Here is a 102,495-nt window from a genome sequence, read left to right as displayed (position 1 = left end):
TCATCACCTGCCACAGCCTCTCTCCCTCTCTCTCTCTCTCTCTCTCTCTCTCTCTCTACACATCACACCTGCAGCTGAAGCTGTGATGCTTATCTCCCAGGGAGGCAGCAGACCATATCTCTTGTCCTGTCTCTCTCTCTCTCTCTCTCTCTCTCTCTCTCTCTCTCTCTCTCTCTCATATCTATTCTTTTGTCAGTCTCTTTGAAGAGGCTTCTCCGGCCCTCCCTGCAGTAATCGGCTAAAACTAAACAACACGTGTGCACATGGAGGTGAAATCAAACGGGAGGAAGACAGACTGAGAGAGAGAGCTGACAAAAGGACCACACATGCACATGTCTCTGCACAAGGTGTTAAACTAAGGGTTTCTTTTCTTTTTAAAGGCGGATTTATACTCTGATGTACAACGTTGTTGTCGTGTGATGGAGTGTAACTTAACCTCTTTCAACCTGGTGGAGTCCCTGTTTTTGGGAAGTCAATTATAGGCGAAATCATTCCCCCCCCCCCCCCCAACCCTGACGAGCACTAAGAGTTGAGGCATTACATATAACACGGTTCTATTGTAAAAATAGCAGATCTACAATGTATGTCATGTGTAGATAGGCTATTTTCACAATTTCTGCCTCTACTATTTAACAATTTGGCCAATGTTTAATTTGTCATTTTAGAGGTATTAAAAAGTTCTTGAATTGTCACTTTAATAATGTGTAGATACCCTCTATACATATAAACTTTATCTTGGTGCGTTTACTGTTGAGTGAGAAAACAACATTTCACATTAAGTTGATCATCTGGGGACCCCCGAAATCATTTGGGGACTCCCCTGGGGGTCCCGACCTACAGATTGACAACCACTGCAGTAAGACATGAGGCTAAAAAGGATAACACAATGAAGTGTTGAGGACTTGTTTCCATTGTGGTGTAATTCATCAATTCATCAACATGCAAACTTAGTACAATAATGAGTGTGATCAACAGATACAAACACTATGTAGGCCTACTGTTAGAGATAAATGACATTTACCTCCCTTTTTGGTTCTCCTGATAGATAGTTATTTCAGGCCAATTCTGAAAGAACCCAGTGTTACACATCCTTTAGTGAATGATGTCAGGGCATAGAAAAAAATAAAATCAAAATGTTATCAAACAGGAGTCCGCGGCCTAACGCATACCAAACCGGGGGTCCTTGAAACAAAAAACGCGGAGAATCGGCGATACAAAGCATTCTTAAGTGGTTAAGCATCAGAGTGGTGTTATATATATTTATACCGAAACGAAACCCTGCACGAACTCGGGGTGAACAACACGTGAAGATCACATTTGTTGGATGACAGCTTTTGGACGGTGGATCAAAGGGCGGCGAAAGGGAAACCGGGTGGCGGGTCTCTTTTCAAAGAGGAAACTACAAAGGGGGAAAGTATGATGCATGCGGTGGGCTGGCTGGCTGGCTGGATGGAGGGATGGATGGAGGGATGGATGGATGGATGGGCTGGCTGCTTGGCAGGGAGGAGAGTGCATGAGTGAGTGTGTCACCGACTGTTGGAGTTGTAAAAGTGCAACTCTGACTCATTCCCTGGAAGTCACTGAAGAAATGTTTTCTAAAAAAGGAAAGGTACCAATTACATGAGCAGGCTGGCTCCCTTCTGCTGCACGGCACCGCCCCTCTGGAGAGCTCTCTCTCTCTCTCTCTCTCTCTCTCTCTCTCTCTCTTTCTCTCTCTCTCTCTCTCTCTCTCTCTCTCTCTCTCTCTCTCTCTCTGTGAAAATATTGAAAATAGCAGAACTCCAAGCTCACTTGGAGGTCTGCTATTTTCGGTACTTGATACCACACTAAACTAAGCATAAAAATCAAACCTCGGTTCGAAGTGGAGCGGTGAATATGAGCAGCTATACCCTGTGTGTGTGTGTGTGTGTGTGTGTGTGTGTGTGTGTGATAGGGTAGAATTATGATACATAATTCTATGATTTGTGTTTGAGGCTCATATGACCATATAAGGATATATTATGAACTGAACTTACAGTAAGGACCACATTTTGGTCGGATACTGTAAGCTCAGGCTAATAGATTACAGGTCATAGTAACTTTGGTTGCCATGATATAATCATGTTTTGGTTTATACTGTATGTCACTAGTGGAAAATTACCAACACTACGTGTCACTGTCTTCCTTGTTATGATCTGGGAACGAATCAATAAGTCCCACGACTTATACTGTTATAACTGTACTCTTTATATACATGTTAACTTCCATCTTGGAAGAGAGAGAGATTTAGCAAAGCTACCACTATGATATGCTCACTGTATTGTCTCCTTGTCTGGCTCTCTTCAAATACAGCAATTTATGTACTGTCCTTTGGCTCGTCTCTCTTATTCTGGTTATGGATTTATCCATATTCCATACTTATTTAACTTTAATAATTATTTACATTTCTGTGTGTGTGTGTGTGTGTGTGTGTGTGTGTGTGTGTGTGTGTGTGTGTGTGTGTGTGTGTGTGTGTGTGTGTGTGTCTAGTCTGCACAACAATGCTCTTCTCAATCTGTTATTTCAATGGTTTCCTGTGTGTAAATAAGCCAAGTGCTTTTCTAGGATCTCCTTTTAGTTGACCTTGTACCAGTGAACTGTACCGTTATGAAACTGTACCTTTTCCTATGCAAACTTCTAATAAATTCTTCAATCAATCAATCAATCAATCAATCAATCAATCAATCAATCAATCAATCAATGTTCCTGTCTGTCAGTACAAGCTGTACTGACAGACAGTATTCGTGTGGCTAGGCTGCGCAACAGTGCCCTCTTATGGTCAACCATTGTCATTGCAGCTATTTATGCTGGACGGGACAGGGAGACACACAAAGCTATCCATTGGGAGCGCTGTTCCTCACCGCTCCAAAAAGGCAATACTGGAGAAGTGGTGTAAGGGCATGCATTTCTACACAGAGAGGGCAATTCTTTCAACATAAGATACTGCATTCAAGTTCAGGAGAGTTTGGACAAGGCAATTCTCTTGAATGCTGCCTTCAGGTATGGCATGGAAAGAGGGCATTTGCGGTTTCTTTCACCATAGTAAAAACTGAATTCATGGTCTGGAGAGGACACTTTTGACAGACGGGTAAAAGGGCAGGGGCTCAAGCCCCCTGATGTCTATGACAATGTGTGCACGTGCCTGCACGCACATCATGTAAACAGGCTCCATGTGCATGCAGGGTTAAGCAGAGCAGAACAGTGTGCAGAGCGAGCGGAGAGGAGAGGGAGGTCAGTTAGACGTCAGTGAACAACATAACATCCAGACTCAGAGGAAAGACAGACCCCAAATAGCTCTGCACTCTCCCTCCCAACCCAACCCCCGGTTGGCTAATACACCATAATGGAGATTTGAGGGTCGTATACTGTAATTCCTCTAAGCACGCATACAGTATGTGCACGCACGGACACACACACACATGCACGCAGTGGTGTCAGTTCAGCAAAAGCTAAGGTATGGCAACATGACTGGTGTCTTGGCATGCGCGCCTTTGCGCGCGTGCAAGACACCAGTCATGTTGTCATACCTTTGCCATACCCTAGCAACAGGCATGAGGAATTTATTTTAAGAAGTACATTTAATTTTTTCCCCCTGTAGCCAAGGTATGGCAGCTGCCATATCTTACCATACCCAATTGACGCCTCTGCATGCAGACACACATACGCACGCACGCATGCACGCATTTCTATAACTACACTTGTGAGGACATCAAACGTTTAGGAGGACGTCAGTTTTATGAACGACTTTTATGCCATTTATTCGTTTTGTTTTTTTTGGCCATTTTAACCCTAAAGCTTGAGTTATGCTATAGAGGGTATGCACGTGACATCATCATCATACCAGGAAGTTATGCAGAACGCCTACTGAGTGGCAAAAAAACTACTTTCTGGACTTGACAGCCCATACACTAAAGAGAAAAGTCCTATCTGATTGCATTAAACAACATTAAACGATGTTAAACTCACTTTGCCACTCACTTTGCCACTCGATGTGCCACTCAATTTGCCATTCACTTTATGCATGCGCATACCCTCTATACTGATTGTATATTGTATTGTATATTTCTCTCGTGAGGACCAGTAAAATTGTCATCAAAATGTCTATTTCTCAAATATACTGGTGGGGATAGCACTAGCAAGTATAGAAAGTAAACACACATACATACAACACACACACACACACACACACACACACACACACACACACACACACACACACACACACACACACACACACACACACACACAGAGGATCCTGGAGCTTGGGACGGGGCGGTCCGGCGGTGTGAACCCTAGATGATGACCTCTCCACTGGGAGTGGGCTCGGGTTCACTCGCACTCCATTACTCACCCATATGTGACACACGCACACGCACATGCACACGCACACACATGGCTGCTGACTGCAGCTGAAACAAGTGTGACTAAGACCACAAATCCTGCAACATTTACATCCATCCTACACATCTGATGATGGACATAGTAGGATGGATGTAAATGTTGCAGCCATCAACGCCACTACAACAGCACTGTAGCTATACGGTGCTTACACCAAGAAAGAAAGAAAGAAAGAAAGAAAGAAAGAAAGGAAAAAAGGAAGTTCAAAGAAAGAAAGAAAAAAAGAAAGAAAAAAAGAAAGAAAGAAAGAAAGAAAGTATTACAATTAAAAACTTTATAAAAAAAAAAAAAAAATCGTCACTGTCGGGCAGAAACCTTGTATCTCCAAGTTTCAAATTTGTAATTTTTTTCGCGAAGTAAAGCACTGCTTCATCATGCAAGGCCATCGCACAAAAGTAGCTGTTTTCACCAGTTTAAATCATTTTGAAAATGATAAACACAAAACAAACGGTTTTGGACATTCAAGGTTTCCACCCGACAACGACGAAAAGCTATCTAAATGATGTGTATATGGTCATTGAAGGTATAGGCAAGTGCTACGGTAAGTGCTATGGGCTAAGGTGGATTCTGAAGGGTTGAGTCTTCAGACCACCGTGGAAGCTAGGGAGCGAGTCTGCCGTTCTAATAGCAACGGGGAGTTTATTCCACTGTTCGGGGGCCAGGAGGAGGGAGAAGTGTCTACTCTAGGACGAGTGGATGGTGAACGGGTGGGGTTGTAGGGTTCTGTTTGCTTTTATATATACTCAAATGTGGGTAAAAAGCTCTCGATTCCAAAACATAATTAAAGTCCCATTTGCAAACAGAAAGTGTTTTGGCGTACGCTACGTGGGCCTGCATGCTAATTAGTGGTGATGTGGCAACCGTGTGTTGTTTTAAATGCCCTGCGTCCTGTTTCACAACCCTGATGAAGGCCAACCAGGGACGTGCAGAGAATGTTAGAGAGGCAGGGTCAGGCATTTCTAAAAAGGTCCTTTTGGTGGAAATATCGAAAATAGCAGACCTCCAATGTCAAAAACGCGCCGCAGCGTGACGCGTTGTGAGCGTTGGACACGGCAATACTCTTGAATGCCTTCAGGTATGGCATGGAAAGAGGGGCATTTGCATTTCTTTCACCAGAGTAAAAACTGCATTCATGGTCTGGAGAGGGCACTTTTTACAGACTGATAAAAGTGCAAGAGCTCAAGCCCCCTTTGCATGTGTGCACATACCAGCACCATGGACAGACAGACACACACACACGCACACACCCACGCACGCACGCACGCACACACACACACACACACACACACACACACACACACACACACACACACACAAACACGCGTGCATGCGCGCGCAAGCATCAACACAGTAATATCCTCAGGCCACAAAATGTAATGAAACGAAGGTATCCATTTGTTCCTTATTTCCATTTCTTCTTTATTTCTCCATATGTTCCTTATTTACTCTAACTCCATGGCCATGTGTAACCAAAACGGTCCCTTACGGGTCCTTTTGTTTTCATTTGTACCCTCTCAAGAGTTATTTACACTCAAGACTTCACCGAAATCAGTGTCAACACACACGCACATGCATGCAAGCACACATGCACGCATGCACACACACACACACACACACACACACACACACACACACACACACACACACACACACACACACACACACACACACACACACACACACACACACACACACCTTGTCCATATAGCATAATAAGCGTGTAACGTGACTCTCCCATGGGATTATGGTGGGGACAGGGAGGTGTCATTGTTTGAACTTGCTGTTGGTACAGGCTCTGGTTTGGATTAGCTTGTCACGACCCCCCCCCCCCCCCCCCCCTCTACTGCCAGGGGGGAGGGCTCTGGTTCTCCTGATGGCTGCACCGGGGTTATGACAGTCTGAACATAGCTTAAGGCATCGTTAAATAATAAAATAAAAAAAAAGCATTGCCATGCGATTTCTGCTGTCAGAGTGAGTGCTGGACTATCTTTTCCCCAGTGTTTCACCCAGGTGGGCGTTGTTTGGTTTTTAGGGTTAGGCATGGTCATACTGAGGTTAAAGTTTAGGATTATAGTGGAGGAAAAACAAGACCCAAAGTTGACCATACCCCTACCCGGGGTAGAACAAAACGCGACATAGTTTTTTCATATCTTTAGGATGTCCCCTTCATGAAATGGATTGTCCCGAGTTGTGCTTTTACTGCAAAGGTCATGAAAATGATCCATGAAGGCATTCACCACATAGGCAAAAAAAACGCCTATCCTGAAAGATGGAGTTCCAACTCAACCCTTTGTCATTTTCTACCTGCTGGTTGTTTTGACATCATACTTGCACAGATGGTCTACAGGTAGTGTCCCTACATCCCAAAACAATCAGAATGCAAAAATGTGCTTCTGTTTTGAATCAGCAGCCTTTTATATAAGGATTTTATATAGGCGGAAATGACATTTTTAAGGAATATTCCCCTGTAATCATGGTGATAATCTTCTATAAGGGGCAGAACAAAACCTGACAGTATTCTTTCATAACTTTTACTTGTCCTCTTCATGAAATGGATGGTCAGTAGTTTTAATTTTACTGCAAAAGTCATTAAAGTCTTCAATAAAGTGATTTACCAAAAAGTGCAGAAATCTCCCCACAAGTTAATCATGCACCATTTTTTTAAATACTATTGAATAAATATAATATTGCATTTGACACCAACCAGACATTCTTAATGCCAAATAATCAATCACCAGGTTTTTGCATTTTCATTTATTTTTTTTATTTTTTTTCCAATATTTTCAAATCAACAACTATTTCGGAAACTGCCCATTTTGTTTATTGTTGTTTTTTTTCAGCAGGTTGAATTACTCACAAACATTAGGACAGTCCATGTAAATACAGGTGCAATATTCTGTGCAATTTAACCCCACAGACAGACATTGGCACTTGCTACTTTTACCACAATCCTTATCCTTGCAGTAGAGATGAGTGAGGTCTCTTACAGCTTTTGGTGCAGGCTCCTTTTTGAACATGACAGGCTGCAGTGATGCATCTTCCTTTAACATCCAACCCTTCCCAACTGGATTCCACAGAAGGGGTCTGGGGACATGACTGTGGCACCATATACCAGTTTGGTACATAGCCCGTTGAACGTGCTGTTCAAAAGCATCCTCAGTGGGAGGTAGATGTGAGACTGACATGTCTGTCGTTGATGCAAGAATGCAACGTAGCTCATCAAGACTGTTACATGGCTGGCCCTTTGCCTTCTTTTTTAGGCCATAGAGAGTGAGGGCATATTGTCTTGCACATTCTAAAGCTTCTTGTAGACTATCTGTCAAGCCGAAGGTTCTCAGACCCTGAAGCTCTTCTGTGTGCTTCTCCAGCTTGTTGAAAGCTGTTGTTTTTCCTATTCTGAACAGGCTGCTCGTTGTATCGCATCCAGTCAATGCGTGGCATGCTGGAAGACTCTCACACAAAGCCACTCCCAATTTATCTGAAATATGAGACACTGGGATGTATCGTTGTCTATCCCCATGACCAGCATGCATGAAAATGGAAGCTGTTCCAAGGAGCTGTCGACTGACATAGTAGATGAGCAACACAAGTACATCTGTATCATCACTTTTCACAATAATGGTGTTGTATTTTTGACAGAGGTGGATTGCATGCAGTACCATTCTGGTGTCGGCCTCCTCTTGGGTGCTGTACAACTCAGGCAAGCAGCGGACTCCTGTATGGTCAACAATCCTGACTTCCTGGCCATTTTCAAATCCTCCCGCCAACACAATGGAGTCTTCGTCTTTGAGTCTTGTCTGTGCTGCTCCAATGACGTAGTTAGACACAAACAAGCAAAGGGCTTCTTTGTTACCACAGCTCTGAAGGTACTGTCGATAATTTGGAACGTTTCCTGTGCCTGTGATATGATGTGTTTTGTGGCCTGTTATGTTTCCTCTTCTCTCCCTCTCGAGACATTTGATTGACTGCGGATTATCATACCGATCAAAGACTATGGTGACACAGTTTACTTTCTGACTTTGATTCAGTAGGGAGAGAATCTTCCGCAACACACACTCTCCAAGGTCATTGAATGTTTGAAATAGAGAATCATTCAAACTCTGCAACATGACCATGCCATCTATTATGTGAGCAGATGGTGATGCAGCATCTGGCAAGTGATTTCCTTCAACAGTAGACTCCAGTTTCTTTGCCAGGGTTGCTTTTGCAGTTTTTCGCATACTTCCATCATCGTGAAAGAGAGAAGGTGGAACAGGGGCCAGCTCATGGGCTAACACATCCTCCATACATACTTCTCTTTGTTTAGAGACTGCCAACAATCTTCTAAAGAGGATATCTGAATCCATTACAATCTGTCCTTTTGCTTTAGAAGTTAATGGCTTCTTCATATCAGCAAAGGTGGCTGAAGACTTTCTGGACTCTGGAGCCCAGAAACTTTTAGATTTGGTTTCTTTGACCAACCGTTCTTCAATGAATGTCATGCTCTGCATTTTTCCATCTTCAATGAAGTTCGACAAGTCTTTGGAAACTCGATCTGATGCCAGCTGCCCAGTTGCAATGTTCATCAGCATGTCAGGAACGGTGTCTAAGTCAAATGGGTTTTGCTTTTCTTCCATAACCTCCATAATCTTTTCCACATCTTTCTCGTCCCGATCCATCCTCGATGCTCCGTGCTCATGATGAGTTTCAGTAATTGGTGAATTATCTTCACAGAGTAGCTTCATTGCATCCACATACTCTGCAGTCTTGTGCCTAGTCATGAGCCATCTTGTGAGAGTGCCTTTTTTTTGTGTGTATCCCACAACTCCACCTTGGCTCTTTCCTTCACGATTCACACTTTGCTCCAGTGCCTGGTCTGTGGAGACACAGTTGAAGTTTTTGCCCTCTGTTTGGCGGACAACAAAACCCCCTTCTTTCAGGAAGCGATATGCCTCTGGTTTCTCTTCTTCAAGGGCTCTCATTTCTGCTACATACAGGGGAAGGTATTTTGAATAGTTGGACCTTCCAGCTGCTCTGAGCCATGGCAAAGCATCACACATACAGCTCAGATGCAGTTCAAAATCAGCACTACGCTCTGCACGGAGCATTTTCAACAAAAGGTCTGCTCCTTCCATGAATCTCAGCCAGTATGCAAATGTTGCAGATTGTTTCCTTCCTATGTCAGAGAACTCCTTAATGACACACTGAATGGCATCGATATGCTTCGTCTCGAAATCGTCCACCAGATGTTTTGCTGATGCCTTATTCTTAGCATGGAAGGCATGTTGAACATCTCTCAGGTGTTGCTCCATCTCACTTGAGATCAGTGTTCGGTCATGTTTTGTTAGCCATGAGGCCATTGCCTTCCAGAAGAGGCGAAACAAAGCCTCAAGGGTGAGTTTGATACACCGAACTCCGCGTGACAAGTGTTTTCCCTGTATCAGCTGTCGGGCAGTTCCTTCAGCATACACATCAGATTCAATCATCACAGAAAGGAGTCCACCATCTCCATACAGTTTCCCAATACTGGCAATGTATGCCATTGTGATGTGCATGCCACCAAGTCTCATGGTGACCTTGCCCTCCAATGATTGTGGTTTGGCCCATAGTATTTGTTGGGCTTTGCTATAAATAGCCAAATCTGCTGTCACAAAAATATGACTCTGCCCCACTTTTGATGCAACATCCACTAGGTTTAAGAGTGCTGTGTAAATGGTTGAAAGCTCTGTTGGAGGTGCTCTCAAGAATGGCATGTACTTCACAGTTGTTACTTTACATGTTGGTGAACTGACAAATTCATTGAAAGCTGACCATGCAGGGATACTCTGCCGACCTTCCTTCATTATCCTGCTCATTTTCCAAGCGGTGTCTCTTTTTGCATGCTGAAACTGTTGTGAACCCTCCAGTGGAGCATTGTCAATGTGTGGAGGCTCTGGTCTCACTGGAGGCTTTTGGTATCTGAAATTGGTGTATAATAGAACATTAATTAAACATTATAATGCCATTTCATGTAGGACTATGTATATTTGAAATATTAATTTAGTGATTTCTAATTATATGTATTTCACATTACTTACCTCTGAATTACATCTTCATTGACATCATAGGTGTCTAAGGCATTTAGGGATTTCTCAGGCACTCTTAAGATGTGGTCAGCGTTAGCAGAGCTGTAACCACATGTATAGACAACTGTTGCCATGGCATGAGTGGTATGTTTTCCATCCAGTGTCTCCTCAAGCTGATCAAAATTATCTATTGCTGCATGGATAGGTTCATGAGATGCAACTCCTGTCATCCCTTGTGGAACAGAACCTTGTGTATTTCTAGATATCTGGTCTGCAGCAACAGATGTGAGGAACTGTCTCACTTCTGCATATGATACGCAATGGCCCAATCCATGCAACTCATTAATGATGGCTTTGCTTCCAAACTCATGGTGTACAAGAATGGCCAGACCAAGTGTTATGGGGGTAGAGATTTTGCAGCTTTGTGCAATGATATTATGACAAATTGCAATTACTGGCAGTTCTTCTCTTTGTTCCCTTTTCTCTTCATGGGTCTGACCAGCTCTGAATGATTTTTCATCAACACACCAATTTATGAAATCATATAAAGCATTTGGCACGTAGTCACGGCAGTGTGAAAAAGAGAGGTCATCACTGTTTGCATAATATTGGTGGTCATGATGAACATCTTCCATAGCTTTCCTTATAATTCCTGATGCTCTGTGTAGGATTTGATTATCAGTTAGACTCTCATCCATGTACACATCACTTTCAGTGGGGTCCTGCATGTCATTTTCGTTGTCTTTCAGGGTTGAAGCTTCTTTCATAGCATCACCTATTGCCTTCATATGTGAGCATACAAGGTCTGAAAATCCTGAGCGCTTCACAAACACCAGTTTATCGCCATAATGGTTGGTCAGCCTTGCTTTCAGCTTCCAGGATTTATACCTCCCTGGCTCGTCGACTGCATGGTCTTGGAGTTTCTTTCGATATGTTTCCGTGAGAGAACTTAGACATGACACAGTCATTATTTTTGAAAACACAGTGTTGTTGATTTCCTTTGTTAAATCAACAAATGCTTTGTCGTGAGCAGTTGTTTCTGTGTCTGACAAATTCTTCCGTTTGGCTGCTTCAATATTTCTTGCTGAAATATAGTGTGCAAGACATCTCCGATGATATTTTGCATCATTTGCAAAAAGATCTGGGTGAGCAAGCATCCGTATATGCATTTCTTCGTCATGTCTTTCGGAGGCTGCATGTAAGACTTTGTCCCTTGTGCTCTTTCCTGTCCCAGTACAAATGGCAGTAAGGTTTTCAGGTCTTTGAGTGTTTCTCCCACATATAAAACAGTCTCTTTGAATAATGAAGGTACTTGTTTCCTTTCGGGTTAATCTTGCCTGTGAGACACAAGATTGTTTGGCTGTTTTGCTTTCAGCTTCACTTTGCACAGGTTTAGTGTGTCGCGTATACCATTTTCTGCATGATGTATGGAAAGACACTTTGAGCCTGCCTGCAAGTATGTCATCCTTGTGTGGGGAGAGTTTTTGGAATACATCGTCATCCTTTAGTTGAGCTACATTTAAAATTGTTTTGAGAGCATCCAAACCCGGATTCTTTACAAATGGATTGCTTTTTTTTCCTTCAAGTTCCTGGTCACATATTATGCAGTTAGTCAATAGTGCTGGTTCTTCTTGTGCACTTGCCATCATGTTACTGTAAAATAATAATAATAATAAGTAAAAGAAGAATTACGATGAATGGCAAGACAGTCACCTTATCTGCAATTACAGTAATACATTATTTACTTACATTTAAAGATCCTCTGGAACATGCCAACACTGTTTCTTCTCTTGCCAACATGTGAATGCTTGAGAGGAGATATGATAATAATCATAATGAGAATTGATTACCAGTTTGCAAATAGCAGATCTACAAGCTCTGATCAGCAATTAACAGAAAAATAAAACATACTTACTTTCAAGGATCAGATTCATCATGTAAGGATCATCTGCATTTCTCCTCTGACCTCTGCTGCTGTCAGTGTCAACTCAAATGCACATGGTAGCACACAGGTGTTGCAAATAATGCTAATTAAATACTAAAATGCTAGGCTGCAACTGCCTCTCTCAAACATACAATAATATTTAGTATGTCTACTTTTCTGGTATTGTATTTATATATTTATGTATTTAAAGCTCAGACTAAGGAAATATAAAATAAATATTAGATTAAACTGATATTTAACTTATTATCTGATTTTATTTCTCATTAGAATAGTATATTCTGCTGCATGCACTGGTCCCATACCTTTCTGGACTTATTCTTACAAATGTGGGGAATCACTTTATTGAAGAATTTCATGACTTTTGCAGTAAAAGTAAAACTACTGACCATCCATTTCATGAAGAGGACAAGTAAAAGTCATGAAAAAACACTGTCAGGTTTTGTTCTACCCCTTATAGAAGATTGTCACCATGATTACAGGGGAATATTCCTTAAAAATGTCATTTCCGCCTATAGAAAATCCTTATATAAAAGGCTGCTGATTCAAAACAGAACCACATTTTTGCATTCTGATTGTTTTGGGATGTAGGGACACTACCTGTAGACCATCTGTGCAAGTATGATGTCAAAACAACCAGCAGGTAGAAAATGACAAAGGGTTGAGTTGGAACTCCATCTTTCAGGATAGGCGTTTTTTTGCCTATGTGGTGAGTTCCTTCATGGATCATTTTCATGACCTTTGCAGTAAAAGCACAACTCGGGACAATCCATTTCATGAAGGGGACATCCTAAAGATATGAAAAAACGATGTCGCGTTTTGTTCTACCCCGGGTAGGGGTATCTCAAAAACTAAGGCTCTTTTGAAGGATTTTTTCCTCTACTATTAGGCATGGTTTTACTGAGGTTAAGGTTAGGCAACCACTAGCCTCGTAAAACAGACTCCTCTCTGGAAAGCTACATTCCATTTGCTCTCCTAGAAATCGAATCAGAATGTCAGAAGAAGGCTGCTTTACGAGGCTATACAACCACTGCCACAGCTGAACACCAAAGAAAGAGGGAGTCCCGTCAGAGTGCGACTCAGGAGAAGAAGGACCCAAATGCAGAACAGACCGTCAGGGGCAGTGCAGGTCAAATGCACAGGAATTCATTTACCAAAATTCCAAGGAACGTTGGATTAAACAGGAAAATAAACACAAAGGGACACTGAGAACACTAAGAGAACACAAACTAATGCAGAACACCACAACAACGTTTGTAACTAAGAAGTGAACTGGCGCTGGCAGCAGGTAGGGAACACTAGGAACTGAGAGTTTATATACACACATGTAGGGATAACCAGACACAGGTGAACACAACTTCCAATCAACACAGGGATAGGCTGGGTGACTAACAGGACACAGGTGGAGATACAGTAAACAGGCCAAAAAGACATGTCGCCTCTGGTCTACTGAGCCACACTATTACAACATTTTCGCAAAATGAAAAGTTTGAGATGCACCGTGGGTAAGAGGGTGTATGAGAGTTAACTTGTAGTGAATGATAATGAGCTTGAAGTGACAGACTGTACTTGTGTGAGTGTTAATGAATTAACTTGTTAGCGAATGAATTGGGGAGGGGGGTCCGGGGTACATAGCAAATGAACACAGGTTAGGTTTTAGGGTTAGGTTTAGGCATAGTTTTACTGAGGTATGGGGTTAGGATTTGGTTTAGGTTTAGGCATAGTGGTTAACATTCACCAGGGTGTGCAGGTTAGCTTTTCACCAGGTTAGCATTCACCAGCGTCGAACTAATGGGACATCGAGCAAATGCTACGTCGCAATATCGACACGCTCCCTCCTGCCTTCCACATATAAAAAAACTTCCGCAGGCTCAATTACAGTTTAGATACAAGGTCTACTAATGGGATTCAAACCTAATAAAGCACTATGGCTTGTTTACATTGGGGTACTTTTGTACTCAATTTAGGTCTTGTTAAAAAACAAGACCTGTGAAGACCAGACCTGTGAAGGAAGTAAGAAGGAGGCACAATTTCTGTCCAATTTGGCTGTTGTGCAAAGAGCCTATTGCCATCCCCACGAAGCCCAAATGAGAACTAGAACTGAACTGCAACTTGCACCTTGTGCACATGCAAGTGGGCCACGTATGGCCTACTTGTGCGCCAGCAGAGGTGCGCTCACCACTGGCATCACTACTGGCGATGCCAGTGACATCACCACTGGTATCGCCAGGAAATGCTGGTCCCTCATTGGCTGTTAATGATGACGTTACCAGAAATGGTGGTCCCTGATTGGGCTATACATGCTTAAACACAGCCTACCTACCTACCTAACTACCTACCTACCTACCTACCTACCTACCTACCTACCTACATACATACATACATACGCAGCTGAATGCAGTACTTGGCAGTGGCTCAGGGGTAGAGAAACCGTCATTAGAACACAGAGGGTTCCCGAAGGGTTCCCAGTTCGATTCCGGGCTCCTCCAGAGTTAGTGTCAAAGAGTTCTTGAGCAAGACTCTGAACCCCTAGTTGCTCCCGGTGAGCAGGTTGGTGCCTTGCATGGTTTCCTCCGGCCATGGGTGTATCAATGTGTGTGTGAATGGTTGAATGTAATGCACAATCTCTGTAAAGCACCTTGGATAAAGGCGCTATATAAATGCACCATTTGCCATTTACTTGCACGCTCTGCTGGTGCAATTAACGACGGCCCTCTGAACATTAGGTCAGTGTGAGCGGAGCGCGCACCTCCCCTCCCCGCTCCGCTCCCCCACCGGCTCTTGAATTCCCCCCAGAACAACACATTCCTGCAGCTCCTCCAGTGTTTACCACACGCCATCCTTTGAAGCGGCGTGTGAGTGTTTATGTACGTGCACGGCGACTGCGCACACACACACACACACACACACACACACACACACACACACACACGCGCGTGTATACATGTTTGTGTGTTCTTCGCCCCCCGGCCCGAGCGAGCACTGAACCTCTGCTGCACATAAACCTTTCCATATGACAAAGAGAGAAAGAAAGAAAGAGAGAGCACCCTGCGAGTCCTTGAGCACACGTGGCCGACAGCGCTCGGAGAGAGAGAGTTGTGCGGTTTTCGTTGCGTATACGTACGCCAGACGCACCTGAGCAGGTAACGACGCGAGAACGCACATCTGTGCGACAGCTGAGAAAGAGAGACAGAGAGAGAGTGAGAGAGAGAGAGAGACGGAGAGAGAGAGAGAGAGAGAGAGAGAGAGAGAGAGAGAGAGAGAGAGAGAGAGAGAGGGGATGGAATCTAGGCCATTCCAATAAGGAAGGAGAAAAAGGGAGAGAGATGGGTGGAGGACAGAGTGGTGAGTCATTATCGCCGAACTCAAGATGCGTCCGCTCATTTGAGACATGTGGATACGGAGACAGACAGATAGGCAGGCAGACAGACAGACAACGAGCAGATAGACGATATCCAAGCTCAAAACAACACGGTGACATTGTGGGCTTGTGATCTTATAAGTCTTGTGTAGCCAGACAACTATTCCACAATCTCTGAATGCTATATAAAGTCTGGAACTACAGATCCAGAACATCGAGTATCGGAAGTAGTCACTGGTTCACAGAACTGCAGTCCCATTGGAAACATAACAGAAGCACACTAACACAGACAAGAGTCATTCGAGCGGCATATTCTTGTTATGCGTGTATAGTTTAAGAAAGCATTTGAAAACATCATGGAAGTAACACCAACAACACCAGACGAAATAACGCCCCAAAAAATATTGAAAGAAGACATAGGGCTTCCAATAGGACTTGTTGCTACTGCACCAAGGGAGCGGGTGCATCACATCCGCTTTATCTCATACTCATCATAAGACTTCCGTTGCCCCAGACTGTATGACGGGAGCATTTGCAAATCGCGGGAGTCAACAGTCTGGCCACGCGAGACTATGAGCTTCTACGTATGTCTTCTGCTTCCGGCAACACGACACACGAGGGGAGGGAGCGTAAAATTAGGCATCAAGGGACAAACCAGCAGGTCACTTGTTATTAAAGGATGCCTTATAAGTGGGGTGTGCGTGAGTGTGTGTGTGTGTGTGCGCGTGTGTGTTGGAGGGGTGAGTCATCTACCCTGACACCCGTTTTCTGTGATCAGGGCAGTCTGGGCCCTCCTTGACCTACTGCTGCTACTCCCTCTTATTAAACACTTACTTACTCACTCACACACACACACACACACACACGCACACTCACATGCGCACACGGTACCAACTTGTACACTTACATCAGAGTCAGTCTCTTTTTTTTTGTCTTTTTTTAAGATTTGTTTTCTGGCTTTGTTGATAGGACAGTAGACTGACAGGAAATGGGGGTAGAGATGGGGAGTGACGCCCGGCAAATGTCGCCCGGATCGGCAATCGAACCGGCGACGCCGCCAGGCATCCATGCCTATGTGGTATGTGCCTGGACCAGTAGGCCAGCGGGTGCTCTCCCAGCCAGAGTCAGAGTCAGAGTCAGCCTCACACGCACACACACGCACACTCACATGCACATGCACATGCACACACGGTACCAGCTTGTACACTTACACCAAGCATCTGTACACATATTAAGTAATATTCCCTGCGTGTGTTCATTCATCCATCTGTTCCTTATTTCCCTTAGTCATGTCCAACTATAAGAGTGTACGAATGTAACCGAATGGACGTGCCCATTTGGTTACATGTGAAATTACGAAATTCGAAATGACACCGCGTACACGCGCGCACGCACGCACGCACGCACGCACGCACGCACGCACGCACGCACGCACGCACGCACGCACGCACGCACGCACGCACGCACGCACGCACGCACACACACACACACACACACACACACACACACACACAGAGGCCAATAGAACCCAGACTCGGCAGAACGGAGCAGCGCTACTTAATTCAAGCCAGTTCTTCCTTGGGGGACCGGTACCACGCGGTCCAGGCCCGCGGGGCTGGTTGAATCATAAAGGCCTTAGCGCTGCCTTAGCGCAGGACCGGCTGACAGCTGGCAGAACTATCCATAAACAACACTCCCCCTCCCACCCAACCCAACCCAATGGCAGGGACGTGCTGGGCCCCTGATTCAGCCCGGGAAAATAGTTGGAGAGGCCCTCATTGCACGCTATAGAGCGAGATCTCTCTCTATAGCGCTGCTGCAACTCAAAGATTTGCCATTTCAGATCATGACAAGTGACAAGCCAGTGGGCCAATTACTGTACATGAGTTATATTTCGTCGTTGTCGGGTGGAAACCTTGTATGTTCAAAACGGTTTGTTTTGTATTTATCATTTTAAAAATGATTTAAACTAGTGAAAACAGACGATCTACAAGCACACAACGCCGGCGTTGTCTGCTTGTAGATCTGCTGTTTTCACTACTTTTGTGCAACGGCCTTGTATGACGAAGCAGGGCTTTGCTTTGCGAAAAAATGTATAAATTTGAAACTTGGAGATACAAGGTTTCTGCCCGACAGTGACAATTTTCTTTGTTGGCCGCACAGCCCCCAAAATGGAACGAAGGCCGACATTTTATTTTTAATCTTTTCCTAATGGCCGGCCTGGACCAGCCGGGAATGAACCGGCCGTTCGGGAGTTGTCCCGCTTTTCCCAATGGCCAGCACGTCCCTGCCCAATGGCATCTGAGCCATCTCTGAAAAACAAATCAGCGGTTATCAGCTCTTTTGAGGGGGAGATGATAAAGCGGTCGGTCATAAAGGCTACGGCATACCACAACGCTCCAGTGAGAGTTTTTCCTTGTTAAGGATGATACATCTGCGCTGGATGTTTTTAATACGACTGTACCTGATGAATACATGTGTGTGTGAGTGGGTGAGCTAAGAGCCGCGCGCTTCTCAAACCTTTTCAGGTCTGATAGGAAATATTTAGTTATGGATTATATCATCTTTTTATCAATTCATATGACTATGGAAGTCTGTGCGAAACACCACAAGGCCAGGTCATTGTCACTGGAGAGCTCTCTACCTTATCAACTGTGGCCCCTTGTGTGTCTTATTTATTTTTTTGTCTCATATGGGAATAAGAAACGAGGTGTTGTTTACAAGAAATTATTTAACAAGGTCAAGGACCCACAAATTAATATGTGATTTGCCGCGGACCGCCGGACCCCCATTGGAAAATATTTTGTGGCAGGGAGTGCCAGGGACCCCCACCCCCACACAAGATTTGTTTTGTTATAAATGGTTCAAAAAGGGTTTTCAAGATTGTTAAAGGGGAACTGTGTGTGTGTGTGTGTGTGTGTGTGTGTGTGTGTGTGTGTGTGTGTGTGTGTGTGTGTGTGTGTGTGTGTGTGTGTGTGTGTTTGTGTGTGTGTGTGTGTCAGACAATTGGACTTGAGTCATGATGACTCGACTTGACTTGGACTCCAGTCGCAAATTTGACGACTTGCGACTTGACTCGGACATAAGGGCAAAAACTTGAGACTCGACTTGACTTGGAAGACAATGACTCCCGACTCGACTCGACTTGAGACACGCTGACTCGGACGACTTGCCGCTATGCCACTCACCAAAGCAGTCGTGAACGCCACGCTAGGTTCACACTTTTATTGATTGATTAATTTGATTGATTGGAGACAGGCATGTAAGAGAGCACAAGCACGGAAGCAGCCAAACACTATGATCAGATCTGCATGGTATTTTTTTAGATTTACTTTAGGAAGAAAGGTTTCGCTCTTCAAGATATAAACCTGAGATATAACCTGTGACTCGACTTGAAAAGCTTGTGACTTGACTCGACTTGACAACCTTGTGACTTCACTTGACTCGACACAACTTGACTCGACGTGACTTGACATGACAACCTTGTGACTCGACTTGACATGACAACCTTGTGACTCGACTCGACTTGACTTGACAACCTTGTGACTTTAATTGCCAAACTACAAGTAGAACCTGATCTGTAAAATAGGGTTGAAGTTGAACAGACTTCAGCTAATTACGCCGGGCACCCCCTCAAGGACGCCTGGGGGGTCCCAAGACCCCACCTTGAGAACCACTAACAGCGACTGCGGCTGCTCATTGCACAGTACACAGTACACAGGGACAAAGAGGAGATCTGCTCCTAAACTGTGACTAAACCTCCTTGCAGGGCCGTGCCGTGCGACGCTCGACAGAAAACCACCGCTTTAAAAACTGCAGTTATTATTACTTTTTTCAGTTGCAGGAGGTCGGTTGGGTAGGGTTTTTCGCAATATAGGGCGGCGTTGGCCACGAGACGATAAACAATAAATTAGCCTTTTTAGACTGGAGGAGTCGAGTCGGTTTGAAATGTTGCTTCTATTCCGTGTGACGGTTTCTCTCCTCGGAGCAGCTCTCCCTCCCTTGCTGGCCACCCAAGTGCACAGGATGTGAACTAATACTTTACTGTAAGGAATTGTACTCCCTTGAGAAACAGGGTGGGAGGAGGGGGGAGGAGGGGGGAGGAGGGGGGGAGGAGGAGGGGGGAGGCAGGGATGAGTTTGGAACAAACCCAACGCTCTGTCAGCGCTTAATGTGAAGTGACAGGAAGCCAGGGTCCAACGCTATAAGAGAAACAGGAAGAGGAAATTCTCTCCCCTACACAACATCCTGTGGATGGATGGCCTGTCTATGGGCCAGTGGATATTTTCAGACACACAGCTCTGTGCTCGGTATTGACACAAGGAAGTTATGAATATCTTGGTTTCTTTTTTTTTTTACACTGTAATGTGTGAGTAAATCACACTACTAGTAGTATGTGCGATTCACCAGTTATAGACCTTTTTGGTTTAACCGTTTTCAAAGTGGCAACCGTATTTTGGGCATGTGGGGGCAGCGTTTTTTATTTGGCTTGATTCCGTGTTTAGATATTTGATATATTCATTTGATCAGACACACACACACCCCTCCTAGAAGGTAGGGCATTCACAAATAGTGATTTTTAGTATTCTAATTATTCGACGTCAAAGTATTCGAATAGTAGAATATTCGAGAGGCGAACATTGTGAAAATAGCCGATCTACATGCTCACAACGCCTCGCAATGCGAGGCGTTGTGAGCATGTAGATCTGCTATTTTCACAATATTTATCTGCGGAACAGAGTCACATTAAATGTAATACCTACAATTCCAAGTGCTTGTCAGGGTGGGGGTCCCCAGTTCAAATATGTTTATTTTGGGGGTCACGGCCTAAAAAGGTTTGAGAACCCCTGGTATAGCGCATTAACAAATTCATCCACCAGGGGCATTGACAACTCATTCTTATGACTTCCTATCTAGCCAAGCTTTATAAACTAGGCTATATATTTTTTAAAGACTTCGGTGAACAACGTCGAGTGACTTTGATATTCGAATATTCGAATATTCGAATATTTGGTGAATGCCCTAATGCCATTCAACTTTAAACTCCCATGTTCAGAGAAGGTAGTTTTCTAAAGTCTCACCTCACCCTCACTTCACCCTAGTATGACTTTGGAAAACTACACGGCGGTGAACTGCTCTTCACCTTAGACTCACTGAAAACACACACACGTCCCCACTTCCTGATGACTGATATTGTCCTTCTAATGAACGTTAGACTCATTTAAAACACACACACACACACACACACACACACACACACACACACACACACACACACACACACACACACACACACACACACACACACACACACACACACACACACACACACCTCCCTGCTTCTGGTGAGTGATGTGCGTCATTCAGATGAATGGGGTGACCTTCATTTTTCCATGAGTTATAGTCCAAGCATGAACATCATGGCGGTGCGGTGAGGGCACATGTATTTGAACTTGTAGATTGGCATTTATTTGGGATATTTCAGGAGGGTTTTTCCATGATTTTTACCCTCCTAAAACATGATGATCAGGTATTATGATTACACTAGGAGGAAGATTTAGTTTTTCCAAAAAAGTGTACAGAAACTGTTAAACTAATGTTTTTTATGTGTCCACAGCCACCAGTTCTGGTTGTCAGGTGGGTGGTGGTGACAGCTAAGCTGAAAACACCCCACACACATCCACAGTGTTGGGTGTATGGTAAAAGGGGAGGGGATGATTTTATGATGTCATTAAATCTGTGTTTTTCCGATCGTCTTGTGTTTTGACTCAGTGGCTTTCAGCTTTCAGGAAGAAACCAAAAAGTCACAGGGAAGGCAAATTTGCCTTCCCTGTGAGTAATGTTAACTCCATAGACACATGGACAGTAACCCTACAAAACAGAAAAAAGTACTAGTAAGACGCCTCAGGGCGACATGCAACCTTGAGGTTGTGCCAATTCTTGGCCATCTGGCCATCTGGCCATGTGATGTATATCGGACCAGTTATCCATATGGAGACCCCTGGTACCCATATATGGAGATCCATGCACTGTATATGGAGATATGCTGTGAGCCCAAACATGCTTACTCAGTTATTCGTTATGTTAAAGTCCTTAAAGACATCTGACATCATACCCTTTTATGCCCATCAGGCATTGACACTAAGGCTTGCCCACCTGCCCCCGGCAGGTAAATAAAACGTCAGGGCAGGTGAAGTTGGCTTTCAGGTTGCCCGACAGGGCAAGTGCTCATTTGAGAGGAGACACAAATGTCTATAAACACAACACAAGATATCTGTCTAAACACCTGAACGTGGCCAGTGTGCTGTGTCTTCTGGTCTGTGGAATGTAAAATAAGAGCTCTATTTACCTATAATGTGCTGTTTTTACTGTTGCTACATTTAAAAATATAAAATAACAAGTGTGAAACCATAGTCATATTCAAACATAGCTTAAGTATTTGGTATTTGGATTTGGAGGTATTGAGGTATGACATTTTATCACACAGCCCCAGAAAGTAAAGAAATAAGTGTTAAATTGAGCGGTAATTAAAATCGTACCTATCATTTTATAATAGACGATTTATTTTTCGGGCAAGTGGGCATTACCTTCGGGCAAGTAGAACATGACCTGTACTTGCCCGATGGGCAAGTGCTTCTGAGACCTTAGTGTCAACCCCTGCCCATACATGAAGATCCCTGTCTGTAGAAACAGCCGTTAGTGTGGTATGTGGCCGATGTGTCCTCCATACATGGGCATTCCCATATGAAGTCCTGTTAGATATGGGCTTAATTTTGATGACATCAGGGAACTCCATATATGGGCATAAAAGGGATTCTGTTAGTGTGACATCACAGTGAAGCCAGAGTGTGATGTCAGAGCGGCAAACCCATTCTGTTCAGAGTGGTTCCCCTGACATCACAGTGACGTCAGAGGATGATGTCAGAGCGACAAACCCATAGAACCACATGTGTCAGGCTTGACCTAAAGAGATACGCGGATACGCGGACAAGATGTGCCGGTTTTCATAGTTAACTGCGACCTATGGTCGCAACAAAACTATGGCACCACCTCTTTAAATATCTGATGTAGACAGAAAAAAATCACACCCAATGTGAAGTGAGCGGTGGTCGTGCTTGCATAACGTCTTCAGACTAGGATTTGAGTCTAGGATGTACAGGGTATGCTACACACACAAGTTTTGCTATGGCAAAACGCTGAGGAAAAAGGCTACAGACATACGACATATGACATCACTAGACAAACATGATGCTACGTACACACATTTTACTATGGCAAAACGCTGAGGAATAAGGCTACAGACACACGCACAGCCACTTATAGGAGCGGTTTGCACCGCTCAAAAAATAGCACAGTTGTAGGGTTTAAGTGGTTTAAGTGAAAGCTATAATAAACCAGTACTAGCTGTTGGGATATTTGTGTTTCTGTCTTAAACACTTGATTGATGAGCCACTTGTGTGTGTGTGGGTCATTAACAGTAGTGTTTGTTATTCCTACTTCTCCACATCAGAGTCCATGGAGTCACTCCCGCGGGGATGTCGCAGCGCCTCGGACAACCACGGCCTGTTTCTTCAAACACACTCCTAAAACCCTCATCAGCCGTGTTTGTTTGTCATACAGCGGCCCGTTGAAAACCTCCCTTCCCTTTTATGTTCCGTAGTCATCGAACGGTCAGGGAACAGGCTTGTGTACCCAGACGGATCCTGAGTCACTCATGATGTGGGTTTGGTCTCTGTGGGAAAAAGGCCCGGGCCATGTGTGTGCACGTCGTCGTCTCACCATCGTTCATTGCTCATAAACAGAAGGCCCAGAAGCCTGTCGATGTAAAATAAACGAGCCGCCGCCGCGACACGACGCCCGCTACCGTTAAACAAGCGCGAAAACAACAACCGCACACTGCCAGATGAAAGGGGGCCGCTAGCGGGGTCACAATTACTCCGCTACGCTCCATCCGCAGCCACTTCTTTGAGAGACGAAGACGGGGGATTTTTTTTACGAGGTGTTTGCCTACAACCGCCAGCGGGTTGCCATCTCACACATTGGCACTACTGTTAGGATGTGGGTGTGATGCTAGGCCTCGCTGGCACAAACCTAGCGTATTGCCCGGAGGTACCAAGAGCACGCAAACACACACACTAACACACAAGGTTGTGTCTCTGCCTGGTGCACAGGTGTCCTCCTTGAGCCAAATTCGTACTGGTAAAAGGTACATGTATTGTATAGGCACTTTATTCATAGTAGTAGTAATCACGGACGTGCAGAGAATGTTAGAGAGGCAGGGGCTGACATTTCTAAAAGGGCCTTTTGGTGAAAATATCGAAAATAGCAGCATTTTCAGTACTTGATACCACATAAACTATATGAAAACGGCAATGTGGCGTACAGCATGGATTTCTACACAGAGAGGGCAATTCTTTCAACATAAGATGCTGCATTCAAGTTCAGGAGAGTTTGGACATGGAAATTCTCTTGAATGCTGCCGTCAGGTAAGGCATGGAAAGGTGTCATTAGCATTTCTTTCACCACAGTAAAAACTGCATTCATGGTCTGGAGAGAAGGTACTTTTTACTGACGGATAAAAGGGCATTAGTGTGGTTGCCCTAACAGGGCATCATCTGGGAATCAGATGTAGATCTTTGACGAGGTGATGTCACAACAATTGTGATGTCACAATGTCAGCAGCTATTGTATGGGCATTCCCAGATATGGCTTAATATTGATGGGCATAAAAGGGATTCTATTAGTGTGGTTTCCCTAACAGGGCATCATCTGGGAATCAGATGTAGAGGTCAGCTCCATATATGGAGCCCTGACGAGCACTAAGAGTTGAGGCATTACATTTTGTATAACATGGTTCTATTGTGAAAATAGCAGATCTACATGCTCACAACGCCGTATTTCGGCTATTTTCACAATTTCTGCCTCTAATATTTGACAATTTGGCCAATGTTTAATTTGTCATTTTAGAGGTATTAAAAGTCCTTAAACTTTAGAAATGTGCAGATACCCTCTATACACGTAAACTTTATGTTGGTTTGTTTAGGCTAGCCTACTGTTGAGTGAGAAAACAATGTTGCACATTAAGTTAATCATTTGGGAACCACCCCAAAATAATTTGGGGACCCCCCCTGGGGGTCCCGGCCCACAGGTTGAGAACCACTGCCTCTAAAGGCTGAACAACAGTAGAATGTGCTGGCTGCATGGTGTGGTGGTGGTGGTAGTGGTAAGTGCCTATAAATATCACACTCCTGCATGCATGCTGTTCCTCTTTCTAAAGCCAGCCTCTCCTCACTTACATGCCATCACCCATCCATCCGCACCCTTCATCCACTTTACTACCGTTGTTTGCTACTGTTTTACATGTGTATGTGTGTCTGTCTTGCACGCCTGCTTCTCTGTCTGTCTGTCTGTCTGTCTGTCTGTCTGTCTGTCTGTCTGTCTGTCCGTCTATCTCTCAATCTCTCGGCCTTCCTCCGTTCTCTCTGAGGCACACAGAGAGTCTTGAACTCTTGAATTTCTCATTTCCTGTTTGGCCTGCGTGTCCAGAGTTCTATCCCTTGTTCTTCTGCCCAACACACATCAAACAAACTGCAAAATGAGAAAGGATGACATGCGGACGGAGAGGACAGGACGGCTGTGTGAAATGGAGTACAAGAGTTTTGCAGGCTGGGTGACCAGGCACGTGCACACAGAGACATCAAAGGGGGCTTGAGCCCCTGCCCTTTTATCCGTCTGAAAAAAGTGCCCTCTCCAGACCACGAATGCAGTTTTCACTATGGCGAAAGAAATGCAAATGCCCTCTTTCCATGACATACCTGAAGGCAGCAATGCAGCATTCAAGAGAATAGACCCTATTCACGGCCCGCCCACGCACGCGCACTCAGCAAATTTCTCAGCAACTTCCTGGTGCTGATGTCAGCTTTGAAGGGTAAAATAACGCAGAAATTGCTGGACTTAAAGCCAACAAATCATTATTTCGAACGGTAAAGTAAATTATAACGCTTTGTGCCTTTTACTATTTTGTGTTCTTGATCATGCTAGCTATATTTTATACTTCACTATTCGGAAATTGCATAAAATTTGCGATTTCTGTGTTAACTCTATGGGCTTTTAGTAGGGTTTTCCCCTTCAACCGTGACGTCAGCACCAGGAAGTTGCGTAACGTTAATTCGGTCAATTGCCTTGTCCAAACTCTCCTGAACTTGCCCCAGGAAATGTGACAATCTCAATAGTCACCAACGATATGTTGAAAGAATTGCCAGTGTGTTAGTTCAGTGTGGTATCAAGCACCGAAAATAGCCGACCTCCATGCTCACGACACGTCGCATGTCTGCTATTTTCATATTTTCACCAAAAGGCCCTTTTAGAAATGTCAGCCCCTGCCTCTCTAACATTCTCTGCACGTCCCTGCTGGAGACCAATGACTGGCGGAGGGGAAGGAGGGACAAGTTCAGCACAAGGATAGAAATCCAAAGTAGGCAGCGGTCTAAAAACAAACAGTGAGAAATGGCACTAAAAGTGGTCATTTGACTCGTAGATCACAGGGGAACCTCTTTTGGTGATATATAGCACGTGCGGTATCTTAAAATATATTGTCAAACAGTGCTTCAGTATACCCTGGAGGTCTCAGGTCCTGTACCATTAGAGGTGCCTAAACTAACTGAAGAACCAACAGAGATCCTCCAAAGAACTATACTGGGCCTAAAGTGGTTCTTTGTACAACAATGATGCTATATATATATATATCTATATATAGCCTATAACACTGGTCTGTAACCACCCAAAAAGAACCACTGAAGAACCGACGAGGGACCATCATATCTCTGCTGTCGGGCCGAAACCTCCTAACTCCAAAATGTAAATTTTCTGGAAAATGAGCTCAAGTGGAGTTAGGAGGTTTTGACCGAAGGGATGTTTAGTACTTTTCATTGGTTCAATATTAACCAACCCTCAGCTGTAAAGGCTGTTCAATAGCCCTGATTTATGCCAAAAAAAAATCAAAGACCTCAAAAAAAGGAGTTAAGAGGTTTTGGCCAGACAGTGACGTGTGCCAAATAAATATAATTTTGGGGGTCCTTCACATGAAAAGGTTTGAGAACCACTGACATAGTAGTCTCTCAATAACAGACTAACTGAGCTCCAGTTAGGTGAAAAGGACCCTTTCTTTGACGATGGCTGGCCAGATTGCTGACATAGAAACATAGGTTTTTCAAAAAGTCTTAGAAGGATTCAAAAGACACTTATAGAATCGGGTCAAAATTCAAATTTTCACGATTTTTCAAAAATAGCAGATGTACAAGCTCGCTGTGAGCTTGTATATCTGCTGTTTTTCAATAGTTAAAGCATAAAATAATGATACACAATAATGTGTACCCGTTCTGAATGGGTTAACCATGTTAATCCTGTCATTTTCAAAATGTTGTGAGCCTGCCTGAAGCTAATTGATGGGTTCTCAGATTGCAACGAAGCAGGCTATGTGGGGCTTTAGGTGGTTAAGATTTATTCAAATATTCCTGGTGGACTGCCATGCAGTCTGCTGTGTGAATGTGTCCATTTTCAAAACTGGCTAATTTTGGGTGAGTTTTAGGTGTTGTCGTACCCACTGCAATTTGTTTTTATTTAGGTTAATTAGCTATATATTTAGTCAGACTTCTTCTTAATTGACTTTAACAAGGCCATGGAGCCAGTCTAGCAGGGGTTGTTGTGAGGTACAACTTAATGAAAAGGAAAGAAAAGGAAAGAAAAGGAAAAAAAAAGAAATAAAAAAAGAAGCATTCTATAGTCAAATGGTCGACAATTGATGCTGTTAAGCCCCCAGGAAGGTGTGTGTGTGTGTGTGTGTGTGTGTGTGTGTGTGTGTGTGTGTGTGTGTGTGTGTGTGTGTGTGTGTGTGTGTGTGTGTGTGTGTGTGTGTGTGTGTGTGTGTGTGTGTGTGTGTGCGCGCACGCGTGTGTGTGCGAGCGTGCGTGCCAGGTACCACACATGCTGTTTATTGTTTTGTTGCTTCACTTCCAACTACCTCTATTGTTATGTCCAGATTTTTACGGCAGCTTTATCGGTCTAATCATTTACTTACTATCGACATTTTCGGCCAAATACGTTAAAGCTTAACAGCTAGAGATTTGCTAGAAGTACCAAAACATTTTCCTGTGAAGGGAAACTACTCGGAAAACAGTGGGACGTTTTTGTGTAAAGGGGCAATACAAGGAGAATAAACAGGAGGAGAAATGAAGGGTCCCTGGAATGGATGCAGAAGAGAATGTAATTAGCCTATGGAGTAAATAGACACAGATGAAAACAAAGGCACTTGTTTGTTGCTTGAAGTAGTGGTTCTCAACATTTTCAGGCCACTACCCCCAAAATAATAATTAGAGTTATTAAAAGGGTCTTAAAAGTCCTTAAAGTGTCACTTTAGAAATGTGCAGATACCCTCTATAGTATAGAGGGTATCTGCACATTTCTAAAGGGGTATAGAGTCTATACACTTATACTGTATGTTGGCTTGTTTACTGTTGAGAGTGAAAAACTTCACACTAAGCTAATCATCTGGGGACTCACCGAAATATGTGTGTGTGTGTGTGTGTGTGTGTGTGTGTGTGTGTGTGTGTGTTTGTGTGTGTGTGTGTGTGTGCGTGCGTGCGTGCGTGCGTGCGTGCGTGCGTGCGTGCGTGCGTGTGCTTGCGAGTCTGTGTGCGCGTGCGTGCACGCTGTTAGACGCCTTTATTTTCACATGCGCCCATAATAGGTTTTATTAAACTATGAATGGAAAACCCGTTGCCTCAAGAGGCTGGGGCTTAAAAACATTGCTTTTGTTTATTACATCTTAATGTAAGCACAGAATGGTTTGGTTGTTACAAACTGGCGTCCCTGTTTTCATACTTTTCCCAGGATTTTCCCAGATTTCCCAAAATAGCGGGCATACATGCTCACAATGCTTTGCGGCGAGACGCGTTATGAGCTTGTACATCATACGACAAACAATAAAATAACGCTTAAAGTGGTCAAGATAAAGAACATGCCCAGTTACAAGATACTCATCATCACACACTAAAATAATCATAAATAATAATGAAGTACTATCATAAAAGTCCTGTAATTAAAGGAGTAGGGCGAAGACAGAGGCTATGTGGTGTAAAAACAGAATTTGATAGGCTACTGTGTGGTTGAACTCATGGGCGGGCACCTTGTAGATCTGCTATTTTCAGGTAAGATATCTAGCGTACAGTGATAACAGAAAGGTCACTAGTTTAGAGCAGTGGTTCCCAACCAGTGGTCCGGGGACAACAGTTCCAGGTGGTCCCCAGCTAAATGATGTAGAGTTTGTAACCAAATGGACCCTTATAGATCTTTAACTCTTGAGAGTGTAAAATGAAACCAAATGGACCCAAAAGGGTCCATTTGGTTTCATTTTACGCTCTCAGTCAAATTATTAAATTAGTTAAATTAGTTCAAGTTAAATCAGTTAAACTATTGTGCATTACTTAATTTACAATAAGTAGTATTGAAGGTCAGTATTGAAGGTTATTTTGGTCAACGTTTGCCTGTTATCTGTCCTATGGTACCACATCAATACAGCGTGGAATTGTGGACAAAGTCTTATCCAACAGTAATGGTTGGATACGATTGGTTGTGTGAGGTTAAATCTCAACAAATGGTGATCCGTGGCTCAAATGGTTCCGAATAAACAATGGACCTTGATCTGAGGGACTCCGGTCAACCAAGTGGAGAGGTTAAGTAAGGGATAACATCTCGCTCAGTGACATCTCGCTCGAGTGACAGGAGCCCTTCAGGTTGATATGCCACCTCCGCTTCGCATCGGTGGCATATCAACCTGTTGGGCTCCTATCACTCGATAATGACTGCTGAGCGAGATGTTATCCCGCTTATTACCCGGCTACTAAATAAAATTCATAATTTGACTCAAAAAAACTAAACAAAACAAAGTATTTCCTTGTTTACAGACGGCTGAAAGTGCGTCCCCCCTAGCGTAACACGGTCGCCTTGGAAAAAAAGGAAGTGCTGGTCAAATAGAATCTATTTTCTGTTACACGTCGTCTATTTCTCGCCTCAAATATTTTTAAAGACATTCTTCAGAGCAACGTTTAGTTGTAAATGTCGCTGTGTGTTTGTTTACATGGTAGACATGTTAGATACGGCACTAAATCCACGCAGTGCATCCTGACTGCAGCAGCTGCTCTGAGCCTTTGATTAGGCAGCGGTGAATTATAGAATGGAGTGGTCATTATACGCCTATAATTCACCGCTGATTTCAGCGCTCGACCAATCAGAATCAAGCATCCAAACAAGCCGGGTAACAAAAACCCTTAACATTGGTTGAGCGGAGGCCCATGCAGTTCAAATGTGATTATTTTGGGGGGTTGAGCACTAACCATTGCTTTATAGTTCATACATGGGCAACTGGCGGTCCGGGGGCCACATGCGGCCCCCACCTTTGCTTAATGCGGCCCGCAGGTTAATACCGGAATACTGATATATTATTGATTTCAGCTGTTACAATTCCAAACATAACCTGCTTTAATTCCTTCAGTCTACCGGTATGTAGTATAGTGTAGTAGTATTAAAATGTATCTTTTCATGTCCAATGTTTGTATTTAAGTTCCTAAAGTTAACATGAGTATACAACTAAATGTGTTTGAAATTAAATCAAAATGTTACATTTCAGGATTCCAATTAAAAAGATTATTCAGAATTACAATTCAAAAGAAGCAAAAATAGCCGATCTGCATCTTACAAGCTCAAAACGCATCCCGCTACGATAAGTTTTGAGCTTGTAGATCTGCTATTTTTGATCCTTTTAAGTTTTGAATGAGATACTAGAATGACAAAGTAGAACGTAGCAATATGCAATGTGGCCCTCTGGAGTGAAGGTGGATAGTGGCCCTCGCCATCATCAATGTTGCCCACCCCTGCTCTAGTTACACTCTGCTCAGAGATTCTGTACTGCCTTACCACGCTTACTGTAAGCCGTTTTTTCGAGGCACGGTATTCAGGAATTTTACCAGGCCTATACATAATTTTGTCAAGGTGAGAGGCAGGAGATAGGCAGGACAGACAGGCAGAGACAGAGCAGTTCAAATACAAACTGTTCTAATCACCAACAATGGCACGAGGAACACCTGGGAAGAAGCATGATGAGGAGAACTCTGGAACCGTAGGAATAAAAAATGAACTTTATTGGCATGAGAAAACGTTTACATTCCCAAAGCAAGTGTCCAAATATAATAAAACAATTGAAATGAGGAAGGTATACAGTTGGATATGGGGTACAGCATTGTGTAAACAGAGCTATGTCACATTGTGTTGTTATATACTGTAGGCCTACATGATATATGTACAGGGTATAAAGCTTTTTGAAATCGTTTGCAGTCGCTTTGGAGTAAATAGCAGCATTTATTTTTTCTCAAAAGGATTTAAATAGCATAAAATAAAACCTCAGATTTAAAATGTGTTTAAAGGTACTAGCTCTGTTTATTATGTGCAGTAGTAGGTCTAAAGGTCACTCAATACATACTCAAGGAAGGAATACACAAAGATATCCAAAGTCTAGACAGAACGCTGTAAAAAGGGGAAACAAGGAACTGAGGGTTTATATACACACATCAGGAATAACCAGACAGGGATAACCAGACACAGGTGAACACAGCTGCCAAATAACACAGGGATAGGCTGGGGGAATATGGTGACTGGTGGCAAACAAATAACGAGACAAGACGGGTAACAGTAACTATGGGGAAGACAGCAAACACTAGCACTCTCTCTAGGTCGTCCTCAGACAAGCTTTCCATCGTCGCTTCTAGTCATCCCGTGCTTTGCGCTCCTGCGTCTTTCTTGAGTTCATCCATATATGTTAGTGTGGGACGTCCTCATGACCGGTGCCCATGTGTTGGTTCCCACAGCACCAGCTTACTGTCTGGCAGCTCTTGGTGTCTTTGGCAGTGTCCTGCAAGTCTCATTCTCCTATAGCTGCTATTTTATCGCTCACCCTTAATATTCCAGCATACAGATTCTTATTGGTGACATGTGTACTCTTGCTGATGTTGAGCACTACACATAACATTCTGGTGTAGCACCCGTCTAGAGACTTCTTCAGAGTTGGCTTCAGGATCCAGCATTCACTGCTATATAGGAGAACAGACTTTACCGTTGCATAGAAGAAGCTGAGTTTGATTTGTCTGGGGAGGTTGGAGTTCCATATACACTGGCCATTCCATTCAGAGCCCTCCATGCAAGTGCCTTCCTCACTTTTGCTCTGTTGAGTTGACCCATGAGCCCAGGTACTTGAAGTCCTTGACCTCCTTCAGAGCAGTGCCTCCTGTTGTTGTGAGAGGTGGATGTTCCGTTTGGATGTTATAGGTGATGACCTCAGTTTTCTTGGCATTCAGCCGAAGGCCAACCTTGGCACACTCTGACTGCACTCTGCTCAAGAGCTCCTGTGCTTGCTCCATGTGGTTGGAGAGAATTGTTGTAGCTTGGAGGCTATTTTTGATATTTTCACCATAAGGCCCTTTTAAAAATGTCAGCCCCTGCCTCTTTAACATTCTCTGCATGACTCTCTAGTACTAGGACTAAACATCAAAATGTACACACACACATGTGTAAAGTAAAACCCTGTCAGCTCAAGCTAAGAAACAAGGAAGACACATTACTACAACAATAAGGAAACACAACTGAAAAGTATAAACAAGGAACACAAGCAAACACAACGGGGGACACGGATTGTGAAAAATGTAAGTAAAAGTAACAAAAGATACCAAAAATACTTGTATTATTAACTGCAATAGCAATATAATTACATACAGCAATAAATTATTGCACAACGCTGATTGTAAGCCACATTTCTGACCTATTTTCTGCAGACGTGCACGTGGAAAAACTGCTACAGAAGGCTGCAGCCAGGTTGTCAAAAGGTACATACCTTTACTCCATATTTAAAACAACCGTACCGAAAAATGTAAACGGACACTCGGCAAAATATAAACACAATGTGCGCGTGTGCCCTTCTTTAGACCTGGCCGCGCCGCACCATGTCATTTCATAAACCACCATCCCAGACAGACAACAACCTGGCTTTTTAATGGCCAGGGTCAAGGCAGTGTTGCCATGTCTGCTTATTACAAGCGACCTTGGGCATGTTTTCCCATAGAGTTGCTTTCAATTATTGGTAGTTGCGTGTTGTGTTTTTTGGGGCTTGGTTCTAAAGTGTAGTTGCTTATTTGGAGTTGCTTAATGTTGTTTATAGATGGGGTGGCATGTCCCCCCCCCCCCCAAAAAAAAGAAAAAACATTATCAGGTATTATGATTATACTAGGAGGAAGATTTATTTCCAAACGTGTACAGAAAGACTTAAAATTATGTTTTTATGTGGCCACACCCACCAGTTCATTAAGTATGCATGGTTGTCAGGTAGGTGGTGACCCAGCTGAAGTTAGCCAGGCCCACAGTGTTGGGTGTATGGTAAAAGGGGAGGGGATGATTTTATGATGTCATTAAATCAGTGTTTTTCGACCTTTTGACAAAGAGGCTTTCAGCTTTCAGGAAGAAACAAAAATACACTGCAAATTTGCACATTATAACCACACATGGGGGTCTGTTAGAGTAATGTCAACTCCATAGACACATACAAAACAGAAAAAGTACAAAACTATGGCACCACCTCTTTAAACCAGTGGTTCTCAAACCTTTTCATGTCAAGGACAACCCAAATGAATATGAATCGTTTGGCTGTGGAACCCCCTCGGAAAACACTTTGTGCCAGAGAGCCCCAAACAAGATTGGTGTTGTTAATATGTTTCAAACAAGATTTATCGAAAATAGCCGATCGACAAGCTCACAACGCAATGCAAAATAGTCTATGTCTATATAGGGGTTCAAGTGGTAAAACTGATTTGGTCTGCTGCACACAGGGAAAAAAAACGGAAGAAGGAAAGAAAAGGGGGGAAAAGTAATTAAAAACCATTCTATAACAACTGGTCAAACATTGGTCAAATTGTTAAATATTAAAGAGGAATATATATTGCTTGTTTTCTCTCACAAAATCTGGCAGCCCTGGTCCAAAGGTCAAGGCGGTTGAGTAGCGGCCCACTCTTCGAGGCAGGTATGCAGTATTGCATCGTGTTGCTTTATTTCCGTTACGTCACCCCCCCCCCCCCCCCCACACACACACACTCACACACACCCCCCCCCACACACACACACACACACACACACACATGCAGTGCAAGATAACCTCTGCGGTGAACTTGTCATGTGTCATTACGGGATGCTGATTTACGCGTTCGCTATGGCGTCCGTGGAGACGGTGTAGAGATTCCAGTGGGGAGCAGAGATTTGAGGAGTGCAGCCTTGGACTGTGAACAATATGCAGCCATGATGAGTCAAAAGGAGATGTGGTCCAAAAGAAAGTCACGTAGTCACCCCTAGGGGGTCCTCAGAGTTACTACAGGGGGTCCTCCAAATCTTTGTGTGATAGGAACTTGTTTTTCCCCCTTTTTATGTTAACCACTTGAACCCTAGCGTCCATATTCTGAGAACTTTATAGCCAAAAATAGCAGATCTACAAGCTCACAACGCCTCCCGCTGCGAGGCGTTGTGAGCTTGTAGATCGGCGATTTTTTTGCGAAGAGGTGTGGTGTAGAGGGGAAAAAGAGCAGACTAAGTACAGACTGAAAGGTCAAGTTTATTGAATATTGACGGTTCAAGTTAGCCTCGTACCCGCCCCTCTTCCAGAAACCATTTCATGGAATCCTCCTGGAGAACGGAAGTTGGTCGTTTACTAGGCTAGGTTCAAGTGGTTAAATATCTGAAAACACAAATTGACATGAATCCAAAATACACGATGATTGTGCTGTCAAACGATGAAACTGTACATTATGTAATCTATGGGTTGTGGGTGTCCCTGCTTCATCTCTCTCTCGACTAAGGGGTCATTGGCCTGAAAACATTGAAGACCCCTGCAGTAGGCTATACTGTACCTAAATCCCCTTTGGTTCTGGTACTTTGTTCCTATAATCCCATGTGCGTTACAACCTTTCTATATTGTAATGTATGAATCCTACTATAGCTGTGTATCTCTTTTTGTCGGTATATCATAGAGGCAGTACTACCAGGACAACTGAAGTGCCCCCAAGGGGTCAATAAAGGCCTGTCCGTCTGTCATCCATAAGTCTGTATGTACGTCCATGTCTGTCTATTCATCCATCCGTCCGCCCATGTCTGTTTGTTCGTCCCTCCGTCTGTGGCTAACTGTGTCTCTTTAGACACAATAAGCCCATTCCCAAGATGCACTGCAATCTTTCATGGGCAGATGTGACTTATGGGAGCTAGTAGTGTTACTGTAAATAAAGAAATCGCTGGCTTATTGTGTCTAAAAAGACACAGTTAGTCACTTGTACGCATGCCCCCACCCACTGAAATCAAAATAGCTAAAATCGCTAAAACAACAGAAAGTAGTAAATGTTAATAGGCTACTCATCTATTTTTTTCTCTAATTACAATCTAAAATATGAACCCTTGTTGTAAAAAAGTTGTCCTTTAAGAATCAACAAAACAATGACAAGGTTCCAGGCCACAGTGACACAAAAAGCCTGGTATTTATTTTATTGCCACCATATCAAAGTCAAACCACAGATGAAGTACAGTATACTCTATATACTCTATACTCAGTAAACTCTGATCTCTGCTGAGCACAAAGACACAGGAGATAAGAGGAGGAAGAAAGAAAAAAACTAGCGGAAGGTGGAGCTCGACAGACAGTTTTATCTTTAATTCTGTGAGTTCGTTCGTTGCCCTGCCCTGCTAGAAAAACATGTGGTTTGAATGAGCAGCCCCTGCCAGACCTCCCGCAGAGACCCCCGAAGCCAAGTTCTCATTAGTGTGAAAGGAGAGAGAGAAGGGAGAGAGAGAGAGAGAGAGAGAGAGAGAGAGAGAGAGAGAGAGAGAGAGATACCAGGGGTGTGGAAATAAAAGTCTCTCCATGGCTGTTTCGGCTACTACAAACCACTCGCAGGCACACACACACACACACACACACACACACACACACACACACACACACACACACACACACACACACACACACACACACACACACACACACACAGGCACGTGCACACCTAGACATCAAAGGGGGCTTGAGTCCCTGCCCTTTTACCAGTCTGTAAAAAGTGCCCTCTCCAGACCACGAATGCGGTTTTTATTATGGTGAAGGAAATGCAAATGCCCCCCCTCTTTCCAGGCCATACCTTTTCCAAACTCTCCCGAACTTGAGGGCAGCATCTTATGTTTAAAGAATTGCCCTCTCTCTGTGTAGAAATACGTGCCGTTACGCCACATCTTCAGTATTGTATGACTTTATATAACACCTCCAAGTTGTTATAGTATTGACGTGATAATGTTTAGTTTAGTGTGGTATCAAGCACCGAAAATAGCCGACCTCCGAGCTCGCAGTTGTAAGCTTTTCGATATTTTCACCAAAAGGCCCTTTTAGAAATGTCAGCCCCTGTAACAGAACCAAATGGACTCGGTTTCCATTTGTACACTTCTCAGAGCTGTGGGGGTCCCTGGAATTACATGAGAACCACTGAAGGTATGCAAGCAGATGGAAACAGATGGTCCGCCGTGGCGACCCCCCGAATTAGCCGAAAGAAGCAGAGGAAGAAAACCACTCGCGTACTGGTATTACACTTTTAGGCCCTGTCCTGCCGCTCATCCTCCGGCTGCCATGAGCACATCACTCACGCCCACCGACCAACTTCATCCGTGTCTCTCTCTCTCTCTCTCTCTCTCTCTCTCTCTCTCTCTCTCTCTCTCTTTCCCGGTCGCTCGTATATCTGGCAGAGCCCCCTGCATTTCTGTTTGCTTTGAGCTTTCTCAGGCCCCCCTGTAAAAACCCCCTCTCTCTCCCTCTCTCACTCCACACTCATGCATCCAACACCCAGGAGGACAGCAATTTCCCTCTGCTCGCCAACCAAACCTCCCACTCACCACATTTCACCTCGTCTCCTCCCACTCATGTCTCTCCCACTCACTGTCTGCATTTATTCTTATTCGGGGGGTGGTGGGACACACACACACACACACACAAAGAGTTTGGCTGTTAAAAAGGCCCGGTACACTCTCTACTCAGCCTTTAATTGATTTCTTGTTCCTCTCTTTTTCTTCCCTTCCCTTACTAGTAAAAGCATCAGTGAGTTAAACGTGTTGTTATGTGGCTCAGCGCGACCAGGCGAGTCACCCATAATCTCTCTGCTGAGAGAAAGTGAACACACTCTCTCGTATACGCTTAGTCAGGGGCGTCACAAGGGGGTGGAAAGTGGGACTGAGTTACCAGGGCCCAAGGTGGAGGGGCCCTAGTAATTTTAGCTATTGAAAAATAGCAGATATACAAGCTCACAGCGCGGCACCGAGTGCCGCGCTGCGAGCTTGTAGATCTGCTATTTTTGAAAAGTCGTGAAAATGTGTGAAAAATCTTTGAATATATGTATTTCTTAAGCGAACATTTGTAACTCAAATTTTGCTTCTGGGGGTCCCTGGAACTAAACGTTTTGAGATGGGGGTCCGTGGCCAAATACATATCATTTTGGGGGTCCTTCACATGAAAAAGTTTGAGCACCACTGACATGGAAACATAGGTTTCTTGCACACATTTTCACATTTTTTTTTCAAAAATAGCAGATCTACAAGCTCGCAGCGCAGCACTCGGTGCCGCGCTGTGAGCTTGTATATCTGCTATTTTTCAATAGTTAACATTCATGGGGGGCCCACAGTGAATCCTTGTACCCGGGGCCCAGAATTTGGTGCGACGCCCCTGCGCTTAGTTGTACGAGCTGCTCAGGGCCGCGGTGAGTCACCGGTCTGGTCTGTCTAGCACCACTGTGGGATGTCCCGCGTGAGTCAGGCCCCGGCCTGGGCTGGGCTGCTGGACTCTCCTGTCACATGTATCATGTCTGTCTTCAGACTCATTTAAATGCCCCCACAAATTACATTAGTTATTGTTATTGCGGTGATCAATGTTTTGTCTGGTCGTGGGTTGGATTTCACAATCAAAGATGTTATTTTACATGCCATGAATGGCAGGGCTGTTCTGTCAGCCTTGAGGGCATATCGATCGGCTGTTTTCGGATGACTTTCTTGTGCTATTCAATAGCTGAAGAAGTAGTAGCTGAAGAAGTCTTCCAAAAACAGTCGATCTTATCTGTAAGCTAACAATGGGAGTTGGCTTATCGATAGTATAAATTAAGCATGCATGCCCACCATGTCAACAGCAATATAACTGTATTTGTAGTTGAAATAAAAGCTACAGCCAGAGTTTGTGTTGCGACTGAGTGAAGCCAGATGTCAAATAAATAAAATAAATGTGTTCATGTGAGTGTTTGTTATGATTGATTGTTCCCAGTTTGAAAATATTTTTTTAAGGAAATGAAACGCTCTGTCGTAAAAAAACAATTTATTCAATAACATATCAGAGTTTACTGTGTCAAAGGCCTTGGAAAGGTCAAAGAAAATGGAACAAGTAAACGCATTATTATTATTATCCATCACAATTGAATCAGATCAAATGCCTGGTTACGCTGCAATTTGTAGTACCTGCATTTACATCTGAGGGAGGCAAAAAAAAGCCTCTCCTTTTTTGGCCCCTGGTCATGGAATGACCTTCAGTCCAGACTCAAATTGGCTGTGTTAATTCCTTTGAGAAGTTTTAAGAGAATCACTCTAGACAGATCTACAAACACTTGCACTTGTTCAGACCTGTAATTAATTTGCTCTGTTGATCTCTTCCTTTGGGTACATTGGGCACACTGTGCGTGTACTGCTACCTGTGAATTGCAATTTAGTTTATTATTTGTACATTTTGTATTTTTGGAGTTCTTAGGTATCTGTTTGTGTATCATGGATGTGCTATTTTTGTTGTGATGTCTTGTATGTAAGCAAGGATTGTGTCATTTTTTTATTTCTGCCTCTTGGCCAGGTCACACTCGAAAAAGAGATCATGTCTCAATGTGTTTTTATCTGGTTAAATAAAGGTTAAATAAAAATAAATAAAACCTGCATCAGACTAGCGTTGCTCAATACAGGCATTCATTTATACTTCATAGGTATGAGCGGTGGGGGTCAAAAAAGGAAATGACAGAATTAAATCTGGCAGATTACCATTCGAGGCAGGAATCCCACTGGCTAGATTCTAGAGATATTTCCCAACACATCATAGACTTTATGAGCTATATCAAACAGAGTATGGAATGAACTCTCAGGTCATGTATTTTGGCAGGTCAGCAAATTCACCTTAACACCATGCTTCAGGCATGTGCACACATGCAGTAGACATCAAAGGGGGCTTGAGCCCCAGCCCTTTTATCCGTCTGTAAAAAGTGCCCTCTCCAGACTATGAATGCAGTTTTTTACTATGGTGAAAGACATGCAAATGCCCCCTTTCCATGGCATACCTGAAGGCAGCATTCAATATAATTGCCTTGTCCAAACTCTCCTGAACTTGAATGCAGCGTCTTATGTTGAAAGAATTGCCCTCTCTGTGTCGACATCCATGCCGTATGCCACAACTCCAGTATTTACCTGATTATGTTTAGTTCAGTGTGGTATCAAGCACCGAAAATAGCCGACCTCCAAGCAGCGCAACGCGTTGTGAGCTTGGAGGTACAAAAGGCCCTTTGAGAAATGTCAGCCCCTGCCTCTCTAACATTCTCTGCACGTCCCTGCCATGCACCATGCTGGAGGAGGCAGGAGTATGAGTATTAGGATGTGGCTTTAAGGCCCTGTTCAGACTGGCAGCCCAAATCCAGCCTAAATCCCATTTTTAGCCCATCCAGATTGGAATTCCATTTGTTTTCTGAAGTCTGAACAAAAGAAAAAGGACACACAAGTTCAAGTTTTGTACGAATCTGTCTTGAACCTCATTCAGAATGGCTGCGGGCTATATTGTCCAAATCTGACATTAGATGCCACCCTCAACCTTTCGGTCCCATCCTAATTTACAGTACACTTTAAAGTTATACCATGTAACTTTTTTTATAAAACAAATCTTAAAATTGTCCTAACTGTTAAATCGCTAAAGTTTTAGAACCCCCACTCTGTTATTTTCAGCTTCTGAAGCCTTCTCTTTATATGTTTTCTATGAGTTGTGAGGGGGGGAGAATTTCCCGGCAAAATGATGTCATCTCCCACATGATACACTACCGGCCAATCACAGCGCCGATCATACACCACTGGCCAATCACAGCGAGTCTTGCTGTCTCTAAAGGAAGTAGCTTCCCTCAGCAACTGTGTTTACATTGGTGAAGGAATCTTGCTTGCTACTCCCTCAATCCTGGTCTAAAAATGATGGGAGACGGCTCTACGGAATCGTATCGGCGAGGCGGAGGTGCTCGCGACGGCCGCGGGGGTCCGCGGCGACTCCGGCCGAAAAAGGCAATACCGCTACTGACCACTAGTTGAGCAGCTTCCACAGTACAGCTTTAAGGCAGAATAAGACATAATAAAGCCATAATAAGAAATAATGTGTTGGTAATTAGAACTAATATGTTTTATTAGACAGAAACAAAGACAGAATAGCAGAAAGAGCGGATACATTCTCTGACACCGGCACCTGCCGCGGAACTGCCACGGCAGGTACCGCCGCACCGGACCGGCAGTTTGAATGGCAGTCGCACTGCATCGCCGGCGATAGGAGTGGCAGTTCGACCGGCAGTCCCGGCAGTAGGACCGGTGGCCGCCGCACGGACTGGCAGGTCCCGTCGCGGTAAACTGCCGGTCCATGCGCTGGTGGCTGCCGCGACAGTTACCAGCGATGCCGGTCCTACCTACAGTTCAGTGCGGCGGCTGTCCTATTGCCGGCGATGCAGCACGACTGATGGGTCCCAGCCTAATTTACAGTACACTTTAAGACAGAATAAGACTGCATTTTCTGCTCTTCCTCTTCTGTCTCAGTTTTATGTAGGCCTACCTACATCTGGCTTTGTCTTTATGTACATATGTCCCGGGTCTGTATGTATGTATGTCCCGGGTCTGTATGTATGTATGTCCCGGTTCATCCCACATTGGCCGCCGCAGGACGCGTAATGAAATATCACCGCTTATTTCATAAATGAACGCCCTGCTTGATCATTCTAGGGAGCCACATCACAAAAGCATCAAAAGTAGCCGATCCGCAAGCTCAAATCGTGGCGTGAAGCGTCCCGTTTTGAGCTTGTCGATCTGCTACTTTTGCTGTTTTTGAATGTTTTTGAATCCTGAGATTAACAGAAAGTAACAGTTTTGTACAAGGTATGAGGTTTGAGGTTTCCCACCCGACGGGGATGATATCTAAAAAATGGCCAGGGGTGGGGGAGAGCGGTCAGCACAGACTCCAAAAAAACAACAACACATTGAATGTGTTTTTCTGTTTACGGTCGCGTGACGTTTGAAGTGGTCGAGACTCTCCAATGTGTCACAGCGTGACTGATGTGTTAGAGCGAGGAACGCTGTGGGTGCGGACGCATTGCACCTGTGCAACTATCTGCCTTGTGGCTTCCGATAACGTCCCACAATGCAATGTGTTCCCATGCATGGCAGGAAACCTCAGCTTTACACAACGCCCTCAAAATGCCGAGGTATTTGATGGGGAGACCACAAACGTCAACTTTAGCGAAGAGGTGGTCTTTCCATTTAAAAGGAGGGCTTCTGTAAACGGCCCTATAGTGTCTTTGTGCATTTCATTCGCCTTATTCAGACTCGCAGACAGAGCAATGCAGGGAGGGGTGGTCCGACAAAATTGCGAAACGTCCAAAACCAAGATAAGTGCCGAGAAATACGTCTCCTTACGAGCATGACTCATTGTCCTAATTCTTAATTAATGGGGCGGTTTATATCAGGGCCTCATCATCAGTGCATTCTTCTGGCTGAAGGGCTCTGAGGTTAGCCTTAACCTCACATGAAAATATTCTTCTGTGTGTGAGAACTGAACAGGCCTTTCACTGCACTGTGTGTGAGAACTGAGCAGGCCTTTCACTGCTGCTGCCAAGGGCTGAGCGGCTCAGCTCAGCTCTGCTCTTATTGTACTGAAGAGCATTGCTGACCCCTGCTGGTAAACTAATGGTATTAATTCAATTTGCATTAGAGGGGCCCCTATGTCAACATTCTCTCCACTTTTTATGTTTTGACATAATGAAATCAGATATTAAATAAAGCTTGAGATGATTTCAGAATTATTTCCATATTTCTCATTCTATCATTCTATCATTCGAGTGTACTGTAGACTATATATAATGGACAGTTACTTTGTTGACATGAACAAAGTAACTGCCTTACATATAGGCTAGAAGGTCAATCACAATACTGTACAGTGCCTTGGATAAAGGCGCTATATAAATGCACCATTTACCATTGTATTTACCATTTATCAAATGATAGTCATGTAGCAGGGTGGCAAGGAATTTACTTTTAAATAATAAATGACAACGCCACCTTGATGAGAGCTGCACCAAGGAACAGAATTAACGAGTAGGTAGGCCCACTTAGGTCGTTTCAATAAATCGGGTTCCCCAAACAGATAAGCACAATGAGGCATGAGACATGAACTTTCCCCCGAACACATTGACATTTATTCATAAGATCACAGGAAATAAAGGCAAGTATGGAACAAAGTAACAATATTTATTAAATACCTCATTAAAATAATAAGTTATCATACAGTTACCATTATATATTATAGCATAATGAGCAGACATTAAATGTGCTACAAATACAAAATAGCCTTCTGGCCAGTGGGCGACAACCATCTACAGGGGCACTAACTGAGGCCAGCCTAGGAGCACACGATGATCATAGTTAACGCACACACACAGCATGCAAGAAAGAATCAGAGCGACACCGTGAAAAGGTGCACGCAATCACGCCAAACAAACCTCTAAGGCTACAAAGAGTGAGACCTAGTGAAGCCCTCTGTAGTATAGGTCATCTGCACCACTCCGCTCTCAGGCTCTAGGTAAACTGCACACAGGACTCAGGATATGTGGGGGGAAAGAAACAAACATTAATATAAAATAGCTCAACAAACCAACAGTGCCAACACTAAATTCAATATAAACAAAGCAGCAGCGGTGAAATCTTAGCTGTCCATGTATTTCATGCCCTCTTGCAACAAATGCAACTCGGCACCTTAATGTGTGGCATGGAGCAACCCTGACATAAACAGAATTAAAACTGGAGACCCAGGTCACAACTCACAAGACCCACAGCCTAGTGGCTAACAGCCAGCCTATGTCTGGTATAGACTGCAGGGTATTTATACCATCACATTGATTGTCAATGAGGAAGTGGCTGAGCTGTCCTATGGAGGCCCCTGAGGCTCAGCTCTGACTGGCTACAGTTACAAGGATCAAACTAGGATTAGGTGGTTAAAATTGTTGATGAGGTTATACTTGATGTGAGAGACAGACAGACAGACAGACAGACAGACAGACAGACAGACAGACAGACAGACAGACAGACAGACAGACAGATAGACAGACAGACAGACAGACAGACAAATTAATAAATCATCATCATCATCATGTGTTGAAAGGGTTGATTTGTAGAATTGTGTAGGTTACATTGTTCTGACTAACATACATTATTCTCAATGTAAACAAGCCATAGTTAGCCTAGTTCCAGACCCTGAATCGCTAGCCACACCCCTTTAATTTGAAACGAAATGTCAATTCAGGCTGAGTGTCAGGCTAAGCCATAGTGCTTTCTTGGGTTTAAAACCCTAGACCCATCTGAACTGTCCTGTGTTTTTCTTATGCATAGGCTAGCTACTGCTAATAAAGTAGGCTATTCAATCAATCAATCAAATCAATCAATCAATCAATCAATCAATCAATCAATCAATCAATCAATCAAACAAACAAACAAACAAACAAACAAACAAACATTAATATTATAAACATATTATAACGCATCTTTGGTCTTTCTATAGCTTATTCTTGGACTGGGAATCCATGCAGTCGTCTTGTTGTAGTGTAGTGTAGATAGGCCTATGGTAAATGACCTGTGGTAGCCATGGCAACTCACGACGCACAGCCTAGGACGAGAGAGAGCGAGAGAGCGAGAGAGAGAGAGAGAGAGAGAGAGAGAGAGAGAGAGAGAGAGAGAGAGAGAGAGAGAGACGTTTGTTTGTCAGATGAAAAGATGAATTCCAACGAGGAAGGAGGGTCGAGGTGGTCGCGCACTGACGGACACGGACTTATTTTAGTTTCGTTTTGTTACTAATTTTGTAGAGTGACGTCATCTTGGACCCCCAGATGCGGAGCCCCCTCTTCAACCGCAGACAGTCGTGAGTTCGACCACCTGTCATCATGCGTTAATTTCCATGCTGAACTTGTCTGACGGACACGCATCTTGTCTGCAATGGGTTGTGAGCTTGTAGATCCGCTATTTCCCTATTGAAAGGTCGTCCATTCTGTTATGGCTTTGACAGGCAGTGTTGGACATGTTACTACTAGCCTAATATATTAGCTATTAATATAATATTGGCTATTACTCTGCCAAAACAATAATATTATACCATATTACAATGTAAAAAAAAATAATAATAATTAGGCTAGGCCTACTCTAGTTGTGTTACCTGGCTCTTGCCCCAATTATAACAAATGTCAAGAGAGATTTACTGCCATATAGGCCTATAGCTATTTTGGCTGATTGGCCGGTGACTCTTATAGCTATAATGATTATTATTCCAAAAACTTGGATTCTAAAAGGAACTGACTAAAAAGATTGTGTTGTTTTTACATAATTATACATCTCTTCTTTTTTTTTCTTTTTTTTTTGCTATTCACTACTTGATCCCAAGTAATAAGTGATATAATATTATTACTTTTTTCCGTTAAAGTACCTATGACATGGAGTAGGCTATAACATTGGTACTATAGTGGGTCAGAGTCTTATTGCTGCACATGTATATACTGCATGTATATACTGCATACAGTACAGAGTATATGTATTTGTGTAAGTTTATTTTATCATATATTATTGTGTTTATTTATTATTTATACATATCTACAAATCTAAGTGGTATAATACCACTTAGATAGGTAGATATGTATAAATAAGAAATAAACACAAAAGTTTGGTGTAGTCTCGTGGCAATATTTCCATATCGCCATATGATACAGCACCAAACTTGTTTTGTTCTTTTTTTTCTTTTCTTGGATTATCAAATTGAATTATACATAGTTTTCCCGTTTTGTCAATTCAAATATGCGAAATATTTGATATTTTTATTTAAATGGGACAGGCAATATAAGCTTCGGCTGGACCTTTTTGGACTAGTTTTGAATGTGCTTAAACTGTATGTATTGTACTCATGTCTGAAATGGGACCAAAATAAACTAAACTAAACTAAAACTAAAGCCTAATATGTAATAAGTAACATCTTACTCTAGTAAAAGTCAGTGGTATAAAGTAACTAAGTAACTAATTTACTCAAGTAGGCTACTGTACTTTTGACTGCACCTTTGAGTTATTCATACTTTACTTGAGTAATTCCAATTTCCAATACTTTTACTTCTACTCCACTACATCTTGGATCCAAATATTGTACTTTTACTCAACTATAATTATTTGAGAACTTTAGTCACTAGTTATTTTGTAGATTTTTATTATTATTACAAAACATACATTAACCACTTCAACCATACATTTTGCCCATTTGAAAATAGCCGATCTACAAGCTCACAATGCATCGCGATGCGATGCTACGCATTCTGAGTTTGTAGATCTGCTATTTTCAAAAGAGTTTTAGACATTTGATAACTTGAAATGGGACATTCTGCACAATGAGTACTTTTAGTTTTGGTAATTAAGTAGTGTAAGTACTTTTTACACCACTGGTAAAATTGCCCAACACTGTTGGCAGGTGGTGATCGTCTCGTCTTCTTGTCTCCGTGTCTTCTTCTTTGACCCGGAGCTTCTCTTCCCTCCTCGACCTGGAGATGGAGAAATACGAGAAGCTGTCCAAGATAGGAGAGGGCTCGTACGGCGTGGTGTTCAAGTGTCGGCACAGGGACACGGGCCAGGTGGTTGCCATCAAGAAGTTTGTGGAGTCCGAGGACGACCCTGTCATCAAGAAGATAGCACTGAGGGAGATCAGGATGCTCAAGGTGAGTGATGAGGGGGTTTATCATAGCACCGTGCACACATAGACATCAACGGGGTCGGGGGCTTGAGCCCCTGCCCTTTTATCTGTCTGTAAAAAGTGCCCTCGCCAGACCATGAATGCAGTTTATTACTATGGAGAAAGAAATACAAATTCCCTCTTTCCATGCCATACCTGAAGGCAGCATTGTTTTTTAGTTTTTTTACACAATGGCATAGCAATGACTTTTAGCATAATTTTACCAATTTATACACAGAACCAGGATGACATGAACGACTAATCATGAAATATGAACTAATAATAACAAGCAATAGTATATTAGGAAGGATAAAGATATCATAATAACGACAAGGTTTCTGTTTCAAAATCCGCTTATGGAAAATAGACGATCTGCAAGATCACAACGCGTTGCAGATGCGACGTGTTGTGAGCTCGTAGATCAGTCACTTTCGGCATGCAACACGTCGTACTACGTAGTATAAGTCAGGCTTTACTGGAGATGGGTGTGTGTTGGACGGACGAGGCGATTGCATACAGCGCTGCAAAATAAACATCCAATGAATGGACAGTAGTGGAGAACACTGCGCCGAGCTATGAGCTCCCTTCGGCCGCACGCCACGTCCAATCAAACCATAACACTGGCAACACATTTACCGGCTCAGTGTATGCTGTTTGGGTCGGGACATGCTCTGTGCTTACTGCTGAAGTCAGTGCCAGACCGGACAGTGCCACAGGAATTGGGTGCTGCGTTCATCATCACATGTTGAAGCCCGACCATCAATTTTGCCTTTCTGAATGTCACTGGGGGGCTGCAGCAACAGCACACACACAAAGCAGCCTATATAATGCTGCGCACATATATTATATATCATTTGTCAAATACCCAGCATAGCATTTGGGAAGGCATAGCCTTCCCTAGCCTTCATTACCCGCCGCCTATGGAAACAGCGGTACTATGCGGGACAGCGGGAGGGAGCGGCTGGTCAGAAATGAAATCATTGAGGGGATGGCCGGGCGATAATAAGTCAGAAATCTAACAGGAGCAAACGGACGGGAGGGAGATTTTGCCCGCGCACGACTCTACCACTAATGTTTGTTTGACTGCATTTGACGCGGATGCATTCACACCAACAGTGAACTATATGCTGTTGCGAATCGAAACCAGTTTATTTTTATTTTTTTGTGGATTTGAATTTGTTTGTTTGATCAGAAACAGAATACGCATGAGTCTTCACACATGCCCAACTGATGTGCACTTTCCGACAATACTCTTGCAGGATTCATTTTAATCGCGTTAAACCATGCATGAGTGAATGCACCCTTGTAGGCCTACTCTCTACGCTTACCTGTATCTCTGTCCAGAATTTCACGTCTACTACAGTGCTGCTATGACTTTTCAGGGTTCAAATGCCAAAATAGGTTGTAGATCAGCTATTTTTGGGGCTTTGTAGTATGACAAAGTAGGGAATTAATTTACGGAAAAACATAAAAAGTAGAAATTTGGAGATAGGCCTGTCAAAATAATTACATATTTTGTCTGATCGCAATTGTTTGTGATAGTCCTAATTTAAAAAGAGCAGAAATAGCAGATCTACAGTACAAGCTTACAATGTGTCACTTTGTGAAAGTATACACACGTTAAATATGCCACTAATTTCTTTGTTGCAATATCTCTAAAAATGTTTACGTCCAATTCAATCATTAATCTAGTTTATTAATCTTCAACTTCAATTTTGTAATCATGACAGCCCTAATATATTAAAAGGATAGTTCATCCCAATGGAGACTTGAATTTATGGATATTTTTTAGTTTTTGTAACATTCCTAACTAAGCCAATAATTTGAGGAGACTCTTCGGCCATATACCATACTAATGGCTGGTTCTACAGACAGGGGTCTCCATGTATGGGCATAAAAAGGTATGGTGTCAGATGTCACAGACATCATAGGACTTTCACATAACGAATAACTGATCCATAATGGGCAAAAAGGGACACAGACAGACAGATACAGAGATCTCTATACACAGTCATAAAAGGGATATGGGCATAAATGGACACAGGCAAACAGATGGTCAAAACGGGTCCTATGACAACAGGTATAATGTCGTTTGCATTAAAGGGTGGGGCATTCATTCCCTATTTACATCGTTCCCGAGTAGGCCGGTTCCCGACTAGACGCTTCGGGTGGCCGAGCTTCTAGTTATTATAATCTCATAATTGTGAGTTTGTGACGTCATACAATCTCCTCTTGAGTGTTGGCTGGTGAGATGCTCATAGCGAGACATACCGGTACATACTTCACCCTGCAATGGTATTCCGTGCCGAGAACAGCTGACATACAAGCTCACAACCACGTCGCAGATGCGACTGTTGTGAGCTTGGAGGTCTGCTATTTCGGCGACTGTAGGAGTGGTTTTGAGGACAACTGCTTTGAATTGCTATTATTGTTTACACACAACAGAAAACAAGGATTATATATTTCAAGTCACAGTAAAAATCCAAAGCATTCTTCCTCCACACTGGGAGAAAAACAGCATCCGAAGGTTTAATGGGATGCATTTTTTATGAGGCTTGTAACCACTTTTACATTGCATCTTATATGAGCGATCGGTTTCTTTTGCCTCCGACCTGCGTGCACACACTGGTTCTTATCAGTGTGACATTGTCTGTAAATGCGTCTATAGAAAAAGAAATTGGCTGAACTACCCCTTTAACCTGGTTGTGTGTGGTGTTTTGTAGCTGCTGAAACATGTGAACCTGGTGAACCTGCTGGAGGTGTTCAGGAGGAAAAGGAGGCTGCACCTGGTCTTCGAGTTCTGTGAGCAGACGGTCCTCAATGAGCTGGACAAGCATCCTAGAGGGTAGGTTCTGAACCAGCTGCAAGGACCCTATAGAGCAGGGGTTCCCAAACGTTTTTGTCTCAGGGCACCCCATGAATATTTGTTTTCACTAGTTTTGTGCGACAGTCTTGTAAGATGAAGCAGGGCTTTACTTTACCAAAAGACGTACACATTTTAAACTTGGAGGTACAAGGTTTCTGCCCGACAGTGACGATAATTTAGTGATTATGTTTTGAGGAAAACGTTGAGATAATAGCCATTTTGGTTAGAACTGACTGAAAATAACTTTGTACTTCAAGTTTAAAATGATACTAAATATTTTTTAGTATCACCCTGTCACCCACTTTGAAAACCCATGCCCTTGAGCAGTGTTTCTCAAATGGGGGTACGTGTACCCCTAGGGCTACGTGGTGATACTGCAGGGGGTACTCGAAAATGCCTCCAAAAAATACAAATAGAAGTATAAATCATGCCAATATTGTTCATAGTTAAGGAATTAACTCAAATTGAATTAGGAGGGGAAAAAACTGTGCTGTTATGTTCAATGATGACACATGGAGAAACCTGAGTTGCCCAAACAGAGGACACGTCAGAAACACCAGAACGCACTTGCGCGCTCTGCTGGCGCCAGCAATTATTTGGGGGCCTCCTTGCAATTAATATATCCTCACGACCCACACAAGTTGGTAATTAAAACCGACTCATGCTGAGCCAGGCGTGTCTCTTCACAGTTTAGTCTCTGTGTCACTGTGGCATTGACAGCTATGATGTTGTGCGGACTGCGACTCTTTTATTCTCCCTTGGCAGTACGTCATCTGCGTTGCACACACGCTTTCCCGTGTCATCCGGCCATAACGTGCGTGCGTGCGTCAGTCAAGCAGGCAGTCTGTGACGACACGCGGACGGCAGAGAGCCAACAGGGTTGCTTACACAGAGGAAGAGGCCACAGCGTTGCCAAGAGACGTTTAAAAAGTAAAGAAAAACACAGAGCGTTGGCAATGTTATGGGGCCCAGGGAGTAGAATGGTTACGCCTCAAAGAAAAGGGGTGACGACGTTATCGCTTGTCCTCGGGGTCACGTGACACGCACACGCACACGCACACACACACACACACACACACACACACACACACACACACACACACACACACACACACACACACACACACACACACACAACCCACACAATCTATTAACAAAAGCAGAGTTGGGATTGTGTGTTGTGTGACACTGGACCAGGCCCCACAATGCCTAGTTGTTGCCTGACTAGATTTCCTTTTCTTTACCCACAATGCTGTGCGGCTAGAAATCCTAGCTGGCTCCTGAAAACAAAGGGCAGTGGTTACCGTGGGAGACCGTGGGCATACAGTTACACGGTTAATGAGAGGGCTTGTGTGAAGTAGCGCTCCTTTAAGGAAAAGCCTGAATAGTGAGAGAGCAGAAATTATCACCATTTAAAGCAATTATGACATGATGTTTTTACCGGGAGGCTCTCTCCATTCCGACATGTCAACACTCCGAAATTGACTTCTTATTGTCGGAGTGGCGACACTCCCATAGGGGTTAGGTTTAGGGTTAGGGTTAGAGATAGGGTTAGTGTCGGAATGGAGACATGTCGGAAAGGAGACATGTCGGAGTGGAGAGATGCACTCGTTTTACCAATCATAAAAGTCTTTGTCCTGTTTCCTGTTGCACTCGTGCTAGATCCCGCAAGTGTGTGTGTGTGTGTGTGTGTGTGTGTGTTGCTGGAACAGAGAAAAGTTGATAATTTATTTTTTGTCTTGTCCTGAGTTGACACCACTTGGCAGGCATTTCACTTGTGGTTTTTTTCCAGTGAGTCAATACTCCAAAATTGAACTCGACACCAGAAAGCTCCACAAACCGCAAGGCATTGTGGGAAATTGACACCTACTGTAACTGTATAAAGCATCAACTTGCACTGGTTGCAATGCTTCTGACGCAGCCCTAATGGAGCGTAGCGTGTTTTACCCTGCTGTATTTTAGTTTGAACTCATTAACCTGGACACTTTAGATTCTAACCACTTTAACCATTATTTTATGCTTTAGCTATTAGAAAATAGCAGATATACAAGCTAACAGTGCGGCACCAAGTGCCGCGCTGCGAGCTTGTAGATATGCTATTTTTGAAAAATCTTGAAAACGTGTACACATCTTTGAATATATATTTTTCAAAGCAAACTTTTGCAACTCAAATCTCTGCTTCTGGGGGGCCCCTGTAAAAACATATTATTTTTTTTTGGGGGGGGGGGGGGAGTTCGAGAACCACTGATTTAGAAGAAGGATTCTAAGACATTAATAGAATTGTGCCAAAATATTTCAAGATTTTCAAGATTTTCTTTTTTTTTTGCAGATCTACACGATCGCAGCGCGGCACTCTGTGCAGCGCTGTGAGCTTGTATATCCGCTATTTTTTAATAGTTAAAGAATACAACAATGCTTAAAGTGGTTCAAGTCTAACATGACACCGATTTGCGGTCCTGGTCCAAATGGCTTAATCTAAAACGGACCCTTCAAAATGGCTCTTATTTTGTGTCTCCTTTGACCAAATCCAATTGCTTTGTGTGTGTTTTGCTGCAGGGTTCCAGAGGCTCAGCTGAAGAGCATTGTGTGGCAGACCCTACAAGCTGTCAACTTCTGCCACAAACACAACGTCAGTATTTACATTCACTCAGTTACTTATATGCATAAGCTCATGGCCGCGGTTTTCCAAAAGAAATCATATCGTCGTTGTCAGGTGGAAACCTTGTATGTCCAAAACCGCTTGTTTTGTATCATTTTTAAAATCTTATGTTGAAAGAATTGCCCTCTCTGTGTAGAAATCCATGCCATATTTACGCCTGGTATTGACTTGATTATGCTTAGTTCAGTGTGGTATTAAGCACCGAAAATAGCCTATTTTAGATATTTTCACCAAAAGGCCCTTCTAGAAATGTCAGCCCCTGCCTCTCTAACATTCTCTGCACGTCCCTGTGTGTGTGCATGCGTGCGTTCTAGTGCATCCACCGTGACGTGAAGCCCGAGAACATCCTGCTGACCAAGACGGGAGTCATCAAGCTGTGCGACTTCGGCTTCGCCCGCATTCTGAGTAGGTACAACGACGGTCACCCAAGATGCCAGCGCATTTATGTGCATTTAGCGTCAACGGGAGCCCCTCATGACTTATTCAACAATGACCCTATATTATCAGCCCTTGTTTCAGCCCTCTTCACTTTCATTGTTTGTGTGAATGCAGCGCATATGCCAGTCTAGTCAGTGTTCTCCGTTTACCCAGCCTGCACTGGGCTTTGGGTGTGTTGGGTTACCATACCGTACATGTAGTTAACTCGGTCAGCACGGCTTTGTTAATCCCCTCCTCTATACCCCGCTCCTCCCCTCTTGTTATTCAATGTTCAATATTCAATGTGGGCCTTTGTCTATGTTGGCTGGCTATTAGATCCCAAACCTCGGGACCCATTTGTGGCTTGTGGATCCATTTTCGTGGGTTGCGAGTGTTTATTTTTTATTTTTTTTAAATCACTTATTTCCATGAGTTGAAAACAAATTAAAAATATTTTCAAAATGAATGTCATGAATGAAATAAAATAACTAATCAAAGACATTCCCTAAACTAGAAAACAAATATACAGATGTGCTGTTTCAAAACTGCACACGTCCTGCCATTGGCAAGACAGCAGATTTTCAGGGGATTTGAGCATTGAGCTTGTAGATCAGCTATTTTTGCTATTTTGTATGACCTTATCTGACTTTATGAAGTTTAAATCTAGCTATGAAGGTGGATTCTGCTTTTCATGGGGAATGGAGTGGTTTCTTGCCATTTGCGAGTTTCTGCAAAAACACGCTTGAAAGGCAAAACAGGGAAAGAAACCTGTGGAAAAATGCATTTGCAGGACATTTTCAGGAAAAGAGCACCGAGTGCTGCGCTGTGAGCTTGTAGATCTGCTATTTTTGTGAAAATTTGTGCAAGTCTTTGAATATTTTGACCCGATTCTATAAGTGTCTTCTGAATCCTTCTAAGGTTTTTTGAAAAAGATATGTTTCTATGTCGGCGGTGCTCAAACTTTTTCATGTGAAGGACCCCCAAAATGATATGTATTTGGACACGGACTCCCCATCTCAAAATATTGTATCAGGGACCCCCCAGAAGCAAATATTTGAGTCACAAATGTTCGCTTTTAAAAAGATATATTCAAAGACACGATTTTTATCTGCTATTTTTCAATAGTTAAAGCATTCAATAATTAACTAGAAGCAGTGCTCTTCCGAGCACAGGTCTCCACCAGGCCACACAAATTGCCCTGTTATAGCGCCACCATGAGGGCCATTTGAAAAATTTGGGGCAGAGGTTCTGAATCGGCATCCAGGGATTGTGTGTGCTCATTTTGGGATCGACCGGGCCAACGGCGCCGGAGATTAGCTGTACACAAACTCGGAGGACGAATGGGCCTGTTATAGCGCCACCATGAGGGCCATTTGAGAAATTTGGGGCAGAGGTTCTAGATTGCCATCCAGGGAGTGTGTGTGCTCACTTTGGCAGCGTCCGGGCCAACGGCGACTGAGATTAGCTGCTCACAAACTGCGAGGACGCACGCACGGACGCACGCACGGACGGACGGACACACGGACGGACGGAGGGGAAAACATACTCTCCCCCATGCCTTCGGCTGGTGGAGACAATTAATACCCGGCGCTAACTAATGGATTAATAGCCCGGCAGTTGATGTGTTAAAAAAAGACAACTTTAAACAAACACCGACAGGGCAGGCAGCCAACAAACGGTAGGTTCCGTACGGAACCATTGTTTACTTAGATATGGAAGGATGACCTCCCACTTGGGTAATGACGCCCCCTGGCGATCATTCAGAGAAACTACTTCAGCTCCCGTACTAACGTAGGTAGGAAGGGCCTGTCACTCAAACCGGAGTGACCCGCCTCCAGGCTATATAAGCCCCCGGAGGCGGAAGTAACATCCTCTTAATACCACTCTCTGCCACATTCAGTGAAACAGAGGGGCATTACGTGGGAGGTCATCCTTCCATATCTAAGTAAACAATGGTTCCGTACGGAACCTACCGTTTACTGTCAATATTCCAGGATGACCTCCCACTTGGGATTCTTAAACTCCCCTCTAAGCCACAACCTACTCTCATACCCCCACACACCCCTCATACGGGTGAGCACAGCCCAAACGGGCGTGACCCATCACCCAGAAGGTCCCAGGCCCACCGGACCTGGGTGTGAAGGCATGAGAAAATAAAGAGAGACCCTGACAGACCGAAGTCCGCCTCATTCAACTAAATGAAAAGGACAAGTCCGCCTTATAAGTAAGACACACTATATAAGGAAAACACAGGGTCCCCCCAAAATACCCCAGGTGGCTACATGCCCACCTGTGGGAGGGGAAGATCCGACTCCTCTATGACGTAGAGGAGGCAACTGCACCCAGAACCGAATGCGCTAGCGAAGAGGATTCGATATCCAGGTGATAGTAGGCTGCAAAGGTAGAAGGCGAAGACCAATTCGCCGAAACACAAATCTCCTGAACGGAGACTCCCTTTGCCAGTGCCCACGAAGTAGCCACACCCCTAGTGCTATGGGCTTTAAGTGCCGCCGGCACTTCCACACCCGCACTAGAGTAAGCCAGCCTAATAGCATCCACAATCCACCTCGAAAGAGTGGGTCTAGACACCGGCTTTCTGACAAGAACATTGCCCATTTCTACAAAGAGCTGAGAAGAAGCTCTAGAACCAGCAGTCCTGTCATAGTAGGCCTTCAATGCCCTGACAGGACAAAGGCAATTCAGCCGTTCATCCTCCACCGAGACAAACGGAGGAGGATGAAAAGCCAGAAGAACAACAGGCTCCTTAGGAACCACCATGTTCTTAGGAACAAACTTAAGATGAGGCTTGAGCAACACCTTGAGATCATTGTTCATAAACTGCATGCACTCCGCAGACACCGAGAGAGCTTGCAGGTCACCAACTCTTTTAGCCGTGGCCAAAGCCAGCAAAAGAGCCGTCTTGAAACTCAAAAGTTTCAAAGGCATCCCTACAAGCGGCTCAAAGGGAGCCCGACACAGGCCCCCTAGAACCACCTGCAGATCCCAAACTGGGAACAAAGACCTAGTCACCGGCCTCAAACGTTCAACTCCTTGCATGAACTTGATGACCTCCGGGACTTTAGAAGGTGCCTTGCCCGCCACCCCCAGGTGACAGGCATTAATAGCCGCCAAATACCCCCTAAGGGTAGAAAATGCTAGACCACTTCTCAAGCGGTTCTGCATAAATTCCAGAATTTCCTGGGCTGACGCCACATGAGCCACCACAGGTGGAACACGCGACTCACACCAGTCCTCAAAGGCATTCCACCTTCCATCATAAGACGCCCTCGTAGAGGGCGCCTTAGCACTCTGAATGGTATCAACCACTTCAGAAGAAAAACCGGCTGCCAGCAGGTTTAACCTTTCACGTGCCAAACCCACAGGTCTAGGACCTGCAGGTCTTGGTGGAAGATCTCCCCCCTGGCCTGACTCAACAGGTCCCTGCACTGAGGCAGCTGCCAACCCGGTTCGCAAAGGAGAGGGGCGATCGCCGATCTCCACGTGCCCTTGTAGGGAGCCACCAGGAGCATCTCCAGACCGAACCTCCTGACTCTCTCCAGAGTGGGTCGGATTAAGTCGAAGGGGGGAAACGCGTACAGTAGACCTCTCGGCCACGTGTGCGCTAAGGCGTCCAACCCCAAGGGGGGACTGCCCTTCACCGCGAAGAACAACGGACACTTCGTATTCTCCGCTGACGCAAACAGGTCCGCCACTGGCTGACCAAACTTGCGAAAAATCTGGCTCACCACCCTGGGGTGGAGAGACCAATCCTCGTAGCGAGGACCTCCCCTGGACAGGAGATCTGCTCCGCTGTTGAGGAGACCTGGGACGTGTGAGGCCCTGATCGACTTGAGGCGCGACAAGCACCAAACCGTCAATTCTCGAGCCAGACGGTCCAGTGGCAACGACGACAGGCCCCCCTGTTTGTTGACATAAAACATGGCCGTCGTATTGTCTGTCCTGACCAGGACGTGACAATGCAAAATCCAAGGCTCGAAATGCTTGAGCGCCAGGAGTATAGCCATCAACTCCAAATAGTTGATGTGACGACCCCTCATCTCCAGAGGCCAAAGCCCCTGCGCTGTGCGCCCCTCGAAAGTGGCTCCCCATCCACTGAGACTGGCGTCTGTCGTGATTGACTTGTGGGAAACCACCTCGCCAATCGAGACTCCGCTGGTGAGGAACCCCTCCACCAGCCACGGAGACAGGGCGATCGCGCAGGAAGGGGAAACCGTAACCTTCTTGTACTTCAAGGAGGGCGGGATCCCGAGGGATAACATCCATCTTTGAAAAGGTCTCATATGAAACCTGCCCAAACGCAACAGATGTACTGCGGAAGCCATCATTCCCGTCAGTACCATGCAACTCCTGTAAGTGACCTCCTGGCCCACTTGAAAGGAGTCGAGACATTCCCGAAACCTGTCCACCCTCTCCTCTGAGAGACGGGCCGACATGTCGGATGAGTCCAGAAGGACCCCAATGAATGTAAGACGACTTGCTGGAGTCAGCATGCTCTTGCCGTGGTTGACTATGAAACCTAAGGCCTTCAGGTGAGCCAAAACCACTTGTGTGTGACGCGCCACTTCGTGGGCGGAGCTCGCTGAAATCATCCAATCGTCGATGTACGTCGCCAACCTGACGCCCTGCTGTCTCAGCGGGGCGATGGCTGCTTCGGTCACTTTCACGAAAACCCTCGGGCTCAGTGACAGACCGAAAGGGAGTACTGTATACTCGTACAGGCGACCCTCGAAGGCGAACCGAAGGAATTTCCTGTGTGGGGGATAAATCTGGACGTGCTGATAAGCATCCTTCAGATCCACTGAACAGTGGAAATCCCCTTGCCTGACCGACCGTAACATGGTGGGTACTGTTAGCATCCTGAAAACGTATTTCTTCAGGTACACGTTTAGTGCCTTTAGGTCCAGGATGGGACGTAGCCCCCCCCCCTTTTGGGCACCAGGAAATAACGGCTCCAAAATCCCATGCGGGATTGGGTCCTGTCCAGCTCCACTATAGCACCCTTGCTTAGCAATGAGCTGATCTCTTCTCTCAAAAGACTTGCTTTTAAACCACGTGCTCTGGTATGAATAACCCTGCTCGAAAGCGGGGGTATATCTGCGAACTGTAACCTGTAACCCCTGGTTATCGTTCGAAATACCCAATGGCTCGGGTTGCATAACTTCCACTGGCGCGCACAGCGTGCTAGCGTGTTTTGAGCGAGAGAAACCCCACCACTGTGCTTCCGTGACGGCGGAGCTTTTTGGCGGCCGGACCGGAAGTGGGGAACCTGCGTATCCGTATCCGGAACGACCGGATGCGGAGCGCAAGGGTTCAATAGGCCGCATGGCGGAAACACCTTCTGGTTGTACCGCTTGACTAGCGGAGCTATTTTGCGGCGGGACCGGAAGTGGGGAACCTGCGTATCCGTATCCGGGACACCCGGATGCGGAGCGCAGGGGTTCAATAGGCCGCAAGGTGGGAACACCTTCCGATTGTACCGCTTGACTAGCGGAGCTCTTTTGCGGCCGGACCGGAAGCGGGGAGCTAGCGAATCCGTATCCGGTGAAACCGGAAGCGTTCGGTTTTGGCTCGATAGAGCGACAGGAAGAGCAAAGCGATTCGACTGATAAACAGACTCGCCCACAACTAAAGCATTCTCCCCTGACAGGAGAGGAACTTTTACGTTTAATACCTGCTCTAAGGCCTTTATGCTTGTCCCTTGACCCGGGCTCATAGTAGGCCGACAGAATTTCTGACTCAAGGTTAAATTCATAGCATCGCTCACGCGAGGGAAAATCCACTCGCGCGCATGAGGAACCATATAATTGTTTGACGTTAACATTACTGGTTGCTGATAAAACCTCTGACTGATTAAAGAGTCCTGACGGGACTCCATCATTCTTACAGGAGGCATGCATAAAGGATTCATATTGTCGACGCGAGGGATATCCCACTCGCGCGCTTGAGGAACCACATAATTGTTTGACATTAACATTACTGGTTTCTGATAAAACCTGTGATTGATTATCGAGTCCTGACAGGACTTCATCATTACTACAGGAGGCATGCACGATGGGGTCGTCTGTGCTAGTGCGAGAGAGTTGGACAGAGACAGACTTTGTTCTTTCAACATGTTTATTGTCGACACAGGAGGCATCAAAATTAACATTTTCATTTCCCCGACACGGGGTACCGAAAAACGCCCTCGTTTGGGGGGAGGGGGACCGAGAGACACCTCGGACCCCCGCCCCAGCACAATTCCCCTCTTCAGAGTGTCATTTGCGCTGTCCCCTACCGCGGCCACCGCGGTATGAAGACTGCTGCCTGCCATCCTTGGACGGGCGGCGCGGCTGAGCGCGCTCGGGAACCACAGCCTTGCTGCGGGGCCTGTCAGGCGCCCTGGCTGCAGAGGCTCCCCTGGAGGAAGACGAGTGCTTCTTAAAAGAAGCAGAGCGGCCCCTTTCCTTGGCGCGGGAGGAGCGGGACGTCCTCCTAGCTTGCTGCGGTTCATCCTGTGGCACTGTGGTGGACTCGACGATGTCCTTAGCCGCCTTGAAGAAGGTAACTCTACCCTGCAGCAGCTCCAAGCCCCCACCCATGAGGGTGGTGGGACTGTTCTCCATGTTTATGAGAGACTTGTACATCTCCCCGCGAGGACCTAGAGGCTTCTCGCCCACGTCCCTCTTAGGCTCGAGGTCGACATAGTCGAGCCAGCGGGCTCTCTCAGACTGGAGGTTGTAGTCCATGGACCTGCCCATCCACTTAACCGCATGCCAATTGACCTTCAGCATGATGTCAAATAGAGTGTTCAGTTCAGCTGTGTGCTCCCCCGTGGGCAGACCTTTGACCAGGTCCTTGGTGGAAGCGAGCAAGAGCTGGATCAGATTTAGGTCCTTAGCGGCCAGAGCAGCGGACCGGTAGGCGTTACGAGCCCTGTCCGACTGTAGCTTGTCCTCCAGGACAGTGAACCCCGGCGGGTTGGTGCCGACGGGGCCAACAAACGGTCCGTTTTTAGCCGTGCCTACATCTTTGTACTGGGGTCTGACAGAACTCAGGAAAGATTGTGCCAACAGGTGGTCCAGGTTAGGGCAGGTGGACATGCCTGCCTCCGCACCGCCCACCAAATCCAACACAGAAAAAGGCAGCTTCCTGGGGTCTTTATGTGTCTTCCATGAGGAATGGAGGGCCTTGGTGAAACCTTTCACCAGCGGCAGCCTGGAGAGGACATACGGGGCGGGAACCGAAGGCTCCTGCCCGGGCATTTCATCATCATCCTCGGCCTCTTCAGAGGGGAGAGGAGGTGGCAACTCCTCTCCAACTCTGGCCAGAGCTCTCATGTAGACTGTGAGATGATCCAGCATTTCTGCTGCAGAATCGACGTCCTCTGCTCCCGCTTCACTCGCTTGACTGGCGGGTGGAGGGGCAGTGGTGCCTGAGGAGGCCTGGGAGCTCCCTGCGGCGTCCAGTTGACGTGCTGGAGCCGCAGGGGCATTACCTTTCACAGTGACCGTGAGTCGAGAACCCTCGTCATCGACGGAGTCCTCCTCCTCCTCGGCCGTGTATCCAGAGTATTCAGAACCAGAACCCTCGCTCTGACAGGAGCTCAGGTCCGACTCTCGCCTGAAGGTCTGGACTGTTTTGGTGATGCTCACGTCGAGGGGGACGTCCCCGACGGTCACATCCAAGCGTTTCTTTTTGGGCACCGCGCCCGAAGGGGAAAAGGCTACCGGAGATTTCGTCTGGATGTTAGCCTTCTTGGTCGCCTTCTTAGCGGCGACTTCACCAGACCCGCCAGCTCCAGTGACAGTGGAGCTAGCTGCGGTCGGTTGCGCGGCAGGCGGTGTCTCATGTAGCACGGCGCCATCTTGACTTGGAATGGCGCGCTGGTTGCCAAGCGGATCTCCGGAAGGCAGCGCCGCACCTTGACCAACGGTGCGGTCCGCCTGGGGAAGGAAAGACTGGGCTGTGGGGTTGAGAGCAGTGGACCCACCTGGTGGAGCGCAGGCCCCGAGGCCTGCCCTGGCTAGGTAGAACCGGTGTATCAGTACATCGCGGTCGTAGGCCACGCAGCAGTCACAGAAAGGTCCTGCTCTCCCCTGAGGACTCAGTGCAGAGAAGGCGTGTGCAACGCCCATGCAGCCGACACAGAGATGGTGAAGATCCTGTCCGTCGATGAGTCCTGGACAGCCTGGACATTGCCTCGGCAGGAAGGCCAGAGGATCCATGGCGAAGCACTGTAGATAGAGTTAACCAGAAGCAGACGAGCTAACAAGCTAACGGCTAAGGCTAGGCCACGCTTGATTCGGGCAGGGCCTGAACAAGCGGTAAGCAGTGTAGCTAACGTTAACAATAGCAGACGAGCTAACAAGCTAACGGCTAATGCTATGCCACGCTTGCTTCGGCGGAGGCCTGAACAAGCAGTAATAATCCTTTGTTATAAAAGGAAATAACCGTCGATTTAGGACGGAACAAGAATAAGTATTCTTAAGTACGGGTTAATTCAACACTCGCCAGTGGGCGACTCCAATGCCACCGCTTTAGGCTAATGCGCGAAGAATAATAATACAAGGCTGAGTTTCAACTTATCTGAATGTGATATCGCAGAGAGTGAAAAGAGGATGTTACTTCCGCCTCCGGGGGCTTATATAGCCTGGAGGCGGGTCACTCCGGTTTGAGTGACAGGCCCTTCCTACCTACGTTAGTACGGGAGCTGAAGTAGTTTCTCTGAATGATCGCCAGGGGGCGTCATTACCCAAGTGGGAGGTCATCCTGGAATATTGACAGTAAACACCACGTTAGCCTGAGTGCACAGCTGTGATTAATCATTATTGAAGCCAACGGCACAATGCAACCTCTCCTCCATCATGCTCCGAGCCTCAAGCACAGTGGTGGAATAGCTTAGTATTGTGTTTCTACCAATAGCTTAGAAACACAATACTCTTTAGCCTCCACCTGTCAGTGCCTTCAACAATAGCGACACAAGTTCCCCAGCTGTAAATCTCACAAAAGACACTTTGTGCATAATTAGCTCTTTATTCCGCTAAATTAACCACCGATTAACTCCCATTCTGCTGAGGAGGACAGCACCTCCACACAGGGACATGCTGGGCCCCTGATTCAGCCCGGGAAAAAGAGTTGTAGAGGCCCTCATTGCGCGCTATAGAGAGAGATCTCTCTATAGCGCTGCTGCTACTCAAAGATTTGCCATTTCAGATCATGACAAGTGACAAGCCAGCAGGCCAATTACTGTACATGAGTTATAATTCGTCGTTGTCGGGTGGAAACCTTGTTTGTCCAAAACCGTTTGTTTTGTATTTATCATTTTAAAAATGATTTAAACTAGTGAAAACAGCCGATCTACAATCACACAACGCCTCGCGGTGCGAGGCTTTGTGTGCTTGTAGATCTGCTGTTTTCACTACTTTTGTGCAACGGCCTTGTATGATGAAGCAGGGCTTTGCTTTGCGAAAAAATTTATGAATTTGAAACTTGGAGATACGAGGTTTCTGTCCGACAGTGACGATTTACTTTGTTGGCCGCCCAGCCCCCAAAATGGAACGAAGGCCGACAATTTATTTTTAATTTTTTCCTAATGCATGGCCGGCCTGGACCGGCCGGGAATGAACCGGCCGTTCGGGAATTGTCCCGCTTTTCCCAATGGCCAGCACGTCCCTGCCTCCACAGGACTGTGAATTAATTAAACAGTGACATCATGCACTGAAGGGATGTCATAAGTTAGGGGTCTAACGGTATAGTAACTGAATCGAAAAATCTATTTTAATTTGCAATTATCTACTATATCGATATGCAAAAGCATATATTGTACCGTTTTGGCTTTGAATCGCATCGGTATCGTTTTACAGTGCAAATAATTGATTGTATGGACAGAAAGAGGGGTTTAATTACTTCTCCATTCCATATAGCTACTCTTGGTCTATCGATAAATGTGTGTAATGTCTGTTCAAGGTGCAGGTTTGTTGAAATATAGTGTCTATGTATTTGCTAGAGAATCACAGTGTTTACTTATTTATATCCATAATAAAATATTTTCTTTATAGTAACATCTACAACGTGCGAATGTTTAGGCCTTTTCCTTCAGTTTTAAGTGGGACTTTTAGGGGCTTTATTATTGACATGAATGACTAAGCCCCTTTGACAAGAAAGTTAATAACAGCGACAACTGACACAAAGGCTCTGGTTGGGGGCCTCCTGAGCTCTTGGGCCCCTGCATGGGCCCGGTAGACCTGTGCAGTAATATCACAGCAACAATACAAACTGTCGGAGAACAGCAAACACAACAATCATCCACAAACTGTCAAAGAAGAGCAAACACAGGGGGGGTTTAAATAGACACTGGGACTAAAAGGACAAAGGTGAACTCCATGGACAAATGGACAATTATCACACGATTGGCTAAGGGACTAACAGGAAGTTCTGGACCTGGGGTCCAGAACTTCATGAATCAAAGGGTAGCTCGACAAGAAAGGTAACAATTAAGCAATATTATACAAGAGGGTGTTAGTTATTGTGATTATTGGACCGCCTGCATTGCCGCAGGCACGAGCCTGAAGGACGTTTTCTGTCCTGGAAAACAACCAAATGGGGCTAGCACAAAAACTAATTTTACCTGCTGATTTACATCTTTAAATCTGTTATGTGACAATAAAACGGATTCTGAACTCATTGACACAAAATAGTAACAAATCTATTTTATAACATGACTTAAAAAATATATGCAATCTTGCCAATAGATAATGTGAGCAAATTATGACTTGACCCACTCTAGTTGCGTTTCCATAAAGCTTATTCGAAAATAAGAAGCGAATCATCATTACGTCGAAAAAAGCAAATGCGCATTTTGCCTGTTTCCATTCACTGATAAAATGCGATTCTTGGAAGATAGTTCATGAAATAAGCAGTCGGACAGGCGCTATTTTTCCAGTAAAGTGAGACACATTATTGAACATGCACTCTAACCCAGGGCTCTTCAGCCTATAGATTTCATATATAAGATAAGAGAAAGAGAGAGAGAAGAAGAGAAGACGCTCCACTCCACTTCAACCCCGCAACAGCATTGCACACGATAACAGCTGATATACAGTAGACTACAAGCTCCTCATCACAGCTCGTTGCGGATGCGATGTGAGCTTGGACTTGGTCGATATGCTGTACTCGGCTGTGCGCGCGACGCCATCACGGAACGGAGAATAATGACAAGGCGGCCGACCCCAGCAGCCCTTCCCACGAGTTCAATGTATTTTAATTCAAAACATAATTCGCTTAGTGTTTCCATTCACTGATGCGCATTTAGTTTTTTCGATAAAGCCTCAAAATCCACCACCTCCATGCGCATAAATGTTTTTGCGAATAATGAAAGTTTATTTGAATTTTGAAGTGTTTCCATTAAAAGATTTATTCGCAATAGCCTTAATGCACAAAAACAGCTTTACGGAAATACAACTACTGTCTGCCTGACTGTCCACCCAGCACATGGGGCCAGACCGGTCTGCAGAAGACACATGGTAAATGTGAATTCGATTCACGCGACCGGGATGGTTTACCAGGCTTTAAGGGTGATGCACATTATGACAAAAGCAAGGCTTCAAAACTGAGCATTCACATTGGATAGTTAGTTATTGTGTGTCTCTCTCTCTCTCCCTCTTCTGGCCTTGCAGCGGGACCAGGTGATGACTACACAGACTACGTAGCGACCCGGTGGTACCGGGCCCCGGAGCTGCTGGTGGGAGACACCCAGTACGGCCCCCCGGTGGACATGTGGGCCCTGGGCTGCGTGTTCGTTGAGCTGCTCTGTGGGAATCCGCTGTGGCCCGGCCGCTCCGACGTGGACCAGCTCTATCTCATCATGAAGACTCTAGGTCAGGGGTGGGCAACTTTGGTGATGGAGACTGAGGGACACTATATTTCCACACTCACTCCCGTGGGCCACATTGTATATCGCTCCTGTCGGGCCGAAACCTCCTAACTCCAAAATTTTCATTTTCGGGAAAATGAGCTCAAGTGGAGTTAGGAGGTTTTGACCAGAGGGTTTTTTACTTACTTTTTTTAAAGTTGAAATCCTGAATTCTTTTAAGCAATTTTTGAATTGGAATAACGTTATGAACAAACCGGGAAAGCATCTGTGCCATATAGATTTGAGCTATATTTAGCAACCTATGTTTTTTTTTAAAAACAGTGGTTCTCAAAGCGGGGACCCCTCATCTCAAAATATTTTTTCAGACGGACATCCGCAGCCGAATACATGTCATTTTGGGGGTCCTTGACATGAAATGGGTTGAGAGCGACTGGTCGTGTATGTGCTACTGTAAAGAGGTTTATGATGATGTTTTTGTGCCCCCCCCCACACACACAGGTGACCTGATCCCTCGGCATCAGCAAGTGTTCCATTCCAACGTGTTCTTCAGTGGAGTCAGTATCCCTGAACCCGACACGACGGTACGGCAGCGGTTCCTCTGTTACACTTCATTCATTCAGGAGGGATCCAGTTGGTTTGGGTTCTGCTCATTACTGTTGTTTTGTGTGTAGGAGCCTCTGGAGAAGCGCTTCCACGCTGTGGCCCCGCACGCACTCCAGGTCATGAAGGTATAGAACATCAGCTGAGCTTATTGCTTTTAGCCTATAAGGCAATTTGTACCATTTGTACACTGTCAGAGTTACATTTAAGGGAAACTAGTTAACTTTAAGCCTATTTTTATACATATTTTAGCAGTCATTTCCCTTTATCAGCCACTACATATGTGTGTGCGTGTGTACAGTCCTGTCTGGTGATGGACCCAGCTCTCAGGCTGTCCTGTGAGGAGGTCCTGGCTCTGCCGTACTTCCAGGAGGACGCTGGGGCGGCGTGGGGCCGTGAGGGAGAGCGGCCCGGCAGACGGCACGACAAGGCCTCCAGACGCAGACAAGCAGCGGTACGTTGAGACGGCTATTTCCACTATCAATGATATTTTTTAAGTATAAAGTTGTCAAATATGTCAGTCCTTTCTTTGTATACTTAAGTTATGTCATATCTGCCATGTGCAACTTCAAAGCCTACAAGCCAGACAGAAATGCATTTGTCAACGACAAAAAAACACCCCCAAAACGCATTAGTGTGAGAATCAATGGGGGTAAATTTGACCCTTGACCCTACATTTACCCTCATTGATTCTGACCCAAATTCATCCAGGGCCTTATTTGTGTCCCCATCCAGAATCTTTTTTTTTTGTCTAAGGAATGCGACGAGTACAAAATAATTATTATTTTACTCAAGTCTCCATTGTGTGACTAATCAAGTTAATTGCAATTACACACACAATTCTAGGGAACAATTCTCTGATCTCCCTCTCTCTCCCTCCCCAGCCTCAGTATCTTCCTCAGCTACCCAGCAGTAACATATCACCTGCTCCGGACGTGAAGAAACAGGTCAGGCACCGATACGACCACCACCTGCCCAACATCTAAACTGACCCACCGGACACACCATGGACTATGTTTTGGAATGAACTGCTCAAAGTGGACCTTTGTCCTTTGTGACAATGTCAAATCCTGGTGTTCAAAGTAACTCTGAGGGCCCTGGTATTTAGAGCAGACCTGGGCACTGTATGGCCCGGGGGCCGTAGGCAGCCCTTTGGTTCTGACCGGCCCTTGTAGGGTTAATGGCAAATTACAAAATAAACACATTTTCTAATTTTACCTCATGCATGGACTAAAGCTGGATTGCTGTTATTTAGATTTTTTGTATTCACGCACAGCTGGACGCAATGCATACATCAGCACGTGTGCGTGATCATTGGATGTTGTCTCGATAACAAGCAGGTGGTGAGACTGGTCACAAGTCAAGACGACCTGCCTTACCTTACCCATCAAAAATGGCTAAAGTGGCTAAAACAAGAAAAGTCAATGCCGAATGCCGGGTTTTCAATTTACTGAAGTCAGAGGTAAAGCTGTGTGTTTAGTTTGCGGGGAGCACATCTTGTGGGGAGCACTGCCTTTTGGCCCGGCCCTCCGCAATATTTTCTGATGTTCATGAGGCCCCACGGAAAGAATAATTGCCCACCCCTGTTTTAGAGGATGAATGGGGCAAGGTGGTGTTTGGTCTAAAACGCAGGGTGGAAAAGTGCTGGTGACGTGTGCAGCTCCAATTTTGCCACCTTGTTATCTGGGTGGAAAGTAAAGCATATATATGGCACAAAGGCGTTCTAGTCATGGGTATGTTCTGGTCATAACATTTATTCAATGCTTTGGGCTGCAAAGGGGGCCATGATCGTTTTCAGTTTGTTTTCAGATTGTAAGCTTTCAAATGATGTCATTTATTGAAAACACAAAAGGAGGAGCGGCGCGCACACCTAAGTTGGCGAGGTGCTGACCACGCAAATAATGATGGTTGAAAAGAAAAAGGCTGCACAGCTCTTCAGCCACGGGGCATCATTTATTTATTTAAATAAATGAAGCTTAAGCTTTAGTTTAAGCAGGACACGTGAGTCAGATCACGTGACAACGGGGATGCGCCATGTCTGGCTATGAAGCTCACCATGGGTGCCAGAACTCGCACCGGAAGTGCGATAAAATACATGTCAGTGAAGCGACCGCAGTTTTCCCAATGACCCTGAGCACAACGGTGGGGGCCGATGGGCACTAGGCTTCCCACACTCCCACGCCCCCACCGTTGCTCAGGGTCGTTGGGAAAACAGTGGTTGCGTCAGTGAATGGACCCGGCCTGATCAGCTCGACTGAGACCTTTGTCATATAATCTGTTCAGGAATATAAAAGAAGACATATCAAAGGTATTTTTACAATCACTTGCTTTTCGATGTGCACAGTACATCATTAAATAATAATAATAATAACAGTAAATAATAATAAGTATCGCATGGTTTGGTTCCCAGACAGGAAACAGTGGATAGTCTCGCGATACTTGGCACGTTTAGAAACTGCTATAAAATGACAGTGCACTGCACACATCGAATATCCACACAGCAGAAAAAAATGTGTGACATGCCTTCTTTTATTTTCCTGAGCTGAGTATGTTATAAAGGTCTCACTTTTTCATAAATAGTGTTTGTTCATGAACTTCATGAGCTGCTGGGAGGCTGCATCACAGTCTTCCACCGAACTTCCGGCTGCAGTTTGGCACCCATGGTGCGACGAATCTGCCTGTTGGAATTGCGAGATAGCGAAAGGGGCGTGGATGTCTTTACCTCCTATTTACCTTGATTCACAGATCTGCTGATCATGACATCACAGTCATAATCCAATCAGAGCTCACGCACAGTAAGGGAGGCTTGTCTCAAATCTGAAGCCTCAGAACTGCTGCCGCTGCATCTCTGCTGCATCTCCGAACACGGAGCCCTTTAACGCCAACTCAAGTATTCCATTTGTTGCAATAAATGGTTAAATCTACTTTGACACCAGTGTTCCTGACTAAACAAACGCCACTCATTCATCCCCTTGGTCACGGAAGTCAGGCAAGTGCACACATAGACATCAAAGGGGGCTTGAGCCCCTGCCCTTTTATCCGTGTGTAAAAAGTGCCCTCTCCAGACCATTCATACTAACCTGCTGCACTAACCTGTTTCACAAGATTATCAATGAGAACATTTTTTTTAATTATTATTTGGCTCATTGCAGGACATAATGTCACTATAAAAAAATCTTACAGTGACTGAGTACAATAGTAGGCTACTGCATAGAACTTGTGTAAACATGATTTGCTATGATTTTGTAATAATAATGTGTAGTAGGAATAGGCTTACATTGCACATAAGCAAATACAGCAAACTTGACTTAATCTAAGGCTTGATTTACGACTTAATGGCTAACTAACAAACGGTGACAAAAAGTCTTATTAAGATTTAATAAAAGCTGCAATGAAAGGTGATCCTCCCTCCCGTGTGTAATTTGATGGCTCCTCTAGCATTGCAGGCGTGAGTCTTTGACAGCGATCTCTCCCCTGACTCAAACACATGGGTGTCGTACCAAATTCTGGGCCCTGGGTACAAGGATTCACTCACATTTTGTGCTTTAAAGTCTTTGAATATTTAAAATCCTTCAAAGGTTTTTTGAAACACTTATGTTTCTATGTCAGTGGTGCTCAATCCTTTTCCCCAAAATGATACGTATTTGGCCATGGACCCCCATCTCAAAATATTTAGTTCCAGGAAGTCAGGGACTCCCCAGAAGCTAAATTTGAGTTACAAATGTTCGCTTAAAAAGCACATATTCAAAGATTTGCACACATTTTCACGACTTTTCAAAAACAGCAGATCCACAAACTCGCAGCGTGGCACTCGGTGCCGCGCTGTGAGCTTGTATATCTGCTATTTTTCAATATCTAAAGTATAAAATAGTTAAGGCCCCCTCCACCTTGGACCCTAGTAACTCAGTCCCACTTCCCCCCGCCATGTGACGCCCCTGCTCAAACATGACCGTAGGAGGCCACATGCTGGCATTGATGGAGTGACAGTTGACACATAGCTTGATTGATCACCGCTCCTCAAACTCGTCAACTTGCATCGTGTTACACTACAGCTGTACAGTGGATGTTTAACGAGCCTCGTCTGACCTCCGACCCAGCCTGTGCCACAGCCTCTAGGCTATAGCAAGGGGTCTTCAACAGGGGGTCTGGGACCCCTAGGGGGTCCTCAGAGTTACTACAGGGGGTCCTCCAAATCTTTGTGTGATAGAAACTTAAAACGTATTAACCACCTGAACCCTAGTGTCCATATTCTGAGAACTGTAGCCAAAAATAGCAGATCTACAAGCTCACAACGCCTCGCAGCGCGAGGCGTTGTGAGCTTGTAGATCGGCTATTTTCGGGAAAGAGGTTTGGTGTAGAGGGGAAAAAGAGCAGAACAAATACAGAGTGAAATTTCAAGTTTATTAAGTATTGACGGTTCAAGTGGTTAATTATCTGAAAACACAAATTGACATGAATCCAAAATAGACTGATGATCGTGCTGTCAAGAAACTATATGGAATCCATGAAAAGTTGTGGGGGTCCCTGCTTCATCTCTCTCTCAAGTTAACTAAGGGGTCCTTGGCCTGAAAACGTTGAGGATAGTCTGGTCCTTCCCAAACCAATGGGTCAGGAAAGACCCAATCTGGCTAGCCATCGTCAGGGAAAAGTTCTGTCGCTCTTTTGCAGCAATGCAGAAGTTTGTAATCGAGAGACTAGGAAAGACCTGACTCGAGACGAGTCATTGACTCGAGTACTACAACACTAAGTAACTAAAGTTCTCAAATAAATGCTGTGGAGTAAAAGTACAATATTTGGATCCAAGATGTACTGTAGTGGAGTAGAAGTAAAAGTATGGGAAATTGGAAATACTCGAGTAAAGTAAAAAGACCTCAAAATTGTACTTAAGTATAGTACTTAAGTAAATGTACTTGGTTACTTTACACCACTGCTCAAAACTCAGAAGTAGCTACAACAAATGGAGGGAGATGGGATTGAATTAGAGGAATCTAGCCACAAGCTTTCTGGACATGTGCGTAACCAGCGTAAGTGGGTGCAGTGCCGCCAGTCCAAGGGTGCCGCAGAATACTTTAATATTTTGATTACATCAATATCACTTCAGTTAAACCACTTAAACCAATAGTTTAAATCATTTTTAAAATGATAAATACAAAACAAACGGTTTTGGACATACAAGGTTTCCATCCGGCAACGACGAAATACTGTATAACTCATGTAATTGGCCCACTGGCTTGTCACTGTCATGATCTGAAATGGCAAATCTTTGAGTAGCAGCAGCGCCATAGAGAGAGATCTCTCTCTATAGCACGCAATGAGGGCCTCTCCAACTCTTTTTCCCGGGCTGAATCAGGGGCCCAGCACGTCCCTGATGTCCTCTAAGTGCCGCCGAGGACAGGGGCCCCGTTTCTGGGGTCTACAGGGTTTTTATAGCACTAACATCAGTAGTGTCTATCTACATGCGCATACTCGAGATAAGGCAATTACATATCTGTACACTCCCATAGATGTGTGTGTGCCTTGGTGGTTGTGCATATGTCCTACACGATTGATCTTGACCATAGACCAATGGTCAAGATCAATGTACGTGGCACTGGTCACCACGGTATCTCTATGTGTAAAGGTGAAACAGGTGTCTTGAATAGCCAGTCATGGTTATGTCTGAGTGTCTGGTCGTGGTTATAAGTGGGAATTGCCGTAAATGCACTGGTGTGTGAGGAGGGGGATCTTGTATTGAATCCTGAAGGAGATGGGTGAGCCAGTGGAGTGAACGGAGGATGGGTGTAATCATGTCATTAACCAGGAAGAGAAAAATACTATTCAGAAATCCACTTTTTATAACATTTATTTCAACATTTTAATTCCCAGGCCACCACACATAATCTGCACATGTACAAAAATAAATATCTATTGCAGCATCAACGTAAGAGTCTACATGGGTCTCATCGATAACTCTGAACTAGATAGACCCCTCTAATTATCTAAAACAACCTCAACCAAATATTCATGGTCTGACACGTCACATAATCTTGCACTACTGCCACCTGCTGGGGTTAGCGAGCAGCAGTCCCAATGCATTCATAAGTATGTAAAAAACCTGAATTTAATTTACTCTTATTCATTGTCCGAAACGATTTAAACTAGTGAAAACAGCCGATCTACAAGCACACAACGCCTCGCACCGCGAGGCATTGTGTGCTTGTAGATCTGCTGTTTTCACTACTTTTGTGCAACGGCCTTGTATGGTGAAGCAGGGCTTTACTTGTAAAAAAGAAATTAAAACTTGGAGATACAAGGTTTCTGCCCGACAGTGACAATTTAACAATTACTTTAAAAAGTACAGATCCTACTTTCAGTTATTTTCCACCTCCACTTGCGGGGCTCAGCGCGGGGTGGCGATGACGGGGTACTTGCGGGGGATGTTGGCGAAGCTGCTGAACTCCGGACTGAGGTCGATGGAGTCTGGACCGCCGCTGCTGGAGAAGCTGAAGCGCTGCAGCAGCGACACCAGGAACAGGAAGAGCTCCATACGGGCCAGAGACTCTCCGGGACACGCCCTCTTCCCTGGGGACACACGAAGACAAAACACAACCATAAACACAGATATAAAAAGCTAGATACCTCATCCGCCGCTGCAGTTCATTGGTGAGACAGGTCAAACAGGACTGGCGGAAGTGCGTAACTGTGGAAGTGCAGAAGGCACTCTGCTGCCCCCTCCAATGGGAAAGAGGGAGTCCCGCCAGTCCTGCATCTGATTGGCCTACCGAGCATCCCATTCTGTGACTCACAAGGAAGCGTCCTTAAGAATTCCCAAGAGCCCCACCTCAGAATTCCGGAGGCTTGCATAGAGTTATAGGGAGGCTTGCCAGTCCTCTTTTACCAACGCCCCACACCGGTCTACCTTTATATGTCTATGACCATAAAGGCCTGCAGATTTTGGTGGGTCCACAGATGATTAACTTAAAGGAGTAGTTCACCCCCAAAATGATTTTTTTCCTCCAATTCATGCCATGGAGTCTTGAGTTCAATAATATTTTTTTGTTTTAAGACAAAAAAAATGATTATAGTAAAACATACCCTGACGGTTTCCCCATTCAGTGCCATGCATTTGGGTCCCCATCCAGGGTCATGCATTTGGGTCCCCATCCGGAATTTACTATAATCACATTTTCATCTTAGGAATGCGACGAATACAAAAAAATATTATTGAAGTCTCTATGGCATGAGTAATCAATAGAAAAAAAAGTCATTTTGGGGGTGAACTACTCCTTTAAAAGCAATCTTTTAGTCTTGTCCTTATTAGTGAAAGCTTATACATTTTCTTATTAATTAGGGCACATACTGTTTATACTGTACGTTTCTTAGCAAAAGATGACTAGTACATTTCAAGTAGTCTGTGAAAAGTTATTGATCTCACTCTCCCCTACTTTTAACTATTATTTCATCCTTGCCAATGAAAATGTTTGAGAACCACATGCATACAGAAAATGACAAAATTACAAGAATACAGAATAGTACTGCTCTCTGACAAGACAATGATTTTTCACTTTTACTTTTGGTACTGGTATATTTTGATGCTAATACTTTCGTACTTTTACTTTTACTAGTATTTCTATATTGCAGTATTGATACTGTTACTCGAGTAAAACAATCAAGTACCTTTTCCACCACTGCGGATCAGACAACTCTGCATGGTACAGGGCCATGGAAGAGGGCGGGGCCAAAACAAAAAGGTTTAGTGATGCGTGCCCGGAGGTTGGCACTGAGCCAAACGACGTGAAATGACACCAGAGGTATCCTTTGACAATTAGTCAGCTCTGGATGTAGCCCAAACAATCCCACTCTGAATGGGCCTCGAGCCAAAGGGGCACGATACCATCCAGGTGCAGATTTCTTAGGTGTAACGTTTCTGCCCGCCACCATGGAGACTAGGGGTTTCAATTCCTGCACCACAGTGCCTCTCTGGCTTAGCCTGGTGCTTCAAGCAAACATGTTATATGGGGAGCAGGGACATGCAGAGAATGTTAGAGAGGCCGGGGCTGAAATCTCTAAAAGGGCCTTTTGGTGAAAATAATAGCAGACCGCGGTGTGAGCTTGGTAATTTTTGGTGCTTGATAACCACGGTAAAATCGCGCTCTTTCGAACGACCATCATTTTCGACCGGAGGGTTGGCGACTCACTCCACTCCAGATTAGGGTTAGGGTTAGAGTCGAGTGTCAAAAAGATGACATGTAGTAACAGCGACACACTCCCGATACCACACTGAACTAAGCATAATCAAGTCAATAGAGGGCAATTCTTTAAACATACGAGTTTGGACAAGGCAATTCTCTTGAACGCTGCCTTCAGGTATGGCATGGCATGAAAAGAGGGTATTTTGCATTTCTTTCACCATAGTAAAAACTGCATTCATGGTCTGGAGAGGGCACTTTTTACAGACAGATAAAAGGGCAGGGGCACGTGCCTGATGGGGAGGGAAGCTGGCAGGGGAAGACCTCTGTTCCTCTGTTCTACACTGTGCTGTAGGTTGCTTTGTGGTGCTTGTTCAGCAGGGAGCAAACATGGGAGGAATGGCACAATATCCCATGGCCAAGCAGTAAGCCTTGCCGAGCCATGAGGCTGAGTCCAGCACGGGTCCAATTTTGACAACCCGTGTCTGCCCCGCCCGTCATTAATCAGATCCGCGGACCGACCCGCTACCTGCGATTATATAAAAGTCTTATGTAAAAGACCTTTTACCCGTCTGTAAAAAAGTGCCCTCTCCAGACACGAATGTAGTTTTTGAAGCGGTGAAAGCCGCTTCCAATGAGTGGCTTTGTGTGTCCCACGCAAGGTTATAATAGTTTTGGATTTTTCCATTAGTTTTTATTTTTATTAGTTTTGAGGTTTTGTTTTCAATTACAGTTTAGTTTTAATTCGTTTTTAAAGTGAGGTTGCTAGTTTCGTTTCGTTTTTATTTTTTGAAAATGCTTAGTTTTAGTTTAGTTTTTATTAGTTTTAGTGTTAGTTTTAGTCTTTTACGGTATTTGTCAGGGGTGAGATTAAAAAAGCTCCGGAAAAAGTATTGTCTAATAAAGAAAATCAACAAAACATCTTGTTGAGAGTGGCAGGAATGTTGAGACATACAACTTCTCTCTTTGACAACACCATCTGGTGTTTTTTATTTTTTATTTCCACAAAAGACAAAAGACGAAAACTAAGGAGATTTTCTCTATAATTTTAGTTTATTTTAGTTAGTTTTGTAAACACACAATATCGTTTCAGTTAGTTTTTTTTTTTTTAAAAAGCTTAGTTTTTATTTTTATTTCAGTTAACTAAAATGTTTTTTCATTCTAGTTTTCGTTTTTTAGTTAGTTTTCGTTTACTATAATAACCTTGGTCCCACGCCCATATATGGTCATTTCAGTCCAGAATGAACAGGTTTTATCAAAACAAAATGTCTGTCACCTCATGTCCATGGTCATTCCAGTCCAGAATGAACAGGTTTTATCTGTCCCGTACGTCCAGAATATCAGTCCAGAATGAATAGGGTTTTTCAAAAACAAAATGTGTGTCCCATGTCCATATATGGTCATATCAGTCCAGAATGAACAGGTTTTATCTGTCCTGTCCTGTCCCGTCCGTCCGTCCGTCCGTCCGTCCGTCCGTCCGTCCATACGTATGTGTGTAGTGTCCGTCCCGGTCTGATGATTGGATACTTTGAGGATTGGTCAAGCTTCACATGACAATTCGTATAGAATGTATAGATCACAGAGTTCATAACTCTAGAACACATAGAATAGAAAGTTCACCGCTTCACTTCGAACCGAGGTTTGATTTTTTACTATGGAGAAAGAAATGCAAATACCCTCTTTCCATGCCATACCTGAAGGCAGCATTCAAGAGAAGTGCCTTGTCCAAACTCTCCTGAACTTGAATGCAGCATCTTATTTTGAAAGAATTCCCATCTCTGTGTAAAATCCATGCCGTTACGCCACATCTCCAGTATTGACTTGATTATGCTTAGTTCAGTGTGGTATAAAGTACCGAAAATAGCCGACCTCGTCGCAGCGCGACACATTGTGAGCTTGGAGGTCTGCTATTTTCAATATATTCACCAATGGCCCTTTTGGATTTGTCAGCCCCTGCCTCTCTAACATTCTCTGCACGTCTCTGCCAGCCATGTATTGCAGCTTTAAATAATGTTGTGCAGCGCAGTGCTGTACAGTAGGCCCATACCTGCAGAGAAGGGCAGGAAGGCGGGGCTCTTCTTGAAGTTGCTGTTGTGGTCCAGGAAGTGCTGTGGGTTGAAGGACCAGGGCGTGGCCCACTGGTCTTTCTCTCTCAAGATGGAGTGCAGCATGGGGAAGATCAGGGTTCCCTGAAACAACACGGCATGGGGAAGATCAGTGTTCCCTGAGGAATCGGCGCTGCAATGAAAGGAGTGAAGACGCACAATTCGTACTGGGTTCGATCAAGAAAAAAACGCACAGCTGCATCCACTCGTCGCACGGCTAATTCGGATCCGGTGTGCATGAGGTCGTAGAGAATCATTGTTTTCTTTTAAAAAAATTAAATTGTCCGTTTTATCCGTGCGGATAAACGCGCCTGTGTGCAAAGGGCTTTAGGGGTCCTTGGCCTGAAAACGTTAAAGACCCCTGGTGTAGCCATGAAGGAGATGTCCATGACAGATACCTTAGGGATGGTGTAGCCCCTGAAGGAGATGTCTTGTAGTGCGTAGTGAGGAACGTTCATCGGTACGATATCCACGAACCGCTGGACCTCATGGATCACTGCATCAGTGAAGGGGAGGGACTTCCTGTCCTCCATATTTGGGCACCTCTCTTGTCCAATCACGGCATCAATCTCCTTCTGCATTTGCTCTGAACGAAAAGAGGGACGAAAAAAGGAAAATTTGACACTCATTGACAACATTTTGTTGAAGTCAAAAATGAAATGGTAATGTTGCATATCAGCTCATATTTAATTAACCATTTGTGTATTGGCTCACCGCCAATTGACCGTTTAAATTATTTTGGTATGGTGCACTAGACTTGCAAAATGAGTTAGAATAAACCAGTAAGACGCCTAAGGGCGAAAAGCGACCTCACCCTAAAGGGGCTTAAGATTGATGACATCAGGGATCTCCATATATGGGTAAAAATCTGAGCTATCCGTGTACCGATTTGCATGATTCTTGGACAAAATCTGTAGGAGTACTGTCCAAAAATTTGTTTTGCACAAATTCGTCTCCTGTTGGCGCTGGCCAACAGGAGAAAGATTTTGGGCAGAGCCGCAGAGGTTCTGCTCTGGCACCCAGGTAGTGTGTGTTCAGTTTCGATGCCATCGTGGCAAGTATGTTGGGTTACTAGTCACTTACCCTGTATGTTGGGGTACTAGTCACTTACCCTGTATGTTGTGGTACTAGTCACTTACCCTGTACTGTATTTTGGGGTACTAATCACTTACCCTGTATGTTGGAGTACTATACTTACCCTGTATGTTGGGATACTTCATGAGCACACTGAGGGTGAATCGGAGTGTTGTACTGGTAGTCTCTGTTCCTGCCAGGTACAGATTTAACACCGTGGACACCAGGTTCTCATAGTGGAACTCTGATGTTTGGAGCTCCTTTTCCTAAACACACACAAGAGTGAACAAACTGTATACTAAGGCTGGGCAATATATCGAAACTATCGACATGCAAGGTATACATATCGACGAAGATGGCTTAAAATGAGGTATTGGTGTAGGATTGTGTTAATGATGATGACGTTACCAGAAATGCTGGTCCCTGATTGGCTACGGGTTTAAATAATTTGTTGAATTCGGGGGCCACAAGACAACAAGAGAACAACATGAGTTCTGAGTGCGGTTCATTACAAGCCTTCTCCCTATATCTATATTCGAGTGGACTCCAATCACCCAATAGCATAATGATACACACACTCTCTCTTCTCTCTCTCGACAGAAATGGTCCAATCTTATAATGAACATAGTGAGGTAGTCGGAGGCCTTAGGGCTTTTTCGTGCTAATTAGTCTAAAAGCGCCTGAGTCGGCGACCTTCGGGGTCGCCACAGCAGCCTTTTTTTTTTTCTGGGCATTTATGTAGGATGTGAGGGGTCTAACTAGGGGTTTGTCATGATGCTGAATCCCCAGAAAACACCCACACAACTGTGAAAAGTGATGACTCACTAAACCATCGTTTTCTGGGGCCATTTCTAGCCCAAGGAATGTTTTTTTGTGCAAAACAAATGCTTGCAATGGATTCAGCATACAGGGCATCTATAAACCCTAACAGGGCCTAACAGGGCATCATCTGGGAATGCCCATACTTTATTAATATATATCCATATACATATGGACTTAATATTAATGTTTTCGGGGGAAATGCCCAATTGCCCATATATGGACATATATGGCCTCATGTGGTCTATGGTGTCATACATCTATGTCAGTCATCTCCATTTTTGGGAAAAGTTTAATTTTTAATTAAAGTCAGTGGGGGAAATTAATTTACTAATAAATTAATATCAATTCAACTATCCAAACTTTATCTACAGAAAATGCAAGCACACGATTCCTGATGAAGCCGGTCAATTTGACATGGCGTGAGTTTGTGGCGCGAAAACTGTGGGAGGAGAAGGGGTCAAACTTTTGGTTACTCTAAATACTCTATAAATAAAGTTTCCCCAGGACTATAGTGTGGTTGCCCTGCTGGGCAACCACACTAATTAGATAGCATTTGGGACATACTACAGTTGGAAGAAGACGACTAATTACAATTTAGGCATTTAGCAGACGCTCTTAATCCAGAGTGACTTACAATAAGCAAGGTAATACATCAATTCATCAACCTGTGGACAGTTCAGTGAGAGAGAGAGAGAGAGAGAGAGCGAGAGAGAGAGAGAGAGAGAGAGAGAGAGAGAGAGAACTAGCTGGTTTCATGAACCATTAGTTGAGTGTCACTCAGAAATAGGTTGCTACAAAATTGAGGGAGATGGCTTGTAATGGACGAACTGCACTCAAAACTCATATACGGTTTCTGGTTAAACCATTAACTTTTGAAATTTTGAAATTACTTAAAGGACCTACACCATGAATTTTCACTTTTTCTATTTTAAAACCTTTTTTTGGGGTCCCACTGGCACCTTCTATCCTCACAAAGTCCTATTTCTGACCGTTGTGTCTTTCTCTGGTTTTGGGCAGACAGAGATGAAAAGCTTTCCACGGGTTCTCAGAACAGTGCTGTTCTGAGAGTTGACGAGAGTGACGACACTCTCGTCCGTCCGTCCGTCCGTCCCCCCCCCCCCCCCCCCCCCGCCCTTCAGGTAAAAACCAGAGCTACTCTTCTAAACCCAGCCCCTCATTTGTTTCTAATTTGCTTAGCCTCCACTTCCATCTGCAGCTGGCTTACTGTTCTGGGGCTGCTCACTCAGTGCTCTCACTCACTTTTATTCTATGAACATTTTTGCTATCAACATGTCCAAGGAGAAGTCTTAACGTTCCTGGATTGCACTATAAATGTGACGTTATAGACTGCGAGGACCCAAGCTTCGTCCCTTCTAACAAGGAAACAAAAGACCTATTTTTAATGATCCGAGGCCTTCTGAAGCCTGGGCCTAAATTTTCCGCGGTGGCCGGGTGGGAGCTCGCGGTGGCCGGGTGGGAGCGAGCCGCGGAGCTCGCCGCGGTGGCCGGGTGGGAGCGAGCCGCGGTGGCCGAATCCACCGCGATTTCTTAACCAAGTAGCTGCTTGTCGCGGCCGGGACCGCCGCAGCTCCGACCCGGTGGACAGAGCGGCGGCCCCGGTCGCGACAAGCAGCTCCGACCCGGTGGACAGCGGCGGTCCCGGCCGCGACAAGCAGCTCAAGCAGACTGTCCCGGTCCTCCCTTCACTCTCCCCGGCTATAGAGAGCTTAATCACTGTCCCCGGCTAGAAAGAGCTCCACACCCCGCCTCTCCTCTCTCTATCCACGGCTACACGCCGCCTCTTCTATCGCTGTCCCCGGCTATAGAGAGCTGGCCACCCCGCCTCACTCTTCACTATCTCCGGCTAGAAAGAGCTCCACACCCCGCCTCTCCTCTCTCTATCCACGGCTACACGCCGCCTCTTCTATCGCTGTCCCCGGCTATAGAGAGCTGGCCACCCCGCCTCACTCTTCACTATCTCCGGCTAGAAAGAGCTCCACACCCCGCCTCTCCTCTCTCTATCCACGGCTACACGCCGCCTCTTCTATCGCTGTCCCCGGCTATAGAGAGCTGGCCACCCCGCCTCACTCTTCACTATCTCCGGCTAGAAAGAGCTCCACACCCCGCCTCTCCTCTCTCTATCCACGGCTACACGGGGCCGCTGCTGCCCGCTGCGCTGCAGATGAAAACGCTCCAAGCCTCCAACCAGGAGGAAGAGGATTTGACAGTAGGCTTATATCATACAACATAGGCCTACAGTAGGCTATAATCAGAGCTGGAACATTATCCTATTTTTGTATTGGCCCAATATTACATTATTTGTTGTCGACAACGTTGGAGAGGGGGGAGGGGGAGGGTGGAAAAACCCCACTAGATGCGCCACTGAGCAAACAAAGGCCGTTTTGGTATTGCAGCTGCAGGGCCTAATAATAGCACAGCTATAAGAAACAAGAGGAATGGTCAGGGTGTGTGTTGGGGGTTAAGACCTGTCTAAGACTCAATTTTGAGCATATATTTATACAAAAAATATAGTTTTAAAAGCATGGTGTAGGCCCTTTAAAGTCGGGCCCCGACTTTAAGTAATTTCATTTTACAATTGTGGCCCCCTGCCTAACCTTGTTAAATATCCCTGGCGTACGCTGATAACAGCTATTGCATAACATGGTGGGCCATGCATTATATATTATATATGCAATGTTCCCAACTTGTATCATTCCAGAGCATGTATATTATAGGCCCAACGGTTTGTTAAACAAAGTCAGGATTTGACTGCAGTCAAATTACAAATTTGCTCCAGTTATGAGTGAAATTATTTAGTGCAAGCTTCCTCTAAATTACAGTTATTTGCGACCGTAGGTCGCAGTTTACTGTCAGAACCGGCACAGCTTGTCCGTATGTATATGTGTGTATATATATATATATATATATATATATATATATATATATATATATATATATATATATAAATCTTTACGTGTAACGCCTGATACTGTGGTGATGTGTCACTGTGACATCACAGGTGACATCGCAGTGATGTCAGATTTGACTGCAGTCAAATTACAAATTTGCTCCAGTTATGAGTGAAATTATTTAGTGCAAGCTTCCTCTAAATTACAGTTATTGCGACCATAGGTTGCAGTTTACTGTCAGTACCGGCACAGCTTGTCCGTATGTATGTATAAGAGTTCATTTGCAAAAACAGATAAAAGCCATTTTGGAAAAAAATGAGATGACTATTGTAAATAACAGTTAAGTTAGAGTTTTATTAGAATATAAAATCAATTTTGTTGTTAAGGCAGATATATCCCATTCTAAACGCCCTCAAAGATCATGTTTTGTAGCAAAAACAGACAAGTGACATAGCTCTTTGTTTGCAGAAACAGATAAATCCATTGGGCAGCGTGTTTAGACCATGTGATCCAAGATGGTGCCCCATTATGCACCAAACTTGTCTCAAACATTGTTCAGGGGTCTGCCATGAGGATAGTCAAACCAGGGGCCATGTGTGGCCCCCAGGTGCCTCTGGGTGCCACAGGCGCACTGTTGCCCCGTTTTGCACCAAACTTCTCTCAAAGACTGTTCCAGGGGTCTGTCATGAAGATAGTCACACCAGGGGCCATGTGTGGCTCCGAGGGGCCATGTGTGGCCCCCAGGGGCCTCTGGGTGCCATAGGCGCACTGTTGCCCCATTATGCACACTGTTGCCCCATTATGCACCAAATGTGTCTCAAACACTGTTCAGGGGTCTGCCATGAGGAAAGTCACACCAGGGGCCATGTGTGGCTCCCAGGGGCCATGTGTGGCCCCCAGGGGCCTCTGGGTGCCATAGGCGCACTGTTGCCCCATTATGCACACTGTTGCCCCATTATGCACACTGTTGCCCCATTATGCACCAAAAGTGTCTCAAACACTGTTCAGGGGTCTGCCATGAGGAAAGTCACACCAGGGGCCATGTGTGGCTCTCAGGGGCCATGTGTGGCCCCCATGGGCCTCTGGGTGCCATAGACGCACTGTTGCCCCATTATGCACCAACATTTTCTCAAACAATGTTCAGGGGTCTACCATGTGGCCCCATGTGGCGTGTGGCTCCCAGTGGCCCCTGATATACAGGGGCCCCTGATGAGGCCTGTGAGGTGGCCCCTGGTGTGACTATTGTCATGGTAGACCCATGGACAGTGTTTGTGCCATATTTGGTGCAGATCAGAGCAGCAGTGAGCCTTTGGCACCTGGGGACCCCAGGGGCCACTGATATGGCACACTGGGGCCCCTGGTTTAGCCCTTTGTGTGACTATTGTCATGGCAGACCCTTAAACAGTGTTCATGCTAAGTTTGATGCAGATTGGAGCAATGGTGTGCCTTTGGCACCCCGGGGCCCCCGGGGGCCCCTGATATGGTACACTGGGGCCCCTGGTTTAGCCCTTTGTGTGACTATTGTCATGGCAGACCCTTAAACAGTGTTCATGCTAAGTTTGATGCAGATTGGAGCAATGGTGTGCCTTTGGCACCCTGGGGCCCCCGGGGGCCCTTGATATGGTACACTGGGGCCCCTGGTGTGGCCTGTGAGGTGGCCCCTGGTGTGACTATTGTCATGGTAGACCCCTGAACAGTGGTTGTGCCAAGTTTGGTGCAGATTGGAACAACGGTGCACCCTTAGCACCCCCGGGGCCCCTGAGTTGTCCCCTATTGTGCCCCCTGGTGGCTACATGTGGCCCCTATAAAAGTACAGACTACTTAAGTATGTTGTCAAAACTTTGTTTTTGCTCTCCTGTAAAATTCTGGAAATCCTTTTTGCGTCCTCGATATGGCAAAATTCAATGGTGAAACATCAATTGTGGAGTTATCTGTTTTTGATAAAAAAACGACTGTTGGAGTTATCTGTTTTTGCCAAAAAAATAAGTTTAAATTAAAAGAAAAACTATTTTCCAATAAAGTTACATTTTTTATGATACATCTATTTTGTTAAGTCATTTTTACTTAGTCAAATCCACCCAACTTCAGTTTGATTGATATTACTTTGAGTGCACAATAAAAAAACTGGATTTGTGAACATTTATAAAAACGGAGTTATCTGTTTTTGCAAATGAACTCTTCATATATATATATATATATATATATATATATATATATATATATATACATGTATACGTGTAACGCCTGATACTGTGGTGGTGTGACACTGTGACATCACAGGTGACATCGCAGTGATGTCAGATACTCAGAGCAGGGATTTCCATATATAGGCATAAACAGGTGACATCACAGTGATGTCAGATAGCCTACTCAGAGCAGGGATCTCCATATATGGGCATGAAAGGGATTCTGTCAGGGATCTCCATATATGGGCATTAAAGGGATTAGTGATGTCAGATACTCAGAGCAGGGATCTCCATATATGGGCATAAAAGGGATTCTGTTAGGATCTCCATATATGGTCATAAAAGGGATTGTATCCCAGATGATGCCCTGTAGGAGAACCACACTAACAGAATCCATTATGGCCAAGACAGATGGCCAAGATAGATGGCGCGACCTCGCTTCATCAGTCAACTATGACATATCTATGACTCAGAATTTGAGCAAGGTTTCAATCCTGCATTTTAAAAAGACTATAACATGGTTTACATCCATGTCATGGACTCCATATACGGTTTTCTCCTGCATCCCCTAGATCTCCATATATGGAGCTGACGACACATCCATGTCTGACATCACATGCTCCTTAATATAGTCATAGCTGACTCGTTTCTGACATCACCAGGATGACTTGAGCTGCTCAAAGGAACGGTATAAAAAGGGACAGAACTCTCATAGTGGAGCAGACGCAACTGTTAAGATTCTGGAATTATGCCCTCGAAGTTAGGCGCTGATCGGTGCAGCTAATTTAGCTATGGAGTTGGACCGATACAGACAACACTCTTATAAAAGGTTTAGTCTCCTACAGCGCCACTCCGCAAAAACACAAGTCAATGTAAAATGGCATGAAACAGCAAGAATACCTTACAGTACAATAATATAAGATTTATCCGAGGAACACGTCAATCTCAAAAAATGTCTGACATGGACCCTATGGCCGGGCACGAGAGCAGTAGCAAAGAGGGGGGAAATGCACCACTTAACTGTATCTGCCGAAAAGGGGATATGAACGGCTTCACGATTGGGTGTAGTATTTGCAATGAATTGTTCCACGGGCACTGCATGAGTGTCACTGAGACAATGGCTAAGGCGATCAGGGAGTGGTACTGCGTGCGATGTAGAGCTGAGAACCCTTCACTGGAGGTAAAGTATCACTCAGAGAAAACCTGTGAGAAGGACACCGATTTGGACCGATTTGAAAAACACGGCAATCCAAGTACTGCTGTACGTAAGTGTGGGCAATGCGAGCCCTGCGGTAGGACGGAGGAGTCGGAGGACTGTGCCCAGCGTGACTTCTGTGCGGACACAAAGACAGTTCAGTTCAGACAGCGTGAGGTTAGAGGCAGGAAAAGGTTACGCGTGAAAGACGAGGAGTTGGCTTTGCAAGAAGAGGCGGACGAGGTGAAGAAGAGGAGGGAGGAGGAGATGGAGAACAAGCCACGTCAGTGCCTGGGGCCCAGCTGTGTGGAGGCAGCACGTGTCGACTCTAAATACTGCTCTGAGGACTGTGGCATGAGGTTGGCTGCCGATCGGATCCGCCGGATCCTGCCGCAGCGTATCCAGCAGTGGCGGAAGAGCCCCTGCGTCGCCGAGGAGCTCGGCACGAAGCAGCTGGAGCGAATCCGCCGGGATCAACAGAGCGCCCGCCTGCGCCTCGTCGAGATGGAGCGACGCTTTCACGAGCTGGAGGCCGTCATCGCCAAGGCCAAGCAGCAGGCGGTGCGACAGGACGAGGAGGAGTTGCACCGCACTATCAGGAGTAAAAAGGAAAGTGAGGATCTGCGGATTGCCTGCGTTTCCTGCGGTCATACCGTCAACTCAAAGGTGGCTCTGGGACACATGGAGCGGTGTTACGCCAAGTACGAGCGCCAGACCTCTTTTGGCTCCAGATATCCGACGAGGATCGAGGGAGCGACCAGACTCTTCTGCGACACGTACGACCCCCGAAGCGAGACGTACTGCAAAAGGCTTGAGGTTCTGTGTCCGGAGCATTCTCCCAGAGGCCCCATCCAGTCCCCGGGGGATGAGGTGTGCGGCTGTCCTCTGGTCCGGAACGTATTCGAGCCGACCGGAGACCATTGCAGCCTCTCCAAACGAACGTGCAGTAGGCATAACGACTGGGAGAAGCTGTGGAGAGCCGAGGTGGACCTGGAGCGGGTCAGGGCGTTGTACAAGCTGGAGGAGCTCTCTGCGCGGGAGCATCACGTCCAGACTGACATGAGCAACAGGGCCGGTCTGCTCCCTCTCCTGTTGCATCAGACCATTCAGCATGACCCCTCGATGAGTGATCTTCGGAGCAACAAGGACAGACAGCCTGCATCTGTTCCCCATCAGTGTTAATTTCATTGGCTAAAATCCAATCGTCGACTACCCTTTTTCACTGACGAAAACTGAATAAAAACCAAGCTATGATGACTAAAACGAAATATACTGTGAAAGTCCTTAACAATTATTGTAAAGCATCCTTACCATGCACTGTAGATGGAACATCAGGGACACAAAATATAGCTGAGGTTATAGTAACTTATTTAATTGTATTAACAGTGAACTGTATAAGTCAGGCTCTCTGTTTTACTGGTCCCAGTCATTAAGAACAAGGCTGGTAAAGCCTAGACAACTACAGACCCATACTGTAGCTTTACTGTCTAAAGTGATGGAAATGGTTTTATTGGATAAAATACCCTTAGGGTAGGGTATATAAGTACATTGACTCTGTCCTCAGACAACCAGTTTGGATTTAAACCCAAACATGGCACTGACCTCTGAATTTATGGACTGAAGAAAATTTTAAACAAATATAGAGGTCAAAAATCATCAGTACTTATGTCTTTTATTGATGCGTCTCGAGCCCTTCATCGCTCCTTTAAAAAAAGTCACTTTTACAGGCGGCTGCAACTTGAAACTGGTAAAAAAGGTCTATCCTTACCAACTCCTGACCCTTTTACTGTAAATACCATTCATTTTCTGTTTTGTTTTAAGACTTTCTTTTTCTTATGATTTTTTTCTTTGCATAGTACTGTGTTTTTTTTTTTGGTTTGTTTTTTTTCATTCAATGTTGTATGAATTGAGTACAAAGGGACCCCAATGCAAACAGCTTTGTTGTGGTCTATATCCTTTTAGTTGACCTTGTATCGGTGAACTGTACTGTCCTGTACTTTTCCTATGCAAACTTGTAATAAAGTATTTAATCGCACGCACACGCACACACACACACATGGCATACAGCTCATGAATATCAAAATATTACAATATTACATGAGACCACTCAAAACAAGGATTTATAATAGAAAACCTTCTGATTGTTCTGAAGTCAGAGTTGCTTGAAGTCCAGTGGGACGTTTCCGAAGTCAGTTATGATTTGGGGTGCTAGGGCATCTGCAATGCTTTTTTACACAATATATTGTTTTAGATGGATCTGTATTGTTTTTGTTGTACCAAAACCTAACATGGAGGATAAGGATAAGATACCTGATTGAGCCTGTTGAGGAAGGAGTCGATGTAATCGCGGGGTGAGTCTGGGTCCATGGTCTCCTTGTGGTTTTTGATCTTCTCCATGATGAACTCTCTAATTTCTTCGATGTTGGCAAAAGCTTTGTTGTGCCCGCCTGGCAGATGATCCATGAGCCAAGGACAGAAGTTGTACAGCTGCAAGGGATGACCAGAGGATAACATCTAGGCTTTGTTTCCACCATAGGCAAATCCCATTTGTTTCTCAACTCTGATCTTTAACCCATTTAGGCCTAGAATTATTTAATGCTTTAACTATTGACTACTACTTTTTACTACCAAATACATGTAATTTTGGGGGTCCTTGACATGAAAGGGTTTGAGGACCACTGATTTAGAAGAAGGATTTAGAAGACATTTATAGAACCGGGTCAAAAATAGTCAAAGACAAATGTTCAAGATGTTCAAGCTGATCTACAAGCTTGCAGCGCGCTGGGAGCTTGTATATCTGCAATTTTTTAATAGTTCAAGCATAAAATAATGGTTAAAGTGTTCCAAATCTAAAGTGACACAGATTTGCGGTCAGGTATAGACTGACCGACCATCCATTATTATCTGTGATCAGATAAAAAAAAAAGAAATCCTTGATTAACCCTGTTTTGTACTTCATTGAATGAGCGACAATGAGCGGCTTAAATCATGTTATCCTGACCTTCTTGTTCACTAATGAGCTGGAGCTGGATATACAGGGAGACCCCTAGTGCAGGGGCTTTCAAACTTGTTTGACTCAGGGCACCCCTGTAAATAACCTTTTCATCCACGGCACCCCTGAATTACACTGTACATTTTTAGAATCTTAACCAGACTTGACCCCCAGCATCCCTATTCTGGGGGGAAGGTTCACCAAAAATAGCCAATCTACAAGCTTGTAGATCTGCTATTTTTGGTGAAGAGAGTTGGCCCTAGATGGAAAAAGAACAACGCAAATCAGGTTTGTTTTACTAAGCATAGTGAGGTGATACTGATGTAGTGATATTGATGAATTCCAAATGTTATCAGATATTGTATTCTGCGGCACCCCTGCACTGGCATTACCACGGCACCTACTTTGGGAAACCCTGCCCTAGTGAACAAACACTCCATAGCAACTATCTATTACTATATTGTCCATCACTATCTAACCTGTCCCGAGGGGCTGCTGAAGAACTTGAGGGTGTTTTGGAGGTTGGTCAGCAGATGGAGGAAGTGAGCGTCGTCGTAGGGGAAGCGCTCGCCGAACACCAGGCAGCAGATCACGTTGGACACCGTGCAGCTCAGGAAGAACGTAGGGTCAAAGGGCTTTCCTGTGTTCAGGGAGAACGATGCAACCAAAGTTAGTTAATTAATTCAGTAGCCTCTGCCATAACCTCACGTAGCCAGGCTTACTCATCTGCCAAGAGAAAAGCCTGGGCACGATATGAGGCTCTCGGAGGTGGGACTTAGCAGTGCGGTGTTCCTGCAAATGTGTTCTCTGCTGGGAAAGAACGAAAGAACGTTATGAGCTACAATACACTTTAGTTTTTTTCCCGCTGGGGGATGTAAACAGACCGGAAACGCATGACGTGAATTCCCTTAAAGGGGCCCCACCATGCTTTTCAAAATATATATTTTATATAAATATTGGTCCATAATATGGTTTTATCCTAAACAACGACTCGGATATTGAAATGTCATGTTCTGTCTTTCTCTAATTCCAAGCCGTTTCAGATGCAATACCAAAATGCCCTTTGTTGGCAACGGGCCACCGTCTTTGGGCTAAAATTGGAATGATACCGAGAATATTAGAGAACCACGATGAGAACCATGTAGAGTCAATCGTAATTCTCTGTATCGTTCCAATTTTAGTACAACTTTACTTCATGGTTCCACCTCATATAGTCTCAATAGAATATAGCCTCCCAAAAAGTTCCGCCCCCTTCTCGAGGGGGCCCAATAGGAAATGAGCCTCCTCCCCCTGTGACATAGCATGGGGCTGATTTCAAAAGAATACGATTCAGGGGGGCTGGAAGAGACACAAAAAACAAGAAAATAATTCAATTTGAAATTAATGGTGGGGCCCCTTCTGCCACAACTTCCGGAACAACACACAGCGCATATCGTGCCCAGGGTGCCTCTGCCATGAATTTTCAGTGTTTTACCATGTTTTCCCCGGCAGCTGGAAATGCACCTTGTGACCAGTTGTAAACAAATAACCTGTCTTAAAAGATGTGTATGGCTCTCTTGCAGACTCTTGCAGTAAAACAAAGAGTTGCGGTATTTATGTTGTGGCCTACACTACAGGTAGTGTGCAAAATACATTTGCCACTGCTCTGTCCACCATGATCAGCGACTCATGTACAGCTCTACTGAGCAACACAGTTAGTAAGAACATGAACAGAAAAGAGTTCCCTTCTGAAACCCTGTTGAATGCAACAGGTTTCCTAAAAATATTGATCGTGGAAACCATTTTACATTCGTACTAAATTCTGTTTTAGCTTTGCAACGCTATTTAGTGCAGCTGGTGAGCTGAGCAGACACCAAGTAAACTTGATTGGCTTTTGACCTGACTTTCAGGTCAAAGTACAAATGGTTTCAGAGAGGAGCTTATCATGATCACTAGTTCCCAAATGTTTAAGCCTGTGACTCAAAAGATACATTTGATGTCTCCCCCGGGACCCAACTTTCTTTAACATGGACATATATGAAGCATCCAATTTGAAGAAGACACTCAAGAAACTATAACAGATATGCCTGTTGTCACTTTTGAAGCATTGTAATTCTCATTTTCATACTCGCCAGATAATGTTTGCTTTAAGATGAAGAGGAAACGAAGGTCGCAGTTTGCATGAGAAACGTCACAGCTTGTCCACGTGTAGGCATGTACACGTGTCTATGGGTTTGCCGCTCTGACATCATGCTCTGATGTCACTGTGATGTCAGGGGAACCACTCTACCAGAATGGGTTTGCCGCTCTGATATCACGCTCTGGCTTCACTGTGATGTCACACTAACATAATCCCTTTTATGCCCATATATGGAGTTCCCTGGTGTCATCAATATTAATGATGCCCTGCTATAGAGATCCCTGTGATGCCAGGGGGAACAAATCCCTTTTATGCCCATATATGGAGATATGCATATCCCTGAGAAGCCAGGGGAACAAATCCCTTTTATGCCCATATATGGAGATCCCTGATGTCCACAACCCTGATGTCCACATCCCTACATCTGTGATGCCAGGGGAACAAATCCCTTTCATGCCCATATATGGAGATCCCTGATGACCACATCACTGTGGCGCGAGGTTGCTTGTCGCCCTGAGGCGTTTTACTAGTGATATTTTCACCAAAGTGCCCTTTTAGAAATTTCAGCCCCTGGCTATGCACGTTCATGCCACAGCATATCAGTACTTTTTTCCCACCACTGACCTTCAGTAGCCTGTATGCGTGCCACCAGGTGCCTGCTCTCCTCCTGGATCCACTGCTCCATGCCTTTCCGTCCCATCCCAAAGTCTCTGAGCGTGGTGAGGGTGAAGCGGCGGAGCTGGCGGTGGCGGTCTCCGTTGGCGATGGCTAAACCTGACACACAAAAAATATTTATTTTATAATGACTAGGCCTGTCACAATTATTACTTATTAATCATCTAAATCGCAAGTATTTGCGATAATCACAATTATTTTTGGGATAATCGTCATAATGGTCAAACGAAATTAAAAGGGCACCCCCTGTAAATAACTTTTTCATCCACGGCACCCCTGAATTAGGTTACACTGTTAAATTTTAGAATCTTAAATAAGCAACATAAATATGCACATCTTTCCACATGAGATACGGTAGGTAGGCTAGGTCACGGAGCAATATCCGTTTCCATCAGAACTGACTGAAAATAACTTTTTACTTGATGTTTAACCACTTGAAACCCAGTATCCCTATTCTGGGGGGAAGGTTCACCAAAAATAGCAGATCTACAAGCTCACAACTCGTCACGTTGTGAGCTTGTAGATCGGCTATTTTTGGTGAAGATTTGGCCATAGATAAATAGTGCAAATCAGGTCTCCACATAGTGAAGTGATATTGATGCAGTGATATTGATGAATTCCAAATATCATCAAATCATTCTGAGGCACCCCTGGACTGCCGCCACGGCACCCCAGGGTGACCTGTCACCCATGTTGAAAACCCCTGCTATACATATATACTATACATATCCCCCAGGTGCTTCTATACCTACCATATCCCCTGGTAGCTCTGACCATGAAGGGAAAAGAACCCCGGCCTCTGAAGTCATCAGCCTGCTCCACGAGTGCCTCCTTCACAGCCTCGTATCCCACCAGGAACACCGCCCGCTTGGGGCCCATGTACACCGTCATCACCGGCCCGTAGGTCTCACTGAGCTACACACGTACACACACAGGAATATGGCGTAAAGTAACTTCAATTAACCACAGGAACTTAGCGTGACATTACAGCGTCCCTGTTCTGGGGCGCAAACATTCAGTGAAAATAGCAGATCTACAAGCTCCCAACATGTCACAATGTGAGGCATGGCGTGAGAAGGTCAAATCAAAAGGTGGGTAGAGTAGCTATATAAACTGTGCTCAAGTAAAAGTTGGAGGTAGAGCAGCAGCTTGAGAATTGGAAGGGGTCCATGAAGAAGACACTGAAGTGCTCCTGATGAGCACGTTGCTGCCTTGCATGGTTCACCATATACAGTAGGGGCCTTTTCCACCAAAAGAACCTTGGTTCAAGAACCAGTGCCGTTCAACTTTCTTGAGTTCGTTCTTGCGAACCGGCCGCGAAAGGGCTTGCGTTTCCACCAGATTGAACCAGAGGAACCAAGGATTGTTTTCGCTTGTTTAAAAACGTTATAAGCGTTAATGTTTTCCAAATGTGAGAGGACCGGTGTGTGTGTCTGTGTCGGGGACGAGTGAATGTCTGTGTTGTGCATGCATGCATCGCAGATTCGCATGCATGCATGCATACGGTGCTAGTCAGGTCCGCGGACTACTGGTTGAGAAACACTGCTGGTCTGTTCGTGTGCATGCGGCATAGCAGTGCGCGCTGACTGGATGTGTTTTGTTTACATGCATGTGTGCATGCATGCTTGACACGAAAGCTTGCTTGTTAATAGCAGGATCGCCTCATGTGCAGTGATTTACTCGTCGTTAATGCAACACACTCGTGGACGCGGTCGGGGAGGGAAAGCGAGGCAGACCAAAGCTCCACATTTGATACACACTATAGCCTGGGGTGCCAGCCTGAGCGCTCCCACTACTTTCCATGGACTTTGTCACTCCGCTTCTAGTGCACCTGTAGAACAGACTCCATGTTAACGCAAGAAAGAGCAATTATTTATTATAATTATTATTAGGGCTTTGATGCAAGTTCTGATGGGTGCAGCTGCATAAGTTGTGTTGCTTAAAGTAATGCACCGTTGTGCTCTCCTCTCAGCTGCTGCTTAGCGGAAAGAAAAGTGAAAAAAGTCGATCGGCACCTCGATTTTCGGCCTCGACGCGTCAATTCGCAAATAATGCGTCGATTAACATCCCTAGTTCATCCCATAGGCGGGAGAAAGAACCCGAACCGGCTCTTTGCCAGTCGAAAAGCGCCCATGGAGGCAGCAGTGGCCTGAAGGTAATGGGGACGCGTTTGTGATCGAAAGGTTCCCGGAAGGGCAGGAACGATTTGGGTGGGGAAGTGAATGTGTAAGCATGTGGTTGTAATGGGCAGCTCCCAGCAGACTACAACAGTATACTGTCAGGATGTGTGCACTGGGTAGCTCCCAGCAGGGACGTGCAGAGGCAGGGGCTGACATTTCTAAAAGGGCCTTTTGCTGAAAATATTGAAAATAGCCACCACAGCGCAACACCGAAGGTCGGCTATTTTTGGTGCTTGATACCATACTGAACTAAGCATAATCAAGTCAATACTGCAGATGTGGCGTATGGCATGGATTTCTACACAGAGAGGGCAATTCTGTCAACATAAGATGCTGCTTTCAAGTTTAGGAGAGTTTGGACAAGGCAATTCTCTTGAATGATGCCTTCTACAGGTACAGTATATGGCATGGAAAGGGCTATTTGCATTTCTTTCACCATAGTAAAACTGCATTCATGGTTTTACAGACCGATAAAAGGGCAGGGGCTCAAGCCCCCTTTGATGTCTATGTGTGCACATGCCTGGCTCCCAGTACAACATACAGTATACTGTCGGAATGTGGTTGCACTGGGAAGCTCCCAGGTTTGTGTGAATGTGAAGCAGGGTGTTGCAGAAAGAGCACTCGTGCTTTAGCACACCTACCCTGGGTAAAAGGTAAACCAAAACAAATGGGGCAGTGGTGGTCAAAAGCAGTGGTTCTCAACCTGTGGGTCGGGACCACCAGGGGGGTCCCCAAATTATTTTTGGGGGGGTCCCCAGATGATTAACTTAATGTGAACATTGTTTTCGCACTCAACAGTAAACAAACCAACATAAGGTTTAAGTGTGTAGAGGGTATAGCCTATGTAGCCCTAGAATGTCTCCAATGTTCGGTCGATTGACACTCAAATCTGGAGCCATAGAACGCTCCCATTGCGCGGCGGTTAGCAGCGAATCTGCGCGGCACTAAAGTGCAGCGCGTTACTTGTGTACTCACCCAATAATGTATTCCTCAGCCTGGGAGAAAGACATTGTCCTGTAGTGTCATATCCATTTGAAAGTTCTGGCAGTGAAAACATGTACTTTGTAAAATATCACCACTTATCACGAGCCAACACGGACGACTGACACGACCGGGCGAGGGGCCCGAAATGACTGCTGGACTGAATATATCAAAACTTCCTTTTGGAAGCACAAAAGTACGGGGCACACAATCACGCAGGTGGTGTGATTAGTCACCCCACGTCAATCACAAGCACCTGTCAATTGTGTGCCCCGTACGTTTTGTGCTTCCCAAAGGAAGTTTTGATATATTCAGTCCAGCAGTCATTTCGGGCCCCTCGCCCGGTCGTGTCAGTCGTCCGTGTTGGCTCGTGATAAGTGGTGATATTTTACAAAGTACATGTTTTCAGCCAGAACTTTCAAATGGATATGACACTATAGGACAATGTCTTTCTCCCAGGCTGAGGAATTAATTATTGGGTGAGTACACAAGTAGCGCGCAGCACTTTAGGGCCGTGCAGATTAGCTGCTAACCGCCGCGCAAATGGGAGCGTTCTATGGCTCCAGATTTGAGTGTCAATCGACCGAACATTGGAGACATTCTAGGGCTATAGCCTATGCACATTTCTAGTGATAATTTAAGGACTTTTTAATACCTGCCTTTTCCAGTGTAATGTATGGCTATGATATATTCCCCCTGTACGGATTTACTGGTGTCTATATATATTAAAGGACAACTTTGTTTTTTTTACAACAAGGGTTCATATTTTTAGATAGTCATTAGAGAAAAGAAAATATGAGTGTTAAAATGTTTTCATTTACTTCTTTCTATCGTTTTAGTGATTTTAACGATTTTGATTTGCATGCATGCAGCATGCATGCAAGTGGAGAAATATGAGACACAATAAGCCCATTTCCAAGATGCACCAAAATATTTCATGGGCAGATGAGTATGGGGGCTGGTGTAAATAGTAACAAAGAAATTGCCAGGTTATTGTCTAAAAATACATATTTAGCCACTTGTACGCATGCCCCACCCACTGAAATCAAAATCCTAAAATCGCTAAAACAATAGAAAGCAGTAAAATAAATGAAAAGATTTTTTAACACTCACCTTTTCTTTTCTTTAACACGTTGCAAGCCGCGGCAGAACCCTCTGAACAGAGGTAGCGCCGAAGAAATAAGCCATTTATTTACAAACATGTTTTAAAAAAACAAAGCCCACATGATAACAACACGTACTGGAGTGCTCGACACAGCGTACATATTCATCCTGCAGAGGTCGGCGATCTTACTTTGGCGAGGCGGAGGGGAGATCAATTCCATTCGTTTACGTGCGGCGAAGCAGGGAAAGGAGCGATAGAGAAGCGGCGCCCGAACGTGATTGAAACCGCGATCCACGAACAGAGACAAAGACCAGCCATCTTGTTTGAGCTTCTTGCTGAGTTTCAACACTGGGGAGAGGATGAGGCTCCTCCTGGCCAGCCATCCATCCAGAATGTGAGTCAACGGCGTGGCCTGCTGGATATTAGGAGTATCACACCCAGCACCAGAAAATGACTGTCAGAGCATATTAACCCTTTCAGATCGCTCCAAAAAGACACAGAGAAGAATTTCCGATGTTTTTTTTTTTTTTTATTATAATTTATATCAAAAGTCCGGGAATAGACGTGTGGCTGATGGGACCCAGTAGGAAGTCCGAGGGAGTACGGCCAGGCTTAGAAGGTGTTAATTACAATCTAAAATATGAACCCTTGTTGTAAAAAAAACAAAGTTGTCCTTTAAGGGGAGACATTCAAAAGTTTAAGGCCGGACTCACACATATGCGTGAAACATCTTCTCCGTATCGTCTGAGAATGAGGGGGAGGTCCAATGCATTGTCAATGGAAGGTTGTTTGTTTTTTTGTCGTTGCCGTGTCTCTAGCTCAACCACAGGCTGTCTTTTGGCCAAGAGACACGGCAACGACAAAAAAACAAACAACCTTCCATTGACAATGCATTGGATCCGCCCCTTCCCCCCCTCAATCTCAGACTACACGGACACGATAGCTGTCGCAACTGTGTGTAGGGTGCCTGAGAAACATTGCTATGTAGTGTGTCTTCTCACCTTCACCACGGATCTAAAAGGCTGGCGTTTGTCCAGCTGGTGCATGTTTCCAATGAGAGGCAGTGCTGGGGGTCCAGGAGGCAGGCGGTACGCTTTGCGCTTCCCCACGAACACCCAGAGCAGGGTCAACACCAGGCCTGTGAGCAGCAATGTACCTGAGATAGGATCCATAACTAGTCTCTGCACTGGAGAATGTCACACTTGACTTTAAGTTGTTGTACAATCCTTAAATAGCAGTCTCACAGTGGCTGTGTGTGTGTGCGCAGCCTAGCACAGTTAAACTCTATCTGCCATTAAGTTAACACGAGGGAGATGTAGTGTGATATTGTTTGGCTAAGCCAGGCTAGTGTGTGTGTGTGTGTGTGTGTGTGTGTGTGTGTGTGTGTCACAGTGGCTGTTTAAAGCAGACTGAACCTAAGCACTTGTTGCCAGATTCTGCAAGAGAAATAAGCAACTGGGTCTAAGAAAACTAGCCTAGGGTATCTTCACTTTTCGGGGTCGGGAGCGGAAACCACTTTACGCCATGTTGTAGTCCTACACTACAACATGTCCTACACTACAACACTACACTTTGGCCGGAACTATCAAACCGGAAACAGTTTTAACCCAAAATATTACCCTGCACTCAAGGACATACTTTTAGGGCCTACCTAATAATCCCCTTGATGCGGCGTAGTTTTGCTTTTGGAAAATCCGTTTGGTATTATATGCATCTTTTAGTCCAACTCGTAACGACTGGCAAGACTACACTAGGCTACTCGAGCATTTTAATAGGGATAGGGGAAACAAACGGGAGGAAACAAAACAAAGCGACGTCGCTTCTTCTGCTTGTGGTTTCCGCCTCGAACGGATCAGGGCCCATTGTAAATGAAAGCCTGGTGATATGAGGTTAAGAAAACAAGCTCAAAAGAAGCGACATGCATGAGCACTTTAAAACTATATTCAGAGTCCCTACTCCCTGCATGGCACAAAATGTTTTCAGATGGGGATACGCGGACAACTACGTATTCATTTGGGGGTCCTTGACCTGAAAATGTTTGAGAACCACCGCTTTGAATGACATCGGGAAGCAAATAAGAAACTACACTTTAGAAACAAGCCCCCCCAAAAAACGCGACCCGCAATCACCAATAAGCGACTTTACAGGAAAAACAAGGCCAAAGTCGCTTATAATAAGCAGACATGGCAACACACCTGAGCAGCATGTTTATGCAGATCGCCAGGTCTGATAAACAAGCATGTTGGAATGCAGTCAGGGGTCACGTTTACATAATGTGCTGATGTCAAAGCCACACCTCCTTGGTTAAAGCAGTGAGCTTCACAAGCTATTTAAAATGGTAAATGGTGCATAGAACTTTACAATGTGCATAACATTCACCCATTCACACATAGGGCAGGTCCACATATCAGGCTCGTAAGGCTGCCAAACGTCCCTGAATATAGCAGCATTACTCCCTTACCTTATTTGAACTTTCACACTTGAGCAGCTAATGTGAGTGTCAACAAAGTGCGTTTAGGTCTGTCCCATTGGTTAGTGCATATCACTGCTGGGTGAGAGTACAGCAGTGCTGAAGCGTGAACTTGTATTGAACCCTTGAGCTTGTGACCCCGCAGAAGCATACTGTAACATGTCTTCGGTCAGAGACCTGTCATAAAGAAATGTTCCCATTCAACCAGTGTTGCATTGCTGATTCAGTTTACAGTTTACAGCTTAGGCATTTAGCAGACGCTTTTAATCCAAAGTGATTTACAATAAGCAGATAAAAACATCACAATAATAAACAAGATTATATGTCAGTACATCAACAGCAATATAATGAATGCAAATGAATATCTATCTAGAAAAAAAAACAAGAAAAGACAGGCTTCTAAATAACCTAAAAACAAATGCTAACTAGCTTCATGTATGGTCATTGATTTTTCCAGTAGTGCTAAGGGTTTAGGTGGAGTCTGAAAGGGTGAGTCTTCTGTCCACGGCGAAAGCTAGCGAGTGAGTCCGTCGTTCTAAGTGCGACAGGGAGTTTATTCCACAACTTTTTTGGAACTTTTTTGCCCTGAGGTTTTTAGCGAGGGTTCTGTCAGCATCCCTGTGTTGATGATCTAAGTGAACGGGTGGGGGTGTAGGGGTTGATCAGGTTTTGGAGGTATGGAGGAGCCACCATACCTTTGGTTGCTTTGAAGGTCAGCATCAGTGTTTTGTATTCTGTGAGGGCCGCAACCGGGAGCCAGTGGAGGCTGCGGAGAAGGGGAGAGACATGTGAGAACTTAGGCTGGTTGAGAGGTTTAAGTGCACATGCCGGGAGACCTGTGAGGAGAGAGTTACAATAGTCAAGTTTTGATATGACAGATGTCTGGATGAGGAGCTGGGCTGCCTCCTGGGTGAGGAAAGGTCTGATTTTACGGATGTTATAGAGTGTGAACCTACAGGACCGGGTGACTGATGCAATGTGTGCCTTGAATGATAGCTGGCTGTCCAGGACCACACCAAGGTTTCTAGCAGTAGGAACTGAAGTCACCAATGCATTGTCTATGGAAATAGTGAGATCTTGCATGGGGCAAGACTTAGCTGGGAAGAACAGTATAGCTCCGTTCAATGTTTGAGGTATGTCAGTACATCAACAGCAATACAACAAATGCATAGGAATATCTAGAAAAACAATAACATAGGTAGACAACGCAGTAAAAACTTTTCTAAAACCTAAAAATACTATCTAGCTTTATATGTGTGGTCATCGAGGGAAGGGGAGTGTTACAGTAGTGCTATGGGTTTAGGTGGAGTCTGAAGAGGTGAGTTTTTTCAGTCCACGGCGGAAGCTAGGGAGTGAGTCTGTTGTTCTAAGTGCGACAGGGAGTTTATTCCACAGTTTGGGTGCCAGGAGGGCAAATTGTTTAGGCCGGGGACAGGTGGATTTTTGTCCTGGGGTTTTTAGCGAGGGTTCTGTCAGCATCCCTGTGTTGGCTGATCTGAGTGAACGGGTGGGGTTTGTAGGGGTTGATCAGGTTTTGGAGGAGCCATACCTTTGGCTGCTTTGAAGGCCAGCATCAGTGTTTTGTATTCAGTGCGGGCTGCAACCGGGAGCCAGTGGAGGGAGCGGAGAAGGGGGGAGACATGTGAGAATTTTGTCTGTTTGAAGACCAGTCGTGCCGCAGCATTTTGGATCAGTTGGAGAGGCTTAAGTACAGGTGAGGAGAGAGTTACAATAGTCAGGTTTTGATGTGACAGTTGTCTGGATGAGGAGCTGGGCTGACTCCTGGGTGAGGAAGGGTCTGATTCTACGGATGTTATAGAATGTGAACCTACAGGACCGCGCTACTCCTCCCACAGTTTTGGTGGCACGCACTTGGGCCACTTGTCAAATTGAACGGCTTCATTGGGACTCGTCTGATTGCATTTTGCTAAGAGATACTTAGCAATTAATTTATATTAATTCATTTGTGACTTTGTTTTCTCCATTGACTTGAATGGGAAAATGCAAATTCAAACTTTTCCCCAGATATGGAGATGAATGACATCATAGATATCTGACTTCATAGACCACATGAGACAAGTCCATATATGGGCATTCCAAGATATGGACTTAATATTAATGACATCAGGGATCTCCATATATGGGCATAAAAGTGACAAGGAATGACACAGAGATCTCCATATATGGCCATTCATTTATTAGAGAATACATTTTCACCATTAACTTGAATGGGGGAAATTCTAATGGTAAGACAGAATTCAAGTGTGACCTGATGAAGACCCGCATGGGTTGAAACGTATTTCCTGAATAAAGTTGTTGCTGGAGCTCTGGAACAGTGTGCGGACATCCTCTTCTTCTCATGTCACGGCAAGTACACTTGCAATTGACCAGAATTGCATCTTTATAGATTTCCTTTTTTTATATATTTGAAAATATATCGAAAATGTTTGGACATTATTGAATCATTTTCATTGTTTTATATCTTTACATAAATCTTTGCTTCTGGAATTTTCAGAAGGGGGTCCGTGGCCAATCTATATCAATTTGGCGGTCCTTGACATGAAAACTTTTGAGAACCACTGTGAGACAGACCCACGCCACCTGCCCTAACTTGAACTTTATAAATAGATTTGCGTTGAAGAAATTGATTGTATAATTCATTTTATTCTCATATACTGTACAACAGTATTAGCTGTTATGCTTGACTGAATGGAGTGTTCCTGAGACAAAACATGTTTTGACATGTGCATGATAATTTGACATTGCAAAGCTAAAAAGAAAAATGTTTATTCTTTGACTACACATGTGTATATAGCTTGAATTGATTTATATTTTACCATTATATGTTAACATGAGCAGCCTATGTTTACATTTTAAAATACATATTGTGTGTGTGTGTGTGTGTGTGTGTGTGTGTGTGTGTGTGTGTGTGTGTGTGTGTGTGTGTGTGTGTGTGTGTGTGTGCGTGCGTGCGCGTGTGTGCGCGTGTGTGCGTGTGTGTGTGTGTGTGTGTGTGTGTGTGTGTGTGTGTGTGTGTCCAAACCAAACGCAAAAAAATAATTGGCAGGCCATATAGGTTATATTGTGCCGAAAAAAGAACCAATGTTTGGAATCCTATTTTTTGTGTTTTTCTTGCCCTATATTAGATCTCACATCATCCACAAAGGAGCAGGAAGAACTACATGGTAAATGGAAAATTTATATTGCGCCTTTATCCAAGGCACTTTACAGAGATTGTGAATTACATTCACCCATTCACACACACATTCATACACCGATGGCAGAGGAAACCATGCAAGGCACCAACGTGCTCACCGGGAGCAACTAGGGGTTCAGAGTCTTGCTCAAGGACTCTTCGACACTAACTCTGGGTGAGCCAAGGATTGAACTGGGAACCCGCCGTGTTCTAATGACTGTTTCTCTACCCCTGAGCCACTGAACAGGAACTACCTTCCCGTTCCTCCACATGGATCTACTTGGAGAGTAGATCCATGGATGTTGGAGTCCTCCGCTCTTGTTCCGGCACCTCTGTGTCCTGTTTCAACCCTGCCTCCCCCCCTTTTACATTGACGAAAACCTTGATGGCACCAGTGAAGTCCGCGGAGACTAGAACCTCTGTGTGGTCTATTGTCTTTGGGGCCACTGGTGTGCCGGTCTCAGAGTCTTCAGAGGATGTGCTCTTCGACTCCGCTTCCTGTGGGACAATGAGGCCGGGGTGTGGCGCGAAGATGGCCGAGGTGACCACTATGTTGTGAGCTTTAATCGCTTCCCAGAAGTCGTTGCGGTCCCGTCGCACAGAGGTGAGCTTCCTGGAGTTGTGGTAAGTGCTCCAGATGTACACGTGTTTGTCCTCCGAGCCGCTGACAATCAACGAGCAGTCGTGGTTAAAGCTGGCCTTGATCTGGCGGCTGCTGCTGTTGGCGTATCCCTTGTACTTCATCGACAGGGACATGTCCCGCAGGTCGTACAGGCGAATGCGCGAGTCGTTGGACGTCACCAAGATCTTGTTCTCTCCGGGAAGAGGCTCTATTCCAGTGATCTTATGGCCGAGCGGGTTTCTGCCCCTGCTGGACCTCACGAGGATCTGCGTGTGATACTTGAGGTTCTCGGAGTCGTAGAGGATGCAGCGGCCGTCGTAGGTGCCCACGATGGCGTATTTCCCGGTCTCGCAGAAGTTGGCGGCGGTGAGGAACTGTGACTTCTGGCTGCCGTCCACCTCGTTCCAGCGCTCCACCTTCTTGTCTATGATGTTCCAGAGACGCAGCTTCCCGTCCAGTGAGACGCTCAGGAAGAAGCGCTGCTCCCTGGGATGGAAGGCGATGGCCGTGACCACGTCCTTGTGGGGGAAGCACCACTGACACTCTCTCCTGGACACGTGCCACAGTCGAACTGTTTTGTCCATGGAGGAGGAGAGCAGGAGATACTCCTTGGACCAGGAGAGGTCCAGGATATCGGACGTGTGACCTTTGTACTCGCAGAAGGGGGCTTGGCAGAAGGGGGCGTTCCCGTCCTCCACATCGGACTCGGTTTCCGAGTCCGATTTAGACAAGCATGAACTTTTCTGAGAGGGCGAAGGTGACACGCAACCTTCGGTGTTGTTCTTTGTCCTCATGCTGTTGAAATGGTCAAATGCACTCTTCAGGACCCAGACGCGCACCACTTTGTCGTGGCCGGCTGTCGCCAACAACCGCCCACAGAGGGAGAACTTCATAGCCCACACGGCCCCCATGTGCTCTCCACTCAGGTCCTGGACGACCTTGATCCCATCAAATTTGAAGGGACCCTCGAAGCTGTGCGACGCCTTGAACTTGGGTGGCCCGACGTACGGCTTTCCCTCATCCTCCTGGTCAGGATGGAACGCTTCCTGAACGCTCTTCACCTTACTGGCAGCCTTCTCTCCATACTTCTCGGCCAGCTTCTTGGCCCCCTTCATAGACCTCCCCAGGAACTCCTTCAGCTGGGCCGTATTGGCGGCAGACTTCTCTCCATACTTCTCAGCCAGGTGCTTGGCGCCGGTCACTGACTTCTCCATAAACATCTTCAGCTGGGTCGTTTTCTGCTTGGGTTTTTCTTCCCCCGTGTCTGTCACTGAAGCTACCCCCTTATCATCATCATCATGCGATTGTCTTTGTTCTTGTTCTTCATCATCACCTGACTGGGCTGCATCATTGTGAACACGCTTCACCTTATTGACAAACTTCTGTTCATGCTCCTCAGACAAATGCTTGTCCCCCTTGATAGATATCCCTGGAGACTTTTCGTGTAGTAGTTTTCCTCCGTCTGAATCTGTCGCTGACACTTCTGCCTGGTCATCATCACCTGATTGTTGTTGTTGTTCCTCTTCATGTTCTTCCTGTTCTACTTCTAGTTCTTGTTTTTGGGGTAATTGGGCTGCGTCATCGCGGAAACTCTTCAACTTATTGATGGCCTTCTCGCCATACTTCTCGGTCAGATGCTTGGCCTTCTTCACAGAATTTCCTATGAACTTCTTCACTGAGGTTGTTTTCTGTTTGTGTTTCCCTCCGTCTGTGTCTGTCACCAGAGATTCCAACTTGTGATCATCGTGATCGTCATCATCTGATTGTTGTTGTTTGTCTTGTTCGTCTTGTTCCGGATATTGTTCTGGTCCTTCTGGGGTTGATCGGGCTGTGTCATCACGAAAACTCTTCACCTTGTTGATGGCCTTTTCCCCATACTTCTCAGTCAGATGCTTGGCCTTCATCACAGACTTCCCTATGAACTTCTTCATCTGGGTTGTTTTCTGTTTCAGTTTTCCTCCTTCTATGTCTGCCAACGGAGATTCCACCTTGCCATCATTATCATCATCTTCTGACTGCTTGAGTGTCCCTCCGTCTGTGTCTGTCAGCGGAACAACCACCATGTGATCATCATCATCTGTATGTTGCTGTTCTTGTTCTTCATGTTCGTCTTGATCTTCTTGATCGTCTTGATGTTTTTTGTGTTCTTGGGGTGACTGGGCTGCATCATCGCGGAAACCCTTCACCTTGTTGATGGCCTTCTCTCCGTACTTCTCAGTCAGATGCTTGGCTCTCTTCACAGACTTTCCTATGAACTTTTTCATCTGTTTCAGTTGTCCTCCGTCCATGTCTGCCACCGGAGACTCCGCCTTTCCATCATTATCATCATCTTCTGACTGTTGTTGTTGGGGTCGCTGTGATTGGACAGAATCGCTGCGAACACCCTTCACCATAGTGACGACCTTATCGCCACACTTCTCAGCCAGATGCTTGGCGCCCTTCACAGACTTCGCCACCGTCTTCTTCAACTGTTGTGTCAGTTTACCTCTGTCCGTTTCCGTCTGTGTCGCCTTGTCGTCGTCTGACAGGTGTACGTCATTGGTGCTGTATTCCTTGGTCCTCTTCATGATGTGCAGGGTCAGCGGGTGGATGCCCGAAGGGAGATTCTCCACCGCCTGGATCAGGGGGATCTCCTCTCCGGTGTCCAGATTCTTGATCATCTCATTGGACAGAATCTCTTCGTCCGTCGGCTCTCTGTCAGAGCTGGAAGAGCATGGATGATGAGGAGGGCCCAGCGTGTCTGCACCGCCGGTAAAGGACACCTGCTCCTCATTCTCCCCCTGTCTCGCTGTCACCACCTTCTTGTCTCTGCTGGTGGCACTGGTGAGATCCAGGGAGTGCAGGAGATTCCCCACACCGATGGGGGGCAGCAGGCCAGATGGTTCCAGCGACTCGACGCCAGCGTCTGTGGGCACGGTCTCTTCTTTCCCCCTCATCAGCGGTCCCACTGATGGGACGTCCTGCACTTCTGTGTTCTGGAGATAATGTTGATTTTATTTTGCTGGAATCACTGCTTGTCATGACATTATTAGACCAGTCAGTTCATTCAAGTTATCTTTGCGGAGACTGAGGCAGGGGGCAGTGGCTGCAATTATGCTGGGTTTTGTGCCCGATATGACGCGTTGCCCCCCCAACCCCATATAAGGGCTATTAGTTTAGATATATCGCAATATAAAAACAGTCCTGATATTGGAACGTTCCCAAACATTAATGTTGGCCTGTGATTTCATCTACAATAGGTATTCAGGATTAAAGGTTTCGTTTTCAAGCCACAAATCAGCCTTGAAACATAGCCTCTACCCTGGTCAGAATGTGACATCATCAGTGACGTCATCAGTCAGAATGTGACATCA

The 102,495-nt window shown here is 45.1% G+C and overlaps 4 protein-coding genes across 5 annotated transcripts; 2 read left to right on the top strand and 2 right to left on the bottom strand.

Annotated features, from left to right (window-relative positions):
* The first annotated feature begins 43,963 nt into the window (after positions 1 to 43,963).
* LOC308289701 (cyclin-dependent kinase-like 1) lies at positions 43,964 to 65,353 on the top strand. 2 transcript variants are annotated; one of them, XM_080731445.1, is made up of 10 exons: positions 43,964 to 44,090; positions 45,748 to 45,915; positions 48,653 to 48,774; positions 51,352 to 51,424; positions 51,769 to 51,859; positions 63,547 to 63,747; positions 64,242 to 64,324; positions 64,415 to 64,471; positions 64,645 to 64,797; positions 65,228 to 65,353. In XM_080731445.1, exons 2-10 carry the CDS (start codon positions 45,748 to 45,750, stop codon positions 65,327 to 65,329), a joined length of 1,050 nt encoding a protein of 349 aa, XP_080587571.1. In that variant the 5' UTR covers positions 43,964 to 44,090; the 3' UTR covers positions 65,330 to 65,353. The 2 variants fall into 2 exon arrangements, with proteins under 2 accessions (XP_080587571.1, XP_080587570.1); XM_080731444.1 differs by having other exon boundaries at positions 45,672 to 45,915.
* A 4,814-nt stretch (positions 65,354 to 70,167) lies between these two features.
* cyp2y3 (cytochrome P450, family 2, subfamily Y, polypeptide 3) lies at positions 70,168 to 94,204 on the bottom strand. The gene is made up of 9 exons (XM_080732238.1): positions 93,856 to 94,204; positions 89,341 to 89,503; positions 88,538 to 88,687; positions 86,274 to 86,434; positions 85,113 to 85,289; positions 75,815 to 75,956; positions 75,015 to 75,202; positions 74,559 to 74,700; positions 70,168 to 70,904 (listed from the first exon to the last, which is right to left on the bottom strand). Exons 1-9 carry the CDS (start codon positions 94,024 to 94,026, stop codon positions 70,723 to 70,725), a joined length of 1,476 nt encoding a protein of 491 aa, XP_080588364.1. The 5' UTR covers positions 94,027 to 94,204; the 3' UTR covers positions 70,168 to 70,722.
* On the top strand, positions 81,774 to 84,031 carry LOC308290417 (CXXC-type zinc finger protein 1-like). The gene has a single exon (XM_080732239.1). It carries the CDS (start codon positions 82,560 to 82,562, stop codon positions 83,982 to 83,984), a length of 1,425 nt encoding a protein of 474 aa, XP_080588365.1. The 5' UTR covers positions 81,774 to 82,559; the 3' UTR covers positions 83,985 to 84,031.
* Positions 94,205 to 98,796: 4,592 nt separating the features above from the next.
* Positions 98,797 to 102,078, bottom strand: LOC308290229 (WD repeat-containing protein 44-like; the record flags this gene model as incomplete). The annotated part of the gene is made up of 3 exons (XM_080732004.1): positions 98,797 to 100,167; positions 100,687 to 100,856; positions 101,628 to 102,078. The coding sequence occupies 3 exons, from the start codon at positions 102,076 to 102,078 to the stop codon at positions 98,797 to 98,799; spliced, it is 1,992 nt and encodes a 663-aa protein (XP_080588130.1).
* Positions 102,079 to 102,495: the final 417 nt, after the last annotated feature.

This window comes from Nannobrachium achirus (assembly GCF_963921795.1).
Source record: "Nannobrachium achirus genome assembly, chromosome: 8".
Lineage (NCBI taxonomy): Eukaryota > Metazoa > Chordata > Actinopteri > Myctophiformes > Myctophidae > Nannobrachium > Nannobrachium achirus.
This window is presented reverse-complemented; position numbering and strand designations above follow the sequence as displayed.

Excerpts from the sequence above, each read along its gene's own strand:
- LOC308289701 (XM_080731445.1), top strand. The coding sequence starts at position 45,748 with ATGGAGAAATACGAGAAGCTGTCCAAGATAGGAGAGGGCTCGTACGGC. Across the intron at positions 45,916-48,652 it reads GGGAGATCAGGATGCTCAAG|CTGCTGAAACATGTGAACCT; the intron begins GTGAGTGATGAG and ends GGTGTTTTGTAG. Across the intron at positions 64,472-64,644 it reads ACGCACTCCAGGTCATGAAG|TCCTGTCTGGTGATGGACCC; the intron begins GTATAGAACATC and ends GCGTGTGTACAG.
- LOC308290417 (XM_080732239.1), top strand. The coding sequence starts at position 82,560 with ATGTCTGACATGGACCCTATGGCCGGGCACGAGAGCAGTAGCAAAGAG.
- cyp2y3 (XM_080732238.1), bottom strand. The coding sequence starts at position 94,026 with ATGGATCCTATCTCAGGTACATTGCTGCTCACAGGCCTGGTGTTGACC. Across the intron at positions 75,957-85,112 it reads TCCTCAACAGGCTCAATCAG|GAAAAGGAGCTCCAAACATC; the intron begins GTATCTTATCCT and ends GTGTGTGTTTAG. Across the intron at positions 74,701-75,014 it reads GGGGCTACACCATCCCTAAG|GGAACCCTGATCTTCCCCAT; the intron begins GTATCTGTCATG and ends GTGTTGTTTCAG.